A 122615-nucleotide genomic window follows, 5' to 3' on the forward strand; every position below is an offset into this window, starting at 1 on the left:
TGGGTGGTTAGGTAGCCGGGTAGGTAGCCAGGTGGGTAGGTGGGTAGGTAGGTAGGTAGCTGGGTGGGTGGGTGGGTAGCTATCCGGGTGGGGGGCCCGACTCCTATCCTCCCTCCCTCACCTCGGGGGGCCCCCCTCCCAGTATGCGCGGCAGGAGAGCGGAAAATATAGGAAGTCTCCGGGGCTCCAGCAGTTGGAGACATATCGGAGACCAAGCGGCTGAGCCTCTAGTGTCTGCTGGAGCCCCGGAGACTTCCTGTATTTTCCGCTCTCCCGCCGCATGAGGGGGGGCCCCGAGGTGAGGGGGGAGGAGTCGGGGCCCCCCAGGTAAAAAAAAAAAAAGTACAGTAAAAAAAAAAAAAACAGCAATACTTAATGAGCCCCTGAAGCAACGGAACTTCAGGGGCCCTCGTGTGGCGGCACGGCCTGCACGGCCGTATGTCCGCCACTGCTTGTTTGGTACTATTGTAGTGATCGTACAATGCACAATTGGGGTGGGTTTGGGATTGGGAGGGGTTGGGATGAGAGTAGGGGGACAGTGGGTATTTTATGAAACATTGAATAAATTTCAAACTACTACGGAGCAGAGCATAATTTAGCAGTGCACGCTATGGCTGCATAGGGTGCACTGAGAAGTATTACCACGTGCTGCTGTCATTAAGCTGCACTGCTGTAGCAGCGCAGCTTAGTGAATCAACCCCAATTAAACATAAACTAAATCATCTCAGAAAATTGTGTGCTAGTGTACACCTGGATCATAATAAAAACAGGTACATACAGTATAGAATTGTATTGCAAAAATAAGCTCTTTATTGCTCAAAATGGGCTGTTAATAAGTTACATATTGTGTATGTTCAACTACCCCAAAAGGTGCTACCCCCATTAAAAATGGTCTTCACAAGAAGTAAACCTCCATTGCTCAATCTCATATGTAAAAGGGATGTCAGCAATCCATACAGTACTCTGCTAAATATAAATGCCATTGAAAATAAGCCAGGCTACCAGGGGCGAAACTAGGCCCCGCCGGGCCCCCCTGCAGAAATTCTGAGCAGGACCCCCCCCCCCCAGGCCCGCTCAGGGCCAATTTGGGGGTCTGGAGGGGTCGCAGCATGAGCACACTTGGCGGGGAGGGGGGGGCGCTGCCCCCCCTCACCTCAGGGCTCTCCCCTCTGCGCTACCGTCCAGCTTAAATTACTGTCTGGACAGCGGCAGGCAGTGTCTGGGCAGTGGCAGCTACATACCTTCCGTGTGCTCCAGCGTGCGTTCCTCTCTCTAGTCTCTGAGGCGACTTCCTGTATAAACCCCCTCCCCGCCGAGTGTGTCCATGGCTTTCCCCTAATGCTGCGACCCCTCCAGCCCCCCAAACGGCCCCGTGCGGGCCCCAGGAATGGGCCCGGGCCCCCCGCGGGAGCAGGGGCTGCAGGCCCTATTGTTACGCCAGTGCAGGCTACCCTTCTAGGTTGTGAAAAATGTTGCACTTGAAACCAGGCCTGGTAAAAATGTAACCTATTAGTATAGTCTTTATAGCCATGGCTATAGGTACTGGAAATAGATTGCAGTGTTCACCTAGTAGTTTATGGCCTTACCCTTTAGCAAGTGTCCATTAGACAGCAAACACATTGGAAGGGCTTTAACCTTCTTGGCGGTAACCCCGAACGTAGTTCGGGGTAAGCCGCCGGAGGGTGCCGCTCAGGCCCTGCTGGGCCGATTTGTTTAATTTTTTTTTTGCTGGACGCAGCTAGCACTTTGCTAGCTGCGCCAGCACCCTGATCGCCGCCGCCGCGCGCCCGATCGCCGCTATACGGTGCGGCGCGCGGCCCCCCCCCCAGACCCCGTGCGCTGCCTGGCCAATCAGTGCCAGGCAGCGCCGAGGGGTGGCCCGGGACTCCCAATGACGACCCGACGTCAGTGACGTCGGTGACGTCATTCCGCCCCGTCGCCATGGCGACGGGGGAAGCCCTCCAGGAAATCCCGTTCTTTGAACGGGATTTCCTGATCGGAGATCGCCGAAGGCGATCGAAGAGGGCGGGGGGAGGCCGCTGAGCAGCGGCTATCATGTAGCGAGCCCTGGGCTCGCTACATGATATAGAAAAAAAAAAATAAAAAAAAAACTGCCGCGCTGCCTCCTGGCGTATTTTTTTATACCGCCAGGAGGGTTAAAGCAATAAAATTACCTCCGGACAACAAACCGATTCAACAAAGGTGGCTTGAAGAGACACTGAAGCGAAAAAAAAATTATGATATAATGAATTGGTTGTGTAATACGGATAATTACTAGAATTTTAGTAGCAAAGAAAATATTCTAATATTTTTATTTTCAGTTGTATAGCGTTTTTTTTATAACATTGCATCATTCTCTAATATTTGAAGTTTAGACACTACTCAGCATTCTAAATGGGTTCAAAATTTATACTAGCCTGCTCTGTAAAATCTTCCCTGCAGAGGGAAAAAAGATACATTTTCTTTTAAAGCTTATTATCTCAAGTGTCTGGCAGAGTTCTCTGCGACTTTGAAAGTCGTGGAGCTCAATGGCTAATTTGCATAAATAAGAACTGGAGTTTCTTATCTCTTCCTGTACTGGAAACAATATTAGACTTGTGTCTCTGCTGCTAATGTTTTTTTTCTTAGCTGTACTACACGTACAAATCATTAGATCATATTTTTTTTCCGCTTCAGTGTCTCCTTAAAGTGTACCAGAGCTGATGAAACATAAAAGTTTTATACATACCTGGGGACCTGGGGCTTCCTCCAGCCCATTACGCTCGGGTCGCTCCCACGCCACCGTCCTCAGCCTTCTGCAGCTCCAGTACCAGGTCCCGCCACTTCAGCCAGTCGTGGCCAGTCTGCACAAGAGAAGTGCGCCCTCTACATATCTCTCTGGTGGCTGCAGGAGAGATACGCAAAGAGGGCACTTCTCCTGCTTAGACTGGAGCCGACTGACGTCAGACTGGCCGTGAATGGCTGAAGTGACAGGACCCAATACAGGAGCGGCAGAAGGCTGAGGACGGTGGCGTGGGGGCGATCCGAGCTTATGGGGCTGGAGGAAGCCCCAGGTATGTATAAAACTTTTATGTTTCATCACCTCTGGTTTCCTTTACATTGCAGCTGTATGCATTGTATAGTATGTGTACATTGGAATTCAAATGCAGCTATGGCAGGCAAGCACACACTGACAAGCAGGCCAGGGAGATTTCCTGGCCAGCGGTAAGCTTGCAGAAAGCCCACGGGAGCTGGAGGGTGATCAGAGGAGGAAAGTGGGGATCGGATGTGCCGCTTGCATAGCGGTTTGGTCAGTGACGCAGCTATAAAGGACTTGTTTCCTATGGGACACGTGAGTTGAACCAAGTTGTCCAACATGTGTTCTGGATGATACAAATGACGCATACTATACAATACATACAACTGCGATTGAAGCCAACCTTGTTGAATCAATTTGTTGACCGGAGGAAAAGTAATTTTTTCGCTTGAAAGCCATTCCAGCATTGCTACCTCATGGATGGGTAGATATGAACACTGCTTCTCTGCTTGCTGCTCAGATCTTTCAGCCACTGCAGCTTCGAGCAGTGGCTCCAATGTGTTCAGCTGTCCTCTCTGCTTTAGGCTGCAGAAATAAAAAGACTCGGGAGAATGGGAACAACAACAACAAAAAAATAACGGTACACATAATAACAGTACACATAGAGCTGTATTGTAAATAACTGATCTAGACCAGTAAACACACGAAATGGCATCACTGGCAGATCAGGATGGGTGCAGTCAGCCTTGGAGGAGAACCTTGACCTCCATAGATAAGTTATGTAAAAGGTGGGAGATACAGTGGGGTGCAAAAGTTTGGGCAACCTTGTTAATCGTCATGATTTTCCTGTATAAATCGTTGGTTGTTACGATAAAAAATACCAGTGTAATATATAATATAGGAGACACACACAGTGATATTTGAGAAGTGAAATGAAGTTTATTGGATTTACAGAAAGTGTGCAATATTTGTTTAAACAAAATTAGGCAAGTGCATAAATTTGAGCACCGCAAAAAATAAATGAAATCAATATTTAGTAAATCCTCCTTTTGCAGAAATCATAGCCTCTAAACGCTTCCTGTAGATTCCAATGAGAGTCTGGATTCTGGTTGAAGGTATTTTGGACCATTACTCTTTACAAAACAGTTCAGTAGTTCATTCAGATTTGATGGCTTCCGAGCATGGACAGCTCTCTTTAACTGACACCACAGATTTTCAATTATATTCAGGTCTGGGGTCTGAGATGGCCATTCCAGAACGTTTTACTCGTTCCGCTGCATGAATGCCTTAGTGGATTTTGAGCAGTGTTTAGGGATGTTGTCTTGTGGAAAGATCCAGCCCTGGCGCAGCTTTAGCTGTGTCACTGATTCCTGGACATTGGTCTCCAGAATCTGCTGATACTGAGTGGAATCCATGTGTCCCTCAACTTTGACAAGATTCCCAGTCCCTGCACTGGCCACACTGCCCAACAGCATGATGGAACCACCAACATATTTTACTGTAGGTAGCAGGTGCTTTTCTTGGAATACTGTGTTGTTTTTCCTCCATGCATAATGCCCCTTGTTATGCACAAATAACTCAGTTTTAGTTTTATCAATCCACAGCACCTTATTCCAAAAAGAAGCTGGCTTGTTCAAATGTGCTTTAGCATATTTGAAGTGGCTCTGTTTGTGCCGTGGGCAGAGAAAAGGCTTCCTCTGCATCACTCTCGCATACAGCATCTCCTTGTGTAAAGTACGCCAACTGGTTGAACGATGCACAGTGACTCTATCTGCAGCAAGATGATGTTGTAGGTCTTTGGTGCTGGTCTATGGGTTGACTTTGACTGTCTCATTTTTGAATTCACCTGTGTATGTAGGTCAGGGGTCACTGAGCTTACCAAGCCAATTTGAGTTCCAATAATTAGTTCTAAAGGTTTTGGAATCAATAAAATTTATGCACCTGACAAATTTTATTTAAACAATTATTGTGCACTTTCTGTAAATCCAATAAACTTCATTTCACTTCTCAAATATCACTGTGTGGGAACTTCTGCGAAGGAAATAAAACAAATTATGAGATTTCAACAAATAAAAATAGTCAATAAGTAAACTTAAGGTGGGCACTAATGGTCCAATTTCTAGTGAAAAATCATTTGAGCAATCAGAAATTATGATAGGATCAGTTGTAAACAATCTCCGTTGATGGGCACAATCGATTATGAACGATAATAAAAATAGTTGCCCGATTGGATTTTTGTCAAACCAAAATTTAGATTCTCCAGTTGGTTGTGATAGATAGGTTGCAAAGACTGGTTCGTTGATGGTATAGTGAACCTTTTTTCTTCAGATCAGAATTTCTGATGACGGCACATTTAAGGTGGCCACTAACGGTCCAATTTCTAGCATATAATCGTTAGAGCGATCAGAAATTCTGATCGGATTGGTTGTAAATAATCTCAGTTGATGGGCACAATCAATTACAGACGATTATAAAATCAGTTTGGATTGGATTTTCGTTGAACAATTTTCACTTTCGATCAGAATTTCTGATCGCTCGAATAATTTTTCGCTAGAAATTGGATCATTAGTGGCCACCTTCAGACTAACATAAAAAAAAAAAAAACATTTAGCCACACTCTGGGACACATTTTTTCTTTACTTTTTCTTTTAACTTTTATTTTCTCAGGTTTACTTTAATGTAGCAGGAATCCTACATCCCAAAGTGCACAAGTAGCGACCACCTTCACCTCCTCCTTGCACCAGTAAATTTCAAATGCAAATGCATATCAGCAATATTCATTCAATATACCATACATACTCGCATATAAACCGACCCGCGTATAAGCCAAGGAACTTTTCCCTCATAAACCAGGAAAAAACACATGTATAAGCCCCCCCCCCCCAAAAAAAAACCTGCTCCACCATCCGTTCTGCAAAAGGTGGATCAGCGTATCACCAGGCCGCCTCCGAATGGCCTACAATCAGAGGTGCGCTGAGCCCCCCCAGAAACTGCAAACGCACCTTGAACCCAAACAGAAGCTCTGCATATACACCAAAAGCAAGGCTGCTAAGGGGGAGCAGCTGACCAAAAATGAATTAAATTAGTACATAGCAAAGAAATGAACAGCGCTACTTAAAAACAGATAAGTGCCTACCTGCAAGAGAGTGCAAGCCCCACTTGTGGGATAAAATACACACCTAGCATACACATAACCTGTCTACCACTGGAGGATGTTGGTTTCCTGTAACAGCTTGCATGCAACTTGTTAAGTACTCGTCCCTCCCGCTGCAGACAAGTCATCTCCCTTTGGGAGGGAACCTTACACTAACTAAATCCTAACCTATGCATATGCATAGCCTGGGTGCGCTACCAAGTAAAATCAAAAATTGAAAATTGCGCAAAAGGTGGATCAGCGTATCACCAGGCCGCCTCCGAATGGCCTACAATCAGAGGTGCGCTGAGCCCCCCAGAAACTGCAAACGCACCTTGAACCCAAACAAAAGCTCTGCATATACACCAAAAGCAAGGCTGCTAAGTGGGAGCAGCTGACCAAAAATGAATTAAATTAGTACATAGCAAAGAAATGAACAGCGCTACTTAAAAACAGATAAGTGCCTACCTGCAAGAGAGTGCAAGCCCCACTTGTGGGATAAAATACACACCTAGCATACACATAACCTGTCTACCACTGGAGGATGTTGGTTTCCTGTAACAGCTTGCATGCAACTTGTTAAGTACTCGTCCCTCCCACTGCGGACAAGTCATCCCCCTTTGGGAGGGGACCTAACACTAACTAAATCCTAACCTATGCATATGCATAGCCTGGGTGCGCTACCAAGTAAAATCGAAAATTGAAAATTGCGCAGAAGTTAGGACTTAGTTAGTGTTAGGTCCCCTCCCAAAGGGGGATGACTTCTCCGCAGTGGGAGGGACGAGTACTTAACAAGTTGCTTGCAAGCTGTTACAGGAAACCAACATCCTCCAGTGGTAGACAGGTTATGTGTATGCTAGGTGTGTATTTTATCCCACAAGTGGGGCTTGCACTCTCTTGCAGGTAGGCACTTATCTGTTTTTAAGTAGCGCTGTTCATTTCTTTGCTATGTACTAATTTAATTCATTTTTGGTCAGCTGCTCCCACTTAGCAGCCTTGCTTTTGGTGTATATGCAGAGCTTCTGTTTGGGTTCAAGGTGCGTTTGCAGTTTCTGGGGGGGCTCATCGCACCTCTGATTGTAGGCCATTCGGAGGCGGCCTGGTGATACGCTGATCCACCTTTTGCGCAATTTTCAATTTTCGATTTTACTTGGTAGCGCACCCAGGCTATGCATATGCATAGGTTAGGATTTAGTTAGTGTTAGGTCCCCTCCCAAAGGGGGATGACTTCTCCGCAGTGGGAGGGACGAGTACTTAAAGAGAACCAGAGATGAAGCAACCTCATGTATTTTACCTTATAAATCAGTGGGAACATGACAGTAAACACCTAATCTGCTCTTTGTTACATTGTTCTCTGTTTAATTTGCCTGTTATCACCTCTAAGATAAGAATCCCGACTAAGCAGTCGGTCTGGCTTTGCTACAGAATAATTATAGCTGAGACTGTGTTCTTTGCTGTCTTCAAGTCCAAGCCTGCCCCCTGCTGGCTTTGCTCAGGAATCATTATAGCTGAGTCATTATAGCAAAGCCAGAATCAATGCTCAGTCCGGGATTCTTATCTCAGCTAGATAACAGACACTTTTAGCAGTGAGGATGGAACAGAGAGCATGGTAAATGTTTTCTCTAATGTTCCCACTGATTTCTATGGTAAAATACACAAGGGTGCTTCGTCTCTGGTTCACTTTAACAAGTTGCATGCAAGCTGTTACAGGAAACCAACATCCTCCAGGGGTAGACAGGTTATGTGTATGCTAGGTGTGTATTTTATCTCACAAGTGGGGCTTGCACTCTCTTGCAGGTAGGCACTTATCTGTTTTTAAGTAGCGCTGTTCATTTCTTTGCTATGTACTAATTTAATTCATTTTTGGTCAGCTGCTCCCACTTAGCAGCCTTGCTTTTGGTGTATATGCAGAGCTTCTGTTTGGGTTCAAGGTGCGTTTGCAGTTTCTAGGGGGGCTCAGCACACCTCTGATTGTAGGCCATTCGGAGGCGGCCTGGTGATACGCTGATCCACCTTTTGCGCAATTTTCAATTTTCGATTTTACTTGGTAGCGCACCCAGGCTATGCATATGCATAGGTTAGGATTTAGTTAGTGTTAGGTCCCCTCCCAAAGGGGGATGACTTCTCCGCAGTGGGAGGGACGAGTACTTAACAAGTTGCATGCAAGCTGTTACAGGAAACCAACATCCTCCAGTGGTAGACAGGTTAAGTGTATGCTAGGTGTGTATTTTATCCCACAAGTGGGGCTTGCACTCTCTTGCAGGTAGGCACTTATCTGTTTTTAAGTAGCGCTGTTCATTTCTTTGCTATGTACTAATTTAATTCATTTTTGGTCAGCTGCTCCCACTTAGCAGCCTTGCTTTTGGTGTATATGCAGAGCTTCTGTTTGGGTTCAAGGTGTGTTTGCAGTTTCTGGGGGGGCTCAGTGCACCTCTGATTGTAGGCCATTCGGAGGCGGCCTGGTGATACGCTGATCCACCTTTTGCGCAATTTTCAATTTTCGATTTTACTTGGTAGCGCACCCAGGCTATGCATATGCATAGGTTAGGATTTAGTTAGTGTTAGGTCCCCTCCCAAAGGGGGATGACTTCTCCGCAGTGGGAGGGACGAGTACTTAACAAGTTGCATGCAAGCTGTTACAGGAAACCAACATCCTCCAGTGGTAGACCGGTTATGTGTATGCTAGGTGTGTATTATATCCCACAAGTGGGGCTTGCACTCTCTTGCAGGTAGGCACGTATCTGTTTTTAAGTAGCGCTGTTCATTTCTTTGCTATGTACTAATTTAATTCATTTTTGGTCAGCTGCTCCCACTTAGCAGCCTTGCTTTTGGTGTATATGCAGAGCTTCTGTTTGGGTTCAAGGTGCGTTTGCAGTTTCTGGGGGGGCTCAGCGCACCTCTGATTGTAGGCCATTCGGAGGCGGCCTGGTGATACGCTGATCCACCTTTTGCGCAATTTTCAATTTTCGATTTTACTTGGTAGCGCACCCAGGCTATGCATATGCATAGGTTAGGATTTAGTTAGTGTTAGGTCCCCTCCCAAAGGGGGATGACTTCTCCGCAGTGGGAGGGACGAGTACTTAACAAGTTGCATGCAAGCTGTTACAGGAAACCAACATCCTCCAGTGGTAGACAGGTTATGTGTATGCTAGGTGTGTATTTTATCCCACAAGTGGGGCTTGCACTCTCTTGCAGGTAGGCACTTATCTGTTTTTAAGTAGCGCTGTTCATTTCTTTGCTATGTACTAATTTAATTCATTTTTGGTCAGCTGCTCCCACTTAGCAGCCTTGCTTTTGGTGTATATGCAGAGCTTCTGTTTGGGTTCAAGGTGCGTTTGCAGTTTCTGAGGGGGCTCAGCGCACCTCTGATTGTAGGCCATTCGGAGGCGGCCTGGTGATACGCTGATCCACCTTTTGCGCAATTTTCAATTTTCGATTTTACTTGGTATCGCACCCAGGCTATGCATATGCATAGGTTAGGATTTAGTTAGTGTTAGGTCCCCTCCCAAAGGGGGATGACTTCTCCGCAGTGGGAGGGATGAGTACTTAACAAGTTGCATGCAAGCTGTTACAGGAAACCAACATCCTCCAGTGGTAGACAGGTTATGCGTATGCTAGATGTGTATTTTATCCCACAAGTGGGGCTTGCACTCTCTTGCAGTTAGGCACTTATCTGTTTTTAAGTAGCGCTGTTCATTTCTTTGCTATGTACTAATTTAATTCATTTTTCGTCAGCTGCTCCCACTTAGCAGCCTTGCTTTTGGTGTATATGCAGAGCTTCTGTTTGGGTTCAAGGTGCGTTTGCAGTTTCTGGGGGGGCTCAGCGCACCTCTGATTGTAGGCCATTCGGAGGCGGCCTGTTGATACGCTGATCCACCTTTTGCGCAATTTTCAATTTTCGATTTTACTTGGTAGCGCACCCAGGCTATGCATATGCATAGGTTAGGATTTAGTTAGTGTTAGGTCCCCTCCCAAAGGGGGATGACTTCTCCGCAGTGGGAGGGATGAGTACTTAAAGGGACTCCGAGCAGTGCAGAAACTATGGAAAGATGCATATCATTTTAAAGCTCTCTTTCTCCTCTTTCCAATGATATATAAACCGACACCCTACACCTTTTAGTTTTCGCTATTTTCGCGATTGAAATTGCCGCGGCCGCGATTTCGACCACGAAAATAGAGAAAACTAAAAGGCGTAGGGCGACGATTTAGGTGTCGCCAGAAAGAGGAGAAAGAGAGCTTTAAAATGATATCCATCAAGCCATAGTTATATTGTATTACACAGGGCGACTTTTTGTCAAAGTCAGCAGCTGCATTCAGCAGAATGGAGCTGCTGACACTGGGGAAAGTGTCGTCCTGTGTAATACAATATAACTATGGCTTGATGGATATCATTTTAAAGCTCTCTTTCTCCTCTTTCTGACGACACGTAAATCGTCATCCTCCGCCTTTTAGTTTTCTCTATTTTCGTGATCGAAACAGCGGTCGCGGCAATTTCAATCGCGAAAATAGCGAAAACTAAAAGACGTAGGGTGGTGGTTTATATATCATTAGAAAGAGGAGAAAGAGAGCTTTAAAATGATATGCATCTTTCCATAGTTTCTGCACTGCTCGGAGTCCCTTTAACAAGTTGCATGCAAGCTGTTACAGGAAACCAACATCCTCCAGTGGTAGACAGGTTATGCGTATGCTAGATGTGTATTTTATCCCACAAGTGGGGCTTGCACTCTCTTGCAGTTAGGCACTTATCTGTTTTTAAGTAGCGCTGTTCATTTCTTTGCTATGTACTAATTTAATTCATTTTTCGTCAGCTGCTCCCACTTAGCAGCCTTGCTTTTGGTGTATATGCAGAGCTTCTGTTTGGGTTCAAGGTGCGTTTGCAGTTTCTGGGGGGGCTCAGCGCACCTCTGATTGTAGGCCATTCGGAGGCGGCCTGGTGATACGCTGATCCACCTTTTGCGCAATTTTCAATTTTCGATTTTACTTGGTAGCGCACCCAGGCTATGCATATGCATAGGTTAGGATTTAGTTAGTGTTAGGTCCCCTCCCAAAGGGGGATGACTTCTCCGCAGTGGGAGGGACGAGTACTTAACAAGTTGCATGCAAGCTGTTACAGGAAACCAACATCCTGCAGTGGTAGACAGGTTATGTGTATGCTAGGTGTGTATTTTATCCCACAAGTGGGGCTTGCACTCTCTTGCAGGTAGGCACTTATCTGTTTTTAAGTAGCGCTGTTCATTTCTTTGCTATGTACTAATTTAATTCATTTTTCGTCAGCTGCTCCCACTTAGCAGCCTTGCTTTTGGTGTATATGCAGAGCTTCTGTTTGGGTTCAAGGTGCGTTTGCAGTTTCTGGGGGGGACTCAGCGCACCTCTGATTGTAGGCCATTCGGAGGCGGCCTGGTGATACGCTGATCCACCTTTTGCGCAATTTTCAATTTTCGATTTTACTTGGTAGCGCACCCAGGCTATGCATATGCATAGGTTAGGATTTAGTTAGTGTTAGGTCCCCTCCCAAAGGGGGATGACTTCTCCGCAGTGGGAGGGACGAGTACTTAACAAGTTGCATGCAAGCTGTTACAGGAAACCAACATCCTGCAGTGGTAGACAGGTTATGTGTATGCTAGGTGTGTATTTTATCCCACAAGTGGGGCTTGCACTCTCTTGCAGGTAGGCACTTATCTGTTTTTAAGTAGCGCTGTTCATTTCTTTGCTATGTACTAATTTAATTCATTTTTCGTCAGCTGCTCCCACTTAGCAGCCTTGCTTTTGGTGTATATGCAGAGCTTCTGTTTGGGTTCAAGGTGCGTTTGCAGTTTCTGGGGGGGCTCAGCGCACCTCTGATTGTAGGCCATTCGGAGGCGGCCTGGTGATACGCTGATCCACCTTTTGCGCAATTTTCAATTTTCGATTTTACTTGGTAGCGCACCCAGGCTATGCATATGCATAGGTTAGGATTTAGTTAGTGTTAGGTCCCCTCCCAAAGGGGGATGACTTCTCCGCAGTGGGAGGGACGAGTACTTAACAAGTTGCATGCAAGCTGTTACAGGAAACCAACATCCTGCAGTGGTAGACAGGTTATGTGTATGCTAGGTGTGTATTTTATCCCACAAGTGGGGCTTGCACTCTCTTGCAGGTAGGCACTTATCTGTTTTTAAGTAACTGCAGACAAAAGATCCCTACCAGATGTAGTGCTGTTCAGTGTACACAATGTACAACTGAGGTTGCACAATGGTTACGGTAAATCAAATTCTACAATTACTGGTGGGCAATTTAACACAGGTTGTGGGTCTTTAAAATAGCTGACTACTTTAAAGCCTCACACACTCACTAGACTAAATTTAGAGGCAGCTGTTTTGGGCTGTCTTGCCTGATAATCTAGCTTGAATACAGTTGCCGTGGATCTTTAAACAACAGCAATGAACAAGAGTATTGTTCCCATACTTTCCCCGCCTGCTGGTAGCTGCTCTGCTATGCATTCCATGGTCTCTCCTTCCCAGTCCCCACTGCGCAGAAATAGTGCGTGTCACTCTGGTACACAGAGCTTATTCTATGTAGAGCTGCCTATAGGATCTAGCTCAATCTTAGTAAGCTACACCGATGTTGCATGGGTACACATCTTCATGCAATAAGTGGCTTATGAGCCAAGTACTTCTCATAGATTTCCATTGGTAGTATCAATACAGCAGAACCTGTATCAAGTATCAAACAAACACAGTATCCCTTTCCAGCAGAAGTAGTACTAACAATTGTAGAGTCATCTGTCCACGTTTTGGCAGGGCATAACTACATTGGGTTAGCCTCCCCCGCAGACATCTGTTGGCTGGGCCCCCCAACCTCTATCACATGGGAGGGGTGAGTGGGGTGGGAGCCAGGGGGCATACTTTAAAAGACAACACCAAATTATATTACGTTGGTATTGCTCACCTGACAAACTACATATATAGTGATCAAGTATACCCTCTCTCTGTTTGAGGAACTGCAATTCTGTAGGCACCAAGTATATCTACTGGCACTGTCCCAGGAAACAGTCTCACTGGAAAGAAATTCTTCAATTAATACTTTACCAAACCGGCCTCATGGTCCTCGTAGATGCTGTAATATGTGCATTAGATACCCCACTGCCAGGCCTGAACCCATGAAAGCAAAGACTCATCAAGCATTATTTGGCAGCTGCAAGATGCTCCATTGCACCTCATTGGAAAAAAACGGTACATTATAGACCCCTACGCATAAAAAATGCAACTTCTCACAGCAAGACTTTGAGAAATTGTGTCATTAAGTTATAACCTTCACACTGACATTGTCCCAAGGTCACTGTTTTTCTTTCTCTGTCCTACTCCTCTTTCTATTTATTTCGCTACCTACTTAAACACTCCCTCCATTCTTATATTCTGCCCTCACTTGAGACTTCTTCCCTACAACTCTCTATACAGAGCTGTTTGTGAATCAGAGCCAAAGTAAAAGCTACTGTTTTGTGCACTGTAATATTGTGTGATTTAAAGTCTATGAACAGTTGACACCTCCTCAGTTGCGATGCAATGGGTTCCGTTATTACAACACAGAACATGTTGTGTGATGCAAAATTACACATGTTGACATGCACAATGTCAGTGGTTGAAGGTACAAATTGTCAATTGCTTCGTTGCCTGCGTTATATCCCATGCCATCACAAATGTTGTTTTTGTTTGCGTTATGTGTACGTTATGCAATGCCCCAGTGTGAAAATATTATTGATTTATAAAGCGCCAACATATTCCGTGGCGCTGTACAAAGTAAGAAACAAACATGGGGTACATAATAATACAGACAATGGTGTACACCAATACACAAGATACATAATTAGTGACAAAATACAAAAATGATACAAAATACAGAATACAAAATACAGAATTGGTAATGGCAGTGATAAAAGTAACATGATAAATAAAATGTTTAATGATTTCCAAGACACAAAAGGGGGAGAGAGCCTTGCCCTTGCAAGCTTACAATCTAAAGGGAATGGGGGGGGGGGGGACAAAAGAAGGGGTTGTATCCAACAAATATATAGAGGCAGTGTGTTTTAGGATACCTAGTAGGAGTGCAATTTGGTCTTAGGACAAAGGGAAGTGGCATAAGGTAGCGCATATGCTTGTCGGAACAAATGAGTTTAGAGAGGGTTTAAAGGTAACAAAGGTTGGCGAGTGACGGATGTGTTGTGGGAGGGCTTTCCAGAGGAGGGGTGAATCGCGTGCAAAATCTAGAGGAGGACAACAGAAGATCATGTGCAGATCTGAGATTGCGATTGGGTTTGTATCTGGAAATTAGTGAGGATATGTACCGGGGAGAGAGATTGTGGAGAGCTTTGTCGGTTAGGGTTAGGAGTTCGAACTGGATCCTCTGGTTAATTGGCAGCCAGTGAAGAGCTTGATAAAGAAAGGCAGCAGAGGAAGATCGAGAAGAAAGATGAATGAGACGAGCAGCTGAGTTAGGTACCGACTGGAGCAGGGCCAGTCTGTTAGAAGGTAGTCCACAAAGTAATATGTTGCAGTAGTCCAGACGAGATATTATAAGAGCATATATTAACATTTTAGTTGTGTCTTGAGTGAAAAAAGGTCAGATGCAAGATATGTTTTTGAGTTGAAGATGGCAGGAGCTGGTTATGGAGTGAACATGAGGAATAAAAGAGAGAGATGAACCAAATGTTACCTCCAAGCACCGTGCTTTGGGAACTGAAGTTATGGGAGTGTTATTAACATTTATTGTAACTTCAGGCAGAGAGGTGGACAGAGGTGGTGGAAAAATGATTACCGTAGTTCTGTTTACTCATATTAAGTTTTAAGATGCAAGAGGACATGAAGGAGGATAATTTCCATCTTTGAATCTGAACTGCACTGAAATCTGCAACCACACGCTTAATCTCATCCTGCATTGCCTGTGTATGTCTGATAATTTCCATCTTTTGTATTTGATCACTTTTGCTTTCTTGATCTTCCTCTGTAATAGTGTTAGCACCTGAGTAACATTACAGACATTATTGTAATTGCTATTGAATTCTGGCTTTGTTTGTTCACACTTTACTTCCTGGTGGCTGGCCTGCAATTTCCATCAAAGCCTGTATCACATACAGATCTGTTTGAACTTGCAGGAGACAAGCCCACCCCTATTAATTAGCATATTGTCTGCCAGCTGACCAGGCCTTCTTGATTACACATTGCTCTAGCTCTGTGTATATCTTATAAGGAGAGCTCATTATTATTATTTTATTATTATTATTTAGTATTTATATAGCGCCGACATCTTACGCTGCGCTGTACAGTATATTTATATTATATTGTCACTAACTGTCCCCCAAAGAAGCTCACAATCTAATCCCTACTATTATCATATGTTTAGGTATGTATTATGTAGTGTAAGTACTGTAGTCTAGGGCCAATTTAAAGGGGGGGGGGGGGGGAATTATCTTATCTGTATGTTTTTGGGATGTGGGAGGAAACCGGAGTACCCGGAGGAAACCCACGCAGACTCGGGGAGAACATACAAACTCCTTGCAGATGGTGCCCTGGCTGGGATTGGAACCGGGGACCCAGCGCTGCAAGGCGAGAGCGCTAACCACTACGCCACCGTCGGTTCGCCGACAAATAGGTTCGCTTTCTAAGGGCAGCTTTCAAAGGGCGAAAAAACGAATTTACCCGAATTTACCAGTAATTCAGCAGAACTAAGCACCACATCAAGGTAACATTATCTTTGTTGTGATTTACTTGTATTGCTGAACACTATTGCTGTCTAACTAGATCATCTCTGCCTTTGAATCTGAACTGCACAGCCCCCAAGCCACTCCACCAAATAAAAACAAACATGCACGATTGCAGGACTTCACCAGGGCTGCCCCTACTCTCTGGAGCTCACTCCCTCCAGCCACCAGCCTCGCCCCCACCTTTAATACCTTCACACAAGCTCTCAAGACTCACCCTTTCATGCTCGCATACCCCCCCTACACCAGCACCATAATATGTTCTGTTAGACACCCTCTCAACAGATGCACCTATTGTCTCCACCCCCACCCTTTAGATTGTAAACCTCTGGCAGGGCCATCTCCCTTAAGCCTAATCTACACATAGCGATCCGGCGGCTCGATTAGCCGCCGGATCGCCTCTTCCGCATCCCCGCGCGTACCCGACACGTCCCCGCTCACCAGCGCATGCGTCGGACTCGATCCGCCCTCGTCCCCGCTGGCGGCGATTATCTTCCGCTCGATTCCCTGCCATTGTCCCCTCTTGGGGAACGAGCAGGGAATCGGCCGTGGCGAGATCCGACCTGTCGGATCTTATCAATCGAGCCGCATCAGCGGCTCGATTGATAAGCCGGATTGCTACGTGTAGACATAGCTTAAGTGTTTCCAGCTTGATTATGCAATCTTACTGACAATCACCCCTTTTGTGGACTAGAACTATCTCTATTTTGACCTATGACACTGTATTATCAAATCATATGCATGATCTTGTTTTGTTGTGAGTTTCCTGTACGTCCTACCTTGTATGTTAACGCTTTTATCTATTGTGAAGCGCTGCGTAATATGTTAGTGCTTTATAAATACAATCCTACTAATATAATAAATGGGAAAGTTCGGATGTTTGGATGTTTGTTACTCGATCACGCAAAAATGGCGGAACGGATTTGTATGAAATTTGGCACACACATAGTACATTACCTGGAATAAAGTATAGGATACTTTTTATTCCCATAACCAAAAAGGGGGCGGAGACAAATACAAATTTCACTGGAAAATGTAAACTGCAGCCATTCTTACACTGTTAATGGTAGAGTTCTCAAACTTTGCACAGTTGGTCGCTGGGTGACTGGGATTCATATTCAGAAAGGTGGGTGGAGTCAATAAAAGCCAATCAAAATTAACCTATTGATTTTCAAGGGGAATATTTACATTTCTGCCATTCTTGCACTGTTAATGGCACAAGCCTCAAACCTGGTACAGTTGATCATTGGGTGACTAGGGTTCAATTTCAGAAAGGGGGTGGAGCCACAAATAGCCAATTAAATTTGTTTCATTTCAATGCAAATTATTGATGCCAAACACCGCAAAGATCACAAACTTGGTAATTGATTAATTGTGTGTTAGGGTTAGAAAAGTAGGCACAGCCAACACCAGCCAAATACATAAATGGGCAACGCTGGGTCATAAGTGGGCGGAGACAAATACAAATTTTACTGGGAAAATGTAAACAGCAGCCATTCATACACTGTTAATGGTAGGGTTCTCAAACTTTGCACAGTTGGTTACTGGGTGACTGGGATTAATAGTCAGAAAAGTGGGTGGAGTCTATAAAAGCCAATCAAAATTAACCTATTGATTTTCAAGGGGAATATTTACATTGCTGCCATTCTTGGACTGTTAATGGCACAAGCATCAAACCTGGTACAGTTGATCATTGGGTGACTAGGGTTCAATTTCAGAAAGGGGGTGGAGCCACAAACAGCTAATTAGATTTGTTATATTCCAATGCAAATTATTGATGCCAAACACCACAAAGCTCACAAACTTGGTAATTGAGTAAATGATTAATTTCTAGGGTTAGAAAAACGGGCACAGCCAACACCAGCCAAGTACATAAGCGGGCAACACCGGGTCATAAGTGGGCGGAGACAAATACAAATTTTACTGGGAATATGAAAACAGCAGCCATTCTTACACGGTTAATGGTAGGGTTCTCAAACTTTGCACAGTTGGTTACTGGGTGACTGGGGTTAATATTCAGAAAAGTGGGTGGAGCCTACAAAAGGCAATCAAAAATTACCTATTGATTTTTCAGGGGAATATTTCATTGCTGCCATTCTTGCACTGTTAATGGCACAAGCCTCAAACCTGGTACAGTTGATCATTGCGTGACGGGGGGTTAAATTTATATAAGGGGGTGGAGCCCCAAACAGTCAATCTGATTTGTTTCATTTTAATGCAGGTTATTGATGCCAAAGACCGCAAAGCTCACAAACTTGGTCATTGAGTAATTGATTAATTGTGTGTTAGGGTTAGGAAAAGTGGGCGCAGCCAGCACCTGCAAAATACATAATCGGGCAATGCCGGGTCATCAGTAGGCAGAGACAAATGCAAATTTCACTGAGAAAATGTAAACTGCAGCAATTCTTACACTTTTAATGGTAGGGTTCTCAAACTTTGCACAATTGGTCATTGGGTGACTGGGATTAATATTCAGAGAAGTGGGTGGAGCCTACAAAAGCCAATCAAAATTCAACTATTGATTTTCAAGAGGGAATATGTAATTGCTACCATTCTTGCACTGTTAATGGCACAAGCCTTAAACCTGGTACAGTTGGTCATTGGGTGAGCCACAAACAGCAAATCAGATTTGTTTAATCTCAATGCAAATTATTGATGCCAAAAACCGCAAAGCTCACAAACTTGGTTATTGAGTAATTGTGTGTTAGGGTTAGAAATAGTAGGCGGAGCCAACACCAGCCAAATACATACCCGAACAATGTTAGGAAATAAGTGGGTGGAGAAAAATACAAATTTCATTGCGCAAATGTAAACTGCAGCCATTCTTACACTGTTAATGGTAGGGTTCTCAAACTATGCACAGTTGGTCACTAGAGATGGGCCGAACCTCTGATTTTAGGTTCGCGAACCGGGTTCGCGAACTTCCGCGGAAGGTTCGGTTCGCGTTAAAGTTCGCGAACCGCAATAGACTTCAATGGGGATGCGAACTTTGAAAAAAAATTATGCTGGCCACAAAAGTGATGGAAAAGATGTTTCAAGGGGTCTAACACCTGGAGGGGGGGCATGGCGGAGTGGGATACACGCCAAAAATCCCCGGGAAAAATCTGGATTTGACGCAAAGCAGCGTTTTAAGGGCAGAAATCACATTGAATGCTAAATGATAGGCCTAAAGTGCTTTAAAACATCTTGCATGTGTATACATCAATCAGGTACTGTAATTAAGGTACTGCTTCACACTGACACACCAAACTCACCGTGTAACGCACCGCAAACAGCTGAACACTGAACAGAACAGGTATACAGTGGCGGGTTCACTGAACAGAACAGGTATACAGTGGCGGGTTCACAGAACAGGTATGCAGTGGCGGGTTCACTGAACAGAACAGGTATACAGTGGCAGGTTCACTGAACAGAACAGGTATGCAGTGGCGGGTTCACTGAACAGAACAGGTATACAGTGGCGGGTTCACTGAACAGAACAGGTATGCAGTGGCGGGTTCACTGAACAGAACAGGTATGCAGTGGCGGGTTCACTGAACAGGTATACAGTGGCAGGTTCACTGAACAGAACAGGTATACAGTGGCGGGTTCACTGAACACAACAGGTATGCAGTGGCGGGTTCACTGAACAGGTATACAGTGGCAGGTTCACTGAACAGACCAGGTATACAGTGGCGGGTTCACTGAACAGAACAGGTATACAGTGGCGGGTTCACAGAACAGGTATGCAGTGGCAGGTTCACTGAACAGGAATACAGTGGTGGGTTCACTGAACAGAACAGGTATGCAGTGGCGGGTTCACAGAACAGTACAAGTATGCAGTGGCAGGTTCACTGAACAGGTATGCAGTGGCAGTTTCACTGAACAGGTATGCAGTGGTGGGTTCACTGAACAGGTATGCAGTGGTGGGTTCACTGAACAGGTATGCAGTGGTGGGTTCACAGAACAGGTATGCAGTGGCGGGTTCACTGAACAGGTATGCAGTGGTGGGTTCACTGAACAGGTATGCAGTGGTGGGTTCACTGAACAGGTATGCAGTGGTGGGTTCACAGTACAGGTATGCAGTGGTGGGTTCACAGAACAGGTATGCAGTGGCAGGTTCACTGAACAGGTATGCAGTGGGCTCACTGAACAGAACAGGTATGGTGGGCTCACTGAACAGAACAGGTATGCAGCCAGGAAGGAACAAGCTAAGCCTAACTAATCTTTCCCTATGAGAGACAGTCTGCAGCAGCTCGCCCTACTCTCACTAATGCAGGCACACGAGTGAGCGTAATGGCCGCCGCTGCCTGCCTTTTATTAGGGGGGGAGTGGCTCCAGGGGCTAGTGTAGCCTAATTGGCTACAGTGGGCCTGCTGACTGTGATGTAGAGGGTCAAAGTTGACCCTCATGGTGCATTATGGGGCGAACCGAACTTCCGCAAAACTTCGCCTGCGGGACGCGAACGCGAACCACTGAAGTTCGCATGGAACTGTTCGCAGGCGAACCGTTCGGCCCAACTCTATTAGTCACTGGGTGACTGGGATTAATATTCAGAAAAGTGGGTGAAGCCTATAAAAGCCAATCTAAATCCACCTATTGATTTTTAAGGGGAATATTGAATTGCTGCCATTCTTGCACTGTTAATCACCTGTACCTGGTACAGTTGGCCATTGGGTGATTGGGGTTCAAATTCAGAAAAGGGGTGGAGCCACATCCAATCAGATTAATTTTATTTCATTGCAAATTATTGATGCCAAAGACCGCAAAGCTCACATACTTGGTCATTAAGTAATTGTGTGTTAGGGTTAGGAAAAGTGGGCAGAGCCAACACTAGCCAAATACATACCCGGGCAACGCCGGGCGTCTAGCTAGTAAATAATAATAATAATAATATAGCAGACAAGCAGTCTGGAACACGTTTGAGGAGGGAGTTAAGGTCTACAGTTGTGTATTGTCTGCATATAAATAGTATTGAAACCCGAATGAGTTGATTAAGTCAACAAGACCGTGCATGTAGATGTAAAAGAGGAGGGGACCAAGGACAGAGCCTTGAGGAACCCCGACAGACAAAGCATGAGGAGAAGAGATCTGATCTGAGTAGGAGACTGCGAAGGACCTTCCAGAGAGGTAGGAAGATAACCATGTGAGAGCGAGGCCCTTCATTCCTACATTTGAAAGTATTTGTAGGAGTAAGGTGTGGTGGACAGTATCAAATGCTGATGACAGGTCAAGAAGGATGAGTATGAAAAATTGACCTTTGGATTTAGCTGTAAGAAGATCATTGGCCACTTTAAGGGCAGTTTCTGTGGAGTGCTTAGAGCGAAAGCCAGACTGGAACTGATCAAGTAGGGAGTTAGCAGATAAATAATGGCTTAATTCTGCATGTATATGGTGTTCAAGTAATTTGGATGCAAATGGGAGAAGTAACACTGGAAGTAGTGGTGTCACAACAGCCTTAATAGCCTTAGTTAGGGGTTCAACACCATCCTGCTAGTATGTCATGCAACCAAATGGTTGCATTTGTAAATGAATAGTAATGACAGTTGCAACGGGGTTACTGCTCGGTTGATGGATGCTACATGTAACAACTGGCAGGCAGTAGTACATGAATAGCTGTGGCAAGGTTTCATTACCAGCTCCAAATAACCACTTTGGATGACAAGAAACACTCATGAATTCCATAGGTGTGAACATGGTGAACCCGCCACTGTCAGCCATCTATGCCACTTAGGGTTAATATACTGCATGTCACTTGTGCACTTACTGTGTTACTGTTTTGCATCTTCTGCTCTTTTGTTTGTTCTTCAGCATATCAGTCATTGGAATGATTTTACCTCTACATCTTACATTTCTCTCAGAAACATAATTCGATCCACATTATGCAACCTGAAACCTTTCAGCTGTTATTGAGCATCAACAAAAATGCAAATTGCTTACACCAACATTACATTTATTGTAAGCCCAAAATTAGCCACCAAATAACTCAGATGTGCCATCTGTTATGTGCGTGTAACAATATAGACTTGAGCATCCAAAATTTATAAAGCATTTTTATAAGAATTTTCTTATAACAATTTCTACAATCTTTCTCCCCTCTTTCTTCTCTTCACTAGTCTCCAGATTCCAACCCAATCCCAATCTCAGATCTGAACATGACCTTTTTTTGTCCTCTAGAAGTACCTCCTCGCATTCATGTATACAAGACGTCTCACATGCTTCACCCCTTCTCTGGAATGCCATTCCACAACACATCCGTCACTTTAGAACCTTTGAAATCTTGAAATGCTCCCTCAAAACTCACTGTTTCTGACAAGCTTATGCTCTACCTTAGGCCATTACCCCTAGGGCCAAGGCCAAGTTGTTCACCTTACTAGATAACCTAAAACCATACCACCTCTAGGTATGATTATTGTTTACAACCCCTCCTCTTGTTTCCTCCTATTCTTTTATGTACCTGATGTTTGTTTCTTACTTTTACAGAGCCACAGAATATGTTGTCTCTTTATTAATCAATAATAATATGTTTTAGATCCCTTACTATGCCTCTTAGGTGTGATACAAGAAGATGATGTTTGTGCCTGTACCAAAACATTCATTAGGTAAACGCTATTTGCTGCCAGACAAGAAGTTGCCCTGTCATGGTTTACTAAAATGTTGGGAAAAGCAACTAGATAAAGGTATAGCATATAAAAAATTAGTGTACATACACAGAGGTCGCTGTTAACGTAATTACTTATCAGTGTTCTTATAGTAGCTGATGTTGCTTTATTAATTATCTGTATGTTTTTAACATCCATGTATTTTCATGTATGATTGATCTATTAATCTCTTCTCCTTTCCCTCTGATAGTGTCCTTTTGCTTGTTGCTGGTGGGCAGGCCAGGCCATCTTTTGCAGCTTTTTTTTGTTATTTGTTATTACCTTTATTATGTTATGTTGTTTGTTATTACCTTTTCATTATGTACCTGTTTTTATTCCTATTCCTGTGGTCCATGTATTACCTCAAGGTTCAAGTGTATATCGTTATTGTTGGGTGCACTCATGTTATTTTTATTCTGACAATGATATTATGTACATATCAATGCCAATAAACTTCCTTTTTTTCTGTTTAAAAAAAATAATAATAATACATTTCAGTAACAGGTGCGAAGTCACAGAAATACAAATCGCCATTTTGTCCTGAAAATGTGATCTTTGTATTGCTTCAATGTCAGTGTCCTGGGTCCTATTGCATGACACCAGTTTCTGTCTTTTCTCCTTTAAAAAGTGGAGATCAGAGCAGCTAAATGCTTCAGCTTTGAATATCATGTTTTATCTATACAGCTTTATTTGTTTTTTATTTCTTGTGCCTATGACAGTTCTTTAAGAAGATGAGTTGGGGTAAAGGCGAGGAGGAGAGAAAAAAAATGCAAGTTCCTACAGAAGTAATTGATGAATTCTGCTGAAAATGTGAATTTGAAGATCATTTTGAGGCACCGAGATAGGAATCACATGTTTTTCTTTTACTCACATGAGTGGGCAAGGGATATAAAGGTAGACCATTTTTTTATTACTTTAAATCTTCATTTTTCGTCTTTGTCAAAAGGAACGATTTTTTTTTGGGGGGGGGGGGGGGGGGGAAAGATCAATAATGCGTTTGTTCAGGATTGATTGGGCCCATCAGCTTCTCTGTTTTACAGTACAATCTGAATAATAACAAGCACCGGGTGTAGCCATGGCTAGGGGTGCCGCTGTGGTGCTCAGCCACTGTGTTCTTCTACCTGGGACCTTTTTTATAGTTTGGGCAACATTCAGGAAAATACCAGCAGACAATGCAGGGGACTGTACTACTTACTGCACTAGATGTAGCACCCCTCCCCCTTCCTGTCCCGTGGGCAATGTGTCTCCTCGCTCTCTAGACACAGCCTGCAGTAAGTGAATATGCAGAGCAGCAGGGTGAGTAGAGAGAATGATTGCTGTGCTGCAGCTGGGACATTAGCAGGGAGAGGTGGAAGGATGTATTTAGTGCTTTAGAAGTTGCCTGTCATTAGTAGCTATGTGCACTGTATAGAGTAGCGTTTCATTATGGTTAGCTCTATCCAATTCCCTAGGTACGCCACTGGTACATAATCCCACCTCACCTCTACCCACCACCCACCCTCCTACAGGGCGTAATCCAACCTATCCTTCCTATCCCACTAACTGCTCCTTCCACCACAGAAAACATCCGTACACATCCTGTATTATAAACTAATAGAGTCTGACCTGCCACCTTAACCTCAGCTAACAATCTACATACACATATCTAATAACCACTCAACCCCCCAAGATTGGATGACCCATTAGTTTAACTTTAGCACAACTCCGCCTATCTTTAATTTACTCTGGGACAAATTAACATATCAAAAAAGTAGACAAACATCAGCAGGAGCTAAGAAACCACTAACGTGTAAAGAGCACAAGTATATAGAGATCAGTCCATAACGTTCCCAGTTTTGGAATAATAGTTTTACAAAGTAACAAGTACACCTTGTCACCTACTGAGGTCAAGTGCTACAAAGTATATTGAAAATGTGTGAAAAGCCAGGATGAATGAGCAGAACTATTCATATAACTGGTTGTATTTAAGCTTACATTAGAAGAAAAGGGCTAGAGAGCAGCAATAGAAATTGCCAGATCTGCAGATAGGAGAATAAGAGAGACTAAAGCAATGAGGTATAAAAGCAGATCCCCCCATCACTTGCCCTGTCTGTATGAATGTGGTTATGGGAGTGCACTTTAGTCTAGCCATGCATTGTTTACTCAATCAGTTTCTTCCCTACCATTATCTTTTTTTTTTCACCCTTTTGCTGTTCTGTTCTTTTTCCTCCCTTCCCCTTATTATTTGATTTTCTGTGTTTTGTTGTTGTTGTTGTTGTTTTTTATTAACCACTTAAGGACCAACATATAAAATGGCCTTAAAGAGACTCCGTAACAAAAATTGCATCCTGTTTTTTTATCATCCTACATGTTCTAAAAGCTATTCTAATGTGTTCTGGCTTACTGCAGCACTTTCTACTATGACAGTCTCTGTAATAAATCAATGTATCTTTCCCCTGTCAGACTTGTCGGCCTGTGTCTGGAAGGCTGCCAAGTTCTTCAGTGTTGTGGTTCTGCTATGAACTCACCCTTTCTGGCCCCTCTATGCACACTGCCTGTGTGTTATTTAGATAAGAGAGAAGAGAGAAGCTGCTCTAATCAGCTGGATAAATCGTCCTCTGAGCTGGCTGGGCTTTCACATACTGAGGAATTACAAACGAGTGCAAAGCTGTTTGCAGGAAGAAAAGAGCAGCCTGAAACTTCAGTGCATGGGGGAAAGAAACACACAAATGATCTCTTGAGATTCAAAAGGAATGCTGTATACAGCCTGCTTATGTATGGATGTATTTTCTATGTGTGGACATACTGTACATCAACCTACTTCCTGTTTTGGTGGCCATTTTGTTTGTTTACAAACAAACTTTTTAAAACTGTTTTTAACCACTTTTAATGCGGCGAGGAGCGGCGAAATTGTGACAGAGGGTAATAGGAGATGTCCCCTAACGCACTGGTATGTTTACTTTTGAGCGATTTTAACAATACAGATTCTCTTTAAGGACCAGAGCGTTTTTTTTTTGGTTTTGACATGCTTTGTTTGAGTTTAGATATTTCAGTACATTTTTGGTCTATCCAAACAAATGGGATATTGTTTTTTTCAGAACAAATAGGGCTTTTTATCTATACCACTTAATTATATTGATAATGGAATTTTATATGTTTTTTAAGAGAATTTATGCTAAAAAAAAGTAAAAAAATGTATATTGTCTGAAATTTTCAACCAAAAATATGTATCTTGAATTAAAACAAATTCTTTTCAAAATGTATTCTGCCATATGTTTCTAATATAGATGTGCAAAAAAATGAAAACTATTTACATCTTTGGTACATTATAGAGACTGTGAAAAAAAGTGTAATTTTGCTTTTCAGTGAACAAAATCTACAATGCTTGTTTTCTGCGTTGTACATCACTTCTCTGAAGCACTAAGTCACTGAAATAGTAACATTCCCACCAAAATGACCCCATTCTGTAAACTAGACCTCCTGAGGTATCCATCGATGGGGGCATTGGTGATTTTGACTGCACAGATTATTGGTGGAAATTGATGGAATGTATAACGACAAAAAGAAAAAAATCATTTTTTTATTCAGACATGTCAGTTTTTTCTGTTTTTTGACAGACATGCTTTGAAGTATTGTAGAAATTCACCCCACAAGTGATTCAGTAATTCCTTCTGAATAAAACGATACCAAATATGTGTGGCTAGACTATTGCTTTAGTCCAATACAGAGCTTAGAAGAAGTTGTCAATTGTTGAACCTTCAAAGACCATAAATCACACGCTTGCATTTCCCAGCACAGCCCGCATTTGATGAAGTCTGAGGTAAAAAGTCTGTCAAATTCCCACCAAAATGACCCCATTCTGTAAACTAGACCTCCTGAGGTATCCATCGATGGGGGCATTGGTGATTTTGACTGCACAGATTATTGGTGGAAATTGATGGAATGTATAACGACAAAAAGAAAAAATCATTTTTTTTGTTCAGACATGTCAGTTTTTTCTGTTTTTTGACAGACATGCTTTGAAGTATTGTAGAAATTCACCCCACAAATGATTCAGTAATTCCTTCTGAATAAAACGATACCAAATATGTGTGGCTAGACTATTGCTTTAGTCCAATACAGAGCTTAGCAGAAGTTGTCAATTATTGAACTTTCAAAGACCATAAATCACACGCTTGCATTTCCCAGCACAGCCCGCTTTTGATGAAGTCTGAGGTAAAAAGTCTGTCAAATTCCCGCCAAAATGACCCTATTCTGTAAACTAGACCTCCTGAGGTATCCATCGATGGGGGCATTGGTGATTTTGACTGCACAGATTATTGGTGGAAATTGATGGAATGTATAACGACAAAAAGAAAAAATAATTTTTTTATTCAGACATGTCAGTTTTTTCTGTTTTTTGACAGACATGCTTTGAAGTATTGTAGAAATTCACCTCACAAATGATTCAGTAATACCTTCTGAATAAAACGATACCAAATATGTGTGGCTAGACTATTGCTTTAGTCCAATACAGTGCTTAGAAGAAGTTGTCAATTATTGAACCTTCAAAGACCATAAATCACACGCTTGCATTTTCCAGCACAGCCCGCTTTTGATGAAGTCTGAGGTAAAGAGTCTGTCAAATTCTGTAAAATAGACCCCCTGAGGTATTCATCGATGGGGGCATTGATGATTTTGACTGCACGGATTATTGGTGGAAATTGAATAAAATAAATGAATTTTTCTTTTTGTCCTTATACATTCCATCAATTTCCACCAATAATATGTGCTGTCAAAATCATCAATGCCCCCACGGATGGATACTTCAGGGGGTCTAGTTTACAAAATGGGGTCATTTTGGTGGGAATTTGATGGACTTTTTACCTCAGACTTAATTGAAAGCGGGCTGTGCTGGAAATTGCAAACGTGTGATTTATGGTCTTTGAAGGTTCAATAATTGACAACTTCTTCTCAGCACAGCTTTGAACTAAAGCAATAGTCTAGCCACGCATACGTGGTATCATTTTATTCAGAAGGAATTACTGAATCATTTGTGGGGTGAATGCCTACAATACTTCAATTTGAATGGAATGTTTGGGACGAAAAAATAAATGTAGCAATTTTTTTTGGGCGGGGGGTTTCAGTTGCTCTTCTGAATAAAATTATATCGCCTATGTGTGGCTACTGGCGCTTTGTGTACCATAAATTTGAAGGACAATCCAAGTTAAATATTTAGGCAGGTGTGGTACACTTTGAAACAGTCTTTTAAACAAAGTCCTGTTTTTTCGGGACATTCGGGGCAATGGTATCGTGTATCCGTCCTTATTTTTTGTTTAGTGCAGACCCTACACTTTTTCTGGGGGTATTGCTTTTTCCCCGTCTGTGGTATAATTTCTGGAACATGATATCCAGAAAGTCTCTCGACTGAATCAAATCTTCTGCCAGGGTGAGTTGCAGCTTTGGAAATGAGAGATTCAGCTATTTCCTCCTGGAATTCTAAATTGCTGAGAGGGTTTTTTGACATTTTGTATAGTATAAAGCTGTTGTAAATTCCCAACTGCAGCAAGTATAAGCCTAATTTTTTATACCAATATCTGGTTTTGCGTGCGGCCAGGTACGGCTTCATTGCCGCGTCATTGCGGTCTACACCACCCATATATTGGCTGTACTCATGAACACATTTAGGTTTCTCTTGTGCTCCAGTCCTGGGTGTTATGCTTTCAGGAGTACGTATGGTTGAAAGCATATATACGTCCCTTTTTCCCCTGTACTTCAGAGCCAGCATCTCTTCACTGCGGAGACCCTCAGATTCATCAGGTTTGAGGCGCTTGTTGACAAGGCTCTGAGGGAAGCCTTTGCGGTTGGATCTGATGGTACCGCAAGCTGGCGTGTTCTCTCTCGCTAAATGTTTGAATAGTGGGATGCTGGTGTAATAGTTGTCTAGGTACAGGTTGTATCCTTTGTTCAGGAGAGGGTGAATCAGATCCCAGACAACTTTACCATTTGTGCCCATATAAGGTGGGCACCCAGGTGGATCCAGCTGGCTGTCTTTTCCCTCGTACACTCGGAAAGCGCATGTAAAGCCAGTGCTGCTTTCACAAAGCTTATAAATTTTTATGCCATATCTGGCACGCTTGGAAGGGATGTATTGCTTTATCCTAAGTCAACCAGTGAAGTGTACCAGGGACTCGTCAATACTTATATTTTTTTCTGGCACGTATACCTCTGTGCCGGTGATAGAGATCTACGCCCTGCCAACTAGGAGCCCATCAAAACAGGGCGTAGATCTCTATCACCTTGGTCCTTAAGTGGTTAATCTATTTTCACATTCTTTACCTTTCTCTCACTTTGCACCTTTTCCTTTATCTACAGTATATTCCTATTAACTAGTAAGTCCACCCTCTCCTCCATTTTTTTTTTGCTACCACAACTTCTCATTGATTCCTGATCCTCTCATATCCCATTTTCCTTTATCCCCCCCAGCCCTTCCTTTTTATTTGTATCTTCATATTTCCTATCACTTATACTTTCCATTCCCTTCTCTTACTACCCCTCCCTTTTTTCATAGACTCTTAAAGGATTTATTATTCTCGCATATTAATGTGTCTGATCTGTTAAAAACAGATCATTTTGTGTGCTCACCTTAGTCTTCAGTGGGGCCATTTGCTTCATCGGAGCAAATGGCAGTCACATTGCCATGGCAACATACTAGTTTGCAAGTACTACAGGTAAGGCTATTGCCTTTAATGTAGGATGTGATCCCTGAGCGCGTATTCAATTCAGTTTTTCTCCTAGGTGATATTTTCGCATCTTATCAATAAAATGCCTTTTAGCTACCAGCAAGCAATAAAATACGAAATAATTTGACAGTACTTTTTCACCTACTTTTTGGTACATTTTCAGTTGAAGAGTGTTGAGAAGGTTTTTTTTTTTAAATAGAAGATTAAAAAATATCTCCTAGAAGAAAGCTGTGGAGAAAAAGTGAATTGCATAAGGCCCCTAGTGTCTATTGGTCCCTCTCCTTCCCTCCAGTTAGAGAAAATAGGCCTGCACACTATGGTTAAATAGCCAGGGGTTCTAACGTGACTTTGAGCTATGTGAAACTATTTATGGCTGACTTTAAAGCACGTTATGTGTATACACACCCACTCTTTTTGAAACATGGATTATTATGGCCCAGATTTATAGACAGTATCTTTCTTCTCTGGCAGGGTCCCGAAATCTGATTTTTTTTCACATCCTATGATATCAACCGCCAGGTGGCCATCATCTCCTTCCCAATGGATCACAGCACACAAAACATCAATTTCTTGGATGTACAGGTACGGTTTCAGGATGGAATATTGACCACAGACCTTTACTATAAGGAAACTGACAAAAACATCTATCTTTTGGCTGATAGCTTCCATCCAGCACACATGATCCAGAGCCTACCTTACAGCTAACTTGTCAGAGTGAGAAGGATTGCTGGCACTAAGGAGTTGGTTGATCAAACGGTACAAGAGCTGTCTGCAGCTTTTGAACAGAGAGGCTGTTCGGGTGACTTGGCTGTTGACAAGGCTCAACAAAATGAAAGGAATTAATTACTGTGTTATAAACGAAAAAAAAAAAAATATATGGTGTCCAGTGAATTCAGAGATTTTGTTAGCCATAGAAGGGTTTGCAGGGTTGCCAGTCAACACTAAAGTCACCAGCAAGGGGCACATAACAGAAACCGAGCAAGAACATGGATGATCAGGTAGGATCAGATAGCCCCATTCAGGAACACGTGAGCAGATCATCTGGAATCATTTGCATGATCTTGTTTTGTTGTGAGCTCCTTGTATGTCCTGCCTTGTATATTAAGCCATTTATCTATTGTGCAGCACTGTGTAATATGTTGGCACTTTATAAATACAATAAATAATAACTAGCTGGTGCTGAGTACACACATATTCATCATGCAGAGTAGAGGTCTTGTATGCACCACACAACCACCAACACCTGTGTATTTATGTATGTTTGCACAAGGCCATGCAGACTCCATTGCACATGTACACACATCTGCATGACATGGACATGTGCACATGCTTGTGCTCGGCGCACACCCAGATCAATAGACACACCTGTGCATGTGAGGTCACTCTTGTATTTAAGTGACTACTTGACAGAGGTTCAGCCATAGCTCTGTCCATATTCCTCATCGCTCAGGATTGCTTTTGATGAGCCTAAATGTTAAAAAAAATACTAATTTGTATATTCAGACAGCTGTTTTAATGCAATGGAATATTGCAATATTCTGAAATACTTTAGTTCTGTTATCATTTCTGGCCTTTTAGTAAGGATAAGTACCAAAGAAATAAACTGCTTGGCCAGTTTCTAGAAACAGAATGAGGCTTGAATGAGTTGGGTTTTCAGTTCACCATGTAAGGAAACATGTCTAGGTTTAATACACTGTTGGATATCTGCAAATGTTTTGTCTTGAGCTCTGTAATCTTACAGGGAAATTCAGATCAACACTGTTACGTGTAATTATAACAATCCATCTTTTTACAAGCGTCATAAAATATTCGAATTTAGAAGCAGGCACGTGCAGATGGGATTTTTTTGTATGCTCTGCCCCCATCCTCTGTTTAACACATTACATAGAGCCATTTTTTTGTATGAGAGCTCAGACAAACATTTTTGCAGGTCTGTGGATCGAGTGTGAAGTAGCTACTTGCCAGGGTTTATCTTCCTCTTCCCCTATTTGTGGTGAGGAGAGATGAGAGCCGCTTGGCTGTATTGAGAGGCATGGTGATACACTGTGTCTCCCACATAGCTCCCAGTATGCACTGTCTTCCTCCTGTCTGTTACTTACACAGTCTGTGATTACAATTTCCAACCTTCTTTCCACCAAGCACTGACAGGGCCAACATTCAAGTGCTCCCTCCCATCCCCCCTAGATAACAATTGTAGGTACCACCTTTTATTTCTCCCAGTCAGTAGTTACAGGTTCACACTTCCATCACATAACGGCTGGACTATTGATATACCCTCTATGTAGGCGTTCCAAATAAAGACCTACACCGCCTGCAGTTAGACCAGAATTCTGCCACAAAGCTATTAAAGAGACACTTAAGCCAAGAAAAAAAAATGAGTTTTACTCACCTGGGGCTTCTACCAGCCCCCTGGAGCAGTCCTGTGCCCTCGCAGCCACTCACTAGTCCTCTGGTCCCCTGCTGCCAGCTAGTTTCGTTTTTGCCGACAGGCCTGGCCACGTGTAGCTTTCTCCGCATTTCCGACTGTAATTAGCGCTATTGCGGGCCGCAACGCGTACAAAAATACGCGTTGCCGCATTACCTACGCAAAGATATGCGGCAACGCGTATTTTTGTACGCGTTGCGGCCCGCAATAGCGCTAATTGCAATCAGGAATGCGGAGAAAGCTACGCGTGGCCGGGCCTGTCGGCAAAAACGAAACTAGCTGGCAGCGGGGGGCCAGAGGACTAGTGAGTGGCTGCGAGGGCACATGACTGCTCCAGGGGGCTGGTAGAAGCCCCAGGTGAGTAAAACTCATTTTTTTTTCTGGCTTAAGTGTCCCTTTAAAGAGAACTTAAACTGAGAAGCATGTGGATTTTTAATTTTAAAATCATACCAGTTGCCTGACTCTCCTGCTGATCCCGTGTCTCTAATACTTTAGCCACAGCCCTTCAGCAAGCATGCAGATCAGGTGCTCAGCCTCTGACTGAAGTCAGACTGGATTAGCTGTATGTTTGTTTCAGGTGTGTGATTCAGCCACTATTGCAACCACAGAGATCAGCAGGACAGCCAGGCAACTAGTAATGGTTAAAAGGAAACATCCATATCCTTCTCAGTTAAGGTTCCTTTTAACAAGCCAATCCTGCCATTGCCACATTACAACAATCCTTTGCTCACTAAACTGGCTACCCATCAAAATTGGCATGCTAACATTCAAATCTCTACACCACCTAGGCCCCGGATACCTGAAGGATTTGTTGCAACTCCATCACACCTCCCACAACCTAAGATCAACAGCATCTAACAACTTTACCATCCCCAAAGTCCAGCTAAAAACCTTTAGAGCCAGAGCCTTCTGTCATGCTGCCCCTAACCTTTGGAGCATCTTGCACACAGGGGCGTAGCAATAGCCATAGCAATTGCTATGGGGCCCTGGAGTAGAGGGGGGCCCAGATGGTACATGATGTGTTCACTATAAGCTTTCTTTTGTTGCTCCACCCTCTGACTATGTCCCAGTGCTCAGGGACTATACACAGTGTGAATTGCATGAGAATGTAAATTGACCAAACAACTCATATTCATAGGGTAGGGACAGATGGCATTTCTCAAGAGTGCCTAGATATGCTATGGGGCCCCATAATGTCTAGCTATGTTATTGCTTGCACACCCACTCATAACAGCTGGAGGAGTTTAAATCAAAACTGAAAAGCTACCTGTTTAGCCCGGCATTTATGATCACATAACTTTTCCCCCGTAACACATCACTATGTACTGATCTAAGACAAGCTTAAGCACTGTGGGTCCTACAGGAGAAATTGGTCTGTTTTGTTGTTTTGTGACAAATGTTTAATTGTTGTCAAATGCTTTCATGCAAATCAATCATGCAAGAACCAATGATATCCCTACAGCTAAGTTAAAATCTGGGATCTTTGTTACAAAACACAACATTCTCTTGTGTAGTCACATACACCACACAGAGGTTCCCCAGTGTTTGCATGTGTCCTAACTCTGGCCCTATAACACTGAATGCTTGCATGTTTTGCACTACGCATGTTATGGGACCAGAGTTAGGACACATACAAATACTGAGAACCTCTGCGTGGTGTAGGTGACTACGCAAGAGAATGTATTCTTTTGTAACAAAGACCCCAGCTTTGAACTTAACTGTGGGGATAGCATTGGTTTCTGCATGATTTGATTTGCATTAAAGTATTTGCATGCGAGTGTGCAGAGGGTTAATTGGTTCTGTTGTTTAGTTTGCTACACCTCCCTATTACATATTTATATGTCCTAGCTTGAGGTGAGGAGCATGTGTTTTTTTCAGGTAAGTGGTATGGTGTGCTGCATCGTCTCTCCCAGGTTTCATCCAGGGAAGGAGCACTCCGGCAAAAAAACTGGTTAGGCAGTGGCATCATGGTCTTTACTGCATTGTTGTCTCATCAGGGGTTCCCTGGGAGGTGCTGCATCGTACCCCCACCATGTGCCACTCAGGGGAATAGCGTGCCAGACAGGTAAGGTCTGGTGAGATGACGATGCAGAAAACCGTGCCACTTACCTGTCCCTCGGCATGCTCCACACCTGGGTGATGCCTGGCGAGGTGACGATGCAGCAGACCAAAGCACTTACTCGTCTGACTGGCATGCTTCTCCATCTTCCTTCCTGAGTGAGCTGTCCAGCTTCCATCATGGCTACTCACAGTGGTGTCCCTGCTCCTGTGACCTGTAAGAGTGGGAGGACCACTAGACACCAAACAACTGTATAGGGATGGAAAGGGGCCACTAGACACCGGGGAATTGTATAGGGAAGGGGGACCACAAGACAGCAGGGAACTGTATAGCGGAAGGGGGTCACTAGACACCAAGGAACTGTAATGAGGAGGGAAGGCTAAAGGTAAAATTGAGGTGTGGCAGGAGCATGTCTTAGTGTACCTCTTTCCTGGCTCCATAAGTTGGAAATGGAATTACCCCTCCAGTGGTGCCCCATATCTACTGGAATCTACTAGGGTTAAAGAGAGGTATTTTCACACTTCCCTGAGAGCTATTTAGCCTAGAAACTGCCCAGCTTCTGAATCAGTACGTATCTTAGGCAGGGTTGATGGCAACGCAGGAAGACAGCAAGGGGCTAGAAGAATCCCCCGGTAAGTGCACCATATGTGACAGCCCATGTTAATAAATGGGCTGGTTCGTATTTAGTGTAATCCCCATATGCAGGAAAAAAAACTTGCTGCATGCAGCAAAATATATTGCTAGTCGCATGTGATTACTATTGCTGTATTGCTGACAGTCATCTGACACGCATGGAAAACTCACATAAAAGGAAAAAATTGTGAACGCTGCCAAGACACATATTGCTGCAAATTGGTGGTCTAGAGTTTTATCTGTCACAAATGTTATCAAATGAGTGGACTCGACTATGGTGTCTGAAAAAATCAATGCAAAACTAGCAGATAGAACTGAAATCTTTCTAAAATCCTGGTCACCTTGGTTGGATAGCAGGGGATGCCCTTCCTTGAACCCTTTGACCTAAACAATGGTTTCTATCACCGATCTACATGGGATTGGTCCCTGAGCGCAGGAATCCCTACTGCTCCCTCCTGTGTATGAGTCTCCCTTGGATTCAATCCTTAACCTTTATTACCTTGCACACCTGACCAGTGGAAGTCGAACTCAAAATCTAATTATTGTTATTTATATGCTGTATTGTATTATGCTGTTTGTATTTGGTGGATGGCTATTTCCTATCTTATGTTTTTGCTGTTTATCTATGCTTTCTGCACATATGTGTACAAGTTTATCTTGTTTGCTTGTTAAACAGAACCTAAACTGAAAACAAAAAGTCAAAATAAACATACACAGGTCATACTTACCTCCCATGTAGTCTACTCATCAATCTCTTTCTCCTCTCTTGCATGCTGTTTGTCCACTGGGATGGATGGAAGTCTCTGTCCTCCATTTTGAAAATGACCACTACCCCATAACAGGTTCCTGGTCAGCATACTGTTGAACTGTTATATCGCCCACTTGAGCCATAGGGAAACATGGACATTACCTTGCACATTTAGTTGTAACTGACATCAGCTGATATATAACTACCAGCAACTGGCATATTTCAGTTCTGCCAAAATCTTGTCAGAACTGGAAGGGGTCACTCTAAGAAGAAAACGGTGAGCTTCTGAGAGAAACTGACGGAGAGGTAAGTATTTAATTTTCATTTTCAGCTACATCATGTGTTTATTTTAAATACTTTTACTCAGTTCAGGTTCCCTTTAATAAAGAGATGTTTTGAAACTTAAAAAGGAAAAATCATCCGTTAACCAAAGTGGGGACCCTCCACCACAAACATTCTGACCCCACCCCCTAAATACTATACCGCACAAGCGCAGGAGGCTTACGGCGACCGGCGAGATGATGTGATGGGCATGCAGCATGGGTGCGCATGTGCTGGACCACGAGAGGGAAGAAGAGCTGGACCACGAGAGGGAAGAAGTGGATGCCAGAGGACCTCGCAGGCTACGCGGGGCTGGAGGAAGCCCCAGGTAAGTCCAAATGTAGTTTTTATTTACTGCTCAGGGTCCCGTTAAAGAGAACCCAAAGCAAATTTAATAAATGAAATAACTACATAGGAAGAGGGAATCCTCTGGAACCTCCAGAAGCTTCCTATGTCCTTGTGGAGACCACTTCCCTTTTAGAGATTGGGGCAGCGTTCTTCTTCATGCATGAACACGGCTGTGCTGCAACTGCACAGTAGCATGGAGCCCCTTGTGGATGGACGGCTCTGACTTATTGCGCAGGCACTGCCCCTCTCACACAGGCGTAGTACGTATGTCTTGTCGGATATGTTCCTGGGGTCCTTGCGCACTGATGGTAAGGGCCAGGAGGACATGGAAATCCTCTGCAGAATCCATCTTCTGCATGTTTTTTTTAAAGGTAGTCAGTTAAGCAGGGCTTCCTCCAGCCACCTGCAGTCCTCCTGGGCCCTCGTTGTTCTCCCTTCATCCATTGTGCCCCCTGAAAGCTGGCCAACGAGCCTGTGCTCCTCTTCTGCCACATTGCGCAGTAGCAATTCTGTGAACTGCATTAGCGCAGGATGCTCCTGGGCATGGGAGTGCAATCAGGAGGCGCAGGATTGAGGGCAACGCATGCAGCTTTCATAGGTGTGGAAGGATGGCGAGGGACCAGGAAGACAGCAAGGGGCTAGAAGAAGCCCCCAGTAAGTTAAACTGGCTACATTTGTTCCACCTTAGGTTCCCATTAAAAAGCATTTTATGGAACAGCTGGATAGTATTATATGCCTAAGGGCCTGTACACACTGCTGCGCTTGTGCTGCGTTTTTAAAATCGCAAGGTCTTTTGAAAAATAATGAAAATTGTGATGACCTGTACACACTGGTGCGATGCGTTTTTAGAAAAACGCAATCGCAGTTCCTGCTGCGCTTTTTTAAGCGCATTGCTTGAAAAACGCATGAAAAAACGCAATGCAATGCGATTCCATTGCGTTTTTCAGAAGTCAGTATCCCAGAAGACTCTGCAATTTCCTGCTTCCTGTTGAAATGTAAACTAGGAAAAAAACAAAGGATTATTTAGCCAATCAGCAATTACAAGAAAAACGCAGGCAAACGATGCGTTTTTAATGCTGGATACACACGTTGCGTTTTGCCGCGCGATTCGCAGGATCGATTCCATCGATTTGATTATTTCCAACATGCTCGATCGTGTTTCGATAGATACAGCCGTCGATTTTGCATATTAAGTATGCAAAATCGACGCTGTATCCATCGAAACACGATCGGACATGTTGGAAATAATCGAATCGATCCCGCAAATCGCGCGGCAAACCGCAACGTGTGTATCCAGCATAAAAGTACATGCGCTAGCGATTTTAAAAACGATTTTGCTTACGTTTTTCAGTGTGTACAGGCCCTAAGTGACACATGGCAAGTTGTGTCATGTGTCAGTAAACATTGCTGCCCATGACAAATGCATTTTATGGAGCTCTTTGCTGCCGACTAGTGGTAAGAGTAGCGCTCAGTGTGTGTAGCTGATCCTCAGGAGGAGGGGGTGTTAATTGATTCCAGCTAAATTATTCAGGAGTAGCAACCCTGTGGAGGACAACATGCCTGCCGTGGATAAGCTGTTGCTGGAGGAGGCCTTGCTGGACAGCCCCCAGGTAAGAGAGGCTTCATGTGACAGCAAGGCGGCTGCTTGTTGCACACAGTGCTCGGCTCATCCCAGCTTCTGCAGGCAGCGTCACTCCCGGCTGCCGGGGCTGCATTCCTAGGGGAGCCGTGGTTAAAATGTAACCTGATGGAAATAAGGGGCAAAGTGCAGTGGTGTGCTGTGTAGCAGGGGGGTAAGAGCGGAGCAGTGCCTGCAGCACCTGGCAGGGTCACGGGAGGGAGGGAGGACTGAATAGCAGTACTTAGGGGAGGACACATTCCCGGATGCTGCTGGAGAAAGTTTGCTTTGTTTGGATCTGTGATTGCTGCTTGTGTGCGGGAGTGGTGGGGTGAATGCATTGTGTGTCCGGCGGGCCCTATTGCGTATGTTCCCCATGACGCTGCCGCAATACAGGCTGCCGATGAGCTCCACTGACAGCAGCCTGCTGTGAGGCCTGCATGCCTGGAGTACAGAGCATTCAGCCTGCTCACCCTGCTCGGTGTGTCTGGAGAGGGGAGGTGGGGCTGCTGCTCTGCTGTTACATCAGATGATAAGAAAGCATTTGTTGTTGGATCTCATTCCCCCCCCCCTCCAGATAGACTTACTTGTAGACCTGTAACTTAAAAAAACAGGTAATTAAAGCCTGTAAATACCACTTTGATCATATGACTACAGATTCCTAAAACTTTGCATATTTATTTCTTGTATTTATAAAGCGCCAACATATGCAGCACTGGACATTAATTAAAGGGATACTTAAAGGGAACATAAACTGAGAAGGATCTGGATTTTTCCTTTTAAAATAATAGCGGTTGCCTGGCTGTTCTGCTGATCCTGTGTCTTGAATACTTTTAGCCACAGCCCCTCAAGAAGCATGCAGATCAGGTGCTCTGACTGAAGTCAGACTGGATTAGCTGCATGCTTGTTTCAGGTGTGTGATGCAGCCACTACTGCAGCCAAAGAGATCAATCAGCAGGACTGCCAAGCAACTGGTATTGTTTTAAATGGAAACCCTATCCATATCCCTCTCAGTTAAGGTTCCCTAGATGAAAAAAATCAGTTTTACTCACCTGGAGCTTCTACCATCCCCCTGCAGCTGTCCCATGCCCTTGCAGTCACTCATGAATCCTCCGGTCTCCTGCTGCCAGGTAGTTTCACTGACAGGCCTGGCCACGTGTAGTCTTCTTCACGTTCCTGTCCTCAATAGCGTCCTGTGTGTGCACAGGATGCTCTTGTGCACAGGAACATGAAGAAGGAGACGTGTGGCCAGGCCTGCATAGTGAGCATGTCAGACGAAAACAAAGCTAGCTGGCGGCGGGGGGATAAGAGGATCCACGAGTGACTGTGAGGGCACAGGATGGCAGCAGGGAGCTGGTAGAAGCCCCAGGTGAGTAAAACTGTTTTTTTTTTTTCATCTAGGTTTAAAGCTAATGGGAACCAGTTTAAAAAAAAAAAAAATAGTCAGATACTCCACCTAAGGAGAGGAAGGTTCTGGGTCCCATAGAGCATTCCCTCTCCTGTCCTGGTGCCCGCTGCTGTCCTGGCTCCCCCGTAGCGGTATTCGACCGTTTCGGTCAAATACCGCTGTCTCCCGGCCGAAGGGAGGCTTCGGAAATGCTTTGGGAGCCCGAGTGCTCCCGAAGACGGGCCGCTCTACACTGTGCATGTGCGCGCGCCCTCTATGATGCACTCGCGTGTGCGCCGCCTGTCTTCGGGAGGAGTCGGCTCCTGAAGACTTCCGAAGTCCCCTCGGTGGGGGATGTGAACGGAGGAGCCAGCGCGGCATCGGGAGAGGAGAGGGATGGCTCATTAGGACCGAGCCTTCTCTCTCCTTAGGTGAGCAATGTTTTGGATGGGAGCATGGAGATTAAGCAAGTTTGGGGGGGGGGGGGGGGGAGGATTAAGGAGTTCCATAGTGTTGGAGCAGCTCTTGAGAAGTCCTGGAGTCGTGCATGGGACTGGTTGATGCGGGGGGGGGGGGGGGGGGGGTTGGGCGGTCAGGCGAAGTTCATTGGAGGAGTGGAGTGAGTGGCTAGGTGTGTACCTCTGAGTACGATCAGAAATGTAGGTTGGGCAGGTTTTGTGGACAGATTTGTAATTGTAGGGTAATCGCACCACACTATTTTCCCTTGCATCATTACCCCATGGCATCATTACCCCATGGCAGAATGCGTTGTCTCGTTAATATGTATAGCTCTGCCCCTCCAAATAGTTATGTGTTCCCTGCTGGGCAGGAAGTACGTGCTTTTTGACCAGTTGGGGCATGACAAAATATTGGTAAACTTTACCGATTATTTTAAATTGAATCCAGCAGCAGAAATCCGCTAATTGTAGCAATATTCTACTAGCGGCAATCCCCTGCTCCCTTTTTTCCAGACGCCTTTATTTTATGTATGCTAATAAAGATAGGCCACATTAGGTTATGGTTAAAAACTGACAAAAGTTTGAAACTTGTTCACCTGACATTTACCTGCCTGGTTGCTGTGGGCAACTAATTAACCATTGTGTATTGTACCTGGGCTTAGCTGGCTTCTTGTGTTGCCTGTGCTATGCTAATTTAGGTTGACCATTGTAAAAAAAAAAAAGCCCTATTTGCTTGAAGTTTTCAGAACATAATACAATTGCCTAAAATAACCTGACATCTGTCAATAGCCTGTAAAGTGGAGCTGAGAGTACACTTTGGCTTCGAATCTCTGCAATTTTAAAGCACTTTTGGAAAACTGAAAAGGTCACCTTTCTCTTCTGGGTAAACATGAAAAGAAAGTATTTTACAGTATTTTACTTTTTCTGATGACTAATTCTTCACTTATTTTGAGTCATGCTGAATCTTCAGTCATTTATAGTTACCTTAACCAAAATATTGCCTCTAAAATGCCTCTTGCAGAATTTGTTTTTGTCCTTCCTTCTAAGCTTTCCATTTGTCTCCTATGTAAGAAAATAAGTATTACAGGAGCACTGGTGGTGAGCAGGGCAGAATTAAAGTAGTTTAAAGTCGAATAAACAAAGTAGGCTGAAGTAAAGCAGCCCAGCATTAGTATTGTTGTGGAAGTAAGAATGTACAATGTCCCACCTTTTACAGTGACATACAATTATGATACGATAAACTGGAAAAGTTCTGGTGACCTCATGTATTACAATCACTGTTCCCTTTTCCTGGACCGTCTCCTGCATCTCTCTGCTGGACTGGCTCAGTAGGTGTTAATTAAAGCTCATCTACAGGAAGGAATGGTGAAGTATTCAGTCAATCAGAACTAATCTCCAATTACCTAAAGCGGACGATTGGTCCTACGTACAGTTTAGACATTTTTTACTTAGCCTTGGCAATAGGTCAGATTTTGCTCGGAATCTCTCACCATTTGAATCTCTCTGCTCGGTAGATGGCTACTCTACGCAGAATATCTCTCAGGTCTATTTAATGCTGGTGACAGACCATGATGCCACCAATGATATTCGCTCTAGTTGGGAAACCATGGTGGGGCAATCCTTCACCAACACGCAGTGGCAAAAAATAGTAGCTTTGGCCCATAAGTCCTCTGTTTCCGCACGGATCCAGGAATCTGGGTATAAATTCCTAATACAATGGTACTACACGCCAACTAAGCTCTCCAAGATGTTCCCGGGCGCTAGTGATGTATGTTGGAGGTGTCAGTCTCATAGGGGCACCTTCCTTCATGTTTTTTGGGAGTGTCCTCAATTAACCTCTTATTGGAGCTCTGTCCGAGATATTATTTCCAATGTCACAGGAGTAGCTTCTACAGATAATCTAACATATTATCTGCTCCATAATACACCACGGCGTTTTGGAAAATATAGGAAATCCCTATCAAAACACCTCATTAACCCTCCTGGCGGTTTGTCAAAATCCGCCAGGGGGCAGCAAATACGTTTTTAAAAAAAAAATTTTTTTTTCATGTAGCGAGACGAGGTCTCGCTACATGATAGCCGCTGCTCAGCGGCATCCCCCCAGCCCCTCCGATCGCCGCCGGCGATCGGAGATCAAGAGATCCCGTTCAAAGAACGGGATCTCTTGTAGGGCTTCCCCCGTCGCCATGGCGACGGAGCGGGATGACGTCATCGACGTCGTGACGTCAAAGGGGACTCCGATCCACCCCACGGCGCTGCCTGGCACTGATTGGCCAGGCAGCGCACGGGGTCTAGGGGGGGGCGGCTGCGGCGACGCGTATAGCGGCGGATCGGCGGGTAGCGGCGGCGATCAGGCACTGCACGCAGCTAGCAAAGTGCTAGCTGCGTGCAGCAAAAAAAAAATTATGCAAATCGGCCCAGCGGGGCCTGAGCGGTGCCTCCCGGCGGCATAGCCCGTGCTCAGCACAGGCTTACCGCCAGGGAGGTTGCCACTAGACTTCTGATCGCTCGCCACTGGAAAAAGTCGCAGCCCCCCTCAGTTAGTGAGTGGCTTCAAGAGATTCAATCTATTACACAGATGGAATATATCACCATGACTATACATAAATGACAGGAACAATTTAGCAGGACATGGGCTCCATGGTCTGAATTTGAAGAGTCAGAAAACTACAAGAGATTGATAGGCTGATCTACTTGGTCTGGGGGTGTGGGCCACTGGCGTTTCCAGAAGCACAATGAGGGAGATACCTTCTCTACTAAATAGTGTGAGAGGTGCTCCTGGTATGTACACATGTTTGGCAGCTGCTGGGACCTCCTATGTCACTCGTATATTTCATTATTCCTATGTGACCGACCGTCCCACTCCCCCCCCCCCCTCTTGTCCTTCCTTCTTTGTTTGTTTGTTTGTTATTGTTTATATGTTTTTGTCTTATGTTTGTTTCAAGATTATTGGGTTTTGAAGGATGCTATCCTCTTGAGATGCACCACCTGATATATATTTTAGTTTACACTGTATCTGATGGGGGTCTTGGGTGTATGATCCCTATGGGCCCCAGGTCCTCCATCGTATCATCCCTGCCACTTTTTTTTTTTTGGTGTGACAGGGTGAAGGTTGCAGTGCATGCGGGGGCAGCCGCATGCACTATTACATATCACACAATGTTTATTGCTGCATTCTTCAAGAAAATTTCTATTCGCCTCTTCATTTATTCCTGTATCCTGTTGTAAAATGCTTATTAATGCAGACAACTCTGGCCGTTGCTGGCTGCGCACAATTTTCTTTTTCTTTTCTTTTGTTCAATTGGGGATGTGGAATGCCTCTGTATGATACATGTTTTGTTTTCTGTGTTGTATAAAAACTTTATAAAATAAAGAATCTTTAAAAAAGGAAAAAAAAAAAGCTCATCTACAGAAACTCCCTATGGCCTCAATTCACTAAGCTTAACTCCTGTCTTTAATAACTCTTCTGAGCTGTTTTACAGTTATCACAATTATATCACCATGACCTCATCCTGGGGTTTGTGGCTGGGGTTCTGATGTCTTTGGGCCGCTGCATCGTTGCAGCAACCTCACTTCTGGGAGGAGGTTTAGCAAGTGCCCCAACCTCTCTGTACTCGCACATCCACAGACTATATTTCCCTAGTCGCAAGTCGCAACATCATAGATGCGGTCTCTCCTGGGGAAGATGGCAAATTCCATACACACCCTGGGGGCCAGAGGAGCAGTACACCGTAGGCCAGTAATGCGCCCACAACGGCACACTCTATTATAAATTGAGATGCCAATAATAATTCTGAGTTGATGCAGACTTGTGAAAGGAATTAATGTAAATGCATGCCGTTTGAAACAGACAATTCATATCCCACCTTGGTTTCACCCAGTGCTCCATTTTCATGCTGCCTAAATTCACATTAAATATGTGCAAAATTGGAAATAGAGGGCCTCCCTGATCCAGGGTTGGTCAATAGCTCACAGTGCTCTTACGCCTGGCTTGCCCCTCCTTCATGAAGGCATAGACATATATTTTATTTGCTGCCACCAGCTTATACTCCAGAATTGGAGAGATTCTATTGTCCCAACTCTAGAACAATTAATATACTGTACTTGGCTTGGGCAAACCTTCAGATTGAAAAGCTTCAAAAATTACAACCAAACCCAGGTCTAAACATTAAGCAATGGGAAAAAGCCCACACTATTTTATAGATGCTTTACGCTCCTTGTAGTCAAGTTCAATGTGAATGTCTGTGACATACCTTTCTAGAGAGATCCCTAGTTACATTTGATGGTAGAGAAGCCCCTAGGGTATGGTAGGTTTTCTTCAGTTTATTGTTTGTTTTTTATGTTTGCAATATGCTCATCATAAGAATTTGGTCTAGTTATTTGCTCATACAACAAAGTCTGTACAGCTGGTAGCATTGCATGGAATGTAAACTGGATATTTCAGTTTTTTGAATGACCTGACCAATGCTGTCTGTACTTTAAAAAAAAAAGTCTTTGTTTTTTCATATTTACACAATTCTGTATTGACTTGGAAACCTCATTGACCATCCCTACTAAATCCTTGGCAGAGTGCAGCTGGTTGAGACCATCTCTGCCAAGTGCACCTTAAGGGAATACATGAGATTTTATAGACAACTACAAAGAGAAAAACAGATGGGTAAATCAAACGTCGTTTTGTGTGTTTTAGGTCACAAGCAGTCCTACTCCTTCCTTGTTCTCGTCCTATTTAAAGTGTACCTGAAGCCAAAATTGTAATAAAAATACATAAATAAATATATATATTATACACACATACATACTTACCTCACTTGTGAGAATGTCCAGAAGCTTCCCCGGTCTGCTTACACGCCAATGTTCCAGTGCTGGGTCCCTCAAAGTATTCCACAAGAGCTTGTGGAAAATGCTTTTTGTGGTCTTGTTCGCATTGTGTATAAGCTTATCCATACAGGGTCCCCACTTGCCCAGTACAGTTTAGCTGCTCTGTGCACGAGCACTTAGTTCTAATGGGCATGCATGGACCTTACACATGTGTCGCGGACGGATAAGCCTCAAGACACAACTGTTCAAACAAGCCTATAGATTGCTATAGCTATAATGTAAAGCATGCTGCCTGGTCTGCTAACCCTTTTGTCTACTCCCCCAGTGTCTCCACTCCACTACTTGATTGTAAGCTTGCAAGTGCTTGTACCTGTCCTTGTGTTTCCGGTTTTTGTGCATTTTATCAAATGTATATTGTGCAGTTAAAATTGTTATATATTCCGCTCAATATGCATTGAACAAGACTGAGCTTCAACTAGGGCTTGATCTATTTAGGCCGTTGCACACCCAAATTTTGCAGTGTGATGCGGTGCTCGCATCGCATGCAGAAACCAGCCTTTATATAACCGTGCGCCACTGTGCGGAGTTTGGGTCATAAGCATAGGCCTGCCCCTGGCTAGTGACGAACTCCCTGCTGGACAGGAAATATGTCACTGGGATTCCCCTCGATCCGCTATGTGTGCTGCATCTCGCCAAGCGCCCGTTGTCCACACACTGCATCGCACATTGACTTGCATTACTCCATAATTCGTGCAGTAGACACTGCAGACCTTGCGTCAGCATTGCAGCAATTTGGATACTTTTGGCGCACCACATTGCATCTCGTGAAGTTGATGAGCCTTTCAAGTGACTTCTCCTTATTGATATATCTCATGAAGGGTGCAAGTCTCCATAGACTTGCATGGCCCTTGCAGCGAGGAAGCCTACCACAGTGCGACACAGTCTGCAAGTGTGCGAGGGGCATGGAACTTCCCAGGCATTATGATTTTCTTTTCTAACTTAAAGCAACTCTCCTAGACCTGTACAGTAGCTCAAAATGAAATTTCAGCTGTTTTGACCAGAGTAGTTGGTAGTTGCAGTTAAAGCTATATCAATATTTTACTGGCAGCAGTACAACTAAAATGTGTATTGAACAAAGCAGATGCTGGATCTCCTGAAGTAGAGGTAAAATCAGTGGAGCACATTTAAAGTACTTGATAGAAATAATTGAGTGTATATGTAATGAGACGCAGTGTGAGTCCATGCTACTGAAGTCAAATGGCTTGGAAACTGGGAACAGAACAATTGACCATAAGGTTTCAGTCATGTTCGAAAATAAGGCAGTAGATTCAGTCCAGTCCTCAGTTGTAAACACCCCTCGTACACACGCTTGATTTCCTGGAACGACGGGTCCGTCAGACCGTTCCAGCGACAGTACAGCGTGTGTACAGTTTGTCAGGCAGACTGATAAGGGCTCTTTTCCACTATGAAATGCGATCGCAATCTCTTTTCAATTTCCACCATGCGATTGCGATTGAGCTACTATACTCATTACAGTGTACTATAAAGCTCAATCGCACCCAAAATGCAGCAAGACGACTATTGCGTTTTGAACAAAATCTCATCGCAATCGGATCGCACTAATGGAAATTGCTGCTGCAGTCCCCATTAGTTTAATGTACCTTGAGATTTGCCATCAGAATCAAATCGCAGGGTAGTGGAAAAAGGTCCTAAGGCTGTTTCTGAACGATCCGTGCAGCGGATCATTCAGAAACAGCCTTGTCAGTCTGCAGACAGACTGTACACACGCTGTACTGTCGCTGGAACGCCCGCCCAGCGGGAGGGTCTGACGGACCCGTCCCAGGAAATCAAGCGTGTGTATGAGGCTGGAGACTTCTAGATGTGCTTAAAGAGGAACTGTAGTGTAAATAACTTAATGAATACAATTGCTAATTTTGTTTTACAATAATTATAAAGTGTGTATAGGTGATGTTTGTCCATTGTAAAATTTTAGTGAGGACACTACGAAATCCAAATGTCCTGTTTCTCGGCTTATCTCTTGTGAGTCAACCAGCTGGCCAGTGTTTAAAACATAGCCATGAGGAATTATTTAAAGCCGTAGGGATAGCCATACTATCCCACAAAACACAAACATAAGTAGATAAATACTTGTTCTAGTTACATAGCATATGTATTGTACTGTCCACGTTTTGATTTCAGTGAATTTTATATAGTAAATAAAGAGAAAACGGTTTCAGGCTTTTTCCATCTTTACTACATCTGAATGAAGCCAATCCTGATGTAATTTCCTCCCTTTCTTCTTTTCTTTTTCTCCTTCTCCTAGAAAAGTTTCTATCTAGTTTGCTTTGCAAACACGTGAGCACAGCATAGATTGTATTTCAGCAGCGCCTCCCTTCTCAGCCTTGGGTCACACTGAACTGCACTCCTCCAATCAGTGAGGATCAGGAATGTGGGAGGGCTGATAACTAGCTTCCTTCTCCCTGGCAATGTACCAAATAGAGCCAGGCTGACTGAGAGAAGATTTATTACAGCAGAAACATTTATGATTATATTGGAATGCTTGCAAAGCAGGGTCAGGCTGTAGACTGCATAATAAACAGAGAGCAGTGGGTAAATGGAATTTGATTTTTACGGCTGACAATCCCGCTTTAAAGTACGGCTGTCATGGTGCTGCTCTTTCTTCTAAAAATGCTAGCTGTCTGGCTGCATTGCTAATCCTCTGGCTAAAGTACTTTTTTTGAGTTTCTCATTTGAACAAGTTTGCAAGTTATTGTAGAAGGAGAACAGAGGCGCCAAAAGGATAACATTTGCTAAAATTGTTAAAATCGCTGGGGAGGCAGTGGTGGACTTACCTCCCCAAGCAGACATGCAGCTGTCAATTTTTTTAACAAAAATGTTTAATCACATACTCCAAAAAGCGTTTCGCTGGTATATTTCTACTTCCTCAGGCAATAACAAGTAGGAGTATCACACAGCATGAAGTCCAGTAATAGGCCTAGCGCCTCTGTTATATTATAGTAGAGTCCCGGTTATCCGACACCAATAGGGATTAGCTATTGCCGAATAAGTGTGCATGCTGATTACTAAAGTGTAACAAACGTTGGAGAGGCAGCTGCGGTGAACAGCTCCCTGCCTAGCAGTCTATCTGGGCCTCAGGCGTCTAGCACACCGAGGACGGGTCTGTCAGCAGCACATAGGGTTGCATTGTCGCGTGCGCACGCACAGACAGGACCTTTATACGGGAAGGAGGCGCGTCAGCTGACCGGCTGGTCGGCTGACGTCAGAGGAGCCGCTCGCCGCTCCTCATTAGCTGATAGGAGGGGGCGTGCCGGAGGGGTCTCCTCTGCTTCATAAGCTTGTCTGAATCACTCGCAACTTGTCCGCTGTTGTGAATACTTGGTGTTAGCGCTCAGACCTTAGATGGATCCGGTGTGCTTTGATCCGGGAGGAAACAGGGGATTTCTCACAAGATAGGATTTGTTTGATAGCCTTAACCTTCTTGGCGGTAACCCCGAACGTAGGGTGCCGCTCAGGCCCTGCTGGGCCGATTTGTTGAATTTTTTTTTTTTTGCTGGACGCAGCTAGCACTTTGCTAGCTGCGCCAGCACCCCGATCGCCGCCGCCGCGCGCCCGATCGCCGCTATAAGGTGCGGCGCGCGGCCCCCCCCCCCCCCCCCCCAGACCCCGTGCGCTGCCTGGCCAATCAGTGCCAGGCAGCGCCGAGGGGTGGCCCGGGACTCCCAATGACGACCCGACGTCAGTGACGTCATCCTGCCCGTCGCCATGGCGACGGGGGAAGCCCTCCAGGAAATCCCGTTCTTTGAACGGGATTTCCTGATCGGAGATCGCCGAAGGCGATCGAAGAGGGCGGGGGGATGCCGCTGAGCCCTGGGCTCGCTACATGATATAGAAGAAATTTTTTTTTTAAAAAACTGCCGCGCTGCCTCCTGGCGTATTTTTTTTATACCGCCAGGAGGGTTAAAGTTATTCATTACTGTGTCATTATTTGTGCATGACTCTGGCTCGTTCTGACTACTCTTCTGCTCAGTGATTCTGTACCTTTGCCCATCTGATCCTGCAGCCGACTGCCTGTTATATCTTTCTGTCTAGGCCTTCCGATTTTGTACTGCATCTGTCTGTCTGTCTGTTGCCAACCCGATCTGTCTGACTACTCTACTCTCACCAGAGGGCCCTTGACTCTGGTGAGGGGCGCTGTACTGTTAGTACCCACCAGCTCCTTTGGTGAGGTATAGCTAAACCTATCAGTACTACTGTTGCACCAATCACATATTGCTATTGTTGTCACATCAGCTTTTATATACCAGTATTATAGGTGATTCTGCAGCTCACCATATAATCAGGTATATATCTGCATTATAGGTGATACTGCAGATCACCTAATAATCAGAATTTTGTTCTTTGCTGACACAAATCGTTACATAAAGACTCAATGTTAAACAAAGGCCTAGTTAATATGTTACAATACCCTACTCCATATACAGGGTGGGCCATTTATATGGATACACCTTAATAAAATGGGAATGGTTGGTGATATTAACTTCCTGTTTGTGTAATATTAGTATATGTGAGGGGGGAAACTTTTCAAGATGGGTGGTGACCATGGTGGCCATTTTGAATACAACTTTTGTTTTTTTTCAATAGGAAGAGGGTCATGTGACACATCAAACCTATTGGAAAATTCACAAGAAAAACAATGGTGTACTTGGTTTTAACATAACTTTATTCTTTCATGAGTTATTTATACATTTCTGACCACTTATAAAATATGTTCAATGTGCTTCCTATAGCAACACTACAGGAGAAATGCTAGCACAGGCTTCCAGTAACCGTAGTTCTCGTATCTTCACAGCATAGACAATTGCCTTCAGATGACCCCATAGATAAAAGTCTAAGGGGGTCAGATCGGGAGACCTTGGGGGCCATTCAAATAGCCCACGACGACTAATCCACTTTCCGGGAAACTGTTCATCTAGGAATGCTCGCACCTGACACCCATAATGTGGTGGTGCACCATCTTGCTGGAAAAACTCAGGGAGCGTGCCAGGTTCAGTGCATAAAGAGGGAAATACATCATCATCATTTAGCAATTTCACATTTTCCAGTGGCCTTGAGGTTTCCATTGAAGAAGAATGGCCCCACTATCTTTGTACCCCATATACCACACCATCATCTGAAGGCAATTGTCTATGCTGTGAAGATACGAGATATACAGCACCTGAAACTACGGATACTGGAAGCCTGGGCTAGCATTTCTCTTGTGGTGTTGCTATCAGTGTGTGAAGAGTGGGAAGAGTGGGAGAAGAGGGTTGCATTGACAATCCAACACAATGGGCAGCACACTGAACACATTTTATAAGTGGTCATAAATCACTCATGAAAGAATAAAGTTATGTTAAATCCAAGCACACCATTGTTTTTCTTGCGAAAGTCCCAATAAGTTTGATGTGTCACATGACTCTTCCTATTGAAAAAACAAAAGTTGGATTCAAAATGGCCGCCATGGTCACCACCCATCTTGAAAAGTTTCCCCCCTCACATATACGAATGTGCCACAAACAGGAAGTTAATATCACCAACCATTCCCATTTTATTAAGGTGTATCCATATAAATGGCCCTCCTTGTACATACCATGAACTCTTGAAAGTATATTAACTTTGGGAGAGTCTTGAAGTCTTGAAGCACAGCAGATCCCACAAACAGCCTAAGAAGTTGGGTTTCACCACTGTGAGTACTGTTGGTGATTTGTGCTGGTTGGTTGAGACTTCTGGTTAGTTGAGTTCTGGATAACTGGAACTCAACTGTATATTGAACTTTTGTCCGTGTCATCATTGGTCCCTAAGTCAGGATGTTGAGAAAATCAGCTCATTGTATCAATTTTTTTTTCACCTTTTACAGATTGTGCCAGAAGTGACTAAAGTGTAAGTTGGAAAAGATTGAGGCCCACAGCGTGATAAATATCCTGCATTTGAAGGCTAATAGTGCCCAGCAAATTCATTATGTGATGTGGCAGTTTATGGAAACGATTGCCCGTCTTATGACGCTGATGTGAGGTGGTAAAGGAATTTGCAAAGTGGTCACATCCCTCAGAGGTGAGCCAAGACCTGGAACATCATCATTGATGGACAGTGCGGCACAGTGAATAAAGTGGAGTGTTTAATCCTGGAAAACAGACGAACAATTACATCCATATGATCATGAATGAAACTGGCCTCATAGTAGTATGTGGAAATGTATTCATGATGATCTGCACATGTCTGTGTCTGCACAGATATTTTTGGTTGAGCACTTTTACCCTTCAAATGCAGGATATGAACATGTACAAACCCTAATCTTGGATGATCTTGTTTGTGGATTGGTTTAGTACATTTTACATAATGGACCTGTGGCACACTAATGCTTTCCAGTGGTAACATCCTTTGCTACACCCTTGTAGTTATTAGTGATGATCATTTCAAATTCAGTTCTTCCTAACAAATCCGCTGAAGTGATGACATTCAGGAGAGCTGAAGGTTAAGTCGCAAACATGGTGGCAGCTACAAGCATCATTTATGTAATGTCCAGGAGCATCTACAGAAAAGGACTCATCCCACATAATTCGGCATTTGTATTATATTGATTAGGATTTGTATGGTGCGCGCACCACAAAATATGTGCATTTATTATAAGGCACTGAACATCAGACACCTGAGTGAGCCAGAAGTTTGTTGTGGCCATTAACCATTGTGGTATTTGGGATTTGACCATGAACAAGTTGAAATAGTCTTTCTCTTGAATTGAAATGGAAGACTTTTCATCTCTCTGTACAACATACAGATTTATACATAACATAACGATCATTTATGGTAATGGGGTATCCTGTTCTCCTTGTATAACTGCATTCTACATCTTTTAGCTTGAACCAGGGCAAAATCAATTAAGCAAATGCCACTTTGCTACATTTTAAACACACTGCACAGACGCAGGAGGTCCGCACATGCGCAGAAGACCCAGAATGAATCCGACTGAGCCTATTACCGGGGTTGATCACAGCTGAACGGCCAACCGCGTGAGGACGGCGAGGGACTCTCACTTGTTAATGCTGCTGGAGGAAGCCATGGGTGAGTATCAAATCTTCCTTTTACAACATCTCTGGTATACTTTAGAACAAAAATAAAGTGAAAATAAACTGATGAAATGAACACAATGGCCTCAATTCTGGTAGCTATGTAGCTAGCAGTAAATATTTTTTTTGTTGGTTAATTACCTCATGCAGTATTTTTCCTTTTTTTTTTTTTTTTTTTGGGTGGGCGATTCTGAAAGATTTTTCTGCATTTCCAAACGTGTGGTATTTCAGCAGTTAGCATGCAGTAAATAATAGCTTTCATTTTCTTGCATAATTTAGGATGGTCTTTGGAAGGTGTTTTTTTATTTTTATTATTTTATTATGTAGCAACCTATATAAAAAATAAACTGTAGCCTTCCTAGTGGATTTCCTATTCATTTACATTTCATATTCTGTTCCCGTAGACACGGTCCCTGCTGAGCGTGTTTGAGGAGGATGCTGGTACCCTGACAGAGTATACCAATCAGCTGCTACAGACAATGCAGCGGGTCTATGGTGCACAGGTAAGCTCACCTGCAAAATAATTATCATGAGGGAAGCCTACAGAGGCTTCCCAGATAGGTCTCGAGCCCATTGCCACTGCCTGGGACCTTATTATTTTTCTTGGTCATGCCCACATTTCTGTATGAGCACAGTCCACACATACTCATTTAAAACAAAGCTGCTTTGAGGGAAAAGCAGTGCAAGGTGGTGTAATTTCACAGGGCATGTGAGGACCGTGCTTGCACATGCCCATTACAGAGATGTACTTGTACATGGCTGCAGGGGTGACAACAAGAGCATATTCAACAAGCTCTTGTCAATATGTTCAGAGGGACCCAAAACGGGAACAGAGGGCTCAAGGAGGATCGGGGCAGAGGATTTCTTCTACTGAAGTATCTATCTATTTACTTTTATTCCTGTTTGGATACACATTAATTATTTCCCAGGTCATTATGTCTGTCTGTAAAGTTCCAGTAACTGGTACTATAAATTAGCATATCTTCTAAGTTAGATGCCTAGAATAGTTTGCTGTGTTAACATCAGACTATTACCAAATCGTATCATGCACAGTTGACCTGGGCAGCAGGGGAGGTCCAGGTGCTCAGGCAGTGCATGCTCAGAAACTTTTTAAAACATAATATATTGTAAAAGATTGGACTTTATTAATATAGTTTTTACTGGGGCTTTGCAACATACCTCTGTCTTTATTTTAGTGTAGGTTTATATTAACATGGTCTGAAACTCAGCATTTCTCCTTTGCTCTAAAATATTTTTTTACAGCCTTTAAAGACTTCTGAGGCGAGGGGCAACAATCTATGTTTACTCATCTGGGGCTTCTGCCGGTCCCTAGCAGCCGTTTCAGTCCTTTGCTGCAGCCCCGGCCCTCTTTGGCATCCCGCTGGCCGCCCGTAGTAATCAGCTGCGACAACTGCCTGTGCGTCCACGTCATCTGGCATGTACTGCGCCAGCACACAACTACAGACACAGTACCCGCCTGATGACTGACAGGCACAGGCGCAGAAGAGATGATCCGCCGGTGGGTCGCCAATCATTATCGGCAGCCAGTGGGACACCAAGGAGGACCGGGGCTGTGGCGAGGGACTGAAACTGCTGCTAGGGGCTGAAAGAAGCCCCAGGTGAATAACCATAGATTGTTGCCCCTCACCTCAGTAGTTATTTAAACATACTAGCACAAAAAATTGTAGCAGAACAGCACTCAAACAGTTAAACACAGCACTTTGTTGTGCAGTGGAAAGCACCTTCAGCTTATGATCCATCCAGAGATAACATTATCTTTTGTTTACATTCCTCTGTTACATTCGTAGCTGTGCTGAGAAGGAGCTATCTCTTCTTCTAGCATGCACACCGTTGAGAAGAGCTCACTAGACAATGTTAATATGTAATAAAGCAACTATGAATAAAATGCAATGGCAGCTTTCAGAGCAGATAAACTGTACTTTGGGAACTTGTAATTTGTAAATGGACAATATTACTTGTGCGCAAAAGCAAATATGGTAACTGAATGGATAAAAAAAATTGAAAAACCTATTTTTATTGAATGTTATGTCAGAGTTTCAGACCATTTTAAAGCAAATCTGAGTTAGTAAAGTCTTTAAAAAAAACACAACTTCCTGCTTTTTCAGGGGTTCATTTCCAATTCATTTCTTTCCAAGGCCTCTTTCCCCAGACTGTCCTTGTACGTCTGGGATGAGACCAGACATTGTAGTTTATATAATTCATAGTCATATTTTCCTTTTATGCTACATGAATTTACGGTATTTTATGCTCTTAATCTGTTGACTTGATAATGTTCCTCTCTTTTATAGAATGAAATGTGTCTGGCAACACAGCAGCTCTCCAGTCAGCTCCTTTCCTATGAAAAGCAGGTACAGCTAATGTCTAGACACGTTCTCATGACCATTATTATTATTATTCCTATGCATGATTACGTGATCAAATCTGAGTCACAGTACAAGGACAGGAGACATGAAATAAATTTAAGTCTAAATTGTTTTGTTTACAATGCCAGACCAAAGGCTGTTCAGTTATGCCCATGGCCCATATGCAATTAACTTTTTCTCCCGAGTTTTCTCCTAGGAGAAAATGTTTCATCTTCAATCTAAAATAACTCACAGCACTTTGCAATTGATGAAGTACCAAAAAGTAGGTGAAAAAGTACTATCAAAATGTTGAGTATTTTCTTGCTTGCTGCTGGTTTAAAATATATCACCCAGGAGAAAACTCAAAAGAAAACGTTAATTGCATGTGGGCCCAGGTGTGTTAGTGTGCTTATACTGGAGCTGCGAGAGAGGAGAGTGGTAATGGAGATTTTGTTTTTGTTATGATTTTTTTTTCTAGTTCTTTAGTACAATCTCTTAACTTTGCAGAGAAATATATTGCAGAAATATTAGTTATGTGTGATTTTACTTACAGCCTTAGTACATTTTGATGTTGCCAGAAACCGTTACCATAGGTTTCATTACCATCTCGATGTCATGTGTAACACGATATTGTACTGATATACAATGTTCTGTCATTATGTATTCCATCTGATAGTGGTAACCCACTCATTTTATTTTATTTCGCTTTTGCTGTGTGTCATGTTCAACTTGTAGATTTGTTTGCACTCCTTTTCTTTGTGTTTTGTAAAAAACGATTAAAAAAATTACCTGTTAAAAGTAACAAAATGAAAATGCGGCTCAGATAAATAAGGCAAAGTGATGGTATTGCTGACTTTGCCTCTGTTCTAAAATTCAAGTTTATCCTTTTTTTTTTTTTTCCATGAAAAAAAGGCCTCAAGCATAGGGTAGAGGTGTCAGGTTTTTTTTCCTGCATGCAAAAAATGTATTAGATTGAACAGTCCATTGATTAATGTGGGTTGTCAGATTAAACATGTTTTCCCATGCTAAAAAACACAGAAAACTGCATCTAGTGGAAAGGAACATACAGGATCAATAACAATAATATAACCCTTTTTCACACACCAAACTGCAATAATTAAACAAACCAACCAGTTGCCAGAAACAAACTAACCAGTTACATAAGGGAAACTGGAATGGTGCTACAAAAAATGTCTGCAATGTGTAGTTGGGTCCTGGTGAAATAGGAGGGCTGCTCTGAGTTTCTTGGAGCTGCTAGTTTCAGAAAATTGGCTTCATAGGAGTTTGGAAGGATGTATTTTATTTGTAACCTTACACTTAGTTTTGCTGTAGAACTAGAAGCATACTATAAGATCTGTATGGAAAAAAACAACAAAGATATTTGTTTATACAGAGATCAAATAATGTAGTAATTTTTAGGGTTTGTGCATAGTGATGGGCTCACGGATAGAAAAGTAGTCGAATCCTTGATTCTAATAAGGCTTAATTGCCTTCGGCCAGAAAGAGGAGGTGCGTGGTATGGAGTCGTGGACCGCGTCCCATTGGACGCATCCAACTCTGTGATACACATAGAAGCGGCGGGCAGGTGGGTAGTTAACCCCCTCTCTCCCAGCCGCACACCTGAGGCAATTAAGCCTCATTAGAATGACGGATTTGACTACTTTTCTATCCGTGAACCCATCACTATTTGTGTACACTAGGGCGATCATAGTACTTCCATATCTTGTGTAATAACAGCCGCTGAAAGTGACCACCATAAAACTCAGAACAATGCACAATTGGACAGGCTGCATTTGAGAATTCTATTCAAATCCATTTCTGAAAGCATATTATATGCAAGTTTAAAAACTCATGAGATCATTCAATTTTCAAACCGTGTTTAATATTTGTTGAAGGTGCTTCATAAGCACAGTTCTAATCCATGAATGAACATCTGTGTGCATAAACTAGGTATGCTACAATGACTGTTGCTGATGGCTATTATACATAGTAACGTGTGAAGGGTGGGAGCACACTTGTCTGTGTTTTTAAGGCATGTGCGTTTCTGCATTTGGGTTGGTTTTTTTTGTGTTTGCATCTATGTTGGTGTTTTGTGCTGTTAATCTGTTCAACAAGAGAGAAAAATACATTACTAGTCCTTTGCGGCTCAATAGAAAAGCATTGTATGCCATACAGTATGCGTGGAAAAAATAAAATAGCAGGGCCCCCATAAACCCACATGAAATCTCATTGCGATGTGCACATCAATGCAATTTTTGTGCGGCTCATTAGCTTGCATTCTATATGATTTTGTGTGTGTTTCCTGCTATGCGGCAAGATGTGATTCTAAATGCTCATACACACATCAGACTATAGTCTTTGGAAAATGAAAGATCACAGACCAATCTTACCACCCTTCCTGTAGTATGAGAGCCATACTCTACACAGTCTTTTCTATGGAGCTGAACTCCACATCAGAAAAAAATCTTTGCAAGATGCTGCACACACACATGCTGTACAGACACGAGAGATCAGTATCTGCAAAAGATCTGTTCCTGCCAAAAATCCATTCCTGCAAATTGCAATGATAGTCTATGAGATCTGCAGATCATCATACACACATGATTTAACTGACATTCATCTGCAGATCAAGCAATCATCTGCAGATCTGAAAATCCATCCTGGTGGATCTGATCTGCAGATGAATGTCAGTTAAATCATGTGTGTATGATGATCTGCAGATCTCATAGACTATCATTGCAATTTGCAGAAATGGATTTTTGGCAGGAACAGATCTTTTGCAGATACTGATCTTTTGTGTCTGTACAGAATCTGTGTGTGCAGTATCTTGCAAAGATTGTTTTTCTGTTGGGGAGTTCAGCTCCATAGAAAAGACTGTGTAGGTATGGCTCTCATACTACATGAAGGGTGGTAAGATTGGTCTGTGATCTTTCATTTTCAAAAGACTATGGTCTGATGTGTGTATGTGGCCTAAGAAGTGTGCTCCTTGCCTACCTGACATGTCAGTATCTATATGTTGAAGTAACTCCTTTCTAACATGTTTTGCACTGGCTATTCTACTTTATTTTTTAGAACTTTGCCCTGGGAAAAGGAGATGAAGAAGTCATATCAACCTTGCACTATTTTGCAAATGTTGTAGATGAGGTTGGTATATCTTAATTATTTTGTGATTTGTCCTCCTCAAAGTAGCTTGTGTACTGGAGGCAATACTGTTTGCAGTAACAAAAATTGTTGTTAGGCTAGTTTTTGGGAGTCACTCCCTAAGGCAGATTATGTGAATCAGCACTGGATTGTAAAGCATGCATGCTCAAATATTTACATACAGATCTATCACGTTATGGCCCGGATTCTATTCACTTTTCTCACAGGAGAGGTTTTAATCAAAAATACTTTTTCAGCCCCCAGTAGGTTAAATAAATGCACGCAGAACAAAAAAAAATAGGTTAAGTCGGATGTTACTTTTCTAATTGTTAGTACTTTTTCACTTACCAGGTATTGAAAACTTATTAAGAACTTTGGAGAAAACGTATCCAGAATTTGTAACATATGAACATTTAAAACACTTGAACGTCTACGAGGCAGTGGATCAGCAGGACAGCTGGGCAATGTATATTGTTTCAGGCCCCTTTTACGCTAGGGGACTTTCTTTGTACTGTTACCCTTTTTGCATGCAGGATAATGCAACAGCAATGAAAGTCTATGTGGCCCAGTACACACACCCCGTCGCATTACGCCGGAAGTTTCTGAATCTCCGCCGATCCACCACAAAGTCAGTGCATTACCGTTGGACTTCTGCGGTGACACCGCAGCGGTGAAATGCATGGAAGTCTATGGGCAATGCCGAAATTTTAAATACTTTGGCGGCGTGCATGCACGGAATGAAGCAAATGGGGGACCCGGGAATCCCAGTGACATACTTCCCGCCCAGTAGGGAGTGTGTCACTGGGTGAAGGGGGTGCAGCGCTGTGCATTAGACCAGTGGTCCTTAGACTAAGGCCCGAGGGCCGAATGCGGCCCCCCAAGGCTTTTTTCACTGGCCCCCAAACACAAAATGTATAACTTAGAGATGCTATGACCCGAACAGCCCCACTGCAGTCCATCATGAATGCGGCAGCCAGAATTATCCACTGCTCCCATCGCTCCACCACGGCGGATTCCCCTCCTTGAATCCCTCCACTGGCTTCCTATCCAGTCCAGAATCAGATTCAAGATACTGTGTCTGACCTACAAATCTGTCCACAAAACCTGTCCAAATTACATTTCCGATCTTAATCAGATGTACACACCTAGCCCCTCACTCCGCTCTTCCAATGAACTTCGCCTAACCGCCCCCCGCATCACCCAGTCCCATGCATGCCTCCAGGACTTCTCAAGAGCTGCTCCAACACTATGGAACTCCCTACCATTAGGGCAGCCCCCTCCTTCAACATCTTCAAGAAGGCCCTCAAAACTCACCTTTTCACTCTGGCCTACTACCCCTCACAAGTGCTCTAAACCCACAGCTGAACTCTGGTCCCCTACCTTTCGTGTCCTTACCTCTCCCTCTAGATTGTAAGCCTTTGGGCAGGCTCCTCCTCCTTTTGTGACCTACCTGATCATGCACCTCTATTACTGTGCACCCATGCTATGCATCTGAGTGAACATAACTTGCCTAATCTCCATGCTCCCCTCCAATGACTAAGCATTACCTTGTACTCCTACTGTGCTGCATGATATGGTCTTTCTTGTATTCAGGTATTGTCATTTTGCTGTATGTCACCCCTAAATATTGTCTTTAACCTAAAGTAATGTCCAGCACTGCGTAATATGTTGGAGCTTTATAAGTACAATAAATAAAATATATAACACGTACACGCGCACGCACACACGTACACGCACACGCACGTACACACGTTTTCATATCTGACTGCAAATTTAACGGAAAGGTAATTTTTAATCAGACTACAAAGAGATGCATGGTTATAGCTTTTGAATTTTATTTTTTTATTTTTTTTTAAGCAAAAGTGGCTTTTCAGTTTAATGAAATATGTGACTTGTATGTGCGAACATGGATTTTATACCACAGCTGGGGAGAGAATGCTCATAGCATTTACTTCAATACATGTGCTAGTTGATTCCAGGTTTTAAAGGAAATCTATCGGTAAAATAATTGCTCTTTCCAGTTTGTATTCACTTACAATTACTGTTGTTGCATAAGCATACCCATGAACTAAATACAGGTTACACATCTAATAAGCAAAACTGATATTTTTTTAAGGTATGTGTGTGTATGCGTATATATATATATATATATATATATATATATATATATATATATATATATATATATATATATATATATATATATATATATATATATATATATATTTATAATTTTTATAATTTTTTTTTTTTTTTTTTTTTTTTTTTAGGCCATTATTGACTTGTATGTATGCGTCAATAATGGCCTTATAGAAGCTTATGGGATCCCTCCCCTTTTGGAGATTGGGTATTAGGTTTCTACCATACTGCACACTTGATCTCAGTCTAAAATTGTTCATTAATCGAACTACTAGTGTTGTATTGCTTGATGCAGTACAATTCTCTGTAGCCATCGATTCCCAAAAGGTATGGAGATTTTTAAACATATCCAATATAATTGATTTATAAAGCGCCACCATATTCTGTGGTGCTGTACAAAGTCAGAAAATCGGCGCTGACCTCAGCTCCTCTTCAAACTACAGATTGCGGTGGTACTGTTGACAAGCCCATGGATGTTTGTATACAATGTGCTTCTGAGGAAGCTGCTTTTGGCTGTGAAACACGTGTCAGGCAATCTCTTTATGTAAATTGGAAGTGTGGTTGTGTACCCACACATCCTGTCCGTTATTTGAAGATACTGTGATTGAAGAATAAATAAGAGAACTTTGGTTCAGAGAAAACCCCGCCTTTTGTCTGTTTGAAAGTGTAACATTGGAATAATTTTTTGGGGTGGAACCATACCATTTTATCTTGTCTATAAGGGTACGTTTCCACTAACGCGAATTTGCATGCGTTCATCGCATGCAAATTCGCATAACCAATAAAAGTGAAGGAGCCTGTGTCCACTTGTCAGGAAAACGTTGCGTTTTCTTGTGCAGGAAAAATCTGCACAACAGAGTTATCCGAATTCGGACACCGCACACACGCATGCGATTCGCATACAATGTATTTAATAGGGAATTCGCATGGTGTTTTTTCATGTGAATTTTCATGCGAATTCGCATACGATTTCGCATGGAATCAATGAAAAAGCACACAGGCACTGACATGGTTAAATTCGCACACAGCGTCATCCATGCGAAATCGTATGCGAATTCACGGTAAAATTCGCATACAACCGCATGCGATTTCGCTCCTGCATGCGAATTCGTCCGCGGAGAATCCGCGGCGATTTCCCACCGCACTAGTGGAAACGCACCCTAATACTGCTATTCTATATGCGGGCCACCAATATTTAAAGGTACAGTGGGCCGCATCTATAAGTTATACATTTTGTGGTTGGGGGGGGGGGGGGGGGCATTGAAAAAGCCTCGGCGGGCCGCATTCGGCCCGTGGGCCTTAGTTTGAGGACCACAGCTCTAAATGCTGGTTTCTTAGCTGCTGCTATTGTGAAATGCGCATGCTGTGTTGTCAAGACAGCCACACTCAATGATACTGAATAAATGTTTGACAGTAACAGGCAGCATGTGATAAAAAGAAGAGTTGCTTCCATCAGACATAAAGTATATTTCGTTTTCATAGGTAATATGGGAGACAAGATGTGGACACAGGAGTAGGGCCTAGTGCACACCAGAGCGGTTCGGCTGCGTTTTGCGATCCGCTTGCGGCTGCGGATACGCTTGGTCAATGTATCTCAATGGGGTGGTTCACACCAGAGCGGGAGGCGTTTTGCAGAAACGCATGCTCCCGGGGTGAGGCATTTTTTGGATTGTGGATGCGTTTCTGCCTCAATGTTAAGTATAGGAAAAGCGCAAACCGCTCTGAAAAACGCCTGTTCAGAGCGGTTTTGCCGGCGTTTTTGTTACAGAAGCTGTTCAGTAACAGCTTTACTGTAACAATATATTAAATCTACTACACCAAAACCGCTTCACAAAACCGCAAAACGCTAGCTGAAACGCTACAGAAAAAAAAGAAAAAGCATTTCAAAATCTGCTAGCATTTTGCGGATCTGCTAGCGGTTTTTGGTGTGCACCAGGCCTAAATGTACAGACCAGTCTTTATTAGGTGTTACGAGGTCCAACCAGCCATTTCATAGTATAGCACTACATCTTCAGAGGTCAGATGTTACACATGGGGTGTACCGCATAGAGGCCGGCCTCCCTATTTTTTTCACCCCTGTGAAACATCTGACCTCTGAAGATGTGGTATTCTACAATGAAATGTGGGGGGGGGGGGGGCCGATGTATTGGACATTTCCCCTTTGTTGGACCTAGTAAGACCTATTAAAAACCGGTCTGTACATTTACTTCTGTGCCCATGTCTTAGCAGGATAGGTAATATGAGAGATATCTAGTTGTGGCTGTACGGAGACGCTGTTGTATGAATAATTGTATACTGTCTGCTGATGGACTATGGAACTCCAGGAGAGATCCTTTTGTCCTTCTATTGGCCAGATTGCGTGATATTAAGCAATATTGCTGGTGCATGGTGGTAGAACAAGCAAAGATATGGAAGCTATAGATCATTTACCTGATTTACCATACACGTACAATATACATTATGTATAATGAGGACCTATGCACAATGTATGTATAATGAGGACTTAACTTTAGTTATTTTAACACACAAGTATAGAAACACTTGCACTTTGTTGCATAAGCAAAAGACATAACAGCAGGCTATTAAACTTTAGCTCGGTTATTACATAACTTCTTCTTGCTGATACTGTGACTGTGCTGAACTGCTCTTCATCATCGGCCAGATTGATATCCTTTTCTTAAGATAGAACTTTAAAACCAATAAAGATCTGCCGAGAGGAAGACCCAGACAAGGAGATCCATGTTATGGATTAGAAATAAGCGTGCATTATGTGGAGCCAATTACACCCACTGAGTGCAATATCACTAGATCAATGTTGCCTTCCTACCAGCACCATGTTTAATACTGAAGGTGAAAATTGCTGCCAGTGGATACAATTAGATGCCACGCACATTTATGTAACGCTGTGCTATTTTGTTTTCCAGCAAAAAAAATTAGTTTATTGCTAAAAAAAAAAGAAAATAATATTCTATGCAGTCTTATGCAGAAGTCTGGGCAGCCCAGGTCAGATTACAAGCTATTTACATTTCGTAATTACAATTTGTATTATAAACTGGGTAGCTCTGGTTAGTTTATAAGCTACTTCAATTTCATCATTATAATTTATATCATAATTTAAGTTGTAAAAGAAAACTAACCCTGCAGACAGTTCTTGTTTTAAAAATATTACCACCCTTTTGTATTCAGAACACTTATTTCAGCAGCATGACTCTGGGTGTGTGTTATACCTATCACAAATGGGAAATAATAAAATGCTCAGAAAACAAGAGCTGTGCATGGAAGTCTCCCCTAGTATGCTTCAGGTAAACCAGCAAGTCTCTACAAAAAAGGTGGTTTCCAGTGAGTGCACGGTATTGTACAGTCAGCTGCACGATTCAAAATGATCGCATGCAATGTGACAGTTGGTGAACTAGGTTAAAGGGAACCTGAACTGAGTAAAATTATTTAAAATGAACATGATGTAGCTGCAAATGAATATTACATACTTGCCTCGCCATCAGTTCCTCTCAGAGGCTCACCGTTTTCTTCTTACAGTGATCCCTTCCAGTTCTGACAAGATTTTGTCAGAACTGAAATATACCAGTTGCTGTCAAGTTACATATCAGCTGCTGTAAGTTACATCTGAATGTGCAAGGTAATATCCATGTTTCCTTATGGCTCAAGTGGGCAACATAACAGTTTAATAGTCTGCTGACCAGGAAAATGTTATGGGTAATGGTCATTTTCAAAATGGAGGACGGAGAATTCTGGGATCACAGCGGACAAACAAGACGCAGGAGATGAGAAAGAGATTGATGAGCAGACTACATGGGAGGTATGACCTGTGTATGTTTATTTTGACTTTTTTTTATTTTCAGTTCAGGTTCTCTTTAAGCACACCATTAGACTTGAAATGGGCTGCCCTCTGAACACCTTGTGAATGCCCAATTTCATCTTTGTGAAACAACTTGAAAGTGGTCAATCACTGACTAATTTTACCACCTTCATATAGCATGAGAGTTTTACCTACATAATCTGCTCATAGTATCCACAATCTGATGACCCTCATACTACACGGAGGTGCTAAAATTAGCCAATCAAAGTTTAAGGCGTGTAACAGGCTTTGTGCAGGTTGTTATTCGGCAAGTCAAAATAAGTAGGAAGTGAATTTCGTTAGTCCAATTCCAAGCTGCCTTCAATGACATTTCCATGCAGACCAGAATTGGGCTACATACACACTTGAGCTAAGTCTTTGGAAAAGGCAAGATCACAGACCAATTTTACCCCCTTCCATGTAGTATGAGAGCCATACCTACACAGTCTATTCTATTGAGCTGAACTCCCCACCAGATAAAAATCTTTGCAAGATGCTGGACACAAAGATGTTATACACATTCAACAGATCAGTATCTGCAAAAGATCTGTTCCTGCAAAATGCATTCATAGTTTTGATATCTGCAGATCCTCATACACAACTTGTTTAACCATATCAGCCCGCGGGGATCTTTCATCTTATGCATTTTTCACCTCCCATTCATTCGCTAATAACTTTATCACTACTTAACACAATTTATTGATCTAGATCTTGTTTTTTTCGCCACTAATTAGGCTTTCTTTGGGTGGTACATTGGAAAAATGTACAGTGAAAAAAATTCAGGATTTCTCAGTTTTCGGCCATTATAGCTTTAAAATAATCCACGCTACCATAATTAAAACCTATGTATTTTATTTGCCCTTTTGTCTCGGTTATGACACCATTTAAATTTTGTCCCTATCACAATGTATGGTGCCAATATCTTATTTGGAAATAAAGGTGCATTTTTTCCGTTTTGCGTCAATCACTATTTATAAGCTTATAATTTAAAAAAATGTTTGTAGTATATCCCCTTCAAATGCATATTTAAAAAGTTCAGACCCTTTGGTAACTATTTTTTTGTTTTGTTTTTTTAATTGTAATTTTTTTCCCCATTAAATGTATTTGGGTAATATTTTGGTTTGGGAAATAAACAGTTCATTTTTAAAGCCAGTGTTTACCAATTTAAAAATAAAAAAGTCAGATACTCACCTAAGGAGAGGGAAGGCTCGGTCCTAATGAGCCTTCCCTCTCCTCTCCCGGTGCCCTCGGTGCTGCGCTGGCTCCCCCGTACGCGTCCGCCGCCGCAGGGACTTCGGAGGTCTTTGGGAGCACTCGGGCTTCCGAAGACGGGCCGCTCCATACTACGCATGCGCGAGTGCGTCATAGAGGGCGCTCGCGCATGCGTAGTATGGAGCGGCCCGTCTTCGGGAGCCCGAGTGCTCCCGAAGGCTTCCGAAAGCTCCCTTCGGCTTTAATGTTGTTATGTGTAATTGTAATGTAAAAAATATGTAGATGTAGTTTTACTATTTGGCCACAAGATGGCCACATTGAATTTTTGTTCCCCCTCCTTGTTCTTCTCGCTAAGCGGAAGTACAAGGGGGATGCGGAAATTTTTCCGGGCAGAAATACTGAAGCCGCTCATAAGAGCGCTTCGGTTTTTCTGCGGGGCATGTTTCTGTTCACTGATCCCAGGGCTACCGGGGGACACCACGGGGGTGCGGGAGCTCGCTGAAGCACGGCACCGCAGCAGAGCAGCCGCCTGGACGTGAGCTTAACGTCCGGGCGGCTGAAATGGTTAACGGACATTCATCTGCAGATCAGATCCACCAGGATGGATCTTCAGTTCTGCAGATGATTGTCAGATATGCAGATGAATGTCTGTTAAACAAGTTGTGTATGAGGATCTGCAGATATCATAGACTGATGAATGCATTTTGCAGGAATGGATCTTTTGCAGGAACAGATCTTTTGCAGATACTGATCTGTTAAATGTGTACAGCATCTTTGTGCCCAGCCCCTTGAAAAGGTTTTTATCGGATGGGGAGTTCAGCTCAATAGAATAGACTGTGTAGAGTATGGCTCTCATACTACATGGAATGGGGTAAAATTGGTCTGTGATCTTGCCTTTTCCAAAGACTTTTATCTCAAGTGTGTATGTAGCCTTACTTGCATCACTTTGACGTGGTCTAGATTCAGCCAGCTGGGGCCAAAAAGGAATTGACAGTGAGGCCCAGTGCACACCAAAACCGCTAGCAGATCCACAAAACGCTAGCGTTTTTTTGGAACGGATTTCAGAGCAATTCTAGGCATGTTTAGAGAGGTTTTCTAAACATGCCTAGCAGTTTTGGGAGCGTTTTTGAGTAGCAGATTACTTTACAGTAAAAGCTGTTACTGAACAGCTTCTGTAACAAAAACGCCTGGCAAACCGCTCTGATGTAGCGTTTTTCAGAGCGGTTTGCGTTTTTCCTATACTTTACATTGAGGCAGAAATGCTTCTGCAAACTGCAAACGTGCAGCAGGAGGCACGTTTGCGGTTTGCTACAAACCTCAAACCGCCGGTGATAGGTCCCATTGAAATACATTAGCCAAGCGGTTTTACAGGTGGATGCGGCCGGCGGATCGCATCTAAAACCGCTCGGAGTGCACTGGGCCTCAAATACAAATAAATGTGAGTTGATGCAGATTCCATGCTCATTTTGTGCAAATGTGTGTGTCTTGCAGCTCCTATACCATTTCCAAACTACATACATTTGCGGCATCTACTTAAAAATCACTTTCACTCGAGCAGAGAATATATTTGGTTATATAGGCCTTTTGCGTGTTTTTTTAAAAAAGTTTTAATTTTTTTTTAATGCAAATGTATTTATTTTTAGTCCATGCTGTTTTGGACTATCACCTTACACATTCTGTTTGTGTATCATTATTTTTGCAGCTTAATGTTCTTCATACAGAACTGGCCAAGCAGCTGGCAGATACCATGGTTCTGCCCCTAATTCAGTTCCGTGAGAAAGATCTAACAGGTGAGGTAGTATTTTACACTTTGAAGGGAGGAATTGCTGATGTCACATACCACAGGCATCCATAGCACACATCTCAGCGCTATGCATCATTTTATGTCTGAAATCAATGTACAGTCAAAAGGGATGATTATTCCAGATGAGTACAAAGAAAACAGAAGCGTGGTTTCATTTATTATATAAACCTAGTTGCAGCTGCTCTCTTTTTATTCAAGGTTCCTTGGCACCCATCTTGATCTATTACTAAGATCCCTTTTGACAAGCATCAGTAGGGCACGATTGAAGCAGCCATGTTTGAAGTGTGCCGCCCTCATATGTTTGTCCCTTATCTTAGGCCTCATTCGCACTATGTCCGCGTCTGTCCGCTTTTTATCAGCACATCAATGTTAGATTGATACTTGTTGCTGAAAAGCGGACAGATGCACACTAGTGTGAATGAGGCCTTATTATTATTTTAGTATTTATATAGCGCCAACATATTACGCAGCGCTGTACAGTGTGTGTGTGTATATATATATATATATATATATATATATATATATATATATATATATATATATATATATATATATATATATATATATATATATATATATATATATATATATCTTATCACTAACTGTCCCTCAAAGGAGCTCACAATCTAATCCCTACCATTGCCATATATCTATATTATGTAGTGTAAGTACTGTAGTCTAGGGCCAATTTTAGGGGGAGCCAATTAACTTATCCGTATGTTTTTGGAATGTGGGAGGAAACCGGAGTGCCCGGAGGAAACCCACGCAGACACGGAGAGAACATACAACCTCTTTGCAGATAGTGCCCTGGCTGGGATTCGAACCGGGGTCCCAGCGCTGCAAGGCGAGAGAGCTAACCACTACGCCACCGTGCTGCCCTTAAATATATGAACATTACACAATACAAAAAAGCTTACACGCACCACATCCTATTTCAACTTCCAAAACTTGTGTAGTAGTGTCATTTATTTATGTTTTGTCTCTGTTGTGCTGTGTATGTTGTAGCCAGCCAGGGGAATTTGATTAAGGGCTTGTTTCCACTGTTGCGACGCGATTTCGGCCGCATTCCGACGCTTGTAAAAACGCATGCGGATGCGTTTCCACATGCGTTTTTACCCGCGATTTCGCATGCGATTTCGCATGGCAGGGTGCCATGCGAAATTAACCATGACACTGCCAGGGCTAAATAAAATTGAAAAAGGTGCGAAATCGCACGCGAAATCGCGGGTAAAAACGCATGTAACAAACGCATGCGTTTTTACTATTAAATACATTAGCGGCGATTCGCACGGATTCCCGACGCAGGCGAAATCGTTGGCTCTTTTGTGCGTTTTTTTCACGCTGAAAAAAACGCACCTCAACAACGCTACAGTGGAAACAGGCCCATCCACTTGTATTACATGTGCGGATCTGCATGCGTTGGACGCATGCAGATTCGCGATAGTGGAAACGAGCCCTAAAATACATTTACCAGTAACCATTTTTAGTGTGCATGTCTTTATTTTTGTTTTATTTCTTTTAATTTCCTCTTAATTTGAACCTTTTTATTTTTGTTTTGCAGAAGTAAGCACATTAAAAGATCTTTTTCTCCTTGCTAGCAATGGTATGTTTGCTTTGGTTATCCAATAATTTCCTCCATTCTATTTTATTGCTGAATTTACATATTTTAGTCATTCTAGGTCATTTATGGTATATAGTACTTTATAATCATTACCTTTATATTGGTTATAGTATATAATTTATAAGCCTTATTTGTTTGTTTTGTAGAGCATGACTTATCAATGGCAAAGTATAGCAGGTTGCCAAAGAAGAGGGAAAATGAAAAGGTAAGGAAGAGGACAGGCCTGTGCATTGATGTAATGCCCACTGTAAGGGCTGGTTCAGACGGACGTTTGGAGGCGTTGCGTTTGCTGGCGTCGCGTTCAGCAGCGTTCGTGTGCGTTTGGATGCGGTCGCGGTTTTTCTTCCCCTAGGGGGACATTAGCCGTCGCGGTTAACCTCCCCTGGAAGCTACATGTAGCTTCCAGGGGCTCCTTGAACGCCAAGGAAAATCGGGACCCAAACGCCGCGTTTGTGTAAACGCGCTTGAAAGCTTGGTACAAACGCTCCCATTCACTTGAATGGGAGCGTTTAACACCAAGCCCTGAACGCTGGCTGTAAACGCTCTGCAAGCGTCCGTCTGAACCAGCCCTAATATATCCTAATGTAATTATGTGATAGAAGAAAATTGATTTGGTTAAGTCTTTTGTTCTCATGGTGATGTACAAAATATAGACATAGATTCTGCAATGTTTTGAAGATTCCAAAACAAATGCCTCGCTCAGTTGGTTTTTGCATGGGTTATCGATCAAAACTCAATGAGGAAAGACAGCACTTTTTGTTGAATAGACCTGGTTAGTGTTGTATGGCACTAATCGGTACAAAGCTAGCAATGTACTTGCCCATTTTTGAAATAATTTCTATTGGAATGTAATTGAAACTGAGGGTTGCAAGGTGAAACGCTCTGATTTGGGACATAGTTACTATTTTCGGGTTCAGGTGCACTTGGCATAATGTATAGCTACCTTAAGTGGTGGAACCTGGTGTTTGCCTATAATCGGATAGTGACATTCATGCACAATTCAGCAAATGCCACTCTTGGAGTGAGCCAGCAGCAATGAGGAAGGGAAGTTTTGAGGAAAATGTCCTAGTATAACACATTGATGGCTTTCTGTAACTAGCTGACCTGGCTCACATAGGAGTCGAATGAGATGGCAGGAACAGGTTATTTGATTGGGTCAGTAGTAGTGATTAGTTTGTTGGCTGAAAACACACTACACAAGCAACTGCATTTAGTTGATGCCATCCCTGAGGTATGATTTTTGTGGTGTTTTTTTGTGTGGTCTATTTTAATTAGAAGATTAATATTGTGCACATTTGTAGATAAACGTGTTTTACTATTGCTACTGGAAGGGTTAATATTTTTCACTTTTGTACAGAACTGCATTACTACTGTTACTGTAACATTTGATATTGTGTAAATTTGCACCTAATTGACAGATTCACTCATCCCTAATGTATACTAGCAACATGATATGCACCAAATGTGGTAGTGGAAGAACCACTATAGTACACACAGGCATGCTAAGCGACTTCTATTTAGTGAAGTCCTATATCATTGCTCACACTCCCATGTGCGTCTGCTGAATGAATATGGCTCACTAGCTGCTAATTTATGTAATCTGAGTAAAAAAAAAAGGTTGTTCATTCAGTAATGATTATTACCAATACTGTAACTTTTACTGGACAAACTAACCACAAGTTTACAAGAACTATATTTTGTATTTTAGCTGAAGGCTGATGTTTCTAAAGAAGTGGCTGGAGCTAGAAGGAAGCAGCACCTCTCATCCCTGCAGTACTATTGTGCCCTGAATGCCCTGCAGTACAGGAAGAGGACCGCTATGCTGGATCCTATTCTGGGCTACACACAAGGACAGGTACAAATGATGTACTCCATAAAGGCATCTGTTTAATGAAAACATTTTAATTGCTGTTCATTGTGTTACACATAAAACATCTAACAGATACAAATTGGAGAATAGTTTCAAAGTCCAACTGCATCTTTGCAGTAATAGAGGTAAATGTTGATATAGAATTGCCAGAACTGGGCAGCGGATAAAACCACTTAATTCATTGTTTTAGATTTTGTTTACAGCTGATTCACACTGTGCCCTTTTATGTGACACGTTGAACACTGACTGCATAATAATCTGCTACCTGATCAACCAGCTTGTGCTGTGATGAGTCATTTGTAAATTATTTCTTGAAACTGAAAGCGTACTACTTTTTGGTAAGGATGTGTTTAAAGTGGTATGAAACTCAAAATGACATCTTTGCTCTAAACAGAAAAATAGAGCAAAAACTTGAAGGCATATTTACACTACACTGAAGCTAACTTATAACATTGCAGGTTGCTGTACAAGATTATCACATTATCTTGTAATTAAGTATTTGCTAAGCAAAGCAGAGAAAGTTCTCAGTACACCTCAACAACATGTCATTTTTTTTGGTAGGCTTATCAATTCGCTTCTACGTGGAGTGAAAATTTGAATTCTGAACCATTCCAGTAACTTGATAACCAGTAATGTTTTATTTCTTATTAGATTAGATTTATGCTGTGTCCTAATGCTTTAGACCATAAATGAAATTTGAGTTTCACTCCACTTTAACGTATGGTTGACAGTTTACAAGTTTGCTAGGTTATAACTTTTTATTTATCTGTAGTAATATAACATAGAACATCTATATCACTCTGTTGATGTAAACCACTGAATGTTAAAAATGCGAGGGTTGCTAGGTGGAAGTTATACAACATTGAGGAGGAGTAGACCTATGTGATGTGTGGGTTTAATGATGCCTGGGTATATACAGTATTAAAATCTGGATGTTATGACATTTTATTTGGTTTTGTAAGTTCTGCATCCTGCTCACATGTCGCATATGGTGCAAGTGTTTAATGACCTGGTATACTGCTGATGCTAGGCACCTTATGTCTCCTTCCCACCTAACCTTCTCCAAGCTAGGTTGAAGCTCCCTGGCTAACCACTGCTCTCCCCCCCCCCCCCCCCCCCCCCAACAAAAAAAGAAAGCAGGCATAGCTACCTTTGGTCAGTCAGCACTGTACCACCCCCATTTCACAGCTCTGGACAGACGTGTAGCTATGTTGGTTATTTTCTGCCCTATACTATATTTGTGCAGGGTAAGTCAAGGAACAGCGTCACTTACTTGGAGACATTATGACTGCACTCAGTGGTACATGATGATGGCACTTATATATGTGGGGTGGTGTGAGACATGATGGCTGCACTTACATGAGAGAGGGATAGATAAAGGCTATGCTAGGGGGATATACAACTGCAAACAGAGTGTAGGCGAGAGCTGACTGTACTTGTAATTGGGCAGGGGTAGGGATGAAGGCTACACTTGGAGGGACATAATGGCTTCACAACTGTGCTATTCATAAAGCTGACATATACTTTCAGTCAAGGCAGGTAGGCAGGTTACGCAAGACTAATTTTACTTTCACTGGCCCACATATGTCACCATACCTTTTTGCAGACTTTAAACAGGACCTGTGTGCCTGTTTCTAAAATGCCTTAGGATAAGCACACTGGGGTTGTCCCTCATTACTTCCCCCAACCTTCTCCTCCAACTGTTTAGACATTGATGTCAAGATGAAGCAATATGACAAATCGTTCTGCTCTCAAGGTAACTGTAGACAGGAGAAGAAAGAAGGATTTTGCCATCTGATATTTCAGGGCAGCATAGGAAATGTCTGTAGCTGTTTTGAGATAACTGGAGGATCTAGTTAAAACAATATGTCTTAAAGGCTGCTGGAAATATATCTAAAGTTTTCAAAAGCTGTACACTCTTGTTTCTGTGACTGGAAGTATTCTTTAATGTACACCTGAACCTGAGTGATATGGAGGCTGCCATATTTATTTCCCTTTAAACAATGCAGATTGCCTGGCTGTCCTGCTTCGTCTCTTCCTCTAATACCTTTATCCATATACCCTAAACAAGCATGCAGCAGACAAGGTATTTCTGACTTAATTCTAACTGGATTAGCTGCATGCTTGTTTCTGGGGTGTGATTCAGGGCCCTTTTCCACTAGCGGCGTTTGCGATGCTGAATCGCAAACCGCTAGTAATTTTTTTAAATCGCTATGGTTTGCATATTAACATGAGAATCGCGGTAGGCAATTTCCACTACCGCGATTCCTTTTTTTGTCAAACGCGATTTTTGTCAAACGCGATCGTGCCGCAGAGTGATCTTTGCCGAGATTTTTCTATGCAGTACAGTTCATAGCAAATCGTGAACGCAATCGCTGGAGGTTTCCTGCACTTTTGTGATTCAGCAATCGCTAGCATTCAGCGTGAACGCTAGCGACTGCTAGTGGAAAAGGGCCCTTAGACACTACTGCAGCCAAAGCAAATCAGCAGGACAGCTAGGCAACTGGTATTGTTTAAAAGGAAATAAATATGGCAGCCACCATATCCCTCTCAGTTCCAATGTCCTTTTAAGAGAAGCTTAGCAGCTTATTTGTTTTCAAAACTTTACTTGATAGATTTCCCACTATATGTTGCCTCTTGCGAGGTGAGCGAAAACTGGTGGTTATGTTTGCACAGAATTCAGCCTCAGCAATTATAGGAAACCTTAGACTGCACTGAAAACCAGAACTGAGAGCTCTATATTCCCTTACTTTGAACCTTGACTTCAAATAATGAAGCGGCCCTTTCATTTTAGAGGAACCAGTTCTATCAGCCTTCATAAAATATGTATATTGGCCTTCTGTGATTGGGCACCCTAGTTTACTGATACCAGTTGACTTAGCGTCATGTAGCTAAACCAAGGCCTAAGTAATTGTGGGTCATGAATTCAGCTTTTGCGGTTCATTTCTTATGTTATGTCAATTTGTTTCTTTCAAACAATGTTTTACAGATTAACTTTTTAAAAAAAGGATGTGAAATGTTCTCCAAGAAAATGGACGTTTTTCTGTCTTCTGTAACCAGCATGATTCAACGGTATGGTATGCACATGTTACTGCTCAAGCCTAAAATGGTATGGGGGACTGACCGCTTTCCAAATAACATTTTGGCCTTGCTCATCCACTTAATCTTTTTCAGTGTTTTTGTCTAATCATTGTCTGTTTTCTATTCATTTCTCCATTATCTTTTCCCCTATGTTGATGTCTGCTCATTTCTTGCTAAATTGCTCTGTAATATAATGCATAACCCATGAAAGCAAACTTGAGTCTCATTTAAATATTAAAGAGGAACTGTAGTAAAAATAACATTACTTATTTTTTTTCTACAGTAATACTTTATAAATTATTTAGTCAGTGTTTGCCCATTGTAAAATCTTTCCTCACCCTGATTAACATTCTGAAATGTATCACAGGCAGTGACATCTTTACTGCTGGCAGGTGCAGCTGTGCAGAATGTTTGTTTACTAAATTCTGAAGCCAGTGAAAATAATACCTTGTCTCCCAGAATGCTCTGGGTGGAGAATTCCGCTCATCTAACCAGCCTAGGCTAAGTATCACTTGGAGGGCAGGGCTACATACCAATATACAGCAATATATATAGGATGTTTTTCAGATGCTGAAACAGGATAATTAACGTAAAAGTTGGTATCCTTAATAATTTACTGCATTCAACTACATTATTCTACATATGTCACTACACTGCCTCTTTAAGATGAGTGATTTGCTAAGGAAGGGAGTACAGTAGAGAACTTTCGCTTCATTTTAAGCATCCAATCTGGTGCACTGGAATTCACTGTGATTGGATCTTTGACCTTGCTGTAACATCACCATGTGTTTCTATATTATACTGTATTATATTGCAGTATCCTATCTGCAGCCGCTTTTGTAGCTTCAGGTGGAGTGGTATATTGTTAAGAAGTACGGTAACTACCAGCCTAGCTGCACAATCTGTTGCCTGGCATGGTGGCTGTATGGATGTGCATAGAGTGCACTCTCCTTATCATACTGGGTGTGATGGTGTTTTAGGTAAATCTAGAACTGGTATAAGGAGCAGTAACTTGTTCAAAGATCACCACTCTGTAAGGCTGTATACTATGACCATTAGTTTGTACATCTAGGCATGTAATACTCTGTACATTTCACGTATGTGTACCAGACATTGGAGATGAATTTGTATATCTAGTCATGTACCGTAATACTCTGTACATTTCACGTATGTGTACCAGACATTGAATGTAGATGAATTTGTTTGTATATCTAGGCATGTAAATACTCTGTACATTCCTACGGATGTGTAACAGACATTGGGCTCGATTCACAAAGGGGGTGCTAACTCAGCACGCCTAAAAGCTTTGGGCGTGCTAACTAGGGTGCTAAGCAGTTTGCACACCCAAAGCAAAGTGTGTGCGAAACGGTGCACTGTGCAATGTTTCGTGCTCACCCGGTTCGACTTTTAGGGGCACCCGGTGCGACGTCTTGGTTGCACTCAGTGTGACATTTCACGCGCAGCGCTAAACTTTGCACGTGCTAACTTAGCGAGCAAAACTTTGCGCGTCCTAAAGGGCTTTAGGCGTGCTGAGGGACTTTTACACGTGCCAACTAAGTTGGCCCCCTTTTGTGAATCAAGTCCATTGAATGGAGATAAATTTGTTTGTATATCTAGGCATGTACCGTACTACTCTGTACATTTCACGTATATGTACCAGACATTGGATGCAGATGAATTTGTTCTTGTAAAGCTCTAGCTCTCTAGTTTTGCTTTTTTTTCCTACTGAAAACAATTGCTGGCTATAACTGCCAGTGCATATCTAGTAAAACCCATGTATTATAACTTGAGACTAGTCACAGTGCCAAGCCTGCTTTCACAGCCACTGGTTTACAACACACCTAATAAAGCATTAAAGTGGAAAGCCGCACAGTAAAGTGCTCACACACGCTGTACAATTCCATGTTGTTGCTAGCTGTACTAGTGTGCTAAACAGGCTTTTTCCACTCCACCCCCAAGATTATGCATAGTGCGTGAGCTCTGATGGGCATAGCTTCAGGCCACGCTTGCCTATGACAAGCTTTTCAAAGAGCGTTTGCACCACCTGATCTATCATTACAGTGGTGTGGCCAAGACAACTTTTTGGCAGGAAAAGACGAGTGAAAAGGCATCCATCAATGATACAACTGTGATTGTACAATCTTACCACATCTAGGTAGTAAAAGACTAAACCAAGAATTGTATCATTAATGGGCACCCTAAATCTTCAAAAAAAAGCAGGCCCACCACTATGACTTTATAATAAGTTGCCTGTCAAGATTTAGGTCTGTTTTTAAAGGACATATGCATAAAAGAAATAGTTACCTTTAGTAGTCAGAACCCTCTAGATGGTCCAGAGGTTTCCAAGATCCTCCTTCAGCCCTAGCTATATGATCTTCGCCTGTTGAGGTTTTCTCTAGCACAGAGGACAAGCATGTCCTGACTGGGTATGCAAGAGGTAAGGTCTGTGCATGCCCAGAACAACAAAGTGTTCTTGCATAGAGGAGAAAGCACCTTGCCCTGCCTGTAGTAAGATTTCTACTTTTAATTTGAAGGGAACCTGAAGCGTGAGGCATATGGAGGCTGCCATACTTATTGCCTTTTAAACCATACCAATTTCCTGGCATCCTGCTGATAATTCTGGCATCAGTAGTGTCCAAATCGCACACCTGAAACAAGCATGCAGCTAATCTTTTCAGCTTTTTGGCAGAAACATCTGATCTGCATGCATATTCGGGGTCTATGGCTAAAATTAGTAGATGCAGAGGACCAGCAGGACAGCCAGGCAATGTGCATTGTTTAAGGAAATAAATGACATCATACATATACCTTTAACCTGTTTATAAATATACTTGGGAGGATGTGGAAAGGGTAAATGCTTTATTACACAATTGATGGAGACTCTGCAGTGCTGTATCTGGATTGCTGGCTATTTTTTTCAGTAGCATAGTGAGCAGGGTCGGGCAGGGTCAGATTATTAGCTCAGTGTTCATAGTAAGAGTCTAGCTGGTGCTTGCTCCTAGCTCCTCCCTCCTACCTGCAGCTGAGTGATGCTGGGATAGTAGGAGTTTGGACAAAATACAGACTGCTATTCTATTGAGGAAACAGCATCTGACATTGGCACAGGAAGACCATTTTTAAATCCTTGCAAGTGAAGTAGTAAAAATAAATCGTGCAAAAAAAGATTTATTTGCAATGCAGAAAACTTTACGCATTGCAAGCTATGATATTTTCAACAGAATATGCCAAGGCTTCCTCCTTGGGGAGATGGAAGCTAATGATTCCGCCTTGTGTTTGCTGGCAATAAGACTTGTTATTGAGGTTGAACATGCAACTGATTGAATATTTCGTAAAACATGAAGCACGCTGGTAGGAAATAGGTTGTTGTTCTGTTCACCTTTTGGATTAATGGTATTGGAATAGAAAATGTGAAATTCCACATGGTTTTCCTGACTGCTGGTGAATCAGGGGGATACCGTGAATGAAAGTGCATTTTGGTGAAGTCTGTCTTTTAGTAAGTATGACCCATCTTTGCAGGATACAGGGAGAGCTGGATGCAGAAGCAGATGCCATGAGGATTTCACAACAAGAGCTCCTGTCTGGAAGTGATGCCATATATACACCAGATTATGATGTTGCTACTCCTCTCATCAACCGCAACTTGATCCAGAAGGCTGGCTATCTCAACATGAGGAGGTAAAACACTGATTTCTTAACAGAAAGTAAACTATGGAAACCACAGTTGTTCCAAACCAGTTATTTTGTGATAGTATGAGGGTCATCTGGAAAGTAACAGCTATTTTCAATTAATTGTATGAAATAAACACAGCGCAGGTATGCTCTTCTGTATAATGCGTAGGCTTCTCCACTCCTCCACCTGTATGCACTCAATGTGCAGATAGAGTTCGAGGATAGGCACTTACTTCAAGAGGGTCCTAATCCACTTAGGACCCTCCCTGGCTGATTGCACTTCCTATGGCCCCTCAACTCGATCCAGTAGCTTTAATTGCCCGCTCCTGTCCTGACTAGTTTCGGCTATTGCCGTCTTCAGGGGATAAAAACCTGGTTTTTAAGTGGATTAGGACCCTCTTGAAGTAAGTGCCTATCCTCGAACTGTCTGTGTATGCCTTTTATCCAGCAATAAAATCTTTGTATATTCCACTAAAAGCCTCCCTGTTTGCTCTATCTGCACATTGAGTGCATACAGGTGGAGGAGTGGAGAAGCCTACGCATTATACAGAAGAGCATACCTGCGCTGTGTTTATTTCATACATTTGACCATTTGAATGCAGGGATTCGTCCTCACGCAGCAGCACTGTACTCATTTATTTTTGGGGCGCCACGGTTATCATCTTGAAAATTATTTTCAATTAATAACCACTTAAGGACCATGGGCTTAAACCCTCCTAAAGACCAGGCTATTTTTTACAAAATAGGCCACTGCAGCTTTAAGGCCGTACAACTGAGCATTTTTTTATAAATATTGTTTTTATTTGTGAATAAATAGTGCATTTTTTAATTTTTATAACCCTCCCTCCCAGGCTTCAGCCTATGACAGCAGACCACTCTTGTCTCCCCCAGGGGGACAGCTGTGTCACACGGCTGTCCCCCAATACAGCGCTGCCTTAGATCGCAGCGCTGTACTGTGTAAATAGACGGCGGTTTCGGCGTCTAACAGTCTCCTAGCGGCGATCACCACTGGGAGACTGATATTGGAGGTGCGCGTGCATCGGCGTGCGCGATCTCCTGCAGATCCCTACCCTAGGACCTTACACCGATCAGCGGTAGGCGGTCCTGGGGCTGGCGCCGTATCCACGCCCATCGGCGTGACGCGGTCGCCTAGAGGGTAATCAGTTAGGGCCTGCGCTCACTAACGCAGTTCGCTTATCAGCATCTGTGAGTGCTCGTTCCCATCTGTGCGAGTTTAGCTGCACTTTTGGAAATGCAGCGCGATCGCAGGGACATCAGAAATGCATGTTTCCATACATCTGAATCTGAATCGTTTTATTTCGCCAAGCATGACTGGGTTTGCCCGGAATTGGGTTTGGCACAATACTGAGCGGCACATAGACAGAAAGGCAGGAAAAGCGACAGAATATGACAGTAATACATTGTACTCAATATTTACATACATAATATACAAACCGCATCAAAAATACTTTCACATCATTATGCATCTTCCAAAAAAGCATTGCTGAAAGTCTACCAAGGAGCAGGAAGAGACCGGTCAGATTAAGTATGGTGACTAAAAAAGTTTATTATTTTCCAGATCGCTCCTATGCTGGTGGTAGGGCATTGATAGGGAAGAAAGAGTTCTTGTGTCTGGTGGTCTTGGTGGGGATACCCCGGAATCTCCGGCCCAATGGGAGCGGGGTGAAAAAGCAGTGGCTTGGGTGTGAGGGGTCGCTTGCGATCCTCAGTGCCCTGGCACGCAGTCTTGTATTGTACAGGAGGTCAAGTGGAGGCAGGGGTCTCCCAATGATCCTCTCTGCCGACCTGATGATCTTCTGTAGTTTGTGCTTGTCGCTGGCAGTGGCTCTTGCATACCAGACTAAGATGGCAGAGCAGAGGACTGATTAAATGGTGGCAGAGTAGAAACATGTTAGAATTGTGTTGCAATTCACTGCAGAACCGCAATGCATACATTTTGGCACGTTAGCACTGCAATCTCATTCATTATAAATGAATGGGATCGCAATCGCCTCTGGGAGAATTGTGATGCAACGCAGAGCCATACGGACGTACGGCCACCTGCCTTGCACGTGGAAACGAGTCATTGATGTGTAACTGAAAAGTGGGCACAACTGAATTAGTGGGCTCATGACCTAAAGCCTGGTTGACTCTGACAAACATAATCACTAAGCACTTAACGATTTTGAGTTTGAAAAGCAATTTTTTTTTTTTTAGCAATTGTGCTTTGCAAATTCTCGTTCACGGAATGAGAATTGTGGTGCACCCGGCTCAAAATACCTACATGCAGCACGTTTGTAAACAAATCGCACCACTGCAGCTTCCATAGGGAGACACTGCGCTAGCACTTTGCCGATCAGCAAGTGCAGCACAATCTCCCCTGTGTGAACCAACCCTTAAAGCGATATAAATCCCTGACATAATATTCAATAAGAACATGTTTTCCTACTTTTTTATATGCCATACGGTTATCATATTTGCATTTGTGCATAAGTAGTATTCATTTAGAAATTATACATTCCCAAAAGTAAATTTTTTTTTGCTTTGTGAGCTGAATTTGTATTTTATTAATAACTGGTTTTATTCATTATGTGTTGAAGACATAAATGCTTTGACTCTCTGTCTGTGTCCAGGAGCTTCTCCACAGTCAGAGAATGTCACATTCCTCACTTGATACAATTAAGTAAACACAAGATAACATAATCTACACTTTGGATGCGTCCAGATTTCTCTGCACTGAACTTTCCAGCCCTGTGTGTAACCCTTTAAATGCTGGTCTGGTAAAAAAAAAAAAAAGGCTGGTTGTATATAATATGCTGTAAATAAATAATTTTTTTAGAGCAAAGAATAAATGCTTTGTTTTATTGCGCTTTAAGAAAACGTTTTATTCATGACACACTGTATCATCTGATTATTTCTCCACAAAGTTGCCTCCTTTATTTAAAGAGGAACTGTAACCAAGGATTGAACTTCATCCCAATCAGTAGCTGATACCAATTTTCCCATGAGGAATCTTTTTCTTTTCTTGAATAGATCATCAGGGGGTCTGTATGACTGAAATCGCTGTGAACCCCTTTTAGCCTATCGCAATGTCATTGGGTGTGGTTATAAATAATGGCAGTTGGTGCTGTCTAGTTTTTTTTCTTGTCTGCCAGTAGTAGAGATGATGACCTGCAGGCTCATTGTGGATCAATTAATATAAACAAATTACATGGCGAATATCATTTCTTGATCTTTCTTCTATTTTTTTTTTTTTTTTTTAACATCTCACTTTGCAATGCATTGATTTTTTCCCCCCTCCTTTTGGCTAAACTACCTCTTTAACTATTATTTAACTACATGCCGACTACTCCACCCCTATTGGCATGAGCAGGGTGGCAGCCCCAGGACCGTTCCACGCCGATTGGCGTGAACGGTCTTCTATGGGGCTAGCAGGAGATCGCGTGCATGCTGCACGTGCATCTACTGCTTGGAGGGGGTGGAGCTCCGCCCCGCCTTCAGTCTCAGAGCGGCGATTGTTCGCCGTCTAATTACTTTGTGCAGCGCTGTACTGGGGACAGCTGTGTGACACGGCTGTCCCCCTGGCCCACAGGAGAGCGATCCGGCTCTCATAGGCTGAAGCCTATGACAGCCGATCGCGTGATTGGCTGGCTGGCGGGAGGGAGGGACGGGAATGGGAAAAAAAAGTTAAATGTATTTAAAAATAAATGAAATAGTTAAATATTGATACAAAAAAACAACAATGTGGGGGCGATCAGACCCCATCAACAGAGAGCTCTGTTGGTGTGGGGAAAAGGAGGGGGGAATCACTTGTGCGCTGTGATGTGCGGCCCTGCAGCTTTGCCTTAAAGCTGCAGTGGCCCAATTAAGTAAAAATGGCCTGGTCACTGGGGGGGGGGTGTTTAACACCGCGGTCCTCAAGCGGTTAAGCAGTTATCATCTGCTGCAGAACAGATACTGGCATTCTGCAGTCATGTGGTAAATGGTGCAGGGAGAGAAGAGGTCAATCTGACTGATACAAGCTAAATTACAAGGCGTACAGTAGATGAGGCACTATCTTGCAAAAGTACTTTTATTACCAGGGTAATGGATACAGTGGTTAGCAGCAGGGGTGAAAAGCAATAGCCTGACAGCTGTTTCATGGAGTAAGCTACTTGGTCAGCGCCACAAATGAAGAAAATGTGTGAAACCATTGTCAGGCTATTGCTTTTCACCCCTGCTCCTAACCATTGCATCTATTAACCAATTATTGATCAGTGTCTTTGCAAGGTGCTGTGCCTTATCTACTGCATGCTTTGTATCAAATATTGCTCTGCAGGCACATACCCAATGCACACAAGATCAGCTGCTCCCACTCCCTTGTGCCGGATCTTTCTGCCTCATTTACAAGCACGTTAAATTGCACAGAATGAATGCTTTGCGTGGCAAATAAATGCAAACGGCTGTTACTTTCCGGGATGACCCTCGTAAATCATTTATGTCAAACGAAATATAAATATATTCTACCAATTTATTCAAGAAAGCGAAGCCAAAATGGACATTTGTAATCTTTTCAATCTCTACTCTTAAAGTGACTCTGTAGTAGGTCACAGTTTCCAGATCTGGAAGTAGTGCTGTTTAGTTTACAATGATGGAAGTTGCCAACATGGGAAAGCAGGAGGAGTGATCGGGGTGGGGCTGGGCTTCTGAACTAGTAAGTGATATGCTGTAATGTAACATGCCTCACCTGAGCTGTATTACAGCAACCTGTGCTGTATAGCATGCAACAGTCTTGTCACCTGTTTTGTCATGCCAACCTCCACAGGTTTGCTTTAGGTTTTGTAGTCTTTGGGTAACTATTTTCCCTATTATAATAGTATCTGTTTCTTTACCCTGTGAAAGGGACTCTTCTGTGGACCTCAAAGACTGACTTCACTTACTTCCTGTCGGGGGAAGTTTAAACAGTAGAGCGCCCTCTACTGTTTAAACTTCCCCTGACAGGAAGTAAAGTGAAGCGATAGGTAGTAAAGTGAAGCTGAAGCCCAGAGCGGAGAAGAGACAGGGGGACTCGCGCCGGCTGGATCAGGTAATGTATGCTGGGGGCAGCGGCAGCTCTACAGTTTGTGAATCTATTTCATAGTGAAATTGATTCAAAATCTGTTTGCAGTGTAGACAGCCAATAGATCCCTCTTTGATCAGATTCGATCACAGACGGATCTATCTGCTGGTCGATCTGGTGGCAATCGACCAGTGTATGGCTGCCTTAACAATCAAATGTTCAAATGACCGGTTTGAACATCAAGTCATTCAGAAATATCAGACGTGTGTACCTTAAATGTCTACATCTCTGGAGAGTGTGTCAGTACTGGGTAGACAGTGGCCCTGGTTCAGTACACTTTTCAGTGTCTTCTTACTGAATTTGATCAGACTGCTGCCCTCAGGCCTCTGAATTATGTGGAATAATTCATCGCCTCATATAATATGTCTTGACTATTTCTTTATCTAATAAAAACAAAAGTTTGCTTTCCTAAAACAGAAAGAATTTGCGATAATTCAGGTTGGAGTGAGCTTGAGAGATCTCCCAGTGCATCACTGCTGAATATATGCAAATTAACCATTGTACCCTTAGAAGCTAAACACACCTCCAGAACCACTGGAATGCAATGATGTGTCAGCTTGTTAATTTGTACAGAGCCATAATAATCCAACATGCATACAGACTGTTTCGGATTGTTTGATACTCATCAGTGCATGGCATGGATTAATTTGGCTCTATGGAGTAGGGCTTGTAAATCCGAGAGGCACAGACTAACCAGCAAGCTCATGGTGACCCAGAACTCATTGGAGTGTGTAAGGGACTACAATGGTCCTAAAAGCCCCCTTACGAAGATGTTAAGAAAAACAAAAGTTTATCTAATAAAGATTGCATTTTGTGAAGACCGTTATTACCTCTTAGAGTTTCTCTGACTGTTTTTAGCAGCGTTGTTATAAATGAAAGATGTATGCAATGGTTGTCTATAAGTTATGCATGTGATTTACATTATTTCTGAGGTTGTCATTGTGTTTCCATCTTACAGTAAAACAGGCCTGGTCACTACAACTTGGGAGAGACTGTACTTCTTTACACAAGGTGGGAACCTCATGTGTCAGCACCGGGGAGAGGTGGCCGGGGGCCTTATTCAGGACCTAGACAATTGTTCCGTTATGGCAGTGGACTGTGAGGACAGGCGGTACTGCTTCCAGATCACCTCTCCCAATGGCAAATCGTGAGTAATGGCTATTTCACTTGTCTACATGGTGATCATTCTGTAAAGATGTTGGTGTTACCTTAAAGTGAACCTAAACCGAGCAAAAATATTTAAAATAAACAGATGGTGTACCTGCAAATTAATATTACATACTTACCTCACAGTCAGTTCCTCTCATAGGCTCACCATTTTCTTCTTACGATTCCTTTCAGTGCTGACAAGATTGTGTCAGAGCTGAGAGATATCAAATGCTGTCAGTTATATATCAGTTGCTGTCAGTTATAACTGAAAGGACAACTGATGTGCAAGGTAATAGCCATGTTTCCCTATGGCTCAAGTTGGCGATATTACAGTTTAACAGTGTGCTGACCAGGAAACTGTTATGGGGTAATGGCCATTTTCAAAATGGAGGACGGAGAATTCCATTTGTCACATTGAGCAAACAAGATGCAGGAGAGGAGAAAGAGATTGAGGCGTAGACTACATGGGAGGTAAGTATGATGTGTGTATGTTTATTTTGAATTTTCATTTTCAGTTCAGGTTTGTTTTAAAGTGTGAAAACAGTCTAGCTTAACTTCCAATAAAAAATCTGCCTCCCACCTCCTTACTGACTGTACAGCTACAGACTATGCCTTTTTACCCAAAAGTAAAGTCATCTGCATATAAAGATTACTTTACCTGGGGTATATTCTGGTGTATGTTTCACATATTATTTTTTTTTTTAATCATTCTATCTTTGCTGCTTCCTAGGAGCATCATCCTCCAAGCAGAAGGAAAAAGGGAATACGAGGAGGTAACTTGCTGTTGTTGTCTATTGTCATCAGCCATCAGCTTAATCTACTTTCAATTAGGATCTCTGCAGGAATATTATGTATCTGCTGTACACCATAGCAGGTGGATAGCTCTCACTTTACATTAGTTTTATCAGTGAAAGATGATTTCTCATTGGCTGTTGCAAGTCCCTTGATTCTGTACATCATCCTTGCTGTTTGTACCAATCCACTGAGCAGGTCTATATAATTATTAGGGCTTTTGAGGAGAGGGGACAGATTCTGGCTAAGAAAGAGATTGTAATTAGCTGTTGAAGAGGTGGGAGCTGAAGTCAGACAACACAGAGTAATGTTATGGATCAGTCAGGTGAGTGTGTATGGGAAGGGGCGGGTCTCTGAGAACCCCTTAAAATAGGTATCAGAAGATCTAAACTCCTGATAATTGCTGCCAACACTTATTCCAGGTTTCATATAACTTTATCAAGTTTATCAAGTTTCTCAGCCCCAGTGCCTGTGTAATGGAAATAATGGAGGCCTGAAGGAGTTTTGAGGCAGCTAACCCAATTAGCTTGTGGACAACCACCAGGATTTTGATGGACCTACAAATGACTTGCATTTGCTTTTTTTGTTTTAAAACTTCAATGCAGGGTATTCTGGCTTTATGTAGCAAAATCCTAATAACTGTGGAAAGTCCTTTATACAAACGTTTGAAAAGTAACATTAAATATGCATACTCAAAACTGCTTCCAATAATTTGAAAGTATCATCATCATAGCTGCTTTTAAAGTAGATAACCAGAAGTTTTTGTTGGGTCCCCCGTTTGAACCCCAGCCAATGCACTATCTGCATGGAGTTTGTATGTCCTCCCTCTATCTGTGTAAGTTTCCTCCAACACCCCAAACCTATACAGATAATTGATTTGACTTCCCTCTAAATTTGCATTAGACTACAATGGACATATGACTATAGTACAATATAATATTTGTATAGCACATTTCTCCTTTTGGACTCAAAGCACTCGAGCTGCAGCCACTAAGGGTGCGCTCAAGTGGCCACCCTGCAGTGTTAGGAAGTCTAAGGACTTCCAAGGACTTCTTACTAAATAGGAACTGACCCTAGCCAGGATTCGAACCCTGGTCTCCCATGTCAAAGGCAGCGCCCCTAACCAGTACACTATCTAGCCACTATGGTAGGGATTAGGTTGCGAGCCCCTCTGATAGTGACAAGATATATACTGTAAAGCGCTGAGGAAGATGTGAGCACTGTATAAATACTAAATATTAACAATACTCTTGATTGTTCCCTCCACTACCTTCCACACCTGAAAAAGTCTCTCTTGCATCCCCACCTCACATGCTTAATAAAACTTCAGTAGAAAAAGGCGTCCTTATGTCTTCTGGAGACATCATTGCAGTGCGCCTTTTGGTCAAGGAAGGGGTAGGAGCATGGCAGATGTCACTCACTAAGAGGACATGGTTATAAGAATCACTTGCCTTCTTGCACTTCTGAGTAGGATCGTGGGATTCAGTGAGTTGGGTTACAGGAGATAGTGGGACCACTCGCCACTTATTCTCTCTCCAGTGTTAGGGCTCACACACACATCAGACCATAGTCTCTTGAAAATGAAAGATCACAGACCAATTTTACCCCCTTTCATGTAGTATGAGAGCCATACCTTCACCGTCTTTTCTATGGAGCTGATCTCCCCATCAGAAAAAAATCTTTGCAAGATGCTGCACACACAGATGCTGTACAGACACAAAAGATCAGTATCTACAAAAGATCTGTTCCTGCCAAAGATCCGTTCCTGCAAATTGCATTCATAGTCTATGATATCTGCAGATCCTCATACACACCTTGTTTAACTGACATTCATCTGCAGATCAGACAATCATCTGCAGATCTGAAAATCCATCCTGGTGGATCTGATCTGCAGATGAATGTCTGTTAAACAAGGTGTGTATGAGGATCTGCAGATATCATAGACTATGAATGCATTTTGCAGGAACTGATCTTTTGCAGGAACGGATCTTTTGCAGATACTGATCTTTTGAATGTCTACAGCATCTTTGTGTGCAGCATCTTGCAAAGATTTCTGTCTGATGGGGAGTTCAGCTCCATAGAATAGACTGTAGGTATGGCTCTCATACTACATGGAAGGGGGTAAAATTGGTCTGTAATCTTTCATTTTCAAAAGACTATGGTCTGATGTGTGTATGAGCCTTTAGTTTATGGAGGTAGGCTTGGCCCAGGACGCAGCATTTGGACAGCACTCCCTGAGGGTTGAATAAGGGGAGTGGGTCACATGACCCTTGTAAGTGAAGGAGGTTTAGGATGTGGGGAACACAGCCAGCCTATCTGTTTGATGTACAAATAAAATTGTGGAAAAACGTGTTTATAATCTGAGTGTTTTTTTTCTTGTTTAGTGGATTTCTACTATCAATAACATTTCAAGGCAGATCTACCTGACAGATAATCCTGAGGTATCCCATTTCTGAGGAATCTCTCTCTGTTATGCTGTTATCTGCTAGTGTTCTGAGTGTGAGTCTGCACTGATGATCTCACTGTCTTTACTCTATTCTATTAGGCTGTAGCAATCAAGTTAAACCAGACAGCACAGCAGGCAGTGACCCCCATCACCAGTTTCGATAGACGACTTGAAATTGTACAGCATAGGTAAAACAAGAGATTTCCAACACTGTCGGTATTTTTACCACACAACTGTGAATAGTGCATTTTATAGAGACATTTGTGGGATTGCATAGACTTTTTACATGTAATCTTTTCATCTTTGTGAACTGTGTCCCTACAGTGAGAATATAAGGCCGTCCGTACCACAGAATGAATCTAATAGTCATGTGACTGAAGATGGTAGCCCAGAGCCAGAGCAACTAATAGCTCCCGGAACGCCTATTCAGTTTGACATAGTTCTGCCAGCTTCTGAATTCCAGGACCAAAACAGAGGAAACAGGTATCGGCTCGCTGTCACCACAGGTTATCTTTTCATATTCCAACATAATCATAATATTGTAATCATGACACTTTCCAATGAGGAAAGTAACGTAAAATCATCAAAATGTCTGGTAATAGTTTGTCAAAGGTTTTTCTGTTAGTCAGAAGTGCTGAATGTACTTTCTGTCGTATAATGCATTGTAGCTGGATTTATCAGGATCCTTATACTACTTCAGTTTTTACAGCCTTTATTTCATGCATGTCAATCATATGCCACTTCCCTCTCCTGCTCCAGTCTGTGTGTGACAAGAATGCTGCATACTTAGTGAGGGGGCAATACTTATGTCAGTGTGCCTATTGCCTTATCCCGTTTTATTAGTATGTTGCCTTTCTATTTACTAGTTATTTTCTTTACTGCAAACCAGTACTTTGTCTCTGCAGTCAGAGAAGTCAGACTGCAGCAATAACCCTCATGAAAACTAATTATAAGTCATTAAATTGCGTTGCTTGGCAAACACTTCTGCTAGTAAAACGGTAAGGCCTCTTTCACATCTATCAACGCGTGCAGGAGCCATTTCCTGCACGCGTTATATGCCCTGCGGCGTGTCTTTGTGAATCTGCGGTGCGGCGCAATCAGCGGCGGTAGCTATTAATTGAACCCGATGGAAAACACCGGCTCCCAGCGGACAGACACTCCCGGGTGCGTCGAACCGCAACGCACCAAACTGCAGCGTCGGGTGTGAAAGGTAAACTGAAAGTCTATGTACTTTCATTTTACCTTGGTTAACGCAAAGAATTGCCTTTGCGTTGAAACGCACGAAAAGGGCTCTGGTGTGAAAGAGCCCTAATGAAAAATTAAATAGGTCATAATTACTCTGTGTGGGAAATAAACAGCAGTCATGTCAATGTGAAATTATATCTGGCTGAAATGGCAAACCTAAATTTTCAAACCTTAAAATAAAAATAAGAATATTGGAACGTTCTGTCCAGGATTAGTGCTGCAAATACAATTATTTATCTCGTAAATGTATTTTCACTTCCGGCTTATTCTTCAAGAACTACTAGTGTCTAGCCCTAAACACGTCATACAATTAAATATTGGCTATTCAGCCTATGTATTCAGGCATATACCTCACACTACTTCCTACCATATATGTAATATGCACCTCTTTTAGGCTTATGAAATGTGATGCCTTATACATGTCCTGTTGCAACATTCATCATGATCATAGACAGGACCATGGCAAAGAGGGACATAAATATGCTGTCGTGATCAGCCAGACCAGTGTCTCATCCCTTAATGAAAGACACACACACACACACACACACACACACACACACACACACACACACACACACACACACACACACACACACACACACACACACACACACACACACACACACACACACACACACACACACACACACACACACACACACACACACCCAGACGCGTATAAGTTGGATGCTTAACCTCCTTAGCGGTATGCCCAACACTATGCATACCGCCTCCTGGCCCCAGGAGTCCACCATGCAGGATAAATGTGATCCAATGGCTGAAAACACTTTAGTTAGCACTAGGCTTGCTAGTACAAGTGCCCGACACCCCCTGATCCCCGCAGATCCCCCCCCCCTCCATGCCCCTGTTAATACATTACCTCGCCTGGATCCAGCGATCGCGCAGCCTCTCTGCACAGCTTTGGTCTCTCTATATGGAGGATTGGGTTTGCGCATGACGTCATGTGCGATCCTCCTCATAGTGAAGACCGGAGCTGTGCGGGGAGGCTGCGCCGATTGCTGGATCCAGGCTGGGTAATGTATAAATGGGGGATCGGGGGGGGGGCATTTGTACTAGCTAGCCTAGTGCTAGCTAAAGGGTTTTCAGGCATGGGATTTCTGGGGGGCACAAACGCTCAGGGGGTTAATACAGGGTGCCCCCGAGATACAAAATACCCCCATCCTGTCACATTTTGTTGCACACTCCCTTCCTGCACTCCTTTCCCAGCTTGGTATATAATAAATTCAGAGTACAGCACAGCCAAAGCTGTGCTCTCACGTTTCCTCTGGAGTTTAGTGCTGTGCTTGGCCTAGTGCCTGGCATCTCCTACTGCATGTAGCATGATTGCACATGAGATGAGATGAGTGAGGTGCCAACCAGAGGGAGCAGGAGACAGACAGGATGGTGGCAGAAGCACAGCATAGACTCAGGTAGGGAGGTGAGAGCACAGGTCCTGCTGTGCTATAATATGTATTTACACACTGAGCATGGGGAGTGCAGGAGGAGGAAAGTGACAGATTGTGGTACAAGGGGACATAAGAAGGCACGGGGACAGGAGGAGCCTACGCACAGTGGGACAGAGGGATGTATAGGGTAGCAGAGGTAGTACAAGGGGACAGAGGGAGGCATAGGAGGTCAGAGGCAGAGAAGGACTGAAGGAGGCAAAGGGGCACAGAAGGACACATGGGGGCAGAGTTGGCACAGGTGACAGGAGAAATAGGGGGACAGAAATATGCAGGCGGGGTAAGGGGTCATGGAGGGACATAGTGGCGGCTGCGTGCAACTTACACTATCCACATGCAGAAGCAGGTGATAGAACACCTGTGAGGGCGGGGACTTGGTGCAGGGAGGGGGGGCGAGGTGGTGTTTGGGGGCAGGGCCTAATGCAGGGGCATGGCGCCCCCAAGGACCAATAGCACTCCTTGCAATGGCCTGGAATGCCTATTCCTTAAATCGGCCCTGAATATAGCTATGGTAAATAAACAGTTGAAATATTGCATGAATGTTGTTCAAAAAAACATGGGTTGATGTTGTTTAAAGTGGACCTGAACTCAGAACTTTCTCTCTGCTCTAAAAGGTACACAACAGCATGCAATTCTTTGTTACAGCTGAGTCAAATCCAGCAGTAAATCTGAAGTGTGTCTACTTCCTGCTTTCATGGAAGCAGACATAAGGTTAACATCCTGTGTTTACAAATTAGCTACTCTGCTGAGGCAGCCAGCTGACACAGCTGAGAGATCACATTACACTTGTGATTAGTCACAGATTAGGTGTTAGACAAGCTAAACTCTCTAAATATATACAGGGTGCATGTCTCTGTTTTCCTTCTGTCCTGTGCAAGGGTTCAGGTCCACTTTAATATTTCTGACTACATTACTTCAAAAAAGTCTTATGATGTTCAAACTATACATTGTCCATATAATAAACTCCTGCCAATTATTGGATGTCCTATTTACAGACGCACTAATCCATTTGGAGAATCTGAAGATAAAGCTGAGAATTCTACAGAGGAAGGTAATGTATGAGGAGCACGATCTTGTTCTTCCTTCCCTGGGCCCGTTGCTAGTAAAAAGCATTGAGGGTATAAAATGAGGGAATACGGGAGGCACATTGGTGTAGTGAACAGAAGACCGTAGTATCCTGAATGCACAAAGCTAGAGATCTGAGCTCTGACCCAAAGTAGTGATGTTTCTCTCTAGCTTGAACAGCAAACCAATTTCACAGAACTGTAAAAACAGTTGCATGACTGGCTATATGATGGGAACTTGGTGACTGTGCAGCCTTTTTCGCAGCACATCCCTTGTAGTAAAGATCTCATGAATATTGCACAGACTGGAAATGAGAGTAAAATAAGGCAATAGATATTACTGTGCTTGAACTGATGGCCGTTACTACAGAGGACTATAAATCTTGATCCTTTTTTTATTCTAACCATTCAATTCCAAATACTACATATTTGTTTCAAGCATGTTACTCAGAAACTACCGACGGCGAAAGATCACACTGATGGGTTAAGGCTGCTGTTGCCTTTGATGAAGGGTTTGAGCCTTTGACCAGTGTTCAAATCCCAGTTAACCCAGTACATTAAAGAATTGCGAGTGACCTAAGTGACTGCAACTCTGAAGCACTTTGAGTCTATCAGGAGAATGTGCTTTTTTTTTTTTTTCTCTCTCTCTCATAATGGTTGGGGAAGGGAAAATTGGGGATGACAGCTTCAATGTTTCTTGCAGTGTAGGTTTCTTGTAATAAGTGAGGACATTTTAATGTATACTTTATTTTCTTAGTGAAAACCTGGATGGGAAAATTTTATAAAATGAGGTGTCACTAAGAAATAATTGTCAGTAAGCTTCCCTGTAAGGCTTGATTTAGACGTTGTGTCGCATTGCATTGCATCCCATTGAAAAAGCATGCTGCAACTCAATGCATCTGAGAAAGACACACAGAACATTTATATTGTGCTTTTCTCCAAGTGGACTCAAAGCACAAGAGCTGAAGCCACTAGGGTGCGCTCTATAGGCAGTGGCAGTGTTAGGGAGTCTTGCCCAAGGTCTCCACACCGAATAGGTGCTGGCTTACTGAACAGGAAGATTTGAGATTCGAACCCTGATCATCTTTGCCAGAGGCAGAGCCCTTAACCAGTATACTGCATTTAAGTGTAAATCCAACCTAAAGCAGGAACTGCTGTCAGACACTAATTACTCATCTTGTTCCTCTGTTGTTCTGTTACAGGTTTGCACTTGCAGCAGATGTTTGTAGTTCGCTTTTTAGGATCAATGGCAGTACAATCAGACCAGTCCAGCAAGGTGATATTTGAAGCCATGAGACAAGTCTTAGCTGCTCGAGCCATCCATAACATATTCCGGACCACAGAATCTCACTTGATGGTAACCACTAAAAGCATTAGGTATAGTTTTTGTACCTATTCTATATTTCTTCACAAGCAGATCTCTTTTCTGCCCACCTAAAGCCCTATCTACACGATACGATTAAATCTGGCATGTCCGATCAGGATTCAGTTCAATTCAAATTGCCATTGTTTTGCAATGTCAAATCAAATTGAATCAAATCCTGATTGGACATGTCGAAATTAATCGGATCGTAAATAGAATAGTAATCGAATCGCGCAAAGAATCGTATCGTGTAGATGGGGCTTTAGAATATATCTGTGCAAACATCTCAAGCAATTTAGGTGGCAGCAGAGCCATTTCCTAGCTCTAATTCTCTCCCTTACCATTTTATGAGAAAAAACAAAACAAAAACAAACCTACTACAATGGTCTGGCTGTGCTCCTGAGCGAGCCTGACAAGAGGCATGCTGGGAGAATGACATTCATAGGAAGGGCAGACAGGCTCTACTTTTCTGTAGCTCCACAATAAAAGAATGCGGCTTTGTTAATAAAAAATAAGAATTCTGCAATGAATAAGCTGAGCACTTGAAGGGGGACTGAAGTAAGAGGTATACGGAGGCTGCCATATTTATTTCCTTTTAATCAATACCAGTTGCCTGGCAGCCCTGCTGGTCTATTTCTCTGCAGTAGAATCTGAATAACACCAGAAACAAGCATGCAGCTAGTCTTGTCAGATCTGACTTTAACCTCTCGAGGACCATGGGCTTTACCCCCCCCTAAAGACCAGGCTATTTTTGTCAAAAAAGGCCACTGCAGCTTTAAGGCCAAGCTGCAGGACCGCACAACACAGCACACCAGCGATTCCTCCCAACCAACAGAGCTCTCTGTTGGTCGGGCCTGCGCCCCCCCCCCCCCCCCCATTATGTTTGTTTTGTACAAATATTGTTTTGTTTTTTTTAAATAAATCTGCCTATTTTTTTTCTCTCTTTTCCCTCCCACCGCACAGCCAGCCAATAACGGCGATCGGCTGTCATAGGCTTCTGCCTATGAGAGCTGATCGCTCTCTAGTGTCACATGGCTGTCCCCAGTACAGCGCTGCTGCAGATTGCAGCCCTGTACAATGTAATTTAGACGGCGTTTCCGCCGTCTAACAGTCTCCCGAGCGGCAACCGCCGCTCGGAGACTGAAGGCGGAGCTCTGCTCCGCCCACTAACAGGAGATGCGCACGCAGCGTGCACGCGATCTCCTGCACTGTGAGGCCCAAGGACTTTACACCAATCTGCGTTAGCTGGTCCTGGGGCTGCCGCCGCGGCCACGCCCATTGGCGTGACGCGGTCGGCAAGCAGTTAAAGTCTGAAACACCTGATCTGCTGCATGCTTGTTCAGGGGCTATGGCTAATAGTATTAGAGGCAGAGGATCAGCAGGAGGGTCTGACAACTGGCATTGCTTAGATGGAAATAAATATGGCAGCCTCCATATCCATATTTCACCTTATGAGGGTGTTCTCACGGCAGGGTTTCAAATTTGAGAAAATCAAAAACGTGCTGCCTGTAATATTCTTAGAGCGTTTTTCTTAAAGGAATGTACTAAAAAGCACATTCCTTTAAAAATCGGGAGCACATTCCTTTAAAAATCGATCTGAAAGTCGCTTTGCAAGATCGCAGTCGCTAAGCACTTTGTAGTGTGAACTAGGCCTAACACTGTTTTAGTGTCTTATAGCAGAGCTGTAGTTCTAATTTAAAGCTTTAACCTATCCATCCACTCTCCCAGTGGCTCCGCTGTCAACAAAAGCAAGCTATAGATTCATTGAATCCGGGTCTGCACTGATGACCCATAAATAACTTTTTTGATGAAGGTAGCAATATTATTCTTCCCTTGATGTTTGGGCTACTTGCTCCTCCTAGCTATATACACCATGTAATGCCTGTTCATACCTCCCAACTTTTTGAAATAAGAAAGAGGGACACTTAAGCCACGCCCCTGCCACACACCTGATCACGCCCACTGACACACCCCTACCTAGTTACACATACCATAAAGCATTCATAAGAAAAATATATTGTGTTATAATTTTAATGCACTTTTGTCCTCTCTATCCTGGTCCATTACCTTCATATCAACATTTGAAAATAAGAAATATCTCAAATGAAAGGATGGGAATAAAGTTTGGAGTCAAATACATTTTCAGTAGAAAAATACATATATTTACATAGAACTTTACATGAGCTGGGTCGCCGGTTCGAATCCCAGCCATGTCAACATCTGCAAGGAGTTTGTATGTGTCTGCGTGGGTTTCCTCCCACACCCCAAAAACATACAGATAAGTTAATTGGCTTCCCCCTAAATTGGCCCTAGACCAGGGGTGCCCAATAGGTCAATCGCAATCTACCGGTAAATCGCGACCGCCTAAACGGCTGCGCCATGTTAAATTTTGCGGCCGGCAGCTGTCAGATTCTGCTGCCGGCCAATCATAAGAGGCGGAGAGGAGAGAGGTGGTACAGCGGGAGAGAAGGACGCCGCAACATCATAGCTGGGGGCGGCGCTGGGCACAATGCATCAACACATGCTGCCGGCCGCCCCCTTCGCTCGCCGGAGTCGGTGCCCATCTGCAGTCCAGCCAGCGCGGCTGAAGGAGGGGAGACCAGGAGGAGCCCAAGACACCGCCGCTGGAACTGGAGGGAGGTAAGTGGCACCTACACCTAACTATTCTATATCTGGCTAACTATACTGAAGACACCCACGCCTAACTACACTATACCTGGCTAACTATGCTGAAGGCACCTATGCCTAACTACACTATACCTGGCTAACTATACTGAAGGCACCTACACCTAACTACACTATACCTGGCTAACTATACTGAAGGCACCTACACCTAACTCCACTATACCTGGCTAACTATACTGAAGGCAACTACACCTAACTCCACTATACCTGGATAACTATACTGAAGGCACCTACGCCTAACTACACTATACCTGGCTAACTATACTGAAGGCCCCTACACCTAGCTATCTGTACTGAAGGCACCTATACCTAACTACATTATACCTGGCTTCCTAAACTGAAGGTCCCTACTACACTTAGGTATAGGTGCCTTCAGTACAGATAGTTAGGCGTAGTAGGGGCCTTCAGTATAGGAAGCCAGGTATAGTATAGTTAGGTATAGGTGCCTTCAGTACAGATAGCTAACTATACTATACCTGGCTTCCTATACTGAAGGCCCCTACTACACCTAACTATCTATACTGAAGGCACCTATACCTAACTATACTATACCTGGCTACCTATACTGAAGGCCCCCTATACCTAGCTATCTATACTTCAGGCACCTATACTGAAGACCTGTATACCTAGCTACCTAAATGTTAGTAGATCTCCTGGACTCGGCAAATTTTAAAGTAGCTCGCGAGCCGCAAAAGTGTGGGCTCCCCTGCCATAGACTATGATACATGTACTACACGATACATAGATATAGGACTATGGTAGGGTCTAGATTGTGAGCTCCTCTGAGGGACAGTTAGTGGCAATACAATATACTCTACAGCGCTGCGTAATATGTTGGCGCTATATATGAAAGAGGGACAAATGAGGGAGAAAGAGGAACATGGCTCCTAAAGAGGGACTGTCCCTCTGAAACGGAGAATTGGGAGCTATGCCTGTTCCTTTCCTTTGCATGCTTTTTTTTTTTTTTACGTTACAGATAACTTTTCTCTTGGATGTCAGGCACTGACTTAGACAAGCTATAAGGCTGGTGTTTACTAGTGACCCATACTGTTTCTTGCACATAGAAAATTGTATATATTATATGAAATTAGCGGTTTTTACGCAGACGTAAACAGTAAGTGATAAATTGCTTAGGAAGGCCAGAAAGCAGTTATTACCATCAATCTGACTACATGACGTGCTGCAAGGTAATCTCTGTGTGAAGGACTGCTGTACTTTATTACTGTTTGTACAACAATGTCCTTTGTACAGCACAGAGTAAAAACACAACATTGAGCATATGTCTGTGGTATTTGTCCTTCAGAGCGCTGAAAATGACTCTGCTTTCTCACATACAATATGTTTAGCCTTGGCAGTAGCAATCATACCTATTTTTTAATGATCTGTTTCAACTCTCTTGTTTTTCAGATTGATAGACCCACAAACACAAGTTACAAGAATATGTGTGAGTGTTATATCATTGATTTGTTGTATCATTGATTTGATTTTTGGGGAGTCGCAGAATAGTAAAAACCTGTATCAGTTGCTTTTCACTATCAATTGTCAGTCAAGGAAAACACTGTCTAATGGGGCCTGTTATGACCCATAATAATCTAACCTTTTTACAACAAAACTGCTGGTCATGCAAATTACAATCTGTCTTTACAATTTTTAAAATAAAGTACCCTAGTTATCTTTTCACCGCTATAATTGCCATTCCAAATGCCCCCTGAATAACACTAATCCTGTTGCCTAGTCTTCTGGCATCCTTCGCTATTTCATGGCCCACCATTCAGCTGCACTGTATGTTTGATACTTGCTGGGGAGGTACATAGGAGTATATGCAGGCCTGCTGGGGCCACACAAAATTAATTTGGTGGCCCTCCTGCCCACTCCCCCAGCATATTCATCCCCCAGGGCACCTGAGCCAGCTGCAGTGCCCCCCAGATCTCCCCCTTCAAATTTAGTGTTCCCCAGGGCCCATGCACTGTTTTTAGCATAATAGCAACTTGCCTATCCCAGCATGCTGCTCCATCCATGCTCCCTGCCTTCATCCCTGCTCGCTGCCTCTTCTCCACAACTCTGTGCTTGTTATTGCGTAATGACTGGTCATGGAGAAGAGGCAGGGATGAAGACATGGCGCAGTGCGCCACGGGATAGGCAAGTTACTATTCCAACAAATCAGTTCAGTGACCTCGGGGGGACCTTGGGAGCCCAGCAGCATTTTGGAGCCCTGGGGCAATTGCCCCCTTTGCCTCTATGGTAGCGTCAGTCCTGTTTCAGGTAGAAATACAGTATGATGGGTTCCCAGGTGAATGATAGAAATAGGGCAGGAGGGGCTGGCCGATCATACATAAAGCCCCGCGGCTGATTGGGGCACACAGGAGTTGCTGATATTTTAAATTAGTTTTAGCAATCCTACTGCCCATTCTCACTTGAACCCTTTCCCTAGTGCCAAACTCTAACCCCCATCCCCACCTAATGCCTAAAACTAATCTCCCCTCCTAGTGCCTAAAACTAACACACACACACACACACACACACACACACACACACACACACACACACACACACACACACACACACACACACACACACACACACACACACACACACACACACACACACACACACACACACACACACACACACACACACACACACACACACACACAATAACCCCTCCAACCTAATGCCTAAAAATAACACCCCCCCCCACCCACACACAGCCTAAGACGAATTCCCTCTCCTACTGCCGAATACCTCAGGAAGGGGAGGCTTCTGGATCCTAAAGAGGCTTCTTCGTCCTCTCGATCCTGCGCTGGGACCCCGAACCATCCAGGACCAAAACAATCCTGTGACATGCCCGCAGTATTGGTTTTCTGATGGGCTCTGGGGGAAATAGCCCGAGCCCGATCAGATCCCCTGTAGTGCGCAGGCATCTCGAACCTGCGCAGTAGAGTGAATCCGATTGGGCTTGGTTATTTCCACCGGAGCCTGAACAAAAAGCCGCAAGTGCACCTTCGCAAGCCTGGTCACAGGATTGTTATGGTTGTGGAGGCGAATGACTACTACACATGCGCAAAAGCTTGTTGGCGGATTTTTGAGGGCTGGCAGCACTGGAAGGGGGTTACTGAGGATGGGGAAAGCCTCATTAGGATGCAGAGGCTTCCCCCCTCTAAGGTACTTTTTGTTGTTGCAGATGTTCTGTAAAGGACAACTGACCTGAGGGATATGAAGGCTGGCATATTAGTTTCCCTTTAAACAATGCAAATTGCCTGGCTGTCCTGCTGATCCTCTGCCTCTAATCAACCCTGAACAAGCATGCAGATCAGATTGACTGAAGTTTAAACTCCCAAAGGAAAAAGAGTGTACACTGGAGGCTTGAAATGCAAATGGCTTGTATTGACAGAGCACACTACATGTTACGGTCTTATGACCTTCATCAGGAGTACCCATGACACCTGTGTATTCAAGTTTGACTGCATTTGCCACATGCTTGTTTCAGGTGTGTGATTCCGACAGTTATGATCAGAAAGATCACCAAGATGTCAGGGAACAGGTATTGTTTAAAAAGAAATAAATATGGTAACTACATGACATACCTGGGGCTTCGTCCAGGCTCTTTCAGGCTAACCGGTCCCTCGCTGTCGACCTCTGCCTCCTGGATCCTCTCTAGACTCCCCGGTAGGTCCGCGAAACAGGGCCCCATCGCACTTCTGTCATTAGGAGCGTACTGCGCAGGCACAAAACGCTCCTGGCCGCAGGAGTGTGATGGGAGAGTGCGTGTCTGCACTGTGTGCGACTGGACGAATTACTGGGGCTTCTATTGGAGTATCCAGGAGGCGGAGGAGGAAGGCGTGGCTGGAGAAAGCCGCAGGTATGTATAATTTTTTTTATTTTTGCCATCTCAGGTACACTTTAAGACCTCTCATAATTGCATTCAATGCAAATCTAAATTTGCCACGCTTGGACACTATGTTCGATGTTTATGTATTTATTTTTTAGTTAGTAAAGTTGTTGGAATCTCTAAGGGCTCTTTCACACTAGGAGCTGATCTGTGCGTTTTGACGGACCATTCCGAGATTGTGTTTAGAAAGGTAACTTGAAAATCTATTTGACTTTCATGTTAACTTTCACATTAGACGAAGCGTTCCAGAGCATTACATTGTAATGCATCTGGGTGCTTCATAACGTCCAGCGCTGTCGGTTTCCCGTCGGGTGAATTAGAACTACCGTCGCTAATCAGCATCGCAGCGCAACTTTCCGACGTCGCGCTGCAGGTCATTAACACGTGCACAAAATCTGTTTGTGATCATGTGAAAGAGGCCTTAAAGAGAATCTGTATTGTTAAAATCGCACAAAAGTAAACCTACCAGTGCGTTAGGGGACATCTCTTATTACCCTCTGACACAATTTCGCCGCTCCTCGCCGCATTAAAAGTGGTTAAAAACAGTTTTAAAAAGTTTGTTTATAAACAAACAAAATGGCCACCAAAACAGGAAGTAGGTTGATGTACAGTATGTCCACACATAGAAAATACATCCATACACAATCAGGCTGTATACAGCCTTCCTTTTGAATCTCAAGAGATCATTTGTGTGTTTCTTTCCCCCTGTTCTCATGCACTGAAGTTTCAGGCTGCTCGTTTCTTCCTGCAAACAGCTTTGCCCTTGTCTGTAATTCTTCAGTATGTGAAAGCCCAGCCAGTTCAGAGGACGATTTATCCAGCTTGTAAAAGATAAGAGAGAAGAGAGAAGCTGCCCTAATCTAAATAATAAACAGGCAGTGTGCAGAGAGGGGCCTGGTAGGGGGAGTTCATAGCAGAACCACAACACTGAAAAACTTGGCAGCCTTCCAGACACAGGCCGACAAGTCTGACAGGGGAAAGATACATTGATTTATTACAGAGACTGTGATAGTAGAAAGTGCTGCAGTTAGCCAGAACACATTAGAATAGCTTTTGGAACTCGTAGGATGATAAAAAACAGGATGCAATTTTTGTTACGGAGTCTCTTTAAGCAATCCTTAGCAGAAGGCAGCCTTTTCAGATTATTATTAGCAGCCTGCTGTTGTGGCTTCAGCTTACAGCAACAAATGCTCAGCAGTGTAGAATATCATATTTGCTAGCTTGTAAAATAATAATGCAGCTCAGTGCTTTATTTGAATAGGAAGTGCTGTGAAATCTGTTGGTGCTTTGTTTATCCAAATAATCCTGTTGTCACTACCAATCTGAATATTAACCTTGTGGGTTCTGGCAAGCTTTCACATCACTGCAGTAATACTAAAGCAGAAAAGACTGCTTATGGCCTTGTCCTGTTGATTTATGTAATTCATCCAAGAGGCAACTTTACAGAGTATGTGGAACCTGCCACCCAATCACCTGTCTCAGGCAGTCTAGAAATCTGTGTTCCTACTCCATTGCCTGTATCATTATCCTTTGTGCTTTTGCCCCAAAATAATATCATTTTTTATATTGGGTTTCTATAAAAGGTGCAGTAATACGTTCACATAAACCATTTTGGTGTGTGCAGATTTATTTTTAAATCTCATGCTGCATTACAGAAGTCAGTTCATTTTGTTCACAAATCAAGTTCTAGTTGATATGTTTGTTTTTTTTAGTTTGACCTCGATACCATCACCCAGTTTGCTGCGCATCAAGAGAACAAGAGACTTGTGGGATTTGTAGTTTCCACCCCTGAGGAGTCGCTGAGTGCCTACATCCTGGAGAGCAACACAGAAGGGGAAAAGGTCTGATTAAGTTACTGTCCTGTTTTATCACAGTGTTGGTGTGCCTCAAATTTGCCATAATCTGCCCTTTGTATTAATATTGGCTGTTGCGTATAAAGGAAACTCTAGGGGAAAAAAAGTTTTTAACTACTTTAAGACCACCTCACGCCAATGGGCGTGACCGCGGCGGCAGCCCCAGGACCGCTTAACGCCAATTGGCGTCAAGTCCTGGGGCTGCAGTTTCCCAGGGAACGGCCGCACGCATGCGCGATCGTTCCCTGCCACTTCATGGAACAGAGTTCCGTGATTAGCCTGCTAGCTGCCGATCGTGGCTAGCAGGCTGCTTGTAAACAAAAGGGGAAAGAATTCCCCTTTGTTTACATGCGTACAGTGCTGCTGGGGGCCGACGCACTGTATGAGATCGGCGATCCCCGGCCTCTGATTGGCCGGGGATCGCCGTCCTCTCATAGGCTGATGCCTATGAGAGGCTGAGAGCAGTGACAGTGGCGATCGGACCCCTCCGGCAGCATGTCCCCTTAAGAACAAAAATACGAGGTGAGTCCGATCGCCATATTCCTTACCTGGGCTGTGCAGGAGGCTGAAAAGCCTGCACAGCCCAGTAGTGAAAAAACGTGCCTGGTCTTTAGGGGGTTTAACACTGCGGTCATCAAGTGGTTAAAGTGCACCTGCCACAAACCAGACAATCCTAAGATGCACATGTGTTTGGAGAACTGGGTGATAGGAGGTTACATGAAGTTAAAATGATTGAAGTGAAGCAATGTGTATATTGCAACTTTACTTGTACATGTCAACCCTGGTCTCTCCTTTTTCACCTCAAACATCCTTGTTAAAGAGGAACTGAGATGAGAGGAAAAGAGTGTGTTATAGGGGAAAAAGAAAAAAAAAATCAGGGTAAGGGGATTTTTTCCCCCCTCTTTTGCTGTCTGTCATGTGCTGTAGAAAAAGTGCCTCATGCAGCATGGGAGGAATCGGGCAGAGCTACTACTCGGGCAGAGCTTACTACTGACAGAGCTAGAGGTTTTTTTTTTTTAATTCCCTTGAAGACTCACTGTTTTTTTTTTTTTTTCGTATATAGATACCCAATTTTATTCAGATTGCTTAGAACTGTGTTTCACACTGAAAATCATGGCAAAATTGTTGCAATTTTGCTGTGATTGTGTTTCAGGGAGTGATTTCCTTAACGACAATCGAAAACACAGCAAAATCACAGTTTTGCCATGATTTTCAGTTTGACTGGTTTTCATACTGCCCCACTTTGTGCTATATCTGTTTGCCTGGGGTCACCTGACCCCACTTGCCTTCTCCATCTGCTGAGAGGTTCAATGTGCTCATTAACAGTGCAATTGTTAGCGAACAATCGTATTTTCAATAATCATTTAAATTAAAAGATCGTATTTAATCGATCCAATACATTAACCACTTGAGGACCTAGGGCTTTCTACCCCTTAAGGACCGGCCACTTTTTTTCCATTCAGACCACTGCAGCTTTCACGGTTTATTGCTCGCTCATACAACCTACCACCTAAATGAATTTTGGCTCCTTTTCTTGTCACTAATAAAGCTTTCTTTTGATGCTATTTGATTGCTCCTGCGATTTTTACTTTTTATTATATTCATCAAAAAAGACATGAATTTTGGCAAAAAAATGATTTTTTTAACTTTCTGTGCTGACATTTTTCAAATAAAGTAAAATTTCTGTATACATGCAGCGCGAAAAATGTGGACAAACATGTTTTTGATAAAAAAAAACCCATTCAGTGTATATTTATTGGTTTGGGTAAAAGTTATAGCGTTTACAAACTATGGTGCCAAAAGTGAATTTTCCCATTTTCAAGCATCTCTGACTTTTCTGACCCCCTGTCATGTTTCATGAGGGGCTAGAATTCCAGGATAGTATAAATACCCCCCAAATGACCCCATTTTGGAAAGAAGACATCCCAAAGTATTCACTGAGAGGCATAGTGAGTTCATAGAAGATATTATTTTTTGTCACAAGTAAGCGGAAAATGACACTTTGTGAGAAAAAAAAAAAAAAAAAAAAAGTTTCCATTTCTTCTAACTTGCGACAAAAAAAAATGAAATCTGCCACGGACTCACCATGCCCCTCTCTGAATACCTTGAAGGGTCTACTTTCCAAAATGGGATCATTTGTGGGGTGTGTTTACTGTCCTGACATTTTGGGGGGTGCTAAATTGTAAGCACCCCTGTAAAGCCTAAAGGTGCTCATTGGACTTTGGACCCCTTAGCGCAGTTAGGCTGCAAAAAAGTGCCACACATGTGGTATTGCCGTACTCAGGAGAAGTAGTATAATGTGTTTTGGGGTGTATTTTTACACATACCCATGCTGGGTGGGAGAAATATCTCTGTAAATGACAATTTGTTAATTTTTTTTACACACAATTGTCCATTTACAGAGATATTTCTCCCACTCAGCATGGGTATGTGTAAAAATACACCACAAAACACATTATACTACTTCTCCTGAGTACGGCGATACCACATGTGTGGCACTTTTTTGCACCCTAACTGCGCTAAGGGGCCCAAAGTCCAATGAGTACCTTTAGGATTTCACAGGTCATTTTGAGAAATTTCGTTTCAAGACTACTCCTCACGGTTTAGGGCCCCTAAAATGCCAGGGCAGTATAGGAACCCCACAAATGACCCCATTTTAGAAAGAAGACACCCCAAGGTATTCCGTTAGGAGTATGGTGAGTTCATAGAAGATTTTATTTTTTGTCAAAAGTTAGCGGAAATTGATTTTAATTGTGTTTTTTCACAAAGTGTCATTTTCCGCTAACTTGTGACAAAAAATAAAATCTTCTATGAACTCGCCATACTACTAACGGAATACCTTGGGGTGTCTTCTTTCTAAAATGGGGTCATTTGTGGGGTTCCTATACTGCCCTGGCATTTTAGGGGCCCTAAACCGTGAGGAGTAGTCTTGAAACGAAATTTCTCAAAATGACCTGTGAAATCCTAAAGGTACTCATTGGACTTTGGGCCCTTTAGCGCAGTTAGGGTGCAAAAAAGTGCCACACATGTGGTATCGCCATACTCGGGAGAAGTAGTACAATGTGTTTTGGGGTGTATTTTTACACATACCCATGCTGGGTGGGAGAAATACCTCTGTAAATGGACAATTGTGTGTAAAAAAATCAAAAGATTGTCATTTACAGAGGTATTTCTCCCACCCAGCATGGGTATGTGTAAAAATACACCCCAAAACACATTGTACTACTTCTCCCGAGTACGGCGATACCACATGTGTGGCACTTTTTTGCACCCTAACTGCACTAAGGGGCCCAAAGTCCAATGAGTACCTTTAGGATTTCACAGGTCATTTTTGTTTCAAGACTACTCCTCACGGTTTAGGGCCCCTAAAATGCCAGGGCAGTATAGGAACCCCACTAATGACCCCATTTTAGAAAGAAGACACCCCAAGGTATTCCGTTAGGAGTATGGTGAGTTCATAGAAGTTTTTATTTTTTTGTCACAAGTTAGCGGAAATTGATTTTAATAGTTTTTTTTCACAAAGTGTCATTTTCCGCTAACTTGTGACAAAAAATAAAATCTTCTATGAACTCACCATACTCCGTACGGAATACCTTTGGGTGTCTTCTTTCTAGAATGGGGTCATTTGTGGGGTTCCTATACTGCCCTGGCATTTTAGGGGCCCTAAACCGTGAGGAGTAGTCTTGAAACCAAATGTCGCAAAATGACCTGTGAAATCCTAAAGGTACTCATTGGACTTTGGGCCCCTTAGCGTACTTAGGGTGTAAAAAAGTGCCACACATGTGGTACCGCTGTACTCAGGAGAAGTAGTATAATGCGTTTTGGGGTGTATTTTTACACATACCCATGCTAAGTGGGAGAAATATCTCTGTAAATGACAATTGTTTGATTTTTTTACACACAATTGTCCATTTACATAGAAATTTCTCCCACCCAGCATGGGTATGTGTAAAAATACACCCCAAAACACATTATACTACTTTTCCTGAGTACGGCGGTACCACATGTGTGACACTTTTTTGCAGCCTAGGTGCGCTAAGGGGCCCAACGTCCTATTCACAGGTCATTTTGAAGCATTTGTTTTCTAGACTACTCCTCGCGGTTTAGGGCCCCTAAAATGCCAGGGCAGTATAGGAACCCCACAAGTGACCCCATTTTAGAAAGAAGACACCCCAAGGTATTCCGTTAGGTGTATGGCGAGTTCATAGAAGATTTTATTTTTTGTCACAAGTTAGTGAAAAATGACACTTTGTGAAAAAAAAACAATAAAAATTAATTTCCGCTAACTTTTGACAAAAAATTAAATCTTTTATGAACTCGTCATACACCTAACATAATACCTTGGGGTGTCTTTTTTTTCTAAAATGGGGTCACTTGTGGGGTTCCTATACCGCCCTGGCATTTTACAGGCCCAAAACCGTGAGTAGTCTGGAAACCAAATGTCTCAAAATGACTGTTCAGGGGTATAAGCATCTGCAAATTTTGATGACAGGTGGTCTATGAGGGGGCGAATTTTGTGGAACCGGTCATAAGCAGGGTGGCCTTTTAGATGACAGGTTGTATTGGGCCTGATCTGATGGATAGAAGTGCTAGGGGGGTGACAGGAGGTGATTGATGGGTGTCTCAGGGGGTGGTTAGAGGGGAAAATAGATGCAATCCATGCACTGGGGAGGTGATCGGAAGGGGGTCTGAGGGTTTGGCCGAGTGATCAGGAGCCCACACGGGGCAAATTGGGGCCTGATCTGATGGGTAGGTGTGCTAGGGGGTGACAGGAGGTGATTGATGGGTGTCTCAAGGTGTGATTAGAGGGGGGAATGGATGCAAGCAATGCACTGGCGAGGTGATCAGGGCTGGGGTCTGAGGGCATTCTGAGGGTGTGGGCGGGTGATTGAGTGCCCTAGGGGCAGATAGGGGTCTAATCTGATAGGTAGCAGTGACAGGGGGTGATTGATGGGTAATTAGTGGGTGTTTAGGGTAGAGAATAGATGGAAACACTGCGCTTGGGTGGTGATCTGATGTCGGATCTGCGGGCGATCTATTGGTGTGGGTGGGTGATCAGTTTGCCCGCAAGGGGCAGGTTAGGGGCTGATTGATGGGTGGCAGTGACAGCGGGTGATTGATGGGTGGCAGTGACAGGGGGTGATTGATGGGTGGCAGTGACAGGGGGTGATTGATAGGTGATTGACAGGTAATCAGTGGGTTATTACAGGGGAGAACAGATGTAAATATTGCACTGGCGAATTGATAAGGGGGGGTCTGAGGGCAATCTGAGCGTGTAGGCGGTCGATTGGGTGCCCGCAAGGGGCAGATTAGGGTCTGATCTGATAGGTAACAGTGACAGGTGGTGATAGGGAGTGATTGATGGGTGATTGATGGGTAATTAGTGGGTGTTTAGAGGAGAGAATAGATGGAAACACTGCGCTTGGGTGGTGATCTGATGTCGGATCTGCGGGCGATCTATTGGTGTGGGTGGGTGATCAGATTGCCCGCAAGGGGCAGGTTAGGGGCTGATTGTTGGGTGGCAGTGACAGGGGGTGATTGATGGGTGATAGGTGATTGGCAGGTGATTGACAGGTGATCAGTGGGTTATTACAGGGAAGGACAGATGTAATTAATGCACTGGCGAATTGATAAGGGGGGGGGGGGTCTGAGGGCAATCTGAGCGTGTGGGCGGGTGATTGGGTGCCCGCAAGGGGCAGATTAGGGTCTGATCTGATAGGTAACAGTGACAGGTGGTGATAGGGGGTGATTGATGGGTAATTAGTGGGTGTTTAGAGAAGATAACAGATGTAAACGATACATTTGGGAGGTAATCTGACGGCGGGTTTGCGGGCGATCTAATGGTGTGGGTGGGTGATCAGATTGCCCGCAAGGGGCAGGTTAGGGGCTGATTGATGGGTGGCAGTGACAGGGGGTGATTGATGGGTGATAGGTGATTGGCAGGTGATTGACAGGTGATCAGTGGGTTATTACAGGGAAGAACAGATGTAATTAATGCACTGGTGAATTGATAAGGGGGGGTCAGAGGGCAATCTGAGCGTGTGGGCGGGTGATTGGGTGCCCGCAAGGGGCAGATTAGGGTCTGATCTGATAGGTAAAAGTGACAAGTGGTGATAGGGGGTGATTGATGGGTGATTGATGGGTAATTAGTGGGTGTTTAGAGGAGAGAATAGATGTAAACAATGGATTTGGGAGGTGATCTGATGTCGGATCTGTGGGCAATCTATTGGTGTGGGGGGGTGATCAGATTGCCCGCAAGGGGCAGGTTAGGGGCTGATTGATGGGTGGCAGTGACAGGGGGTGATTGACGGGTGATTGATGGGTGATTGACGGGTGATTGACAGTTGATTGACAGGTGATTGACAGGTGATCAGGGGGATAGATGCATACAGTAAACAGGGGGGGGTGGTCTGGGGGGGGGGTCTGGGGAGAATCTGAGGGGTGGGGGGTGATCAGGAGGGGGCAGGGAGCAGGGGGGGGGATAAAAAAAAAAATAGCGTTGACAGATAGTGACAGGGAGTGATTGATGGGTGATTAGGGGGGTGATTGGGTGCAAACAGGGGTCTGGGGGGTGGGCAGGGGGGGGGTCTGATGGGTGCTGTGGGCGATCTGGGGCAGGGGGGGGAGAAATCAGTGTGTTTGGGTGCAGACTAGGGTGGCTGCAGCCTGCCCTGGTGGTCCCTCGGACACTGGGACCACCAGGGCAGGAGGCAGCCTGTATAATACACTTTGTAAACATTACAAAGTGTATTATACACTTTGTATGCGGCGATCGCGGGGTTAACATCCCGCCGGCGCTTCCGTATAGCCGGCGGGATGTTGCGGCGAGCGAGCGGTGACTGGCGCCGGCGGAGGATCGCGTCACGGATGACGCGATCGCTCCGCCCATGCCCTTAAATGGACCGCCGCCTCTGTGGGTGAGGCCGTCCTGCAGGGCTCCACTTCCCCGCCGCCCCTGTGTAGTGGGCGGTCGGGAAGTGGTTAAAGAATCCAACTCTATCTCTATCGCTGATTGGCCATTTCTTTGAACTGTATCTGAAGCAAATCTGGAGGAATATTAGATACTTGCCTAAGTAGAGAAAAGCCTCTGGGTAATCCACATTTCCCCCCATCCCCCTCGAGCTCGCTGTTCCAGCACCAAGACGCTCTGGACCTATTTGACAAGTGTGTGGCTGCACTCCCCAGGTGCAAGACATGCCGCGCCGGCACAGTATCACAGTGCCGCTTGCGCACTGCTTTTTCCTCCATGCACAAACCGCTCTGTGCTACTGTGCATGCATGGATCATGAAGGGAGCACAGCTGCAAAAGAGGAATAGGCCCGTGGTGATCAGTGTTGGGCCCAAGGAGGATTGGAGAAGCCTCTGGTGGAACCAGAGGCTTCCCTCTACTGAAGTCAGTATCTAAGCTTGGATTTTTTTTTATTTTTCTTTAAATCACAGGTTTGCTTTAGGCCAGTTTTACACCTGGCCATTGTGGTTGTGGTGCGACACTCCATCCAAATCACATTGCACCGCAACGTACAAAACTGCATTCCTATCACCATGTGACAGTCGGCACATGACCCTGTGTTGACAGGGTTATGTGCATAGCACTCCATTCCCACCCACCCACCCACCCAAATTTGGTAATTCGCAAATTGTACCGTTAATGAGCACCGTTTGTTGCTTGCTTCTGTTTGGATTTCAGGAAATTCCACACACAGACACGTCTGCAAAGTTGCTTCATACTACAAATACTTTAAAAATGTAACAAACATGCTGCTGTATTTTACAAGCTTAAGCTGAGTAGGGAAAAGTTTGAGTCCTGTCCTTGTTTGTAGAGAAACTACTCTGAAGCGGTGGAGCTAGTTCTATTTGACCATGGGTGGCTATGACATTTTACAGTGATTCATCTGAGTGTTATTTGTACTTAAAGCCTCCTCCACAGTGTGTGATCAGTCATTTCATGTGTTTTATTACCTCACTACTGACAAGACTACTGTCTGTCCATACCAACATCTATACATATATATCACAGATTTCCTATTGCAGTGTGACTGAGGAGAGGAGACGAGACTGGTCACACAAGTGAAGATGGAAGTATACTACAATACTACAATACCCAGTGCAGCACTGTACAATAAAAAGAATTGCAATTCATCTTCCATTCACCTACCCACACTCAAATGAAGTTTACTTAGTTGCTATTGTTAACTTAATACATAATTAACACACTGACTTGAAACAATCATTTGTGATTCAGAAGAGACACCGAGAGCCCAATATAGTGTAGTATGCGGAGGGTACGTTGGTACAATGAGAAGGTAAGACAATTATACTCACAAACATGGGTCACCGCTAAGGTAACCACTGTAAATGCAGGTGATGAGATTAGGCCTGTCCTCACTCAGGGTTAAAATGTCGCTCTCTGTGAAAGGAAGAAAGATAGGGGTGGGTCCCCCTTCCACCAAGGGTGGACGCTTATGAACTTGTGGGTAAACAGAGGCGCCAGCAGGATAAAACAATTATTACATTTTTTTTAAATATGCTGGGAGGCAGTGGTGGACTTACCTCCAAAGAGCAGACTAGACTACTGTCTGGCGTAAATAAATAAATACTTTATTGGTACCCCAATAGATGCAACGCATTTCGCAGTTCAAAGCCCACTTCATCAGGCAATAGATGGGGACAAAAACAGTAGCTGTTTTCAGGGGCGCCTCTAGCCATTTTGTCACTCCAGGCGAGAAAATCTGTGGCACCCCCACCCCCATGGCGCCCTTCCATGAAAATAGTCGTAATGCAGCAGCGTTTCACCAGGAAATAATCATAATGCGGCAGCGTATTTCATCAGAAAATTTGCAATGCGTGCAGTGTTTCACCAGGAAATACACGTAATGTAAGGCTGCAGAAGTGAGCTTACGGGCTGCAGGCCAGTGAACTGACTAGACGCTGCAAGCCTGTTCACCACCTGGGGACAAAACATCTGGTGTGGGGGTGTGACCACGGTCCCCCTGCACAGCACTCATGACCTCCTGGTCGGCCTGGCACCCTCTACAATGGGTCAGAAGGAGGCACAAAGGGGGACAGAAGGAGTGATAGGGGGACAGAGGAAGGCGCATGGAACAGGGGTGGCACATGGGGACTGAGGAGGCACATGGAGACAGAAGGAGGCAGAAAGGGATACAGAAGGAGGCACAGGAGGACAGAAGGAGGCAGAGTGGGACTGAAAAAGGAACAGGAGGGCAGAGGTAGCGCAAGGGGACAAATAAGGGCAAAGGAGACATAAGGAGGCACAGGTGGACAGAAGGAGGCACAGAAGGAGGCAGAGATGGCACAAAGGATGAAAGAAGGATGCACAAGGCACAGAAGTGTCAGCTGCCTGCAACTTACGCTAAGTAGATGCAGCAGAAGCAAGTAATAGAACACCCACATGGGTGTGGCTTAATTTTGGGTGGGGCTTACTTTGGGGGCGGAGCTTAATCCAGCAACATGGTGCCCCCCAGGACCAATGGCACTCCAGGCAATGGCCTGTACTGCCTATGCCTAGAGGCACCCCTGGCTGTTTTATTTATGCCAGACAGTTGTTTAGTCTGCTCTTTGGAGGCAAGTCCACCACTGCCTCCCAGCATATTTTAAAATTTGTAATAATTGTTTTATCCTGCTGGCGCCTCTATTTACCCACAAAAATCATTTGTGATTGATTGGCAGATATTCCTTTTTTAATACAGTGTTTCCTCGAAAATAAGACAACGTCTTATATTTAATTTTTGCTCTAAAAGATGTGCTAGGGCTTATTTTCAGGGGATACATTCTATTTCTATCAGGAAGTGTCTCTCAGCAGAACATTGCCTGTTCCTTTGTACTGTGCTGTTACTGGATTTGTAAGGTTTGCTACTGTACTGGTCAGGCACGTACCCTGTCATTCCTGCACAGCTGATTACATTGCTGTGTGCTGGGATGACAGGACCAGTGCTTGCTTGCTGCCCACCTCTTCCTCCTGAGCAATGTACTGATCAGGCACTTGCCCTGTTCCTGCACACAACTGATAACTTTGCTTTGTGCTGGGATGACAGGACTGGTGCCTGATCAGTGTCCCTGCCTCTTCCTCTTCTTTAACTTCTGCTAGGGCTTATTTTTGGGGTAGGGCTTATATTTCAAGCATGCTCAAAATTCCAGCTAGGGTTTCTTTTCAGGTTAGGTCTTATTTTCAGGGAAAGAGGGTATTTTTGAGCTACGTTATACCTTTGCCTTCATGCAAATCACATCCATGTAAACCAGAACACCACCTGGATGAAGGACATGGTTGATGCAGCAGTGGATGGGTTCCAGACTATATTATCAATTTATTTAAGGTTGTTAGGACTAGCTGTTTATGCATATACATATAATTGTACAGGAAACCCCACATACCATTCACAGGTGTTTTATTTTATCCTCCACAGATTTGCTGTGCAATCAATTTGGGAAAAGAAATTGCTGCTGCAGAAAAGGTGAGCAATGTTCTTATAGTGCTTCCTAGTGTCCCGGTTGTACTGGTATGAGGAAAGAACAGCTGCTGCAGTATCAGGATAGGCAACTACCATGCTTAGTACACTATCCAGCGTAACATCCAGACCTCACCTTTATTTTCTGCCCCACAAAACAAATGCACCAATGAGCATTTTGCAAAGCAAAACACTGTTGGGCCAGTGATTTGTAGGGACAATGCAAAACATTCATAGATCCTGAAAGGACCCTCTCTGTTCAGTAAAAGGGGCCTCTGCCTAGGCTGGCATGTTTGTTTGCTGGTTGCTTTTGATGCAGATGTGCTGTTGCCAATAGCTGCATACTCATTTAATGAATTCCGTATGCTGTCTGATAATAACTTTCATCTCCATTCTAATCTTAACCATAGTCTCGTCTTGTAGTCTAAGGCCCTGTTTCCACTGGATCTGAATCCAGTTTGTAATTTTTGTGCGCAGGGAAGCGGAACTCAGTCTATTGATTTCAATAAGCTGCCTCTGATTCCTATGAGGGGGAAAAGATTTTGCCTGTATACAGTTTTCAGACATCACGTCCGAATACCCATTTCCATGCATTGGCACGGCAGGGGGATTTATGCGTCATTTCACAGCTGCACGGGTACCGCATCCGTAGTGAAAAACTGGGCCTAACTCCAGATTTCTTGTTTTTGTAGGTTTCATAAGTGGTTTGCTGCACTCCCACCAGTTGTTTACAGCATTAAGCAATAAAAGTACAAGTATGCCTGTTCTGAGAGAACTGAGAAAGACATTGCTGACCATTTTCTTTATACTGACCACCTGGCAACTGTTCTTTCTGCATCCCTTACCTGGAACAAGTGGGTAGATCAGGGTACCAGACCACCTGATCAGCAATACTTGCTTCAGGTAAGATTCAGAAAATATTATAACAAGAGGTTCAGCAGTTGCCTGGCATCCTGCTGATCTTTTTAGCTACAGTAGTGTCTGGATTACGCACCCGAAACAAGCATGCGGCTAATCCAGTCAGAAACGCCTGATCTGCATGCTTGTTCAGGGTAAATGGCTAAAAGTATTAGATGCAGATGATCATCAGGACAGCCAGCCAGCCAGCCAGCCAGGCAACTGGTATTGTTTAAAACGAATTACATATAGTAGCCTCCATATTCCTTTGTTCAGGCGCCCTTTAAGAGGGAGACTAGCAGTGACCACTACCAGTTATTGCATGATCGGCTTCATTTATTTAGCCCTATCCCAGAGATCAGCCAAACCTTGTACTTGTAGCCAACGTCCAATTTTGATTGTACATGTAGTATGAGGGCCAACAGATTTTGAATATTATGAACAGACCACATGAAAGTGGTAAATTGGCCAATCAAAATTGGATTTGTGTATGCACCCTAACTAAATGTCTTCATACCTAATACCAGGCAACTGTGGGGTAGCTCTTTCTTACAGGCAGGAACACACTCATTAACTGTTCACATAGCATAATAAGGCTTTTACTAATGAAATTGTGTGTGAATTTTGCAAATTTTAAATCTGTCCACAGCTGTTAATATAGAATAAAATGTGGATGTTGATTCGCTGGATCAGCTTGTAGAATGTGTTGATTTGCTACCCCTAGCTTCAGCTTCCTAAAGTGGGGATCATGAGACTATTAGGAATTCATAGCTATTTACTGTGCTATGAATCTCATTTACTCTAAACACAACCTTGTTTGGATGGAAGTGTGAGGTAGTCTCTGATTTACAGGAGGTCACAATAGTGCTACATTGAGGAGTAGTGTGGAAGTTCTATTTATGTATTTGCCCTGAAGAGTTTGTCCTGTGTGTGGTTTGTGGAAACCTTGAAAGATCTTTTAACAAGAAAGGCTAAGGCATTTGACTAAGGTGTTGCTGCATGCAGTGATCCATTAGAGGCACAGCTAATTCAGCCAGTCTGTTTGCAAGCTATTCTCTTTACTGTTTGGTCTATTTAAAGAGAGACTGAAACGAAAAAAAAATTATGAAATGATTTGTATGTGTAGTACAGCTAAGAAATAAACCATTAGGAACAGAGACATAAGTCTAATATTGTTTCCAGTACAGGAAGAGTTAAACTCCAGTTATCTATGCAAAAGAACCATTGAGCTCCACGACTTTCAAAGGCGAAGAGAGCTCTGTCTTCTGAAGCTTATTATCTTAAGTGTCTGGCCCTGTATTTTTTTTAATTTTTTTTTTCTGTTGAGAACAGTTCAAAAGTTCACTGGCCTGCTCTGTAAAATAATTTAGCATGCTGAGTAGCGTGTAAACTGCAAATATTAGAGAATAATGCAATGTTTAAAAAAAAAACAAAAAGCTATGTAACTGAAAATAAAAACGAGAATATTTTCTTTGCTACAAATGTTGTAGTAATTATCCATACTACACAACCAATTCATTATATCAATTTTTTTTTTTACACTTCAGTGTCTCGGCAAAGTTAGCTGCAGCACTTCCAAAGCTGCTGTGAAAATGTCCGATAGCAGTTACTTTTGTTTGCTTTTGACAACCATCTTATGTCTTTATGCGACTACGCTCAGAGGCTGACCATGCTCAGGGTAATTGGTTGGACTCGCAGGATTTTCTTGATTCTGGAATGAATGCATTACCCTCCCAGTTGCAGGATATGTATAGCATTGGAAAAGTGAGGTTTGTTTTGCAGCTAAAAAGCTTAAGGGCCCTTGTACACTTAAAGGGACACTTAAGTCAAACAAAAAAAATGAGTTTTACTCACCTTGGGCTTCCAATAGCTCCCTGCAGCTGTCCGGTGCCCTCCCCGTCTCCCTCCGATTCTCCTGGCCCTGCCGGCAGCCACTTCCTGTTTCGGTGACAGGAGCTGACAGGCTGGGGACGCGAGTGATTCTTCGCGTTCCTGGCCACAATAGCGCCATCTATGCTGCTATAGCATATATCATATACCATATAGCAGCATAGAGGGTGCTAATGTGTCTGCGAACGCGAAGAATCACTCGCGTCCCCAGCCTGTCAGCTCCTGTCACCGAAACAGGAAGTGGCTGCCGGTGGGGCCAGGAGGATCGGAGGAAGACGGCGAGGGCACCGGACAGCTGCAGGGGGCTATTGGAAGCCCTAGGTGAGTAAAACTCATTTTTTTTTGTTTGACTTAAGTGTCCCTTTAATCACTTGTTCTCAATTATAACTGAAAGAAAACTGATTTTGAAAGTCATGTTCATGTTTCCCTATGGCAGTTCCCACTATACGCATTTAAATGAAAGCTTTTTCACAATGCACTGCTATGGGAAAAATGTACACTAACGCATACTAATGCACACTAACGCATACCAACACATTAAATGTAAACGGACCCTAAAGGCCATCATGCACTTTTACATATTTCCAATAGATTAGACAAGGCATCCTCAGTCCTCATCAGCAGTGCATGCTTTGCAGATTTTCCTTACAGAAAACTGCTGATAAGTAGGATCATGGATTAAACCACCACCAGAGTTCTCCTGAGTGGAGATTGATCAAACGGACATTGTTGGTGAGTCCCGAGTGAAGGGTTAATGACTGCTGAATCAGACGTTAGATTTGTTACGCCTGAATCGCACAAAAATTTATGAAAAAAAAAATGAAGGCCCGCTCAATAGATGTTCAATCATTTCATCAAACTTTGATCAGGAAATGCATTTTTTTTAATCTAGTTGACTGGACAGGAGGATGTGGGTGGGTGCAGTATGCGATTGTCTGCTTAATAAGCTTTGTACTACATTGACAGCACACAGCTAGCAATGCTAAATGATCCTTGGCCAAGGCTATCATTATGGGCCATCTCGGCCAATAATTCAACATGTGAGGAGCAGCAGTGGACTGCTAAACGACAAACAAGCGCATTGTATTCTTATTCTTTGTTCTTCCTCCCCTCTCCATAGAACAGCCCATGCTGTTTGGCTACATCTGTCCCCCTAAGGATCTAGCATTAGTTTAGGGCGATCAATATTAATTGTGTGTACAAGGGTTGAGGAAGCAAGCAGATATATGATTAATATCAATCCTTTACCTATCTTTCTCTGATAGTGTATGATGGCGTTTAGAATTGTTTTCTCTGTGCTGTTATCACGAATGTACCGAAGCTGCAGACTCAGATGGTGATATACTGGTCCAGAATGCATTTGTTTTTAATACTGGATTTACCTCCTAGCATGCATCTGAGTCAGCAACATCATGTGAGCAGTCATGACCACAGCTCAAGGAATTTTTTTTTAGCTTTTAAAACAAATATTTTTTATAATGCTGAATATTTGTTACATGAAGTCTAAGCTATTTATTTTCGACATAGTAGATGTGGTAACTGTAGTTCTGCTGTTGTCCTTTCTGTATCACACATCTGGAATGAGCATGCATATGGGTTCTGGCTTTCCTCTTCTGCATACTTGTTCTGTAGTATATGCTTGCTTAGTTACCTTGGAAAAGTATATTGTTTAACTTTCAGGTTTTCATTTACACATAAAACACAAAATAACATAACGTCACCTTTATTTGGTTGGTTGAGGGCCATCATTTAGATTGATGTGCATTTTATCTGAATCTTCTTGCAGGACCCAGAAGCACTGGCACAACTCATGTCTTCAGTTCCACTATCCAATGATGGCAAGTTTGTTCTTCTCAGTGAGCAGCCAGAGGAGGAAGGGACTCCGCCATGCAGTGAGGGACTGGAATCTGAGGCATAAACACTTCTCTGACCTCCTTTTTATACATTCCGAAGGATGACTTGATTGTTGGTAAATGTTTAGTTTGTTATTGTAGCATTGACTGTTTTCATAGTTAATCTGTTGCAATCATTATTATAACATAGATCCAGAACCTCTGCTTGATTCCTTATGAAATTGGCTTTGGCCGCCATATAAATGATTATCATCAACCAATCAGAATGTGAAAAATTTGAATGTAATGGAAAAAACTGATTGGACCAGTCAATTATCTACAGGATCATATTATGGGGTATGTGGACAATGAAATGAAGATAATCATTTGAAGTCTTTTGTACACTTCTGTATAAATGACTATTTTGTCAAGAAAGGGACTAAAACTATTTTAAAAAAATTAACTTAGAATTGTGCTCTACTATAGCACTTTTCAATGTTCTTTGTCTAGTCCCAAGAGAGATTCATAGGTTGCAGAAAGCATACACATGTTAATATGCTAACATAGCATGAGGCCCTGATAAGAAAGCATATCTTTCACAAAATCTACCACAAAGATATCAAGGCTGATTACTTAAAGCAGTGCAAAGAACAGTAGAGCAGATGCTCAGACCAAGGATTCTGATTGGTTGCTCTAGACCAGTGTTTCTCAACATTTTATTGGTATGCACCCTTTTTAAAACCTTGTACTCGCCAAGTACCCCCTAGCATAGTAAACCTTATCACAAGTACCCCTTGACATATATTTAATTGTAGTACGATAATTTGTTCTAAACAATTTCCAAGCATTTACTATTGTTTTTAATTGGCTAAAATATTAATTTGGTATTGCTTGAATAAGATTTATCATTTTATAAAATCCCAAATGTGTTATTCTTGGTTAAGTATATCAAGCCCAAGTACTCCCTGGAACCATTAGAAGAACAACCCCCTGTCGTACGCTTACCACATGTTAAGAACATAGGCTCTAGACAACGGCTCCACTTTTGTGTGCACTAGTTTTGATAAATCTACTCCAATAATTTGTGTTTAGATATTCGACCAGTGCATGTGTAGTTGGCCTGATTTGAGCTGGATGTATAGCGCTCAGCTGGTACTTAAGGGTAGAGTTACTAAAAGGCTATTTATTCTGTTCTGGGGTTGGTATGTTGAGCATTGGGAGAACTGACTCTACATCAGTGTTTCTCAACATCACTAATGACAGTGCTTACCAAATACTCCCTATTGTGGGTAATATTTCATGTACATATTAACACCTATATTTAACAAAAAAAAAAAAAAAACCATCCAGAATTGTGTAAACATGTTTTTAATTAACTAAAGGCAATAACTCTTGTTTGTTTTATTCTTTAAATCTAAGAACATACTACCATAGCTACATAGTCAAAAGCTGTGACCCACTGATTAGCCAACCCCCCAATGTGCCATTGTAGCAATGCATGCAGAGTGCGTACTGCTGAATGCGTATCTACCTCTCCTCAATCCTGTTTCAGTGCATGAGTCTCCTCTGCACTTACTGCTAGAGCTCACTATCATGTGACTGTAGTAAACCAGGAGCTCTAGAGATCAGTTCAGAAGTTGCCAGGTAGATGCAAGCTACAGCAAGCACAGCTAGATATTCTTGCTGCAGAATGCTCTAATATCAGCTCTGCATACAGGTGGGGCACACACTTAGTGCCTGAGCCCACTAACACAGTTGTGTGTGCTTTTCAGTTACACATCAATGTTACAGATGCTGAAAAGTGGACACAACTGCGTTAATGGGCTCAGGCACTTACTATAGATAAGCTGACCACCAACCCTCCCCTTAAAGCAGACCTAAATCAAACATTTTTTTTATTCAAAATATTTAGTTGCACCACTCACGCATACAAAGATAAATAAACACCCCTTCAAACCTATGATCATTTCAGTGCATGCTTTTCACCCGTCTCTTTCCATAACTAGGATTATACTGGGGGCAGCCATTAGCAATTCCTCCATTGCCAGACACCATCTACTCCACTAGTTTGCTGGAAAAATTGAGGGGTTTCTCCAATAAATGTAAAATATTTTATATTTGTCATCATACAGCTGAAAAAGGCTGCTATTTATTATTATAATTTAGAAAATAGGTTTTATTTCTGAAATCTTGTATTTTTAATTTGGGTCCACTTTAACTCCAACAATTTGGGAGTGAAAAAGTCTGCAGTGTTATAGGACCTAGGTTCTCAATGTGTGGTATGCATACCCCAGGGGGTACTTGGGCTTGATATACTTAACCAAGAATAACTAACTTAGAGTTTTAGAAAATGATCAATCTTATTTATCCACTTGAGGACCGCGGTGGTAAGCCGCCCCCCCCCCCCCCCCCCAGTGACCAGGCCAGTTTTTTAATCAATAGGCCACTGCAGCTTTAATGCCTCGCTGCAGCACTGCACAACTCGGCACACAAGTGATTCCTCCCCACCAACATAGCTCTCTGTTGGTGGGGACTGATTGCTCGCCAGATTTTCTTAAAATAAATTTCATTATATGTTTGTTCTTCCCTCCCTCCTTCCCCCGTCAGCCTATCACAGCGGATTACTTACCGGCCTCTAGAGGAGACAGCCATGTCACACTGCGGTCCCCAGTACAGGGCTGCATTTGATCGCAGCGATGTACTGTTTTAATAGACGGCGGTTTTGCCATCTAACAGTCTCCAAGTGGCGATCTGCACTGGGAGACTGAAGGCGGAGTAGAGCTCAGTCATTCATGCAGAGATGTGTGTGCATCTGCGCAAGCGATTTCTTGCAATCTGTGTGGAGTGACCCTGGGGCTGCCACCACATTCATGCCAATCCGCGTGGATTGGCCGGCTAGGGTTTAACCTCCTTGGCGGTATTGACGAGCTCAGCTCGTCAATGACCGCCGGAGGGCACCCTAGCTGGGCCGATTTTGATAAAAACATTTTTTTTTTTAAAACAAGCAGCAAGCACTTTGCTTGCTGCGTGTTTCTAACGATCGCCGCTGATGCGCCGCTACCTGACGCAAAAGAGGGCCCCCCGCAGACTCTGTGCGCAGCCTGGCCAGTCACTGCCAGGCAGCGCTGAGGGGTGGATCGGGACTCCGATAACATCATCACGATTGTTGCCATGGCGACGGGAAGCCCTAAAGAATCCCGTTCAGAACGGGATTTCCGGATGGGCTTGATCACCGGCGGTGATCGGAAGGGTGGGAGGGAAGGAGCAGGGAATCATGTAGCTAGCGCTAGGCTAGCTACATGATTTAAAAAAAAAAAAAATACAAAAAACCCCGCTGTGTAGCCACCCTGGCAAAATAAATAGAACGCCAGGGTGGTTAAGCAACACCAAATTGGTATTTTAGCTACGGTAATTAAAAGCAATAGTAAATGTTTGGAAATTGTTAAGAACTAATTATAATGTACTATGATTAAATATATTTGTCAAGGGGTGATATTTACTATGCTAGGGGGTACTTGGTGAGTACAGTGTTTTAAAAGGGGTACTCACCAATAAAATGTTGAGAAACACTGATCTATATTATTTAATTGCTGCGCTGTGAGATGTTCAAGTACCCCCGGTGTGTGCGTACTGCATGTTGAGAACAGAAGTTCTAGATCACTTTAGGTAGTGTGCAGAAATCCACCTATTTGCCTCTTCATGAGGAACATTGTACACATGGTGCATTCTGTATGCCTTTTGAGCTGCTAGTTGATGCTTATTTTCAGAAGACTCCTCTATATAACAGCTCCTCTATGGACTTTGTACGGTATCGTACGCTCACTACAGAAACCTGTGTACTCTTGCTGCTGCTGCATAAATCTAGTTCTGGATTCTGCCACAACAAATTCTAGATCATGTTTACATAGAACTTATAATCTTCTCTGTTAGGCCTAGTGCACACCAGTGCGTTTCGGCTGCGGTTTGCGATCCGCTTGCGGCTGCGGATACGCTTGGGTAATGTATTTCAATGGGCTTGCGCACACCAGAGCGGGAGGCGTTTTGCAGAAACGCATACGCCCGGGCTGCTGCAGATTTTGGATTGCGGAGGTGTTTCTGCCTCAATGTTAAGTATAGGAAAAACGCAAACCGCTCTGAAAAACGGCACTTCAGAGCGGTTTGCCAGGCATTTTTGTTACAGTAGCTGTTCAGTAACAGCTTTACTTTAACATTACCTGAAATCTTTTACACCAAAACGCTTCACAAAACCGCAAAATGCTAGCTGAAACGCTACAGAAAAAGCTTTTCAAAATCTGCTAGCATTTTGCGGATTTGCTAGCGGTTTTTGGTGTGCACCAGGCCTTACAGCACAGAGTGAGCTAACGCAAGTTTTTCTAGCAAACTCCTCTTTCCCCACCCCCTCCAGCTCAGTACCACACTTGTTGTCATTGCCTGTGGAAAAAAAAATCCAGCTTTTAGTGAGAGGAACTTTTTTTTATTGCTGACTTGTTTGGAAACATGACTTGCACTTGAAGTGCAAATGCTTTACAACTCAATCTGTTGGAGCTTTATGCATAAAAAAAAAGTACTGTATAAAGGCCTCGATTAATCATCGTCTTTGCGATAACTTTTTCCAGTTCATTAAATTACTGAATTTGAAGTTGATAGATTTCTAGTTGTATTTATCAAGGTTTTTCCGCATTCGGTATGAATTCAATAAAATATTGATAATGCGGTAACCATCCGGTAACGTGCCGATATTTCCATTTTACAGCGGTAATTTAACACCGGGCCATAAGATTCCTGTGGAATTGTGGGTAAAAAGGCAGTCCTTTGAACACCATGTAGTAACATTCCAAATGGGGCTTAACACCTGGACCAGGATTCTGGAAGTGTTTTGGGACAATCTCACAATTTCGCCAGCTGCGGCTTGATAGGAGCCCCTTTCTGAAAAAAATGTAGTGCAGCTAGCAAATTGGTTAACCCAGGCACTGCCTGTGTTCTCTTACAAGATGATTCAAGAGAAATGCAGATGTCCTGCTATAGCAAATAAATACATTCTCTTGCAAATTGATGTAGTTCTAGACCTTATTCTTGCCATTCTGCGCCTTTGAATCACTCTCAGCTGGTACATAACCACTTGAAATGGTTCCATCTGATCTGTCAGACAGGAATAATGACAGAGCAGTGAAGGAGATAACTAATCCTAAATTTAATGCTAAACCTCGCCCACTTTCATGAATTGCACTTTCTTCCGTTTTATTGCATCATTACTGAATGCTCGCTAACAGCTGTAGATAACTTTGATGAATACTGAAGTCAACTTATTAAGTTCGGTATTTTACCAAGCTGTCGGTAATTGATTCGATAAGTCTTGATGAATCGAGGCCTTAAACTCCACTCCAGTGGCTGCATGTTTGTTGGACAAGGGCAGTACAGTGGTGTAGAGGATATCTCTCTTGCCTTGCAGTGCTGGGAACCTGGTTCAAATCCCAGCCAGGGCACTATTTGCACAGAGTTTGTATGTTCGCCACATGTCTGTGTGGTTTTCCTCCCATATCCCAAATGTGCTGATAAGTTCATTGGCTTCCTCCCTAAATTGACCCTAGACTAAGATACATACATAGGCATAGGAGTATGGTAGGGATTCGATTGTGAACCCCTCTGAGGGACAGTTAAGTGGCAAGACAATATGCTCTGTACAGCGCTGTGGAAGATTACAGCGCTATATAACTACTAAATAATAATAATAATAAAAAAAAAAAGCTGTGAGCTACATACGGCTGAGAAGTCAAAGATCACCACAGCAGCCAGGCACCCACCATGGTGTTTTTTTTTGTTTTTTTTTAAATATATAAAAGGGACTAAAGATGGCAGTTTCAACTTTCATCACACTAGATTCTCTAGAAGGCCTCATTTACATGGACAGTGTTCCTGCCTTATAAATTAGCTACATTTTTGAAGTCCTCATCTGCTCTTTTATGAAAGCTCCATTTATGCACTTTACATGAAAGTGATTAGAGGGTGTTCAAAGAGAAACTGCATGAGTCTGGGCTATGGCTATTGCCCTCAGTGGTGTATGTGGACAGGCTGCAGTGGATTTACCACAGGTTACTACGGAGGTGCAGTATATGCCTGAGTGAGCAGCCTCATAACCACTGACAGCTTGGAAGTGCCTGGAAACCCTCTGAGTTTTGGACTCATTATAAAAACAGTTCATGTAACCTAGGAATTGGGGGATGGTGTATGAGATGCAAATATATGCATGTAGATAATAAAGCAATCATATCCTGACAGTGGAAATGTAATTAGTCAATTTTCAAACTGAATAAAATGCAAATAATTTTCAGTTGATGCATAATTACCATCTATCAAATTTACCACCCCTCCTAGACATTAGACTGTCTTTTTTGCTTTGCAAGTTTACTGTAGCCTTAGTTTGTGATTTACAAAACTTGCAGTGTTTATCTAAGGGAGTGCAGGATACCATACTTCATTTTTGGAAACTGTTAACATGTTGGGATAGGTTTCTTTAAATGTGGTGCTAGCTTTTCTTAGTATGGAGTGTTCCACTGTGAGGGCTCGTTTCCACTGTTGCGGTGCGGAATCGCCTGGATTTCACCGCAGAAGAAATCGCATGCGGCTGCGTTTCTGCATGCGGATTAACCGCGATTTTGCATGGCAAGGAGCCAGGCGAATTTAACCATGTCACTGCCTGAGTACAGCTCCATAGCAAACCATGCAAAATCGCAGGGAAATCCGCATGACAAAGCCGCATGCGATTTCCCTATTAAATGCATTAGCGGCGATTCGCCATCATTCCTCCCGCACGCGAAATCTGACGGCTCTGCCGTGCAGATTTCTGCCGCACCGAAAAACGCTCCAGCCGCCGCACAAGTGGAAACAGCCCCATCCACTTATATTGACTATGCGAATCCGCATGCAGTGCCCGCATGCGGATTCGCTATAGTGGAAACGAGCCCTGAAGGTAAAGTCAATGTAATGATTACAGTCCAATCACACAGAGCTTGTACTGAATCTATGAATATCAATATCTCAGTACCATACATGAATAATCTTTGTGAGAATAACTATTGCAATGTATTTACTGATTTAAGCAGGTTCCTCTAACTTAAAGGGAACCTAAACTGAGATAAATATGAATTTTTCCTTTTGAAATAATAGCAGTTAGCAGACTCTCCTGCTGATCCTGTGTCTTTAATACTTTTAGATATAGACCCTGACTAAGCATGCAGATCAAGTGCTCTGACTGAAGTCAGACTGGATTAGCTGCATGCTTGTTTCAGATGCGTGATTCAGCCACTACTGTAGCCAAAGAGATCAGCAGGGCTGACAGGTAAATGGTATTATTTAAAAGGAAACATCCACATCCTTCTCAGTTTAGGTTCCCTTTAAAAGATAATAGAAGTGACATGAGATAGACATGTGTATGTACAGTACCTAGCACACAAATAACTATGCTAGGTTCCTTTCTTTCTCTGCCTGAAAGAGTTAAATAGCAGGTATGTAAGTGACTGACTCAGTCCTGACTCAGATAGGAAGTGACTACAGTGTGACCCACACTGATAAGAAATTCCAACTATAAAACACATTACTAGCAGAAAATGGCTTCTGAGAGCAAGAAAGAGATAAAAAGGGGAAAATCTTATCAGTGAGGGTCAAACTATAGTCACTTCCTGTTTGAGTCAGGACTGAGTCAGTACCTTACATACCTGATATTTAACTCTTTCAAGCAGAAAAAGAAAAAATGCAGCATAGTTATTTGTGTGCTAGGCACTGTACATACACGTCTATTTTATCATGTCACTTCCGGTATCCTTTAAGATAAAAAGGAAAAATCCAAGGAGCTGAGGATAGTGGAATGTTTTTGAGACGCACAATAAAAGTGAGTAATGAGATTGAATATTCACATACAAGGGCTGCTTAAAATAACCAACCACTATTACTACTTAAAGGGTGATTCTTGTATCTGCTCTACTGGTAGGGTAAACACTAACTTATGTTTAACCTGTTACTCCACAACTACCTTAATTGCAGAAGGGTGATACAGGACATAAATGAAAATGGTAACAGCAATGTTAACCATAATAGTAATAAAAATCATTTGTATTTGTCTACAACATGACCACTATTCTTTATGCAGCTCTTTAGGTAATTAACCTCACTGAACACCAAAGTCTAACTTACAGGGCAAATAAGCCACGTGGGGAGATACTTCATTGTATGCTAGGGCAAAGGCTCACATCTGCGCAGTAGAGTGGACCTAGTCAGGCTTGACTATTACTGCATGATCCGATCGCAGAGCTGATACTGTGCTGGAGTCGGGAAAGGTAAATACTGCAGGTGCTACTGTGCCACAGCTAACATCCTTGTTGGTTGTTGTTTTGGGAGAGCCAACGCTGTGAGGGGCAGAGGACAGGGGAAGCCTCATAAAAATCAGGAGGCTTCCCCCTCCAAGGTAAGTCCCCCCCCCAAGAGGGAGTTCTTACAGTTCCTCTTTAAACACCAAAACAATAGCCAAAATTAACTTCATACACACTACAACAAATGCCACCATGGAGGAAACCAAACATATTCAAAGAGAAAACACATCC

The 122615-nt window shown here is 43.2% G+C and overlaps 1 protein-coding gene across 1 annotated transcript; it reads left to right on the forward strand.

Annotated features, from left to right (window-relative positions):
• Positions 1–37218: 37218 nt before the first annotated feature.
• On the forward strand, positions 37219–121465 carry APPL2 (adaptor protein, phosphotyrosine interacting with PH domain and leucine zipper 2). Its single transcript, XM_068276909.1, has 21 exons — positions 37219–37344; positions 51544–51642; positions 53449–53508; positions 56575–56646; positions 65550–65637; positions 67213–67254; positions 67419–67477; positions 68981–69127; positions 72132–72214; positions 75740–75898; positions 81949–82137; positions 82870–82912; positions 85316–85372; positions 85477–85565; positions 85702–85860; positions 89081–89136; positions 90352–90526; positions 94605–94641; positions 98799–98927; positions 109361–109408; positions 113976–121465. Exons 1-21 carry the CDS (start codon positions 37291–37293, stop codon positions 114105–114107), a joined length of 1977 nt encoding a protein of 658 aa, XP_068133010.1. The 5' UTR covers positions 37219–37290; the 3' UTR covers positions 114108–121465.
• The last annotated feature ends 1150 nt before the right edge of the window (positions 121466–122615 follow it).

The sequence above is a fragment of the Hyperolius riggenbachi genome, chromosome 3 (genome assembly GCF_040937935.1).
Source record: "Hyperolius riggenbachi isolate aHypRig1 chromosome 3, aHypRig1.pri, whole genome shotgun sequence".
NCBI lineage: Eukaryota > Metazoa > Chordata > Amphibia > Anura > Hyperoliidae > Hyperolius > Hyperolius riggenbachi.

Bases quoted from the DNA above. Each gene is read 5' to 3' on its own strand.
- APPL2 (XM_068276909.1), top strand. From the start codon at position 37,291: ATGCCTGCCGTGGATAAGCTGTTGCTGGAGGAGGCCTTGCTGGACAGC. The intron at 56,647-65,549 runs GTTGGTATATCT...TTATTTTTGCAG, and splicing joins TTGCAAATGTTGTAGATGAG to CTTAATGTTCTTCATACAGA. The intron at 94,642-98,798 runs GTGAGTGTTATA...TGTTTTTTTTAG, and splicing joins CACAAGTTACAAGAATATGT to TTTGACCTCGATACCATCAC.